Source organism: Drosophila serrata, unplaced genomic scaffold (genome assembly GCF_035046125.1).
Source record: "Drosophila serrata isolate PLE 108 unplaced genomic scaffold, ASM3504612v1 contig_276, whole genome shotgun sequence".
Lineage (NCBI taxonomy): Eukaryota > Metazoa > Arthropoda > Insecta > Diptera > Drosophilidae > Drosophila > Drosophila serrata.
In genome coordinates, this window is record NW_028257174.1 from 4,994,839 (window position 1) to 5,098,372 (window position 103,534).

Consider the following 103,534-nt stretch of genomic DNA (forward strand, 5'->3'; position numbering starts at 1 on the left):
CATTTTTATTTAATATACCAATTTTTTAAACATTTTCCAAACTGCAAGTTGCAACTCCATTCTCTTCGAACAGCTTTGAACTTAACACGCAACACTTTGGTTCGAGGGCAGTGCAGCAATTCTTAAGCACTATGGGAATTTTTTAAACATTTTAAACACTAAGGGACAGAGAACCTTTTATAATATATATGTAAAGGGTTTTTTAAACATTTTTGTATTAAACCTAGAAACAAATAAGTTATAGTTGAATTTTTGATTTAAAAATATATCCGTTGTAGGGAATAACAAACAGTGTCAAATACTCCCCACCGTGCATCGAACCTTCGAACTGTACGGCATCGAACCAAACTGGCGTTCCAGCCTGTTGTGTTTTGTTCGCTCTCGAACTTGTGAACTTCACAGCCGCCTAACAGTGGTAAAACATTGGCATTAACAGGGAGTTCGGCAGTGGTCAAGAGCAGTAACAGTGCGCCGGTCTGGCGATTGGCGTTATGTTCGATGCTCGATGCCTGGCATGTTCGCAGCGTGTTCGAGTTGCGAGGGAATCGTGGAACCTATAAATACGAGTGCAAGCGAGCCATTCGAAAAAAATATTTTTTTTAAACAAAATTTGACGTCACGGCTCCGTGGCCGTCGCGGAAAAACGGAAAATTCGACGTTGTTTGGCGGGAAAACACCAAACAGAAAACTGAAAACTAAAGCAACCGAAAAAATAGAAACGAATAGAAAAACACAGGCAGAAAAACGGCAACCGAAACTAAAACTGAAATTAAAGTTAAAAAATAACGGCAAGAACGTGTGATAAGAGCGGCAGCCGAGGGTTAAATTTTGAATTGTAGGCGCGTGTGTGTGTTCTTTGGCTTTATTTCATTGCAGACATTGCCCCAAAAAACAATAATAATAATAATAATAAATAACAAAATAATAACAGAAGCGAAAAAACAACGTGGTTTTTGTTTTCACTTTTTTTTACTGTGTGCGGAGTCCGGCGTGTGTGAGTGTGTGTGTGCAAGTGTATTAGTTTGTTTGCCTTTTAATTAGTTTGCCTCTTGTTTTGATTTTGTGTGTGTTTTTTTTTCCCCCAAGTCTGATCTCTGGGTTTTGTGTGTGTTTTTTGCAGCAGATAAACAAAAGCCACAAACAACAAGTAAGTGCATAGAACTAAGTTTGAGAGTCAAGTTCATTTGTTGCTCTGCTATTTGCCATTTGCTATTTGCCATTTGTTATTGTTATTGTTATTCTTATAATTTCGGTTGCATTCTACAAGTGCTCTGCTCTGCTCTGCCCGCCCCGACTGCGACGGCAGCGGTGGCGTTGGCAGCACTTGGGAGATACACAAAACTGCGATCTTTTTTCCTCTTCCTCTCTTCTGTCTCTTCTTCTGTGTCTTCTTCTTCTTCCACTCGATCTTCTTAGCTCCGCGCACAGTGGGAAGCATTTTGGAAAATGTGCAAAAAGAATAAATGAAAACAGATGGAGTTGCAAATTAATTTGATACAATTTTAAAGTTATAATTTTGGCAAAGTTTGAATTTTTGTTATATAAAAAATCGTTGTTTAGAATTAATTAATTGATTTTAAACAACTTTTAAGCCGTTATTTTGGTAAAGTTTTTCTTTTTATTACCTAAAAAGTTTACCATAATCGTTGTTTAGAATTAATTAATTAATTTTAAACAGCTTGCGGTTTTTTTCAGATAGAATTGATAAAAATGTAAGAAATTGCTTTTAAGTTTAAACATTTCCCTTAAAAATAATATCATATAAAAGAATGTTACGCACCAAATCTTTGATTTTCTTCCACTGTGCGCCGGCAAAAGGAACTCTCTTTGTTTTTAATGCTTTTTAAAATCAGGCTTAAAGATCACTTGCTCTCTCGTTCTCTCTCTCTCGCTGTCTCTCTTTCAGTCTCTGCCTTTCGCTGTCCCACGCTGTTTTAAGCTCAATGTGTAAAAAAAAAAATAATAAAAATAAACAGATAATGAATACTGCAAGTCCAGAAATAATTCTTAAAGCCACCCACGAAATTAATTCCAGTTGAAACTTCAGTTTAAGGCAATTAAAATTTATTTTAATTTATAAATTAATTATAATTAATATAGAAATCGAAAGAAAATAAAAGAATTTAAGATTAGAAATTGATAAAAAGGGATTTAGTGATTTATAATCTCTTTAAAATATATCTAAAAATAAGCAATGATATTTTATTCAGTTGAAAAATCGACACTTATTTTCATTCTGTATACAATCAATTTTTATACTTTAATGTTAATAAAGAATTTAATAACTTGATTTAGAAAATCTCATCTTACTTTCTTCCATTACTGAAATTAATCCAGATTTTAAACAAACACTTAATTAATATTTATTTGCTTCTACCTCGTTGAAGATAGAATTTCACAATTGTGTTAATACCAGGAAACTATGATTAATGGATTGTTCGGTTATTCGAAGCCGTTGCCATTTTTGTTTGTTTTCACTGTTGGTGTTTTTTTCCCCCCTCTTTTGCCACGCCCCTGAATTCCGCCCATAAACTAGCCGCGGAAAAGCTTAAGCCAAAGCTCGGGGTGGGTGCTAGTTTTCCCCATTGGTTTTTCCTCCCTCCCCTAAATATTTTTCGTTCACTTTTTTTTCGGAAGCCAGGATTTGAAGTGGTGCTTCCTCATCGATATCGAAATTGTATTCGCCAGCTGCTCTTGGCCTTCAGTGGGTTAATAGCCAGGCAGCATCCCCCCAAGAAAAAAAAAATAATAAAATAGAAGGACGAAATAGTGGAGATACTGGGTTATGGCCAAATTGCTTGTTTGTCTGCGGTGATAACAGCACACTCTCTCCCCGTTTTTGCCGGAAAACTCCCGCCCGGAAAATTGCATTCCATGGATCTGTGTATCTGTGTATCTGTGTAGCAAAAAATGGAAATAATAGAGGGAAAAAAACGTGGCACGAGTACATTCCCCCAGAGTACGGAGTGCAGTTAAGCGCAATCTTGTCTAGAATTTCAATACCAAACAAAACGCTTGACGCTTTGACAGCCCATGAAGTGGCGGCGGCGGCGGCATCCGCATTGGCATCACCATGGGCGAGATGGGGTTAAGGGAGCTGCGACAGCCATGGGTTAAGCGGGGGTGGGGAGGAGTTACGAGCTACGAGGGCAGTGGAAACGTTCCCGGGGAGCAATCTAGACAAGTGGAAATTGTTTCGAGTGATGCAATTGCAGCAGCAGACGTCAGGCAACAAAAATGCAACAAAAGACGCTGAAAAGCGGAACTGTAACTAAGCTCCCTTAGATCTTTACTTGAGTCCGAGATATATGTATAAAACAATATGTATAAATTATATATTATTATATATATTTTGTTTTATTTACTTGAAAAGGCACTTGTACTTTTATTTTAACAATTTCAAAGCCAGAACTATTGCAGATCCATCTGTGATCTATTGCAAATCTGTAGCAGATCTTTAGTAAATCTATTGCATATCTATCGAAGATTTATCGCAGATATATAGCAAATCTAATGCAGATATATTCCAGATTTGTTGCAGATCTATTGCAAATTGATCACATTTTTATGGCAGATGTATCGCAGATCTATCGATTTTTCTTTGCAAATCTATCGGAGATCCATTGCAGATCTATCACAGATCTATTGAGAATTTATCGCAGATTTATCGATAATCTATTACAGGTCTATCACAGATAAATCACAGAACTATCACAGATCTTTCAAAGATCTATAACGAATCTATGACAAATCTATCCCAGATCTATCACTGATATATCACAGATTTATAGTAAACCCATTGCATATATATCCCACATCTATCATTAATTAATACCTTTAAATCAACTCTATATGTTAAAACAGCATTTAAATTAATTTAAGACTTATTTTCACAGTTAAGTACTCATCAAATTCAATTGGAACCCATCAACATAAATAATTCCATGCCCACTTATCAAGTGTTTATCCCATAAAAACACAAAAACAACATCTTACAAAAACCTCTTAAATATAATCCAAATATCAACAAATAGAGAATGCACATGTTCTCATCTGGAATTATCCAGATTAAATCAAGTATTTTGATGTTATTTTCAACATTTAGTTTAGCTTAGCTAGAAATAAGCGTAAGATTTATTAAATATTAAAGTTAAGACTTTGGGGATGCCAGGCAGATCTTAGCTGGGGATTATGGAACAAAAAGTCTTACGAGTTTTTTTGACTTCTCAACTTGAGATTTAAAATCGTATCAATCTTATACTATCGCTGATATCGGAGATATCGCCTGAAATTATCAGTTTGACAAATAGTATTTGTTTTGTGTGCCGCGTGCGACTGCAAAAGTTAATACATTTTTGATTTATAGAGTCAGAAATAAATATTACAAGCCGATTGATAAACGATTTGATATTACTGTCGATGTGTGTACGTACATATGTATATTTATAATTATATACATATGTGTATTTCTGGGTTAACACGTTTTCCCAGGGATTTCCCCGGGGCCTCGTCATTTATTTATTTATTTAGTTTTTTCTCTCTCCTAAAGTAACCCAGTAACCTAGAGAGGGAGAGGGAGAGTAGTTAGTAGTGTGTTTTATTCCGTGCAGCTGCTTTTGCACCTGCCTTGAACGAATTTCCCTCGGTCCTCGGACCCACCTAAGCTGCAGTCCATTCAAATGCATTTCCTTGCAGCTTTGGCTTGGGGTTTTCCTTTAGTACAGAAAATGCCCCCCTTTTGTCCACAGCTCGCATCTTGCCTCAAGTTTCGTTTTTCACTTTATTACCGCAGGACATTTGCTGCTGCTGCTGCTGCTGCTGCTGTTGGTCCTTGCCAGAAAATATAAAAACACAAACTGGCTAAGGAAAAGCTACCGCCACCCATTTTTTGAGGTTTTTCCCCCCACAAGCTGTGCGTTTTTCCAGCTCTACCTTTTGAAGGGTCGCAGCTACATTTTGACATTCAACATTTTCTGCTGGCATTGTTGGCCAGGTCACAATGGCCCGCAATTTGCTGCTTTTATTTATGGAAAATTAAAATTAAAACTGATTAATTAAGCAGCAGCAGCAAAAGCAGCAGCAGCAAATAAATAAAATAATACCGCAGGTTTTTTTTTGTTTGTTCGTTGCTGTTGTTGTCTGACTTTGCTGAACTTTTGTATGAATTTTTAAATTACTCGTATAAAATTTATGTTTTTCATTTCAACGCTCGCACACACATGGCCTGGGTTGGCAGGGAGGCGGGAAGGGGAGGGGCGATGGCCGGCAAGACCAGTTTCGGTTTTCAGTTTTCAGATTTTTGTCGTTGAAAATCCAGCGAACAAATTTCCGAAGCGTGAAGAGCGTCAAACAGCAGCCAAAGCTCAAAGCCAAAGCCAGCGACAAAAATCAAAATCAAAATCGAAACCGAAACTGAAACCGAAATTTAAACAGCTGTTTTTCAGACGCCGCTCGAACATACACAGGGAAAAAACATTTATGTATATTAAAAGAATATGCAATTAGACGTAGAAAATTGCCACTTAAACTTGTTGCAAATTCTTTGAAAAAAATGTTTATTTTGAAAAGATTAAAGCAATTTGTCTCGTTTAATATCTCTGTATATATATATATATTTGTTATACCAGAAAATTGTATTTTTTATGGGCCATTTTGTATTATTTATTGATCGTTAAATTGTTGTACTTCTGTGATGTGAATATATTCTTTTGAACATTAAGTTTAATGTTATTAAAGCAACCATGTATAAATAATTTAGGTATTGCTAAATAATTGTATTACTTTGTAGGATTTTTGCTATAAAAATGGGACAATATTTAATGAGATATAATAATATTTGTAATATAAAAACTAAAATATAAATAATAAAGAGGTTATGATAAACATTTCAGTTAGAAACTCAAAACTAAGTGAACGAATTATTTCCGACCCCATAAACCATATATATTCTTGATCAGCATCAAAAACCGAATCGATCTAGCAATGTTTAAAAAAAAAAAAATTTTGAGAATATTTTTTCAAACTTTTATAAGGGGTTATATCGTTAAAATTGTCAAATTTTTTTATTTTTTTACATTTTAAACTGAGTATGCAGATTTATTAACGAATTAAAAACCAGCACAGAAAAGCTTTCCGATTTAAAATTAATGTCTTTTTGACTTAGTTATGAGATTTTTAAACTTCGATGTCTTATAAAAAAAATTGCATAAATTTATACCTATTTTTATACCTTTTAGGGTATTTTCATTTCAGTCAGGAGCTAAAAAATTAGTGAATAAGTCATTTTCGACCACATAAATCATATTTATTCTTGATCAGTATCAACAGGCTAGAAAGATTAGCCTTCTCGGGAAGAAAAAAATTTAATTTTAAACTGAGTATGCAGGTTTATTTAACTAATAAAAATTAACATAGGACAGTTTTCCGAATTGAAATTTATGCATTTTTGGCTGAGTTATGATGGATTTCTCATTTGATTTTATGATGCAATCCTATCCTTTCTTGCTTTCAGTATTACCTATTACCTAACTATTATTATTATATTATTTATTACCCAATTTTTCTCAGTGTCTCAGTTGTTGGTGTGTTGTTTGATGTTGCTTTTGCTGCTGTCGTCGCGATCTCAGCTCACGATCTGAGTTTGAGCCGACTTTAGGTGTCGCTTTTTGGCTCGATTGAGATATCGTTTTGGATTTTATACAAACTCCCCAGATATACACTCCCTCTGAGGGTATTTAGAAACTGAGATGCAGCTTGATTTTTAATTGAAATTCATAAGAAAGAATATGAAAATATATATTCCCTAAAACGCAATGCAATTTGTTATATTTTAAGGGGCATAATTGAATATACTTTACAAAAGATGCCTTGTATTATTTATACTGAAAATCTTTAAGCTTTTTAATGTGAAAATCCTTGAACTATTTCATTAGAATTTTTTTAAAACATCTACAACATATATTTCAAGTAAAACCTTGATTGTTGATTGATTACTTATGTCATATAAACAAAATATGTTCAAGGAAACTCGAGTGTTTTTATTATATCTTTTTGTTTAAACATTGAAAATTAGAGCTGGGAGTTTTTTAAAAGAAATCAAATTTAAATACAGCTTTATGTAAATTAATTAATATAGAGATCAAAAGAGAATGTAACTCTTTAAAGGCAGAGTATGGGTTATTCCCCTAAATCTGTTTTGATTTCTTTCCATTTTTGATTTGTTACTCTTGATTGTTGAGGTTCGTTCTCAAACTCGAACTCGGAATTCGCATCCGAATTGGAATCTGTGGCTTTAGATGTATCTGTATCTGTATCTGTATCTGTCTCTGCAGTTGTAGTTGTATCTTTGGTTGTAGCTGTATCTCTGTAGTTGTATCTCTGTAGCTGTATCTGTAGTGACGCTAAAACTGATTCCCAATCCGAATCCGAATCTGAATCTGAGGCTGACTCAAGGTGACGTAATGGCAACGCCTAAAGTGGCTTTTATACGCTCCGCCAGATCAAGTATCAATTACAAATAAGCAAAACAAAAAAAAAAGTCGAGCACACACACACACACTTATAGATTTACACAGTTTGTGGGTCAGGGGGGGAGAGAAAAGGAAAATCTCTGGCAAAAAACATTTCATTGGGCATTTAATGTTTGGCTTTTGGTTATTGGCGCTAACACGAGAGGTAAACACAACGAAGAGTGGAGTTCGCCAGATACAAATATATATAGATAGATATATGTATATATATATATCTGATTTGTGGGCAACTGCGAACTTTTCTCGCCCCGTTTCGACTTTGTTTGAGTATAAATTATAGGGCACTATAAATAGCCCACAGATCTCTCACACAGAGAGTTCCCGCACTCCGCAGAATCTTGAGAATTTTTGGGGCAACATTTTCGGGGTGACAACAGCCGCCCGCCCCTTGTCCTGGGATATCAGCTTACAGCTTGGCCAGAAAGCTCAACCTGCAACTGACGTTTCAATTTTTTGTTGTTTTTTTTCTCTCTTTTTTTTATAGTCTGCTGCCGACACTTTTGACCAGCTGTCATTCTCAAAAACAAAAAAAAAACATCTCCCTACAGCAGCCCAAAAAAAAACTCAATGTTAATCACTTTCGACAGTGAAAAAACGGTAGCAATAACAATTCTCATGCTAAATGTAAATAAACAATAAACAATAAGCGGGAGCAGTCAGCCAACAACAACAAAAAATCTGAAAAAAATAATAACAGATAAATAAATCGGTTGGAAAAGAAAAAAAACCGAAGGCATCATTAATTGGCAGATTGGCAGAAAATTAAACAACCAGAAATTTAACGAAAAATAAAAAACAGGCAACCGAAATGAGTGCCTGAAAATTAACTCTACTCATGTTTGCTGGGTTTTTTAACGCCTCGTCAATGGCGCCAAGTTTTACCAGTAAAACTTATTTTTTATATATTTTCTACATATATATTAGCCATATTATATATTTTCCATATTCTCCAGCGATGAAAGCCATGCTATCAGGGATATTTTTTATGGTTAAAACGCATCAATAAGAATTATTTTTATGTGGCGAAATTATTTCATATGTTAATGGAAAATAACAAAACATATTTTCCATATTTATTTATTTCTTATTGAAGAAATATTTCCATACATTAAGTGGCTTGACATTGTTGTGGTTTTTAATAATCTTTGAATTGTTAAAAAAGTTGTTAAATAAAAATATTGATAGATATCTATAAATATGGATTTAAAGTATGCATAAAAAAGGAAAAGATTGTCATATATATTCAAATTCGTATTTAATTTCATAATCAATTAATAATAAAATAATGAGAAAACTTTATATGAATATGTATACAAAATTTTCATACTGAAAATTTTAAAAATTCAACAAAAAAATATAATTTAAAGAATGTTAAATCTAGAACACAGATTTATCGATTTAAATTGATTTAAATTGTACAGAAAAGCCTGCCAACTAAGTTAAAATAGATTTTAAATTCCAATCTATTTAAATTGCAGCCTCCCGAAGTTAGCTTTCATTCTTGTTCTTTTTTAAATATATTATTTATATATTATATTTGAAGGATCAAGAGTACTTAAGTGTTCGTTGCTACCCCGATTTATGCTTTGTTCTGTTTTATTTCATTACCATTACCATTAACCCCGCTCCATCGTCTATTTCTATTTGTTGGGGTCGTTTGTTTGTGTTTTATTTCTGTTGATCTGTGTCTTTTATTATTATTGTTCTTGTTGTCTTTAGGTTTTGTTTTTGCTTTTGTTACCTATTTGCACTTTGCCGTCGTTTATTTGTCTTTCAACTTTTCGACTTTGTGCTTAGAGTTCATGAGCGAAGTGGGCGCCATGTAAACAAATGTTTAAAAATGAATTTTTCAATTCGCATTTAATGTGTGTGTGTGTGTGTGTCTGTGTGTGTGGTGGCAACGACAACAACAATAAGGACAATAACACCAACAATAAACGGGCTTTGGTCCGTTGTCCTTGTTCCTTGCTCGCCGCAAAGGGAATTGGGGCCTGCGGCGCGGAGGTCAAGGACGTGTCGAGGTCGCGGCTAAGGGATTTCGGGGGATTCCCTCCATCCAACCAAAAAAAAAAAAGCAGGCCGCTGGGAAAAACTTCACACACCAATTCCAGTTTATGGGACACTTGGTCCTCATTTGGAATCCCATTCTTTGTGGCTCCTCTGATGATTTATTTATTGTCACAGAACTTTACTTTACTTTTAAAAACAGAAAACTAAAAGAAAGTTTCATATTTATTTGAATTTTGTCGTTTTTAGTTGGATTACTAATGACTTTCTTTGTAGTCTCTCCTTTCCTGAAGATTATTTTTTATTTTGTACACTTGTAACTATTAAATTTTAATATTTATTCTTTGCTTAGTTATTTTATTTAATTACAAAAATGTTATATATATTTCCATACAATTTTTACTTTAAATAATGTCCAAATAAGATGAAACAAAAAAGGAAGTTAACTTCCGGAAGCCCAGAATTGAATATTTTTATATGAACATTTTTCAGAAAATTCAAAATTTTAAAATTTCATAACTAAGCCAAAAATACATTAATTTTCAATCGGAAAGCTGTTCTGTGCTAGTTTTTGATAGGTTAATAAATCTGCATACTCAGTTAAAAATTTTAAATCTTTTAAATTTTTTGAAAATTTTAACGATGTAACCCCTTTCTTTTTTTGAAGAAAAATATTGCATTTTTTTTTTAAATATTTTTTTTTGCCAGAGATAACTAGAAAGTTTCGCCTGATGATGCTGATCAAGAATATATATGAAATATAGGGTCGGAAATGATTCCTTCACCGAGTTTTAAGCTTCTGACTAAAATTAAAGGACCCTGCAAGGTGATAATTAAACATACAATTATTAATTGAATATATGATATAGAAATTAAATAGTTTTGTAAAAATATATAGCACTTAATTTGGGTTTATAAATAAATCTGCTTCTAAATTGGTAAATAGAAATAAACAACAATTTACATTTAGGATATTTAATATTTATCTTTAATAGTTTGACGAAATAACTTTTACTTTTTCCCCTATATTTTCCCATAATTTTGTTTCCGATTTTCGGCTTCCATTCCGATTCCGATTCCTATTTTATTTTCAATTCCAATTCCTATCCCCTTGCATTCTTCATAAAATAACGTTGAGCTCGGCATGTGGCTGATGATTAGCATTAATCAAGCTGTTGATGGCTCCGCTTATCATTACGACTGCTGTTGATGATGATGATGATTCTGATGGATCCAATGGAGAACTTTCCGCTGCGAATAAAGCAATCAGCTCACCGATCTGGTGCGATCCATAAACACATTGTTTCCAGACTTTCAGACAGACAGTGAGGCAGGGAGGCAGGGAGCGTGTGCCTCAGTCTCATAAAAATGTTTCCATTCCCATTCGGCGCCAATTATCGCACGGCATGATCACTGGATCATCTTTTCCGCCCCGGGGTCATTGCCAGTGACCTGTGCCGGCGCACCTGTACGCATATATTATGCACAGGGAGAAAATAAGACCAATTACTATATTAAAATAGATATAAAGTAATAAATAGACACACTCTGTTTAGTTTTTATTATGCAGATTTCAAATCAATTTAAATAGTATCCAACAAGTGGGCTTAAAATATTGCAAAGGCATTGAAAGATATCATTGCCTACTTTTGAGCTCATCTCTAAATTTTATATCGATTTTCACTCAAAACATTTAAGATTTATAGAAAATGTGTGATAAAAATATGAAATAAAATAAAATCAGACATTATTGCTTAATATTCGCCTAATTTTTATTTAATTTGTGAGTCCAAAACATTGAAAATGTGTTAACAAATATAAAATAAAATATTTCAGAGTTGTTTAAAATATATTATTTAGAGATTTTATATAACCAGAGCTTTAAATTTGTTGTATTTCCCTTCAAATTCACTTAAATAAATCTCAAGTTTTCCCAACAGCTAAATAAGCTAAAGAACCTTACAAAAATTAACATTTAATTTACAAAAAAGGTAAATTATTCTCCCTGCATTTGCACACCAAATATCTCACGTTTACTCAACTAACGAATTACAAATTCGAATTCCATTTATTTGCTCAGTTTTCTTCCATAATTAATTTTGTATTTTTATTTTTTTTCTTGATAATTATAGAGAGCTATTGACCGGGTACACAGTTTTTTACGCTTTACAATTCGGGGTTTACTTAACAATTAACAATTTGCATTGTTCTCGGCTTGCCATTAAGCCCGCCCCCCGTTTGCCAGTACGCCCCTGGCCTCAATTAGGAAGAAATCCCCCTCCCAGAAACCGAACCATAGTTTGTAGAACAGCTGCATTGACTTTTGTTCTTAGTTGTCTGCCAAGTCTGGGCTTAGCAAGTGATTATACACGAGAATGCAGGCTCCATATAAATAGGCCCACATGTCGCTCGGAAAACAGAGAAAACTGAGGCACAGAGACACTGAGACACACACACACTCACACAAATCGATGCCAGAGACAAAGGAGAAGTGTATGTAATTTACTTTAAATATTTATAAATGGCTCAACTGTCTCTGGCATTTTCTTGTCGTGATTTGCGATCCGAGAGGCGGGCAGGGCAGGAATGGAGATTAGAAACTAAATCGGAATCAGTTCAAAGTGAGAAAAAGTCATCAGGCAACTAAAGTGAATTATTCTATACAATTTACTCTAAAAAAAAATATAGTAAAAACCTACTAGAGATATATATACAAAATGGTATACATTCTTAATCATTAAATCATTTTTCTTGAATTATTATATGAAAACTCGCTTGAATATCATTCTTTTCAAGGGTTCAAATTTGTATTTCATTTCCAGAAATTTAAATATGTTTTCCCCATTTTCCGAGTGTGTGTGCGTATTCAATGCTGTTGTTGATGATGATGACGATGATGTTGCTGGAAACTAATGCGTATCATATCAATTTTTAATGAGCAATTTGTGCATAATCATTGCGCAAAAGCCACAAAAGCCCAAAAAGCCGCACACTGCGAAATCGCAATGTGGCAGGCATTTTCCCCACACACACACACATTCGTATAATTGCAAATGCAACATTTTATATATATATTTTCCTATATTTTCCATGACAAATAATGTGGAAATCAGTCACAGAATCGTTTTGAGGAAGCTGCGGCTTTGTAAAATGTTTCTATGAGATTAGTTTTAGTCAAAAGCTTGTAAAAATGTAAAGGAATCATTTCCGACCCTATAAATCATATATATTCTTGATCAATATCAACAGGGGAATCGTTCTAGCCATTTTCGGCATTATACAAAATTTTTCACAAAATTTTCCTTTTTTTTTCAAATAAAGATCGTACAAATTTTCACAAATTTTGACACTTTTTAAATTTTAAACTGAGTATACAAATTTATTAACCAATTAAAAACTAACACAGAACAGCTTTCCGATTTAAAATTAATGCCTTTTTGGCTTAGTTATGCGATTTTTAAACATTGATTCTCATATAAAAATAATTGCATAAATTTATACCTTTTTTTATACTTTTTAGGGTATTTTCATTTTAGTTAGAAGCTCAAAAGAAAGTGAAGGAGGCATTTCCGACCCTATAAATCATATATATTCTTGATCAGCATCATCAGCAGAGTCGATCTAGCCATCTCAGGCAGAAACAAATTTTTTCAAAAATTTTAAGAATTTTTTGTAAAGGGGTTACATCGTTAAAACTGTCAAAAATTCGACAAATTTTAATTTTTAATTAGAGTGTACAGATTTATTAGCCTATGAAAAACTAACATAGGAAAGCTTTCCGAATTGAAATTAAACCTTTTTTGGCTGAGTTATGAGATTTTTAAATTTTGATATAATCGAAAAAATGTTCATATGAAAATTATAAATATCGATTCAAAGAATTTGAATATTCTAAACATAGTTATAAGATTTCTTTCCTTTTCGATCCTATAATTCAATTGTAAACTACAAACCCGAAGATTGTTTTCCTTCTTATTTTATATTTATTCATTCCCTCTGAAGCAAATATTGATGTTCACAATATAGAGAAATATTTAACCACATTCCTATATTAAAATATTATGATATTATTGATATTTTGTTGGCTTCTTAAAGGCATAAGTCACTTTTAATTATGAAATACTTAATATATATTGTAAGAGCTGTGTACTTTTATCAGTTATGAATGGATCCTCGTGACCAATGCCTATCACATTGACCCTATACACGTTTGAAGAAAGACTGACTTATCAAAGTCTCTGGTCGTTTATCGACACTTATCAATCGCTGGCAATCGGTGTCCAATTGCAATTTACCGATTGAGAATTGCATTCCCGAACTTTGGCTCTTTTGTACTGCAATGTGTGTGTGTGGTAAAGGTGTAAATGGTGTGCATTATCTTTGGTGTCTGCTTCCTGTCATTGCTACCTCGGAACGGGAGGGGAAATTCATTCAAATGCCTCGATATCATTGGGGCTGTAAATGAGCAAACAATTGCGTTTTGTCAAAGTGACATAATCCCCGCTATAAATATTGTATAAACAATATGGAATTGAGTTCTATCTTGCCATGCGATGCGTCATAAGAAATGTAATTCACTTGTACACTTGGAGAAAAAGGAGTGGAATAACGAAAGTTACACCATCATTACCATGAGACGTAGGCGTGACAATTGCAGCAGCAAATCAGCTGCTGATACAAATTAATTACGACGCAGACATAGACCAGACAACCGGCATATATATAAGTATATATATTAGTATATATATATCGCGTGGGGAGATCTCAAAACTCGTACTCGATCTCGGCCTGACATTGGTCTACCGATCTCGATCTCGATCTCGATCTCGTTCTGAATCCCTCAACCGATCTTAAGTGAAGCCCACCAAGTGCTTGGGCAACCGGCAGAGCAAGTGCCGTAACCCGAGACATCGTCACCAGCACTTCCCCAGCATCTTGGCAGCTGCATCATAAAATATATGTATATATGTACTCAGATGTGAGAGAAAAAAGGGTAATAATACTACAAAAAAACAGGAAGTAATCGCTCTCCTTTGCATGCAAACGATTTACAATAAATAATTATGATAATGCCGCCGGCTGGCAATGTCAGAGATGAATCTCGGGCAATGACACAGGCGGCTGAGGGGGGGAGATCGGGAGATCGGAGGCTGGAGATCGGAGATCGGAGATTGCAAGTGTGTATAAGTGGCGGACAGGAAGGAAGTGTTTGCACTTGTTAATGCCCTCACTCCAGTCCACGCCCCACACTCACACACGCACTAGAGATGGGAGAAATATAAGAGATAATAAATAAAATAAAAATAATAATAAATAAAATAGTAAATGAATGAATTAATACTAAAATAAATAATATAAATGATTTAATATAGCAGTAAAAAGAACTCTTAAGTAAATAAAAATATAGAATAATAAGTATTAAGTTTGTAGAAATATTAATATAATATATTATTTAATATAAAAAAAGAAAAATAAAAAACATAATAATAAATAAATAAAATAATAAATGAATGAATTTGTATTAAAATAAATAATATAAATAAATTAATATATATATAGCTATGGATGTAAAAGTGTTTTATATCCAGAGCTATAAATGTCTTATTTATTGCTTAGTAAATTCATTTTTTTTTTTTAAACTATACATACATTATATATCAATTTATAATTTTGTTGCAATATCGAACTATAAATTCGATATATATCGAATTTTAAATTTGGCATATATCGAATAGTTTTACAAATTAAACGATTACAATTCTTTCTATGTATCAGTCAGAACTTCTCCCTTTCGATATGTTTATCCCAAAGTGATTTTAGGAACTATAAATAAAAAATATTCATAAAAAAAAAAAATAAAATATTTAAACAAATATGAAACTGAGACTTGGACAGGTGCTCCCCTTTGGAGGCGTAACAAAAGCCATATCTGTCCGAACTTTAGCTCATAAATCAGCATTAAGTGCCCCTATATTTCATATATCTTTCTACAAATAATTTCCGCTAATATATATACTTGAATAATGTTTTAAAAATTAACTTATTAAAAACTACATGAATAATTACCTCTTTCACATTATTAATATAATGAAATTATAGTAGGTTCTAGTAAAAACAGGTTAAAACAAATGATCTATATTTTATATATACTTTTCCCAATGTTGTAAAAGTAAATTAACAATTACAGCAAGTTCTGGCTTAAATGAAATAATTTATACATTATATATTCTTTGCACACAAAGTCAAGAAACTTAAACAAAACGTGGACCAAGATGAGGCTTAACTCCTTGGCTAAACCTCGGGCATTTCAAAGATATTTTTCGCGACCGCTAAAGCAAGGGATTTCACAAGTTTTTCTCGCCCCACAAAAAGAACACTTTCCCTTTTTTGGGTTTTTCCTTGCCACCAAAGACTTTTTTGTGAGCTTTTCCGAGTTTTTCTTGTATGCCTTTCGGGTGTCTGTCTCTCTGTCAGCCTGTCACTCTGTCCGTCCGTCCGTCCGTCCGTCCGTCCGTCCGTCCGTCCGTCCGTCCGTCCGTCCGTCTCTCTATATTTGTCTTTCTGGCACTCTTGTTTCGGCTACAATTTCGTTGTTGGACGTTGTTGGTTTTAAATTTCGTCGCACTTGGCGTAAAATGAAAATGAAAATAAAAAAAAAAATATAAAGAAATGAAAAGTTAAGAAAATACAAATGATCGGAAGGCGGGGGGGTGAGGGGCCCTTGGTGGGGTTAAGATACTCATTTGTGACATTCGAATCTAAAGCTGGTCAGAGTGCAGGCCATTCCTGGAATTGTTGAAATTCCTCAAAATATTATTTATGTCAACCCGAGAATTGCCTTCGAATATTTTTGATTTTATATTTTGCAATACCCTGTAATTTCATTTTCTATGCTGAACTTTTCGCTGTTTTCTGTATTTTATGTTATGCTTTCGGTTTAACTAGGAAGTAAAGGTAAACAAATCATTAAAAACAAGAACAAAATTCATGCGAAAAAAGTTAAAACATCAAAGCCCCGAAAAAATCCATCAAGTTTTAAAAGAAATTTATTCTTGGAATAAACATTTGATGCCAAGTTAATGGCAAATAGTTTGCAATAAAAAAACAAACTAGAAGTTTATCTATATCTTACGTATTTGATCTTTGCCTATTTAAACATAAATTCTTAACAGTTTTTGTTTCCTTAATTAGCTTTTAGCAAGCAGTCATAATAATATTTAAAGTAATTAAGCAGTATTTGCTTTTATATCCTATTTTGTGTTATTTATTTGTATATTTTTAAATGAGGTGCTACATAAGGTCTAAAATAACTAAAAGATCACAAATTTCAACCCACAAGTCGTCTTGTTTATGTTGCTTTATTTAACATTTAATTTAACATTTATTTCAATTTATTAAGAACTATATTCTTTACAAACCTCTCGTTCCATATAAACATTAAACTCAAAGATACTTATAGCAGTTCCTATTTAATTTCCAATCTATTTTCAATTAGATTTATATATATTTAATAATATTTGACTATTATTTATATATAAAACCAATTTCTAGCTTATTATAATGCCTAAAAGTGACTTCAAAAATAGCTCAAAGATTGAGTTCAAGTCACACTTCATCACTGAATTGGCTCAATACAATTTATGTGCTTGAATGGAATTTGTTTTGTGGTATCATTATATGATTATTACCCGGTCCCCCCGCTGTGACCTTCCCCCACCTCCCCCTTCTCCCCCTCTCCACACCCGCATTTCCCGCCACGCTTTCCCACGAGCGGAAGCAGCAGCCAAACAAGCGGGATTCGTGCGCACATCGTCATTATCATTGGGTCCATTATTATGCATTATGTGTGCCCGCCACGATTACCATCTCCCTGCTCCATTCTTCGCCAGCTGAAGGGGATTCCCGCTGTTTCAGAGATGGGGGGAAGTACCAGGGGGGGTTTACCCAGGATAAGCGGACTTTACGCAACTTTTCATGGGGATTCCCTCCCCGCTTTTATGGTTATGTTCATAAATTGTTTGCAACAGCAATTGATTATCTAAATTTTTATAGAGCCATGGCCATATTTTTTAGACAGAAAATTTGAATGTTCCAATTGAAGCATATGGATTTACTCAATTTTCTTATAGATTTATCAATTTTTATTTAAAGAAATTGAATTAGTTAAATGTCTGGGAAGGTTTTTCAATGAAATAACATAGCTTTATTTAGTTAAAAAGTAAAAATATGCAGATATTTGATAATAAATATAATAATATACAAAAATATAATCAATTTAGAAATGAAATAATAGTATTAAATCCTGCCTTAGGCATTATTTCCTCTTTAAGACAAAGTAAATGTATAATTCCAAAAGTAAATGTGTGAAATACATATATCCATTAAAAGTACATTTTTACCATATAATAGTAGTATTTAAGGTTAAATAAATCTTTGAGGCAAAGTAAATATATGCTTCCCAAACTAAACGATGAAATATATCCCTTAAAAATACATTTTTACCATATAATAGTAGTATTTAAGGTTAAATAAATTAAAGAAAACTCTCGTGTAGTAAAAACACTTAAGGAAAGTGAGTTTTTCCAGAAAACTATTTGGCAGACAATCTGGCCAAGTCGAATGGCTCTCACATACATCAGATACTCCAAGAAATAGTTTGGCGTTGTCTTTTCATGTTTTCTTTTTTTTTGTATTATTTTTCGCAAGTTTTCGCAGAGCCAAAGTTTGGGAAATAGCTTGGAAAATAAGTTTTCGTTGAGCGATGATAAAAACTGACAAACAAGTTTGATACATTGGATAAGAAGCACTTGCCAGAGCTAAGGAGTGCTGGCTGCGACAGAGACTTTTAGCACAAGATGCTAATTAGAAACGGCGACAAATTAAATCAAAGTCAAGCGAGTTTTCTCTCTCTATATATATATATATATATATAATTATATATGTATATATCTATCTTTGTCTTGCCAGACAAACAGCCGCCAAAGCGATATCGATAAACACGATAAATGCAGCAGCGGAAAGCAGCAAAACTTGAAATTTATCACCCAAAAGATTCTTGAACTCAGCAGCCAGTCACTAAGGTCATTTCGAAATGAAAAAAATAAAAAATAAATAAATAAAACCCGACACCCCTTCCACAATGCTCCTCATCGGTTCAAAACAAGTTCGACTGATTGTTTGACTGATTGATCGCCTGATTATTGATTGATTAACTCAAGTTCTCACTGGTTGCACTGCCAGAAATAATCATTGAAGTTTTTGAGATTTATTTTCATGTTTTATGGCAGTAAAGCCCAAAGGTCTTGATAGATATTTAAATACTGCATCGATATACAGTGTGAAAGTCGGTATTGTATCGATAGATGATGTGTTTATCGATACTATTTTAATATATATAGGATTTGAAATTCGATATTCTATTGGGAAAATATAGTCGGAAAAATAAGCGACAAATCGAAGTTTAAAAATCTTACAACTCAGTCAAAAATGCATTAATTTTAATTCGGAAAGCTGTCTCATGTTTATTTTTAGTACGTTAATAAATCTGCATACTCTATAAAAAATGTAAAAAAATCAAAATTTTGTCGAATTTTTCCAAAAAAGTTTAACGATGTAACCCCTTACATTTTTATGAAAAAAATTGAAAAATTTTCTTTCCTGCCTGAGATGGCTAGATCGACTTTGCTGATGATGCTGATCAAGAATATATATGATTTATAGGGTCGGAAATGACTCCTTCACTAAGTTTCAAGATATAGACTAAAATTATAATACCCGTTAAGAGTATAAAATTAAAATATATACTAGAAACTCTAGTTATTTTTTTAACCATATAATTTGATTAAAAATTCCATCATATTAACTCATAATTTTCTCTCTCTGTACCTCCATTTTGCAGGCACACTTGAGACAGTCGCGGGCAGCAGCAGCAATGTGGCAGCCATGAGGCGGCGGCACTGCATTTGCTGCCAGCTGTTACTATGCCCGGCAACCACTTGTTGCAGGCACTCATGATGCAACAGCAACCACAACAACAACAACAACAACATAATATAGCAACAATAACAACAACAACTAGAACAACAATACAACAACGAACTCGAGCCAAGTTGGTGGGCAAAAATCACCCATACGCCATGTGGGAGCGCGTCGATCGGAGGATGTTGCATGAACAACCAGGCGCCACAGTGGCCCATGGCCAAGGCCAAGGCTGAAGCCACTCATACACACACGCGCACACACACACGCACACACATACACAGGCACACACACGCATCAGAGCAACTAAAACAAGAACAAATACTGGAAACATCAACAAAAGTTGAAGAATTCCGCTGAACTCGAACGAAACGAAACAAAAACAACGCAAAATGTCTGAGGTAAGTTAACACATGCACTGAAAAAAATATATATTATGTATAATTTTAATTAATTGCTTAAAAAATTGGGAAATATTTGCTTGGTATTTTATAAATATGTCAAAATGTAGTTAGTTCAAAGTGCATTTCGAATATAATATTTTCTCTCAGTATGACCCATAAGCAGGGGGGCGCATAAGGGGGCGTGGTTCCTTGACACTGGCTTTTCTCGCCAAAGGAGGCGGGCGTTAGCATTTCCATTTTTATTGAATTAAAATCGATTTTCAGTTTATTTTATCAAAAGACTTAAGAGCTTCAAACACATTAAAAGCAAAAAACCACACACACACTCTAATACAAGAAGCTGTTAGTCAGTGGGGTGAGTAAGGTGTGTGTGTGTGTGGAAATGGGGGCTATATGCGTGTGTGTGTGTGTTTAAAGTCTCCTCTACAAACTTATAAACTTGACTAAAAGCGCCAGATTATTGGCCATAAATATAATGAGTAAATGCCAAATGGAAAAGCTTAATAACTTTTAAAAAACATAAATTTAGAGGAATAAATATTGAAAATTTATCATTAATTTGGCTCAAGATTTTATTGTCTTAAGGCAGAGCAAACTAGTAAATGTTATATAAAATATTAAATTAATAGATTTATCTGTATTTGTAGTAGTTTCTCGTTAAAGTTTCAAATTTTTTAATGTGCCTTTACTTACTTACATTTAAATATTTTATTACTTTATCCCTGCAAGTAGAGGTTTAATTAAATTCTTATATATATAGTATTATATACAGATAAACATTTATAGTATCTGTATATACTATTATTACAAGATATTTACTATTAACCATGGTTTTTATATCCAATCTGGTTATAAAGTTACTAATTATTATAGAGTCTTTCTTTTCGCTTTCATTTAAGGCCATTAATTTCAAATAATTATCGATGTTTATTTATATTTATCGTAAATATTCGATTTCTCTGATAAACATTTGCGAACAGATCTTCATTATCAATCTAGATACCAAGATACATACCAAGAAAGCGACTTCCTTTTCAGTATATCAACTTAATAGCGTACTTAGACTGAAATATATGTATTACATTAATATAATGATGTTTAAAACATTCATTTCGATATTTATCGTTACGTAAATATTCGATATAAAGATTCGAACAGATGTAATCGGATTTAATTTATATCCAATCAAGAACACAGCCCTGAAACTTTAAGGTCTTTATCGATAGTAGAACATTTAATATTGAATCCATTTTTCTCTAATGTCTTTTGTTGTCTCATAGTCAACTTACCTTTCTTCTGTTAGAGAATCTCTAAGCATTTCAAAGCTGCGTTCCTTTGGGTTTCCGTTTCCAGCCCATCACTTCCTGTTGGCCCGCATGAGCATTTGAATTTTGGGTCAGTGACGTCGTCGTTGTCGTCGTTGTCGCCATCGTCTTTGCTCCTCATGTTTATGTATGGATGACGGGATGGTGGGATGGTTATATAGATTTATAGGTGGGGAACATCGCGAGCAACAGGCAATAACGACTCAGCTCTCCACCGAGCAGCTGTCGCCATAAACAAACACGGGGCGACGACTCGCACACAGACATAAATATTGACCTAATTTGCACCTGTTTACAAATTCATTTGAGCCACTGCTAGAGCTCAGGCAGAACCGCCCACCTCTAGGAGTCACCTCTAGGAGTTGCCCACCTCTAGGATCTGCCCCTTATCCTGGCAGGACTTGTGCTTTTGGCGCATGATTTATGCAGCAAACGGAGCGCGACAGCCTCGACAGGCGGCTCCATGGCGAACGCAAGCTCCTAAAGTGGGTCGACCGTGTCCCACATCCCAACATGCCACAACATGTTGCCCACACGGCAAGAAAATGGGTGTATTTCTTACTACATTTAAAATTAAATCAGAAAAACTACAGGAAATATTATTTTAAATGCTTTCTATTTGCTATAAAATGTTTATTTTCGCTTACTTTGAATTTTTCTGCAAGTACCTCCCTCTTTTTCTCTCTGTTTGACTTTTCGGTCAGATTGCTAGTTGGCATGTTATTAGGCAGGAAATTTGCATTTCCCATTCTAAAAAAAAGAAAAAGGGAAAAGTTGCTGTGGGGGGCATCGGCAACAGCAACAAATTTGCAAATGCAAAATTCGATGTTATTCGGTTTCGCTGGCTCACGTGGCGTATACTTGATCTGTGAGTTTTGTGAGGAATGACAAAGCAAAAGTCCCCTAAAAAAGCATAAAGTTTAAGTATAAATTTGCTAAAAGCAAAAGGAAATGTTAAAGGTATTATATCTTTATGTATTACATCTAAATTGAAAAGGATTTCTTGGTAATTTTGTCAGGCAAAAGGGTTCTTCCTGAACTTATAAATAAACTTTAATCAAAGCACTTATAAGAAGAAATCTTTCCAGTTTATAGCATTTCTTACGAAATATATAAATGAAAGACTTATCATATAATCGTAATTCTTGAGAAATTTACATTGAAATTTAAAGAGAGATTACATGGCAAGGCTCTTAAAGGGAAAGCCGTGACAATCGTTTACCGGGAATGGGGAAAATGGTAAATTGGTGCTTCACATTAAGTAATCCGGAGTCTGGCATTGAGATACTTTGCTCGTGGAATGCCCAACTTTAAGTTGCCGGATTAGGAGCACTCGAAACGCGACTCAATCACAGGGACTTAATGAGTGCCTCGGTCATTTGCCTCAATTGGCTAATGAATAATGATGATAAAGAATCATTTTGATGATTATGATGATGATGGAGATTGTGATGATGGTGTCTGGCAATTAGGACGATTTGCCATCAATTTGTTCTTGCCATTGAATTATTTTTACGTATAACATTCAGGGATATTCATGGATATATCGATAGCTTTTCATGTTAAATTTCTGTAAAAATAATGGTTAATAAAATATTTGAAAATATTAAAAGACCTTATGAAATATATATATATATTTTTTAATTATTATTACAAAAAACATTTAAGTCTTTTGTGAGACGAAAACCTTTACAGAGTTTTTTTTTTTACTTGTATCACAAAAATATCGATATTAGTATCGAAACCCCCAATCGATTCCTTAAATTGCTTTTATTTTTAGTGTATATTTTTCTCCTCTTGATCGATTTTAAGATTAAGCTCCAAAAGAAAACTTTAAATATTTCAAACCCTTAAAATATTAATATCTTTAAAAAATTTATATAATTATTTAATTTATCGACCACAATCGATAACATAAATAGTTATATTTCAGATTTTTATATTGTATATTTAACTCCTTATCATATCATATTTAACCAATATATCGATACAATATCCATATTTCATAGTAAACTTTTCGCACTTTATCGATATCCTCGATAGTTCTAGCTACCAATTGCTCCACCCGCAGATCATCATCATCCTCGTTGGTGGTGTCTTTGACAGCTCGAAATCTGTTGTTGTCCAGACATTGATTTCCCCCTTGATTGATGGGTTTTTAATGAAGGCGACGCCAGGTGCCGCGAATCATTAGTACGATTTTTTGTCCTACACTTTTGCCACTGTCTCTGCCATTTCTTTATCTATTATTATTATTATTTTTTGTACTTCTCCTTATAGCTGTTTTTTTTTTTTGCTTTCCTAGCATTGTTTGGCTGGCCACGAGCCTTGATCCGCAATAAACTAAATGAAAAATAAATAGTCAATAACAATGGAGGGGTTCCCATTTGGTAACCTCCGACCTCCGTCCAGGCCAGAAGTAGAAGAAAGTGTCGCAATGTCGTGGCCTGAAATTGACACAGCACTAAAGTTACGACGAGCAAACAAAAGTGGCCAACAAGCCGCTGCGGGGCAGCTACGAAATAGGAGAAAAAAGCTGAGGAGGAAAAGCTAAGAGAAATGTGGGGAAATGTGGGGAAATGGGGGAAAAATGGGCAACAGGACAGGACAATGGGACAACAGGACAACTGGTCAACTGGCAAACAAATGACGCTACACGTGAGCCATGTACACGAACAAGGCTATAAGGGACATGAATATATGCAAGTATAGAACAAGTATACAAAGTTCATGCCATGAAAAATGTTGTAATCACAAGCTATGCAAAGGGACATGAAATACAACAAACAAAAAGTAACAAAAAACAAATAAACAATACAACAGAGCAACATGTTACGGAAAAAACTAACATGTTGTGTTTTTCCCCGTGGCTGTTTGTCATTTTCTATTTGCATTTAAATAAATATAGAGTCAATTAAATATATATCTAGACATATATATGTCAGAGAATTAGATTAAGATATAGAAAGAGAACTTGCATTGAATATATTTAGAAACAAAGAAGGAAAGGTAGCTATTAGAAGTGAAATGCAGAGCTAGTTAGCTGATTAAAGACTGAGGTCTGATCACTCTTATAGCATCTATATACTGATATAATAATGATATAATAATCATGGTAAAGACTTACCCCAGTGGAGGACACGTGGCTATCCATTGTCATCATTGCTTAATTGCTTCCAGAGTAGATTAACATTTCCGGTGACTTTCTGATCATCCAAATGTTGTCCATAGGCCACGTCATAAGTATCGAGTCGAAGAGGAGGCACTATCACTATCACTCGAGATGTTAACACTGGAGACGCCACGGACTGAATGAGGTGCGCAAGGCGGCAGAGGCCGCTATTTATAGGCTGCGAGGCAAGAGAAGAGAGAATATGAGAGCGGGAGAGAAATAGAGAATCTAGAGTTAGGCAGAGAGAAATAGAGAGTAAGGGGTTTCTCTAGAGGGTGAGTAAGGGACATGGCGACCGTAGGGATAATGAAAGAGAGACGAAGAGGCCCAGAGAGACACAGGAAGAAGAGTGCTGATTAATAATATTATATATTATTATATATTATTATTGTATTATTATATTATATATATTATTATATATTATATTTTATTCCTTCACTGCATTGCAAACTCCTGATTAAAATCAAACACTCTGCAGGAATATATACAAATAATACCTTAAGAACTCAAATAATTGTCAACAACTTAGGTTTCAATAATAATAAGCCTCTCTAAAAACTTTTCCCACATAAATAGACCAATAACCAGTATTATCTCCCTCTTTCTCTAACTCTCTGCCTATCTCCCTCTCTCTCTGTATATAATTTTTATTATTTATCTATATCTCTCCTTCTCTCTCTATACTTGTATTATTTATCTGTGTACATCTCTCCTTCTCTCTAAATCCCCTCTTTGTGGTAATTTCCAATCGAATCAGCAAGGATAATGTCCCGCCAAAGACCACAAGCTCTGTACAAACTTTCTCTGGGCTGAGGTCCCCCTTCTGGGGGCAAGGTCGTAATGAGCCTTGGCCCACCGCAATCCTCATCGACTTGTCACCCGCCTGACCTCTGACCCCCACAAAATGTCTAATCGTTGAACCTCCCTTAAAGTCATTGGCCTGCCAAAAATGTCCTCTCCTCTTTTGTGGGAATCGAATTTTGTTTTGGTTTCACATTAAATAAGTAAAATATTGGGTTTCTATTCAATAGAGTTTCGTTTTGCCTTTTGTTTTTTTTAACAATTTGTATAATTTTAATAACTTTATATTAAGTGAATTATTGAAAAGTGCTTAGAATATTTATTTCTTTTAGTTTAAGAATTGTTTGTTTTTCTAAATCAGAGGTCTTAAGATGGGGAGACTTGATTATATCATCGATAGGGATATTCATGTTGTTTTCCTAATAATATATATTTTAATACAAGTCCCTGTTTCTCTTATTTATTTAATATTTATACAGTTCATAATATAATTTAATTCCAATTTATGCACTCTTTATTCTCTTCTATTAATCACATAAAATTATGTTTAATTTGGTCATAAAGGGCATATTTGTCGCCTCATAAATATCATCATGCTTACACTTTGTGTAACTTTTACTCTTTGTGGATGTCATGGAGGTGTGTGAGTTTGTGTGTGTGAAGAAAACACAGGTGTAGATGAGGAATTTTCCGCTGCACAAAGCACCTGTGCCATTCCACAGAATGTGTGTGGGGTGTGCAGCTCCCTGCCGAATCCTGCCATCCTGCCAGATCCTTCCGCTTCATTATGGAGCGGATGGCGAATGGCGAATGGCGATGCCTTCGCAGCAGCTGTCGAAATTAACATAAAACATTTATGGGAATGTCGCCGAGTCGCGGGCAGGACTAAGCCGCTTGTATCCTCGATTTGCATGCATTTGCATATGTATAGAGAGAGAGAGGGAGAGTGAGTGAGAGAGAGTGCGGGTCAGGACACCAGGACACATCCATGGAATGGATTGTCAAGTGTCCTGGCCGCTTGAGCTGTCATCGTCGTCGTTGTCGCGTTGAGGCGCGTTTATCTGTGCGTATGCAGAAAGTTTTCCAATTAAAAGTTTCGCCCAGGTCCAAAAGTCTGTTTCCCCTTCGTCTGCCTGACTCCTCTTGGTCCTGGCTGCCTGCTAGTTCCGCCTTGCTCCTGCTCCTGCTCCTCCTGCACATCCTGCTCCTCCTCCTGCTCCTCATCTCCCTCCTTTGGCGACAATTAAGCCGCATAATGAGCTATAAACTTCGAGGCGACAAGGAGACGACGAGTCCTGTTCAAAATTGCGCACATATGGCAAGCGAATAAATACGCATACGCCAGGTGGGACGGCTAGACAGTTTTTTAAAGGGGGTTTAGAACCAAAATTCAAGCAATTTTGGGGGATTTTCCAATCATAAAAGGTTTGATTTTTAAGGGTATAGTTATTTATTTAAATAAAAGAAATGAATTTAAGGGTGAAATTTCTTTTGGAATTAATGTTCTTTAAGCTTTGTTAATTCTTATTACCTTTATGAAACATTTATTGAAATTTTTGAATATTTATTTTAATAAGAGAAGTAATACCTTTAAAAATTTATAATTGTCATGTTGAGATATTCATTTAAATAAGAAAAATGCATTTAAGCTTAGAATTTAGCCAACATGAATTTTTCTTTTCACTTCTAGTGTTTTTAAATTAATATTTTATATTTACTCATTACCAAAAACCCCCTTAAAATTATTTGATTTACTTAAGAAGGACCCTGTTTTGCTGGGCTTAAAGACACTCAACACAGCTACTTTTTTGTTGTCGAATTTGGAGCGTGACAGGTGCCGGAAATTGTTCGGAGAATAAGGCAAACAATTGTCAAAAAAATAAAAAGAAAACCAAATTATTACTGCCGCCTCATTTGGCTTTGGCACCTTTGACAGATTGCCCTCCATTGTTCCATTGTGCCTCACCTTTGGCATTTTGGACTCTTTCTCAAAAGAATTTCATAATCAGGAGCAGGAGCAGGAGCAGGAGCAGGAGGAGCAAAAAATGCGATAAAAATAAACCCAAAGAGTGGGCAGATTATAGAGGTGGTATTACGTCAGTCGAGGGGGAAAAAGAGTGGGTGGCATGTTATGGCCTGCAGCTGCCACTTGCCGGGGATTTGTCGAATGTCATTTGCAAAATGCGACGAGCCAAAAGGAATGCCAAGTGTGACCGGGATCAGATCCCCATCCTGGACACACTCACACACACTACCATCCTGTCCTGTAATCCTTTTGCAAAAGCTGATTATTTTGTAAGCCAGGGAAATTTGTCATAAAGCATATGCTTTGTGGGAGTTAAATATTATAAATTAATTTATAAATATTACATATAAATGTCATAAAGAAATATAACAAACAAATCTAACTCTCTCCCAATATAAACTCTCATACATATATACCTTATTCTGCCGCAAAATTCAATTTCGAATGTGTCAAAGTCCTCCTGGACGCTTCCTTCGGGAACATAAACCTCAATCTGGGTTATCCCCCCATTTGGGGGCTTTCAGCGATTTGCCAGCAGATAAAAACGACCAGGCATCCCACGGCCTTATCATAAATTTCAAGCACGCAGCAAATAAATCCAATTAAATTAGCAACAATCTCAAGTGGCCAAAGGATCTGCTTCGAGTTCGGTTTGCTTCCCGCTTCCTGCTTCCTGCTTCCTGCTTCCTGCTCCTGTTACACTGCCCGAGTAACATTATTTTCAATTTGCCTTTTGCGGTTTCCCCAAAGAGGGTGGCATCCTGCCATTCCTTGGCCATTCATCCATCCATCTTCCACAGGACTTCTCATCTCATCTTGCAGGCTGACCAATGGTCGCTTCTTTTACTTTTTTTATGGGGTTTCCTTGGACTTTATCTACTGGCCAAGTACAGGGGAGATACGCTAAATGAATTGTTTGCCATTTATATTTACTTTATAAAGAAGGGGAAATTAATTATTTAAATTTGTATTTAGGGGAATATTCTATGAGAAATTTAAATATGAATTTATTTATTTAAAGTATACCATTTCTAATCCTGTTTTTAAACATAGCTGTTTGGCTTAGTGAGTTATTTCTGTCCGAGAATCCTGCTAAGGGATTTCAACTGGGTTTTCCCTGGGTTTTCCCTCTCACATATATGTCTATTATTATTTATTTGCATTTGACTTTTTATGCCCTTCAATAGAAAATTAGTTTGTTTGTTTGCCTCGTTTGCAGCTGTAACAATTTTTTCCCTGCAGTTGCCATAAGTTGAGTTTTGTAATTTAATGGAAATGGAAAAGTAAAGCAGAACCCCATTGGTGGTTATTTTTATGACCTAGGCTACAAAATTGAAATCAAAATTGAAAGGAAATTATCAGCAGCTGGCTTCAGGAGTTAAGACAGCTGGCAAAAAAAGGAAAAGGAAAACCCAAAGGCCAGTTCAATATGGAATGCCAGCTGGTGTGTATGCAAATTATAGAGGTAATAACTGCCAAACTAAAGGGTTAAATGCAAATGAAAAATATGGCAAAAACTAAATATATATATGGGTCATATTTCAAACAAAATGAAAAAGAGTTTGGGAAATATATTGTAAGAGTTTTTTTTTAAGGATAGAAATATTATTTCGACAAAATTCCTATGAGATAACACTTTCATGGCCTTGGAGTGTGTGTGTGATGTTCGCATTCCAAAGCGAGAAGCTATTTCCTGCTCATGCTCCTGGTCGGGCTCCTCCTGCTCCTTGGCCCACTCCTGCTCCTTCTCCTGCCTGCCCAGCACTTCATCCGGATGTCTGGGATGCCTGCTGGCGACGACGACCTTTGGGCAATCAATTAAGTTCTGCGGCACGCAATCTCCTCAAGTCTGTGGTGATGACTGTTGGTTCTCCTGGTTCCTGGCTCCTGGCTCCCGGCTCCATCTCTCCCTGCTGTTGCCTCATTAGAGCCGAAGGAGAACTCCTGCATTCCGATTGTTTCTTCCCTCGACTCGACTTGGTTCCACGTTGCGGCTACGTGACAAACTTGGCACGACAACGCGTCCCCCTCAATTTTTATTTTCTTTATTTATTTTTGTTGTATTATTATTATTATTATTATTATTTTGAAGCCACTGAATGTGGACTGAGTTAAGCTGGCGATTTAATGGAATTTAAGCAGCATTTAGGCAACGCTTTTTGAAGGAGATGGCGAAGGTGTAGGGTACAGAGGGTACCTTTTGCCACATAAATCTGTCAGAGCGAGAGCAATTCTCATAAAATAATAATGCCAGCAGCGAGAATGAGTGCGAGTGCGAGTGCACTGGAGAAAAATTCAGTAAATTCGGATTATTTTTGTTTATTTTTTAATACAAAATAAACTCTGCGTCTTTGCAACGCCAAAATGTAGGCAACGTTTTTTTCAATCTTTGAAACCCATAAAAAACGAAGTACAAGAGATCTTCTTTGGCCTTTAGGAGTTTATTTAAAAGCATTAAACTCTTTATTTGAATTTTATTTTTGTTTAAAGTTATGTTATATTTATATAGTGATTTAATATATTTAGCTAAAATATTTTAAAGAGTTTTCTTTGTATATTTCATTACAAGGTATTCTAATTTTAGTCGAAAGCTTAAAACTTAGTGAAGGAGTCATTTCCGACCCTATAAATCATATAAATTCTTAATCAGCATCAACAGGTGAATCTTTCCAGCTTATTTAGGCAGAACAAAAAATTTTTTCATAATTTTTCGATTTTTTTAACAAAAAAGGAGGTTCGTTAAAATTGTCAAAAAATTTAATTTTTTTAGATTTTAAACTGAGTATGCAGATTTATTAACGCATTAAAAACTAGCACAGAACTGTTTTCCGATTTAAAATTAATACCCTTTTGACTTAGTTATGAGATTTTTAACTTCGATGTCTTATAAAAAAAAATTGTATAAATTTATACCTATTTTTATACCTTTTAAGGTATTTTCATTTTAGTCAGAAGCTTAAAAATCAGTGAAGAAGTCATTTCCGACCACATAAATCATATTTATTCTTGATCAGCATTAACAGGGGAATCTTTCTAGCCATCTTCGGCAAAAAAAAACTTGTCAAAATTTTCAAAATTTTATAAAGGGTTACATCGTTAAATATCTAAAAAAAAATTCATCAAAAAATAACACAAAATTTAAACTTAAACTAATTAAACAGATTTGTTAACCTAATAAAAACTAGCATAGGAAAGCTTTCCGAATAGAAATTAATGCATTTGGCTAAGTTATGATGATTTTCCCGACGTTAACTTTCCAATTATTAACATATTTATAATGTTTATTATTTATTATTATCTATTATTATTTATTATAATTTATTGTTATTTAATATTATTTATTATTATTTATTTTTATGTATATTATATTATTATTATTTCTATCACTATTAATGCCTCATTTACATTTTAAATTTAACAAATGATGCCTTATTTTTCCACTTAGTTTTTCTCGCAGTGCATGAAAAGGCGAGCAGGTAAATGCTGCAGCGATAAAAAACGCGATAAAGTCATTCAGAGTGTTTAACCGGCAGAGGACAGGGCAGGGTGACATGGGTTAAGAGGGCCTTGACGCGGGTGGAGGGGGGTGGAAGATCATCATCTCGGGAGGTGGTGGATGGTGGGTGGTGGGTGGGTGGTATGGCGGTTAATGGTGTTTGGTTGTTGGGCAAACAAAGTCAAAATTTTCCACATTGAACAAAAAAACAAAAAAAGGAAAAAACGAGCGCCACTTTGCTCTGTCTTATTTTTTTTTGTAATATTATTTTTGTTTTTTTGTGTTTGCCCGCCAGTGTCATAAATTTGTTGATGTTTGTCTAACACTGGCACTGGCACAGGTGAGGTGGCAACACGGAGGGGGGCAGGGAGGGCACAAGGTCGCCGGGCAGTCGCCAAGCGAAGCTGAAAATTGAAATGGAAAATGAAATATGAAAAATGGGCAATCGCAGTCAGTGAATGCATTTTCGATTCCAATTCGAACCGATTCGAGAGAGTGACGTGAACATGAAGCGAGTGTGAAGTGTTGGCGACAAAACGCATTATGGCATTATCGTCATATCGCATTAGCTCATCGGTCGGACAGGTAATTTCAGGTGTAATTCAGCCATGTGCATTGTCCGAGAAACATTAATTATATATGCATTTTACTTGGGCATTTCAAAAGAAATCGTATTATAAATGTAATGCAGTCGGGGAGTTATGTTTTGGCATTAGTTTTTTGCATTTTAATATATTTTATAAAATATTTTATATATATAATAAATTTCAAAGAAAAGATTATTACCCAAAATATACCTTGTTGAAATAATAATAGTTTTCTGTAGAGACCATTATATTGTGACTAATGGAAATGTTTATATAGATAACCATTTCTACATATTGCCCCTCTCATTTCCATTTTACTATTGTCTTCATTCAATGCTCTCTCTTCTCTTTTCTTCCCCTCTCTCCCTTTTTTGTTACTTTTGTGGCCAAGCAGCAGCAATTGCTGCAATCCCAAGCAATTCAAATATTTGGCTAGCTTTGACGAGCTCAGTAATTTCATTATCAGACATCGCATCGTCTCTCTCCAGCACACAAAGACGCATAAATTTAGCTGCAGTTGTGTGTGGATTTGCACTGAAAGAAATGAATTATATAAATTTAACAAATCCGTTTAATTCCAACCTACTTGACAACATGCTTCATAAAGTTTTTACCAACACTGCATAGCTGTAGTGAAGTCTTTACCACACTGCTTAACACTGCTGCAAGTTTAACTTTCAAACACTACTTAGGGTTAAGACCACTTTCCAGTACTGATTGGCACTGAAGCAAACTGATTTTTTTTATAATTTTCTTATATTAAATTCTTTTAATTTAATTTGCCTTTTTTCTCTGAATGTATTATATTTTTTTTCTTATATTTTCTTGTGACACATTCTGGGCCAGCAGTCAGCTTCCAGTGGGTGATCTTATCGCTTATCTCAGTCAACAGCAGTTCTCCGTCTGCCTCTCCGCTCGTCAATTTGCTTGGATGAAGAGGGGGAATGCAGAGGGGATAATGGAAAGGGGGCGGCAGTGGGAGGGAGCTCCTCCTCCCCCCCGCATCCATCTGTCACCTTGTCCATCCATCTGCCATCTGCCGTGTCATATGTTTTTGGCCATGACGCTGATAAGGTGGCCGACGCTGTCACCACTTTTGTGTCCAGACGCCTTCAGTTGAGAGACGTCATTCCGCTGGAGAAGCGATGCAGGAGTGGCGTATGCTTGACACAAAAGTGGTTTAATCCAGCTAAAGCCAAAGAAAACCAGTTAACAGCAGCAGTGTTTGGTAAAAGAGAATCCGTAGAGTTCTCTTTCTTGTTTCAAGAGCTTTAAAAAACAGGGATAATGGAACAAACAAAGGAGGCTTAAGATACGTAGAATATTTATTTATTTTATCAATTTATATCAATTATTTATTATAATTTGAATATTAAGAATATTTACTCATTATACCCTTGCAGGGGTATTATAATTTCAGTCAGAAGCTTAAAACTCAGCGAAGGAGTCAATTCCGACCCTATAGATCATATATATTCTTGATCAGCATCGAAAGCCGAGTCGATCTAGCCATCTCAGGCGGAATAACATTTTTTTTCCGAATTTTTTTCAAAAAAAAATTGTCAAAAATGTTGATTTTTTTCAATATAAAGCTGAGTATGCAGATTTATTAAGATATTGAAAACTAGCACAGAATTGCTTTCCGATTTAAATTTAATGCCTTTTTGGCTTAGTTATGAGATTTTAAGACTTTGATTTGTCGAAAAATTGTTATATAAAAATATAGATAAATATCGGTTAAAAAATTGTATTTATTTATTAATTTTATTAGTCAGAAGCTTGTAACTGTATGAAGGAGTCATTTCCGACCCTATAATGCATATATATTCTTGATCAGCATCAACACGCCAATCTTTTTAGCCATCTCGGAAACAAAAAAATTTTTTTTTCAAAAATATTTAATTTTTTGTGAAAAAAAGGAAAGGGGTAACATCATTAAAATTGTCAAAAAATTTAATTTTTAAAAATTTTAAGTTTAGTTTGCAGATTTATTAAACTACTAAAAACTAACACAGGACAGTTTTCCGAATTCAAATTAATGAATTTTTGACAGAGTTATGCATTTTTTAAACTTTGATTTTTACATAAAATTTGTCACATAAAAATATTGATAAATGATGATTCAAGGAATGCGAATGTTGAAAGCTTAGTTAAGATGGATTATTAACTATGAAATTCGCCTGAAGTTTGCTAGATCGCTTCGTCTTTGGATTGAAGCCTCTGTAAAATTCTCCATTAACTTGTACAACTTCTTAGCTTACTAAATATTATTTATGCAATATTTACTACATCACTCAAAGGCTGAATAGTCACCATTGGTCATCTCATACGCCACTTCATAGATGAGCTTCTTGCCCCAATTTCAGTTGACGCACAACGCTGCGTATACTTGATAACGCGCAAGCAAAAAGGGATTAAATTAATATGGAATAGAAGCATCTCTCATTCTCTCTCTATACATTTGCATCTTAAGCCTCAGTTTTGCCGCTTTCCTCAGTTCTTCAAACCATATTGAAGCTCAACGTGGCGTATACTTGATGTATGCATATAAATCCATATAAATATATTGGCAAATCGTTTTTGCATTCTATTGAATTTCATAACAGATTCAATTAAAACTCTCTTTGTTCTTAGTTGTAGGTTGGACCTTTCTAGCCAGATTTAGGAAATCCCATTTTGATTAGAAATCCACAAAACAATAGCGTTTAATTTAATAGTTTGAATAGTTTAGTATTAAACCTCTCTGCTACCTTGGATATATTTACTACCTGTGTGTGTGCTTATATCACCTTTTAGACAGAAGCATCATGATGCACTTCATCTTTGTCGTCTAAGAGAACAGTATCCATTTCCTTTTGGATTGACGCACAACATGGCGTATGCTTGATATTAACCTCGGGCCTTTTGCTGACGGCAAAGGTAATGCGAATCTTGCCATACAATTTTCTGTGGCAGCAACAACAATGGAGACACACGGACACAGTAAAAGCTTAGAATTTATGGTAGTAAATATATATATTTATATAAAATATTTCTTAAAGAAACTACTGCATAGTTTTGCCTCTTGAATACAGTAGAAAATTATGAATTCTCTAGCAATATCTGCTTTTTAGTCTTATTTTTAGACGTACCAATGACTTTCTTTGCCTTTGTCATAGATAATATTTATTTATAAATATTTTTTGAAGGTTTTCAAGCTCGATTTAGCGCCCTTTTAGTGGTTTCTTGTCATAGATATACAAACACACACACTTTTAGAAATTGTCTCCATTAGGATTGTCTGTCAGTTTGGCGCAAGGGATCCATGTGAATGCATTTGCGTGTTTCTGTCGAGAAACGGGCTTGCTTTTGCAACACCCATTTTCCATTTTCCCTACCTATTTCTCTCTCTCTCTCTCTATCGTTCTCGTTATCTTTGCCTCTGCCTGCAGTTTCCTCTTGTCCCTTAAAGGCAAAATTTCGTGACATGTTCCGTTTTAATCGGAGAATTTCGAGCGCATCACACAAATATCAAATGCAGGAACAGGCACAAGGCACAAGGCACACGGCACACACATATCCTGGCAAATAATATGTGAATATATAAATATTTGTATATATTTAAGGACCTTGTGGGGTAGAGTATGCTGAATGGCAATCCCTTGGGAGAGGTTTTGTTGCGGCGCTAATTGAAAGCTGAATTTTCAACGCCATTTAGCACTTAAAATAATGGCCAAGGATGGCAGCAAAAAATTATGATGAAAGTTGGCATATATGTATAAGAAAAAAATATATATATAGTGAAAAGGAATACTCTTTTTAAAAAGGATGTATTAGGATAATACAATGTAGAAATAAATATATTAAAGTAAAATATTTTTGGAAGTAAATGAAGTCTATAAATGCCTAAAATTCTTGTATTATAAAGTATTATATAGAATATTAAACATTATAAATTATATTCCATATATTCTACAACTTTTCAGATACCAGAATTTTTAATTTAAATCAATTTCCATCTATAATTGTTTAACCTTTACTATTTATGTTATAGTATTCCCAAATTAAATTTCTAAATTCATTTCTAAATATATTTTAGAATCATATTTTGTAAGGGTATTAAATATAGTGTATTAACTTGAACAATATTGAGTGCAATGCCTGTCAGGGATAACTTGTCACTTGCCAATGTGATGTTCAAAAGGTGCGCGAAATTTGCGTCAAGTCTAGGGCGAAAAAAAACTATAATAAAAGATGGTAAAATCAAAATGGATGCAAAAACAAAAAAAAAAAAGCAGAAACAAAATGGAAGAAAAAAATAACAATGTAAGGCAACGGGGATACAGTGTGTTGTAAGGGAAAAACTAGGAAAATTCGCGAAGAGAAAGAGGAAAAGTGCAACGGAAAGAGCACCGCTACAAGTGCGGTGGAGCGTGAAACGGCGGAAGTGCTCTTGACTTTAGAGCGGAAATGCCATAATCTCATGCCAAGTCATCAGCTGTCTGTGTGTGTGTGTGTGTACACATTGAGTTTCCTCATTTTCCCATCTATCTACATATATATTATACCATATATATATATATATATGTATCTGTATATATATGGATTGAAGAATACTTCCTTCGTTCTTATAATTCGCTTCATTGCAACCAATTACGAGCTGAGCATTTTCATTTTCCATGGAAATTACTCCTTGAAAGTAGGCACACTTTCAAGCTAAATATTGCCTAGGTGCCTAGTTTGAAGTCTTTTTGCTGGGGTTTTTTATTATAAAATATATGATAATTATTATCTTTAAGAAGGAAGTAAAAAATTAGGGTTCTAATTAAAATATTTTAAGGGAGAAGAATTGCATTTTCCTTTGGCTTTATTTATGTAAATAAGTTATATTAAACCCTTTTAGATATCCCTTAAATATTTTCTTTATATTTAATTGTTTCTTCAACATATCGTAGGGTATTTAACAAGTGGGTTATAGAAGCAATATAAATGGTATTTATGCATATGTACATACATGCCAGTGGAGAAACCTCCGCGATTCCGATTGGGAAGCACCCTTGAGGACGCGATTTGCGAGGTTTCTGAGACACTGAGAGAGTGGAAATGGGAAATGGAAATGGAAGTGGGGATTCCATGATGATTGCCCCAATGATTTGGCCTTCCAATTCCCACCCCATAACTGGCACTGGCACTGCTCATTATCCTTGGCAATGTCTTTTTTCAAATTGATTTTTCGCCCTCGGCACACAGACACAAAACACAGCTCATCGAGAGGAGTAATTGTCGGTGCCTGTATCCCCATTTTATTTCATTTTATTTGTATTTTGTGGGTCTTTACCTTTTTTAAGCTGATGTTATCAAAGAAACGATAAAATATGTCAATCTTTCAATCTTTCCATAAAGAGAGAAAATGTCCTTTCAATTTGTTTGTCATTTATGATTAATTCTAATTGTTTTCTGGACATATTTTAATCGGTTTACAGAGACTCCGAGAAAAAAGCATATATTTGTTAGATCCTTTTTGTGGCTTTGCATCTTGGCCAGTTTTTTTTTTTTTTTGGGCCACTGTTTATTGACTTTGAACGCGAAAAGGGCAAAAGGGGGCCTTTAAGGGAGGAGAAGAGAGGAAAGCTTCCACCAAACAATTGTTGCCAACGGATTTTCGGCTTACAAGCGAGTCTCCTCCTTCTGCTTCTGAGTCTGAGTCTGTACGTGCATGTATATGACTTGATTATATTCCACTTTATGCATTATACATTATACACAATTCACACACATACTGGCATTCACATTCGCATTTCTCTCATCTTTTTCGTCCATCCTCCTCCTCCTTTGGCGTGTCCTTGTGTAGGCCGCTTTGTCATAATCGCATTTTCAGTTATTGTTACCATTTCCCATACCAGTTTTTCGCATTTCCCAAACCTTTGTGCATTTCGAATGCGAGCAAACGGAAAATCTTACAAGAGAGCGGTGGGTCCACTCATGCATATTTCAGTTGCCCAGCAAAAAAAACATAAAGGAATAAGATCCCCGACCATGGCATACCTCAGTCCCCAAAATCATTGCATACTTTTCAGCTAACTGCATACATGTCACATATGTCAAACATTAATAATTAAAAGCGCGAAAGACGGTGAAAAATATATACAAATTGCCCCGACCATAAAAATAAAACGGGGTGATTTAGGTCTCTAGAATTATTGCTTACTTTTAGTGAAGTTTAGTGAAGAGATATTGTGTTTTTTAAGAAGCCTTTGAATTGATTGCATTTTCGGCGACGCCATTATGTCATTTTTTGGGTTGGTTGAATCCGATTTTCTTAAACTTTTCCATTTAAGTGCATATTTACACTTTGAAGGAGAAGTAAACAGGAAGCAGCAAGGAAAAGCAGGGAAGCACCAAGGAAAATCAGGGAAGCAGCAAGGATGAGAGCCAGCATGGACGACAGGACCTCCTGCCGTTGTCCTGCGCTCCTTCGTTTTTTGACAGTTAATCATATTTCGGTTGGGGAAATGGCCAACGAAAGCGGAAACGGACATCACACACAACACACTCTGGCCACAGGGCTTGGTCAATTGCATTACTTTGTTGGTCAGTGGTACTCGTTTTCTTCACATCCTTTGGCAGTGTGTCCTGTGAGCCGTTTGACTCCTTTGCCAAGACGAGTCCTGCCACACACCATAAAACCGCACACTTCAATCAAACGGTTATTGAGTTCTTTCTCCACTTTTATTTTTTCTTTTCTTTGGTTATTGAGATTGATTTTCTTGCTGCTGCTGCTGCAGCTGCCTTTAAAGATTTCTTTTACTTAATTCCCTAATTAATTTAATTATTAAGTAAAGAGTGAGTACATTTCCAGCACTGATCGATTTATCGGTAGTAATTTCCGTGCCAGCAAATTTATCAGTTTTCGCAGACGATAGCCTGCTAATTAATATTCCACAAAAAGTTCTTAACAGTTTGCCGCTTTTGTTAAAGACAGACAGGGGAAGAGAGACTTTAATTAAATAAATATTTGGCATTTGATTTGCAAAAGGCAACAAATCTGGGCGGGAATTTCAATTTCCTGTCTCCCCAATTGCCGAATGCATTATGCAAGGCAACTTAACTCCCTGAGTGGAAGGACTCTCTCCGGACTTTGAGCTTAAATCGAATGTAAATAGAGTGTGAGGCACTCGGGCGAACGGAAAGCTAATCAAAGGAATACCCTCAGCCGGGCCTGCCATCCTGCCAGTCTGCAATTTAATTGACAGATTAGGTCCTGGATTGCTAGACCTTCAAGGATAAAAGAGAGTCCCAGTTCGAGTCTCGCCAAGTCACAAGGAGTAGAGGGAGGGCACATAATAAAATATAATAAATAAATATATACAGCCTTATTTTTGGAGCTCTTGTTATCATATCTACGTATCTGTTATCTGTGACATATCGTCGACACAAGATCATGGGTTGTCATAAACATCTTTAATGGTTTGCAGATATCAGAAAATAATTATAGCATATACTTGGCATTCCAAGACTTTAGTCATTCCATTAGCTTGCTTAGTTTAATTTATATTTAAAATTAAGCATTAATTTGCTCCTGGTGACTTGGCAACATTTGTTATTAATTGAATGTTGAGCGACATGTTCCTAGTCACATTTATATTCCTTTGTCAACATTTTCTTCGGCCATCTGGCTTGTTTAATTTTAGTTTTTCATCAATTTTAATACCTTGACAAAGGAAATAGCCTTGTTTATTCAAATTAGTTCTAATTTCAGTCAAAATACTTTGTTGATCATACAAATAATAATTTTATTAATAGTAATGAGTAATAAACAAATTTATTAACTCTGTCCGGTATTCAATGGCAACTAATTCAGTGCTAATTATGAATATAAACAAATTTTATGTTATTTTCTTATAGTAATATTTTAAGCCAACATAAATATATATTTCCCTGATATCAAATAATATTTATTTAGTATATGAAATATATAATTTTCTAGCTAGATGTACATTTGTATATATATATATAGTTTTTTGTAATGAGTGTTCCGTTCACCGAAGAAGTTCAAGGCGATTTCCCTGGCAAAGCAAAGAGTTGTGTCTTATCTTATCGCAAAAAAACTGCCGGAATAAGCAAGCGCTATTTATATTAATTTTTTCTTTTCTTTGCCTTTTTATTTTTGTAAATTTTGTATATTTTTGTACTTGCAAATTTTGTTGTTTTCTTTTTTGGTAATCGAATGTGACCTCATATATAGATTGCCGGCAATCGTCAGGGTCCTTGGCCACTTGAGACTGAATGGATGATCTCAAGTGGATCTTTATCGCTCTCTCTTATAGAGAGAGAGAGACTCTCTCTCTCTGTCATTCACCTGGCTCACCTGGGTGGGCGTTATCAGGCGGAAAGATAAGCTGCCCGCTTTTCGCATTCTCCGGAGCTGTCAGCTGTTTTCGCGATCGACAGTCGAAACGAAGCGAAGCGAGGCGAAAATTTAAATCAGTTCAGTTCCCAGCGCCGCGTCAACGGAATTCGTTGAATCTTTTCCTTACATTTTTTTTTAACGCGGCTTTAAAATCTAAATAACTCAGCTGTGAAATTAACCCACAAATTAAGACGAAATCCACTGGAAAATCGAAACAAAATCTAATAAAAATCACCCTCAAAATCAATTTCCCTTTAACAAAAACACCAAATCAAATAAGGGAAACCATGTTCCAAGTGCTGTAATATAATATACACTGTATATATAATTAAATATATGTGCAATGAGTTCGTGGAATTGCCGTGGATTGATTTTCGGTAAGAGAACCTTCCGTTTCCCCCCTTTGAGTAATTATTAAAAAGCAGTTCAAGTCCAAGGGTCAGCCAGCAATTTGCCAAATGAAATATTTGACTTGCCTTGGTCCTGCCCCCCCTGGAATAAAAAGGATTCAACAACAAATACAAAAAAAGAAGAGAAAAGGAATCCCAACTTGACCACAGATTTGGTTTACTTTATCCCAAAAGTCGGGGCAAAAGTTTGAATTCAAGAAAAAAATCAAATAAAATAGGGAAAATATATATAAATAATCAGAAAGGAAAATATCTTCGAATAGTAGAAGTTTGCATACCCTTGAAGTGTGTTATTTAAGGATAAAAAATTCTATGAACAATATAAATAAACATATAATAAACATGGAACTTGAATCTCTACAATTGATGTACCTTTATTTTATTTATTTACTTATTTTATATGATCAAATTAAATAAATACCAGAAATCATAGTACATTTTTTGTGTAGCATAATTTTTGTATACATTTTTAAGGATTTCAAAACACCTACATATCTTTCCTTATATATTTATTATAATATATATTTTGTTATATTATTTATTCGAATTTTTGTTTTTATCATTAATATTTTCATTATTATTACTATTTTTTTACTAGTTTTTTATTTTTCATCAAAAATAGATCCTTGGAACCATAACAACATTTACTTTACTGAAATATTTAAGAGTCTCAATTAGTAACAGAGTTCAACGACTATTTCTTAATTAGTAAATAAAACCCTTAAAGTTTATCCAATATTTTTTGTAGCTAGATATTCCTGGTATATTCTTTGAAGACATAAATTATTATATATATAGTATATTATATTATATATATATTATATCTCTTTTTCCTCTGACCGTTTTGTGGGTTTCTATTTTTAGCTGTCACTTTTTAGCGGCTTCTTAATAAACAACCAAAATCGGTTTGAATCGGGGGAATGCTTTTTATGATTAACTTAGCGACTTCTTTTCAGAGTATGTTTGTCTGTGTGCCGCCCACGGGTCGTATGCGCGATTTTTCGATTGAGTTTTTTAATATTTTTTTTCCTCTGTTTCGGGCTGCACTTTCGCCTGGTTTTTTGGTGATAAGATTGTCCGTAAAAAATACAACAACAAAAAAAGAGTGAAGGCCAAACAGAAATCGCAAATCAGCTGGCAAATATCAGAAATCAGAGAATGTCTCGTGACTTTTTTTGTTTTTGGTTTTTTGGTGACAATAATCAAGGCTGAGAAAATTAAAAAATCAAAGGTTCAAGTGGCTTAGAGGTTGAAGAACCACAAACGAAAAACCGCTTTAAGATTGCTTAATTCATATATTTATTTAAAAACTTGACAGAGAGAGAGAGAGCAGTAGAACAAACAATAAATAAAAGATAAATTCAAATGAAAACAAGAAGGAAAATTAACTTTGGGAAGCAGAAGTTTATATACCCTTTCTATTTGCAATTAAATTATAGGATCGAATCGGAAATCTATATTAACTAAGCTTAAAGTAATCGCATTCTTTGAATCACTATTTATTTATAGTTTTATATGACATATATATATATTTTTTTAAATCAAAGTTTAAATAAGGCATAACTAACCCAAAAATACATTAATTTCAATTCGGAAAGCAGTCCTATGTTAGTTTTTAATAGGTTAATCTGCATACTCAATTTAAAATCTTATTTTTTCTCGAATTTTTTAAAATTTAAACGATGTAACCCCTTATAAAATTTTGAAAAAAAAATTGTTCGGCCAAAGATGGCTGATCAAGAATATATAAGATTTATGGGGTCGGAAATTATTTTTTCACTATGTTACAAGCTTCAGAATAAAACTAGAATACTCTGAAAGGGTATGATAAAAAACCATCAATACTCAAAAGTAAACTAAAGATAAAGAATGATGAATCTGTTATCGGTCGATATTACAAGTGTTATTAATTATGTATTGATAAGGCAAAGCAATAAAGGTGGTTAATAATTTACAGAACTATGAACTGGCTAAAAAAAGCTTCATTTTAACTTGGAAAATAATAAAAATATGAAATTCTAATTTGAAATCAATAAAACAACATTAAAGGACTGCAAATCACTGCAAAAAAGAAAGAGAAATCCAATATAAAATTGCAAAACTGCCTAGCTTTAAGGTCCCTTGTCCGTGACCTATGACCCCTGCGCTCAATTCCACTGACAGCCTCCGTTTAATCCCTTAATCCTGCGAGTGAACAGACCGAGACTAATCCCATAATCCTTGTTCTTTAACTCCTTTGTTATTGGTTAATATCATTGTGTCAAAAAGGAAAGCCCTTTAAACGTAATAAATGTAATATTATTTGCAACTTTTCTGTAACTTTTGGGGACTTTAAATAATTTAATAAATATTTAAGGCTATCTAGGGTGCTCTTCTAGAGCAAATCTCTTAAAAATATGCTTAAAAGTTCTTATAAGAAACATTTATTGAAACAAAATTAGTTGTTAATATGTGGTTTTTTCACTATTTACAAAATTTTGGTATAATTATAATTTTGGTATAGATTATAAAAACAATAATGGTTTTTGTTGTATTCCCAAATACAATATATATTTTTTTTAAGCTAAAAACTAGCAAAATAATGAATAGTGCTATAAGATAAACAATATAAACTAGCAAAAGCTTGTGAATTCAAGGAAAAATTAATACAAAATGCATTAGAATTAGCCAATTTTGTATATCTTTACTCATTTTTTTATATATAGTCAAAAAATATAAATATATCAATACCTTTCCCATTAATTTTGTATATCAGAAATGAAGTTGATTAATATATATTTTTGTAATTAATTTTCTAGTCGCGCCGACAATCGGTGAGCTTGACGGCTATGCCGCCTGGTGTCCTGGTCAACGATAGCCGGGCCAATTCCACCGATGACATCCAGATCGCCTTGGCCCCGCACATCCAAACCTATCTGAGCCAGACGGGACGGAGGCACTCCTGCTGCAGCGTCATGCTCCCGGTGGCCTTCGAGCGGGCGGCGGCCAAGTCCTGGCTGGATCCCAAGTTTGATTCTCCAGTGCTCGAGGAGCAGTATCAGGCCAGTGTATTTCCCCATGTTCGTATGCGTTACAGGTGAGTGATGAGTTATAGGAAAATATTAAAAAAAAAACACTGCATTTTATATGTTAAATAGGAAAGGAAGCTAGCTTCCGGTAGTTTGCAATTAAATTATAGGATCGCATCGAATAGATCATCTTAAAATATCCACCATCTTTGAATCGGTATTTATCAATATTTTTATATGGACATTTTTTCGATAAATCTATAATTAAAAAATCTCATAACTAATCTAAAAAGGCATTAATTTTAAATCGGAAAGCTGTTCTGTGCTAGTTTTTAATTCATTTATAAAGCTGCATACTCAGTTTAAAGTTTAAAAATATTTAATTTTTTTTAAATTTTAACGATGTAACCCCTGTCTTTTTTTCAAAAAATTTAACATTTTTGAAAGAAAAATTTTTTTTGTGCTGGAAATGGCTAGAAAGATTGGCCTTTTTATGCTGATCAAGAATATATATGATATATAGGGTCGGAAATGAATCCTTCACTGATTTTTAAGCTTCTGACTGGAATTATAATACAATTTTTAAACCAATCTTTATCTATATTTTTATATGAAAATTTGTTTACCAATCAAAGTTTAAAAATAGCATAACTTACCCAAAAATGCATTAATTTTAATTTGGAAAGCTGTTTTGTGCTAGTTTTTATAAAATTAATAAATCTGCATACTCAATTTCAAATGGAAAAGAGTTCGAATTTTTGATGAAATTTTTAACAATTTTGACGATGTAACCCCTTAAATAATTTCGAAAAATTTTAAAATTTTATTTCCCTTCTTAAGATAGCTAGATCGACTCGGCTGTTGATGCTGATCAAGAATATATATGATTTATAGGGTCGGAAATGACTCCTTCTATGAGTTTTAAGCTTCTGGCTGAAATTATAAAACCCTGAAAGGGTATAATCATATAGCAAAATATGTCGCCAAGGTCTGGGTTAGTTTTAAAATTATTGTCAGGGTAAGAAATCACTATTTGTGTATAATATATAGTTAAGTTATGCTGTTGATACATTACTTTAAATTAAAATTCAAGAATGGGATCCACGGAAATAAGGGAATTAATGGGAACATAAATGCAAAGCTAGCAGCATAACTTAATTTTAAGCCTAGGCCTAATCACTTAATTAGTATCTATGTTAATAATATGATATGTCATGGTAAAGACTTACCCCAGTGGAGGACACGGGGCTATCCGTTGTCATCATTGCTTCATTGCTTCCAGAGTAGATTTACATTTCCGGTGACTTCAATTAGGCTTCTTCCTGATCATCCAAATGTTGTCCATGGGCCACGTCATAAGTATCGAGTCGAAGAGGAGGCACTATCACTATCACTCTAGATGTTAACACTGGAGACGCCACCGACGGAATGAGGTGCGCAAGGCGTCAGAGCTCGCTATTTATAGGCTGCGAGGCAAGAGAATAGAGAATATGAGAGCGGGAGAGAAATAGAGAATCTAGAGTTAGGCAGAGAGAGATAGAGAGTAAGGGGTTTCTCTAGAGATGCAAAGAGGGAGAGTAAGGGGCATGCCGATCCATAGAGGTAGTGAGAGGGAAAGGCACATAGAGTGGGAATGAGGCATATTCATATTTTATTAAGGAAATTAGTTAATTTCAATTTAAGTCATTTAATACGCTTTTAATATTTAAATTTGAATTGCTTAAGTGTGGTTTTTACATCTTTTATTTAAAAAATATTTCCGTTTTTCTGCTTTTTTATTGTTATTCTTTATATTATAATTAATTAAGCTACAGCTGTTGATGGTGATCAAGAATATATATAATTTATAGGGTCGGAAATAATTCCTTCACTTAGTTTTCAGGCTTCTGACTAGATTTGTAATACCCAGAAAGGAAGGATATACAAATTACGACATTTACTAAAAAGTATGTTATATATATAATAATCTCAAATAGTCTTCTATAAATGACTTATTTTGGTACATAAAAAATTACATTTCAGTCATTTGACGACACATGTAAAAGGCTTTTAAAACCATACAAATTTCTGTAGAAGAACTCCCATAAGAATATCCCGAAAATCGAATGAAATGAAATAACTAATTAAATTGTTTATACTATGTATAAAGAAATTCTTTAAAATTAAAGACAAATCTCTAGTATCTTTCTAAAACGTAGAAAGTACCTCAAGTCTAGAGTTAAACTTAAAACCATGAAGCGATAAAGGGCTAAAAGGAGGCTAAGTTAAAAATCAAATTATGTGGGCCAACTGGACTGACCCTTGTCCGGCGTCATCGTGGCTTCCACGTCCACTCAGCTATGCAAATCGAGGCAGTCAGCCAATGCAATCAAGAGAGCAACCTACTCTAGAGCCTAGAATAGGGAATACCTAAGGCCAAATTGGTAATTGTTTTGGCCTTAATTACCCGCAAAACTATGTACTAACCATGTGGGAAATGAAATTGAACATATTTCAGGCATTTAATGCTTGTTTATAATTAATTAAATGTATTCAAGTAGCTTGGGATATTGGAAATTCTGGGAACTTGTCTCTCATTTAGTAAATTTTCAGGCCTTGGGTTAAAGGTTATTGACTCTGCAACCCCTCGCCCCCTGAGATCCTGTTTTTCTCCCTTTTCCTCCTCCTGTGCTCCTGTGGCACCTGTTCCCCTGCTCTCCTTTAACCCTTTGATGGCTAAATGGTGGCAGTCCTGGCTCCTCTACGTGTCCAACTACTGCACGTGCATGCAATCAACACGAATCCTGGCCAGGAGCAGGCAAGGAGCAAGGAGCAGGGAGTTGCAGTGGTTAAACGAGGGCAAATTAGCTGGGCAAGTGCGCAGGATGGTGAAATTGCTGCCATAAATGCTCGCTTGGCTTGCGAGTGTGTGTGTGTGTGTGTGTGTGTGCTAAGGGGGGTTCAAGGAGGGGTAGGAGGTGGGGGAACAAGGGAAGAGGTCAGAGGTGAGAGGAGCTGCAGGTCAATGCCATTTTGGGCCATTTGGCGGCCAATTGCAAACGTTTCGCGTGCAGGAGAACAAAGCAATCGATTAACACAGCTGGCTTTCTTAGCAAAAGGTTTTTTTGGGAGGGTTTTTATAAAGAGGTTTAAATATTTATAAAACAAGTATTTATATAGTTTAATTAACAATGACTTGAAGTGATTTAACTGCTAGAAATCAATGCAATTTTCAGGCATTCCCTTTCAAACTTGTCTAAAGTTTTCACAATATGAAAATATACAAGTTCTATTGTGTTTCCTTAATTTTCTAGAACTTCTTTAAGGCTAGCAATGATTAATTTTCTTGTGACACAAGCAGGCTCAAAGTTTAACAAATCCAAGTAAAAACAAAAGGGGAACAATGCCTGCAAAGTCCTCTTAGAGCCAGTGCATCAACAATGGCCAGAGATTAGTGGACAGCTCTTCATCTCAAGACGGAGAGTGAGAGTGAGAGTGGAAAACCCGTTTGGTTCCGGCCTGACCTCCATCACTCCCTTGGAGCTCCTTGGAGCGGAACAAAATGGGTAATGAATGCAGTGCAGTGCCACTTGCTAAAGTTGCCATGGTGACAGGTGCGAAAGTGTAAGCCGCTCTACTCCGGTCACCGGCCACCGGTCTTTCTTTCACTCTTTAACCAGGAAAATTCCTTGGCTGCAGTTGTTTGGCGTTAATTAGGATGAATGTGCAAATGACCGGGGCAAGGAAAAGTTGGCCTGGGCAAATGGGTAATGTAATGGCACTCTTTTAGCCGCTCAGTTCAAGGTCACAGCTGCTGCTGCTCCTGATTTCCCCCTGGATTTAATCCGCTCTGATTTTGGTAAGCAGATTTAAGCAGCATGGAAAATAAAATCTCTGCCAGCCTTTAGTTTGTTTAATGTATAAGGAAAAGTTGGGAGGTTAACCAGGATATCCTTCTTATTGATTTCCTCTATTGAAATATCCTTTCTGATTTATTAGTTTTTTAATAAATTTCTTTGCTTCCAGGTTCACCCTCTCGTACATCCTGCTCTGCTCACTGATGTGGTGCCTGTACTTTGTGGTGGATGGTGGTTCGGAGGACTTTTGGCGTCCCATCTCCAGTAGCTTCTCCATGCTCTCACTGGTGACGATCATGGCCTTGTGCTTCACCCACTGGGAGTTGTATCGTGACCATAGGACAGTGACCTCCGCCGTGACAGCGTTGCTCCTGTGTGGCGCCTCTCTGGCTTTCCTCACGTACACGGGGAGAGCCTTTAGTCCACTGGGTCACTTTGCCATTTGCCTGGAAATTGTGCTCCTCATCTACACGGCGCTACCGATGCCTCTCTGGTTGGGAGCCAGCATAGCCATTAGTTACTCCATTGCCTTTGAGATGGTCTCGCACATGGTCATTGGTTGCAGTGGCATTCATGGAGGAGCAGGATCAGTAGGAGCAGGAGCAGGAGCAGGAACAGGAGCAGGAGATCCCAGCAACAAGATCCTGGTACTCCGGATAATGGCCCATCTGAGTGTGCATTTGGTGGGAGTCCATGTGCTGATCATGAACCTAGTGCGCATGCGTGGCACCTTCATGAAGGTGGGTCAGAATCTCCTCGTGCGCCGCCAACTGGAAATGGAGAAGCAGCTCAAAGAGAAGATGATACACTCGGTGATGCCACCAAAAGTGGCCGATATGCTGCTCAATGAAGGCGGCACCGCTGGCCTCGATGCGGGTGGCATGCCCCCAGAGTCGCACTACATGCGACCACGGGCCTCCAACGATGTGAAGTCCCTGTTTCGACCCTTTCATATGCACAGCATGGAGAATGTGAGCATCCTGTTTGCAGACATTGTGGGCTTCACCCGCATGTCCTCCACAAAGACGGCCGAGCAGCTGGTGGAGATTCTCAACGATCTCTTCGAGCGTTTCGATGATCTCTGCTCGCTGAGTGGCTGCGAGAAGATCTCAACGCTGGGCGATTGCTATTACTGTGTCTCCGGTTGTCCAGAGCCCCGGGCGGATCATGCCATCTGCTGTGTGGAGATGGGTCTGGGCATGATCGATGCCATGCGTTGCTTCGATGCCCAGCGGCACGAGGGTGTCAAGATGCGAGTGGGCGTCCACACGGGGACCGTGCTCTGTGGGATTGTGGGCACACGGCGGGTGAAGTTCGATGTGTGGAGCAATGATGTCAGTTTGGCCAACAAGTGAGTGAAGGGAGAAGGAGTTCTCATCCTGAAAAGTTATAAATAAATATCTTTCTCTCCTCTCCCTGTAGAATGGAATCCTCGGGCAGGCCAGAGCAGGTGCACATCTCACAGGAGACATCCAGCTTCTTGGGTGATGCCTACTACTTGGAGGAGGGCGAGGAGGTCTTTGGTGAGTATTCTAATAATTCCAAGGAGTCTCTTAATCTGTAATCTCTTGTAATCCTTTGACAGGCCATCGCACCTACTTTGTGGTGGGACGACGTCGTGACTTTTGCCGCACCAATAGCCTGAGTCCCAGCATGCCTGTCAATCCCGTTGGCAGCTCCCTCCTCCTGCCCGGCGGCCATGTGGCTTCACTGTCGCAAAGCGCCACCAATGTATCCGTGGTGCAGCCCAATGTACCGCCCGCCTCGCCGGTGGGTCAGCTCTCCAGCTCGCTGAATCCCTCGCCAGTGCTCTCCATGCGACCGCGTCTCACCTCCTTGAGCATGAAGCTGCGCAAGAAGTCACAGAGTCGAGACCGAGACAGGGACAGAGATCGTGATGTGGAACGCGGCATCATTCATCCGGCGGCAGCGGGTGTGCCACCTGTGATTGTAGTCCGAGAGCGGCCCAAGATCATCATTACGACCAAGTCGCTGCCGGGCAGCTTGGATTCCGATGAGCAACCGTTGCCGGCCAGTCCACCGCCTCCACATCCACCAGTGCCGCCGCCACCACCGCCGCCGAGTACCACATCCGCCAAGATCAAACTAAAGGTATGGAAGGTGACGCGTTTCCTTAAGCGATTCGAGGATCTGGCCAGTCGGAATAACAGTGCCAGCAGCTCCTCGTCACCAGCAACGGCAGCAGAAGCTCAGCAGGAGAGGGAAAGGGAAAGAGAGCGAGAGAAGGAGGAACTGAATCCACATCATCACGCTCTAAATCACGAGGAGACGATGGCCTTCATGGACAGCCAAACGCAGAATGGTTGCGGCTATCAACAGCTGCCCGTGCTCGTGGAGCAGCGTACTCAGACCCTGGACATACCAACAGCTGCTCGTCCAGTGCTTCATCATGCGGCGACATCGACAGCCTTGGCCAGCAGTGTGCTCCGTTCACCGGAGGCAGGAGCAGGCACTGCCACCGGTTGCTGCTCACCTGGTCAGTACTCCATGTACGATGACATTATCGATGTTCGCTCCTACATCAGTCAGTCGCGGAGTGATATCTCACCCTTTGGACGTTCAGGAAGCTATCGATCCCAGTGCGGACGTCAGTCCACCGGAGGCAATGGAGCAGCATGTGGAGTAACACCGGGTGGCTCGCAGGCAGTGCCCGCTGTGGAGCAATCACCATTGCCTAGGCCACGTGCCTCAACGCTGGCCACGGGACGTCCTGGAGCGGGTAATAGCCTGGAACCCGGGAGCTCCTCCTGCTTACCGGCACCCGGAGGATCTGGAGGCTCTGGATTCCCGCCCACGCACTCCCGCCAATCGAGCATCTGTCCCTCGGCCACGTCACGCAAAGATTCGGGCATCAAGAGCAACTCCCGCCGCTCGTCCATCCAGCAACAGATCTATGCGCTGAATCAATCGGCGATAAGTCAGCATCGAGTCTCGGGATACTTCACCAGCTCCACGTCCAGCATCTCGAACCTGGGCGAGGTGGGCCAGGGACTGGGCATGGGCCTAGGCCTTGGCATGGGCCTCGGCATGGGCATGGGAATGGGAGGACTCCCACTGGCCGTACAGCCGCCACCGCCGGCCCTCCTCATGCCCGCCTGCTCCTCCCAGATGGCCGATCCCTTGGCCGCCTGCCTGCAGCAGCTGCGCAAGCAATCCGATCTCCAGCTGATCCGATGCGTCCGTGACAATGCCCGATCGCAGCGAAGTTACCTGGTGAAGCCACCGTTGCGAAGATTTAGTCTCTACTTCAAGTCGCGGCAGCTGGAGCGAGATTTCCGCTCCAAAGCGCATCGTTTTGGGGCCGAGAACGAGACGGAGGGACCACCGACACTGGCCACGCCGCGGTACAACACCTACATCGATATATTCGTGGGCATTGCCGTCTACCTGTGCATCTCCGTCTCCCTGTTCCTGATGACCCAGAACACGGTCAGTCCCAGCTTTCGGCTGTGGGTGACGCTCTTCTCCTGCTTCACGGGCATCCAAGTGTTTGCCCTGTTCCTCTTCACCCGCCAGATGTGTCGTCGGCAGAGCGGGAGTGGCCACAATAATAATACTAATCATCGCCTGAGATCCAAGTCGAGCATCAGTGAGGATCTAGAGCGGGATGCAGAGAGGAATAAGGAACGGGATAAGGAACGGAATCGAGACAAAGAGCTGGAGAGAGAGCGTCGCAGAGATCACTCCACTGGTTCTTCGATATCCTGTACGGATCGGATCTTTGAGGCCATATCCAGTTGGTATCCCTGGCACATCTGCCTGGCCGTGCTCATGGCCATGCCCGTGCTCCTGATCATTGCCAACTTCCTGCTGCTGGACCTGGAGCAACTGGAGGCCTTTGAGTATCACTATGGCTTCCTGATCTTCGTGTGCATCGTCCATTTCTGCAACTTTACGCAACTCAACTGCTGGGTGCGCAATGTCCTGGCCTTTCTGGCGGCCCTCTGCTTCATCGGCATAGCTGTGTCCCAGTTGATGGTCTACAGCCAGAATCGTGACGATCTGCAGCAGCAGCAGCAGCAGGAACAGGAGCAGGACTCATCCTCATCCTCCTCTTCAAACTTCAGTGAGGAAATCAAATGGTTTCAGGACTACCATGTCGAAATCTATCTGGATTTACTGCTCATCCTGGTCCTGGTGTGGTTCCTTAATCGAGAATTTGAAATTGGCTATCGGCTAACCTTCTATGGCAATGCTGTGGCCAACCAGGACAAGGTCCGAGTGCAGAACATGAAGAACCAAGCGGATATGCTGCTGCACAACATCATACCCAAGCATGTGGCCGAGCATCTGAAGAATACGGCCAAGTACTCGGAGAATCATCACAACATAGCCATCATCTTTGCCTCCATTGTCAACTTTAATGAGATGTACGATGAGAGCTATCTCGGTGGCAAGGAGTTCCTGCGCGTCCTCAACGAACTGATTGGTGACTTCGATGAGTTGCTGTCCCGTCCCGAGTTTCGTGCCGTTGAGAAGATCAAGACCATTGGGTCCACCTTTATGGCAGCCAGTGGATTGGATCCATCGCATCGTGGATTGGGAGATGAGCACATACACACGCTGATGGAGTTCTCCATTGCCATGCAGGAGGTGGTGGATGCTTTTAATAAGGATCTCCTCGAATTTAATCTCATACTGAGGATTGGCATGAATGTGGGCGATGTCACCGCTGGCGTTATTGGTACCAGCAAGCTCTACTATGACATCTGGGGCGATGCAGTGAATGTGGCCTCGCGCATGGATTCCACCGGCCTGCCCAATCGGATACAGGTGGGCAAGGACTGTCTGCCCTTCCTCACCAGCAACTATGAGTTCGAGCCACGCGGCAGTGTCTATGTAAAGGGTAAGGATCACATGGAGGTCTTTCTGTACACGGGCAGGAGAGAAAAGCCATTGGAGGAGGAGGGAGTGCCTCTAATAGGGGAGAATCAGCAGCAGGATGAGGAGCAGGATCAGCAGCAGCAGGAGCAGGAGGAACAGCAAGAGAAACTCTTGCAGCAGCAGCAGCAGGAGGAGGAGGAGGATGCGGAGAAGAAGCCTCTGCAGCTGAAACTGGAACTAGCCGAGAACGATGACGACGAGGACGATGAGGATGAGGATGATGATGATCTGCACTCCAGCGAGACCACCACTCTATTCAAATCGCAGGAGTCACTGCAGGCAAATGGAGGCAATCACTTGGCACCAAACACCAGCAGCAATCATACCGTGACCACCACCAACTCCATGCCCTTGGAGACCTGAGAGGAGAGCCAAGCCAAGTCATGGTTTCAAAATTGCATTTAATGACTCTCACAAGAAGGAGCAGGAGCAGATTCCGAGCAGGTGGAACCAAGAGAAGGAGGAAACGGATACAGATCGAGTGGGCGAAGAGGGGGATTCGAGGTTGAGCATCAACCGTGTTTTTTGTGATAATAATTGAATATGAATAGATAGAAATGGTAAACGATAAACGATAGGGCGCGATAAATGATAGAAAACGATAAACGATAGTGACGATAAATGATAGAATCGGTTTAAAGTTGCTAGTGATGAATCGATTGATCGATGGATTAATTGATTGTTGTTATTGCGGTTGGTCAAGTACAGTGCAAAGATATATACATATATATATAAAGAGGGAGAAAGGAGATCCTTGAAAGAGATAAGAAGAGATCAGTTCGTTATCGAATTTATATTCGATACAGTTTTGTTTTCTTTTTTGATCTTATCGAAACGGAAGTTACCCTATATTGTATGCGCATATTTTACCTTCTGCCGCTGTTTTTATTTCCTTTTTTTTAATAGCTCTAACTAAACTAAATTTTAAATTAAATTAAATTAATAACTAAAAGAGATATATATATACATAATTAACACTAAACTAATGCAAGTACGTGGCTTTAAGTGTAGCGAATTATATACATATATATGTGTATGTTTAGGCAGATTGTGTGGTGTGTAGTTTCAATGTAACATAAACATTTATAAGTAAGCAGAGATAACAGTTAATTAGTTTTTTGTTTTTTATTTTATTTTTTTTATTTTGGAAAGCCAACGAATGGATATTACCTGTATGTGTATTGTTGTTCATGTTGATCAAGTATGTATGTCTGTTTATGTGTGTATATAAATGTATGTAGCTAAAGTTAGACGAATGTGTCGGCCATATATGTAAAGCTTATAACGAAAGGTTTAGCATTTTCTTAGATTTCAAACCAGATATTGAAATTGTATTAATTTTTTGTGAAAGCGAAACTGAAAGTGAAAGAAGAGATATAGAAACGAACCGATTAACCCCAAAAAAGTATGCACCAAATGCTTGCCACACACACATTGGAAAACGGTCATAATTTTATAAGTCTTTTTGTATCATTTTTTGTACACACACGAACACAACACCCCTTTGTGCAATAGAATATGGATAACAAACTTAAGCAAATCTCTATTTCCGCTACGAAAACTAAAAACAAATCAAGTCAAAGCAGTGAAAAAATAATGATATATATATATAACACTAATGCATATATGTTATATATAGTATATGCTGTAAACGTGTTACGTGTATTTGCAACCTATGGACCCTATTGTATTTTTATATAAACAAAATATGTATTTTCTACTAATTTATTGAACAACAAAAACAAAATGAAACAAATCACGAGAGACGTACTCTTATTCATGTCTTTTTGAAACATCTAAATGTACATACTCTATATACGATATGTATTTATATTTATAATTGTATATTTTTTATAAAAAACAAGAAAGAAGGAATGTGAGCACAAAAAGCGACCGAATGATATATGATATATGCATATATATATATATATATATATATATTTATGAAAAAGTCTAGATCCTGTTTACGATGTGTGTAGAATTGTTTAAATGTTGTTAACGCTGGGATACAGCCCAGCCACTCATGGCCATTATGTAAATGGATCGTGTCCTACGTGTGTTTTAGCAAAAGATTTCAAAGAGTTTATCGAAATGTTATAGGCAAACCTACTAAACGAGATGTGTAGAAATCTAATAAACAAAAGGCAGCAGTCTTAAATTGTATGTACTTAACAAACGTATTAGTTTATTTTATTGGGTTCGGGAATGCGAATGGGAAAGTATCGGAGATATTATAATATTATAATATAATTTATATCGGTCATTCCTATAGCAGCTATATAATACAGTTGTCCGAATTTTATAAAATTAATAACAAAATTCTAAAATAATACTGAATCGATATATCGTAAATTTTATGAAAATATGTCAAAAACTGGCAGTTATAATGTTTTTTCTAAAAATTTTCCAAATTGAAGGCTTGTTTTGGCTTACAACAACATCTCATGTACAATGAGAACGGTTTAACAACAACAACAATTTACTAAAACAAAGCACAAAAAATATATTAATTTAAATGCAAAATTTGAAATTGAATTGAAATAGGCAACCAGTACCCGCCATATCAGTTAACCGACAAACTTGAATTTGAATTTAAATAGTCGATCAGTTACCGCCAAGTATCTATTTAAGCTCAAATTCAAATTTGACTGAAATGGCGGGTAAATTTGCATTCAAATTTAGCAGTTAAATTACAATATTTTATTAATGTTGTTGTTGTAAATTTGAAATTGTTGTTGTTATTGTTGTTGTAGGCAAAAACCAGCCTTCAATTTGGTCTTTTTACTATAAAATTGTCAATTTCTGGATCTGAAGTACCAGGCGAACAGAAACTGCAGAAAGCAGATTAATTTCAGTGCTAGAGCAGCAAATTAGAGTTGCCCCTTTAGCTATATTGTAGCGGAGCTTTAAATCTAGCTATAAAATAGCTACTTCGTCAACCCAATATTTCGGGAACTTTTTTGCAGTGTGACCAACTCATTATTCACTGCTTATCCATTGAAATATGACCGCTTCGATTTTCCGCTGGTGGCCTGCAACCATGTGCAGCTGCGAAGATCAACTGCTGTCAGAAAACCACATGCTGCTTTGACATCTTACGTTTTAGGTTACGGTGAATGCATTCAGGAGCAGCCACAGGATCAGGATGAGCTGGATCAAGACCAGGTCATGCTGGTCACAGTCCGGCCGGCGGCAGTGCAGACCACTTCGCTCCTGCAGCCCATTGATGAGCTATCCAACACCCCCTCGCTGCCCACTATCGTGAACAGCGCCAAGGAGAAGAGCCTCGATGACCAGCACTCGGGCATCTCGGCCTCCTCGCAAAGCAACAACAATCTCCAGGACAAGCAGCAGCAGCCACTTAAGCTGACCGTGGTCACCCGCCAGGAGCAGCGTAACATTGGACCCAACTGCTACATGACACCGGGGCCGCCGCAGCAGAAGCTCATCACCAGGATCATTTCCACTTCGCAGCTAAGCGGCCTGCCCCAGAAACGTCAGTTTACCTTCGGTGGTGCCTCCACCAAGGACGTGATGGAGCGGTTTATGGCCTCCCATGGCAAGCTGGTGCCACCCAATTGTCCGCTGCCGCCCGTCACGCCATTGGGCAACATCACCAGCTCCGGGAGCGATCTGAATGGATGTCAGCAGCAACAGCAACACCCTCAATCTGAACACACACGGCGATGGCCTTACTGGAGAACGGCAACTCGCCAACGGGCATTACCACGGTCACATCGCCGGCAGCCATCGAGCGGGACTCTGCCGTCGAGCAGAAGATCCAGCAGGAGCTGCAGGAGCACAAGTCGCGGGAGAAGGAGCTGAAGCGCCTGCGCAAGATTAAAAGGCAGAACACACTGAAGGCTTCGCTGGACAAGCTGTCAGTACACGTCAAGGCTTTAAAGAATCCTCTTATAATCTTACATGTTTTCGCTTCCAGCCAGCTAAGCACAGACGACGAGGCCGATGCGGACGACAATGACGAAGAGGACTCTGCTATGGACCCGGAAAACTGCGACATGCCCAGTCCACCCAGGAGTTGGATAGAAATGGGCAAGTTTTAGATAACCTACTTAAAAAAGTTTTATTCTCATTGGATTTTCATTCTTATATCAACAGCAACGAACCGGAGGACGTTTACAAGCCCGCTGGCAATCGCAGACTGAGTGCAGCCGCCTACATAGCCAATGGAGCCAGGAATGGCAGCACTAAGGGGATGCGTCTGGCCCTGTCGCTGGCCCAGCTCTGTGATCTGTTGTCCAAGCAGGCGCCCTTATCGCGAGGCCCTATTGCCCAGTGGAAAAGCCCGATCAAGAACCGTTATACAGTGTGACCAACTAATTTTCCATGTCCTTTTTCGAAGTGTGACAGCTTTGGCTTTCCGCTGTTTGCTTGCAACCATGTGCAGCAGCGACGATCAACTGCTGTCAGAAAACCACGTGCAGCTTTTACCTCCTACGTTTTGGGTTATGGTGAATGCACTCAGGAGCAGCCACAGGATCAGGGTGAGCTGGATCAAGACCAGGTCATGCTGGTCACAGTCCGGCCGGCGGCAGTGCAGACCACTTCGCTCCTGCAGCCCATTGATGAGCTATCCAACACCCCCTCGCTGACCTCTATCGTGATCAGCGACAAGGAGGAGAGCCCTGATGACATCAGAATGTCTCGTGCATCTCGGCCTTGCCACAGAGCAACTAGAACCTCCAGGCCAAGCAGCATCAGCAACAGCCTCTCAAGCTGACCGTAATCACCCGCCAGGAGCAGCGTTACATTGGACCCAACTGCCTCAACATGACACCGGAGCCTCCGCAGCAGAAGCTTATCACCATTTCCACTCCGCAGCTAAGCGGCCTGCCCCAGAACCGTCACTTTGCCTTCGGTGGTGCCTCTACCAAGGGCGTGATGCAGCGGTTTATGGCCTCCCATGGCAAGGGAGAAATCGGAATGGAAGTCAGCAGCAACAGCAACACCGTCAAGCTGAACACGCGCACAGCGTTGCCCTACCTGGAGAACGGCTACTCGCCAACGAGCATTAACACGGTCACCCCATCACCGCAGCCATCGAGAGGGACACGGAGGGCAGGCTATGTGCCCGTCGAGCAGAAGATCCAGCAGGAGCTGCCGGAGCTGCAGGAGCCCAAGCCGCGGGAAAAGAAGCTGAAGCGCCTGCGCAAGATTAAAAGGCAGAACACACTGAAGGCTTCGCTGGACAAGCTGTCAGTACACGTCAAGGCTTTAAAGAATCCTCTTATAATCTTACATGTTTTCGCTTCCAGCCAGCTAAGCACAGACGACGAGGCCGATGCGGACGACGATGACGAAGAGGACTCTGCTATGGACCCGGAAAACTGCGGCATGCCCAGTCCACCCAGGAGTTGGATAGAAATGGGCAAGTTTTAGATAACCTACTTAAAAAAGTTTTATTCTCATTGGATTTTCATTCTTATATCAACAGCAACGAACCGGAGGACGTTTACAAGCCCGCTGGCAATCGCAGACTGAGTGCAGCCGCCTACATAGCCAATGGAGCCAGGAATGGCAGCACTAAGGGGATGCGTCTGGCCCTGTCGCTGGCCCAGCTCTGTGATCTGTTGTCCAAGCAGGCGCCCTTATCGCGAGGCCCTATTGCCCAGTGGAAAAGCCCGATCAAGAACCGTTATACAGTGTGACCAACTAATTTTCCATGTCCTTTTTCGAAGTGTGACAGCTTTGGCTTTCCGCTGTTTGCTTGCAACCATGTGCAGCAGCGACGATCAACTGCTGTCAGAAAACCACGTGCAGCTTTTACCTCCTACGTTTTGGGTTATGGTGAATGCACTCAGGAGCAGCCACAGGATCAGGATGAGCTGGATCAAGACCAGGTCATGCTGGTCACAGTCCGGCCGGCGGCAGTGCAGACCACTTCGCTCCTGCAGCCCATTGATGAGCTATCCAACACCCCCTCGCTGACCTCTATCGTGATCAGCGACAAGGAGGAGAGCCCTGATGACATCAGAATGTCTCGTGCATCTCGGCCTCCCCACAGATCAACAACAACCTCCAGGCCAACCAGCACCAGCAGCCGCTCAAGCTGACCGTGATCACCCGCCAGGAGCAGCGTTACATTGGACCCAACTGCCTCAACATGACACCGGAGCCGCCGCAGCAGAAGCTTATCACGGCAGCTAAGCGGACTGCCCCAGAACCGTCAGTTTGCATTCGGTGGTGCCTCTACCAAGGATGTGATGCAGCGGTTTATGGCCTCCCATGGCATGTTGGGCAACATCAGCAGCTCAGGGAGAAATCAGAATGGAGTCAGCAGCAACAGCAGCACCCTCAAGCTAAACACGCGCACGGCGTTGGCCTACCTGGATAACGGCAACTCGCCAACGAGCATTACCACGGTCACCCCATTACCGGCGGCCATCAAGAGGGATTTGGTGGGCAGACTGTTGCGTCGGGACTATGTGCCAGTCGAGCAGAAGATCCAGCAGGAGCTGCAGGAGCCCAAGTCGCGGGGGAAGAAGCTGAAGCGCCTGCGCAAGATTAAAAGGCAGAACACACGGAAGGCTTCGCTGGAAAAGCTGTGAGTACACGTCAAGGCTTTAAAGAATCCTCTTATAATCTTACATGTTTTCGCTTCCAGCCAGCTAAGCACAGACGACGAGGCCGATGCGGACGACAATGACGAAGAGGACTCTGCTATGGACCCGGAAAACTGCGACATGCCCAGTCCACCCAGGAGTTGGATAGAAATGGGCAAGTTTTAGATAACCTACTTAAAAAAGTTGTATTCTCATTGAATTTTCATTCTTATATCAACAGCAACGAACCGGAGGACGTTTACAAGCCCGCTGGCAATCGCAGACTGAGTGCAGCCGCCTACATAGCCAATGGAGCCAGGAACGGCTGGACTAAGGGGATGCGTCTGGCCATGTCGCTGGCCCAGCTCTGTGATCTGTCGTCCAAGCAGGCGCCCTTATCGCGAGGCCCTATTGCCCAGGGGGAAAGCCTGATCAAGAACCGTTTTACAGTGTGACCAACTAATTTTCCATGTCCTTTTTCGAAGTGTGACCGCTTTGACTTTCCGCTGTTTGCTTGCAACCATGTGCAGCAGCGACGATCAACTGCTGTCAGAAAACCACGCGCAGCTTTGACATCCTACTTTTTAGGTTATGGAAAATGCACTCAGGAGCAGCCACAGGATCAGGGTGAGCTGAATCATTCTGATGACTCGGGCATCTCGGCCTCCCCACAGATCAACAACAACCTTCAGGCCAAGCAGCACCAGCAGCCGCTCAAGCTGACCGTGATCACCCGCCAGGAGCAGCGTTACATTGGACCCAACTGCCTCAACATGACACCGGAGCCGCCGCAGCAGAAGCTTATCACGGCAGCTAAGCGGACTGCCCCAGAACCGTCAGTTTGCATTCGGTGGTGCCTCTACCAAGGATGTGATGCAGCGGTTTATGGCCTCCCATGGCATGTTGGGCAACATCAGCAGCTCAGGGAGAAATCAGAATGGAGTCAGCAGCAACAACAGCACCCTCAAGCTGAACACGCGCACGGCGTTGGCCTACCTGGATAACGGCAACTCGCCAACGAGCATTACCACGGTCACCCCATTACCGGCGGCCATCAAGCGGGATTTGGTGGGCAGGCTGTTGCGTCGAGGCTATGTGCCCGTCGAGCAGAAGATCCAGCAGGAGCTGCAGGAGCCCAAGTCGCGGGGGAAGAAGCTGAAGCGCCTGCGCAAGATTAAAAGGCAGAACACACGGAAGGCTTCGCTGGAAAAGCTATGAGTACACGTCAAGGCTTTAAAGAATCCTCTTATAATCTTACATGTTTTCGTTTCCAGCCAGCTAAGCACAGACGACGAGGCCGATGCGGACGACAATGACGATGAGGACTCTGAGGTGGAGCACTGCTATGAACCAATGGCAGCGTCAAAGGGATGCGTCCGGCCATGTCACTGGCTCAGCTCTTTGATCTGAGAAGGAAGGGGCCCTCATCGCGAGGCCCCATTGCCCAGTGTGAAAGCCTGATCAAGAAGAATGCCGAGAACGGAACGGTTGTTGAGGCGGTAATCTCAGAGGACGAACGGAAGAGGTTAGCAGAGTCGTCTTTCCCTCCGGAAAACAACACACACCAATCCACCAAATTATTATTGTAATGTCCACTCTTGATACCAATCCTAAGTCCGACTCCCGATCCTCGTCTCCACACAAAGCGAAAGATGCTTATGAACAAATTAATCTAAACGCCTTAAAAATTCGAAATAAAATTATTGACTTTGATTTTTGTTGTTCTTGTTATTTAAAATTGTTCTTGTTGTAAAAGAGTCGTTTGTTGTTGTTGTTGTTGTTGGCAAAATCCAGCATTCAGTTTGGTCCGTTTCAGTACAAAATTGCCAATTTCTGGATCTGGAGTACCAGGCGAACAGAAATCGCAGAAAGTAGATTCACTTTAGTACAAAAGCTTCAAATTAGAGTTGTCCGTTTAGCTATGTTGTAGCAGAGCAAAGAGCTTTAAGCTCAAAGCTTAATCTAGCTATAAAATAGCTAAACGGACAACTCTAATTTGAAGCTTTTGTACTAAAGTGAATCTACTTTCTGCGATTTCTGTTCGCCTGGTACTCCAGATCCAGAAATTGGCAATTTTGTACTGAAACGGACCAAACTGAATGCTGGATTTTGCCAACAACAACAACAAGAACAACAAACGACTCTTTTACAACAAGAACAATTTTAAATAACAAGAACAACGAAAATAAATCAAATTCAATAATTTTATTTCGAATTTTTAAGGCGTTTAGATTAATTTGTTCATAAGCATCTTTCGCTTTGTGTGCAGAACAGGATCGGGAGTCAGACTTAGGATTGGTATCAAGAGTGGACATTACAATAATAATTTGGTGGATTGATGTGTTGATTTTCGGAGGGAAAGACGACTCTGCTAACCTCTTCCGTTCGTCCTCTGAGATTACCGCCTCAACAACCGTTCCGTTCTCGGCATTCTTCTTGATCAGGCTTTCACACTGGGCAATGGGGCCTCGCGATGAGGGCCCCTTCCTTCTCAGATCAAAGAGCTGAGCCAGTGACATGGCCGGACGCATCCCTTTGACGCTGCCATTGGTTCATAGCAGTGCTCCACCTCAGAGTCCTCATCGTCATTGTCGTCCGCATCGGCCTCGTCGTCTGTGCTTAGCTGGCTGGAAACGAAAACATGTAAGATTATAAGAGGATTCTTTAAAGCCTTGACGTGTACTCATAGCTTTTCCAGCGAAGCCTTCCGTGTGTTCTGCCTTTTAATCTTGCGCAGGCGCTTCAGCTTCTTCCCCCGCGACTTGGGCTCCTGCAGCTCCTGCTGGATCTTCTGCTCGACGGGCACATAGCCTCGACGCAACAGCCTGCCCACCAAATCCCGCTTGATGGCCGCCGGTAATGGGGTGACCGTGGTAATGCTCGTTGGCGAGTTGCCGTTATCCAGGTAGGCCAACGCCGTGCGCGTGTTCAGCTTGAGGGTGCTGTTGTTGCTGCTGACTCCATTCTGATTTCTCCCTGAGCTGCTGATGTTGCCCAACATGCCATGGGAGGCCATAAACCGCTGCATCACATCCTTGGTAGAGGCACCACCGAATGCAAACTGACGGTTCTGGGGCAGGCCGCTTAGCTGCCGTGATAAGCTTCTGCTGCGGCGGCTCCGGTGTCATGTTGAGGCAGTTGGGTCCAATGTAACGCTGCTCCTGGCGGGTGATCACGGTCAGCTTGAGCGGCTGCTGGTGCTGGTTGGCCTGGAGGTTGTTGTTGATCTGTGGGGAGGCCGAGATGCACGAGACATTCTAATGTCATCAGGGCTGGTCTTGATCCAGCTCATCCTGATCTTGTGGCTGCTCCCGAGTGCATTCACCATAACCCAAAACGTAGGAGGTAAAAGCTGCACGTGGTTTTCTGACAGCAGTTGATCGTCGCTGCTGCACATGGTTGCAAGCAAACAGCGGAAAGCCAAAGCTGTCACACTTCGAAAAAGGACATGGAAAATTAGTTGGTCACACTGTATAACGGTTCTTGATCGGGCTTTTCCACTGGGCAATAGGGCCTCGCGATAAGGGCGCCTGCTTGGACAACAGATCACAGAGCTGGGCCAGCGACAGGGCCAGACGCATCCCCTTAGTGCTGCCATTCCTGGCTCCATTGGCTATGTAGGCGGCTGCACTCAGTCTGCGATTGCCAGCGGGCTTGTAAACGTCCTCCGGTTCGTTGCTGTTGATATAAGAATGAAAATCCAATGAGAATAAAACTTTTTTAAGTAGGTTATCTAAAACTTGCCCATTTCTATCCAACTCCTGGGTGGACTGGGCATGCCGCAGTTTTCCGGGTCCATAGCAGAGTCCTCTTCGTCATCGTCGTCCGCATCGGCCTCGTCGTCTGTGCTTAGCTGGCTGGAAGCGAAAACATGTAAGATTATAAGAGGATTCTTTAAAGCCTTGACGTGTACTCACAGCTTTTCCAGCGAAGCCTTCCGTGTGTTCTGCCTTTTAATCTTGCGCAGGCGCTTCAGCTTCTTCCCCCGCGACTTGGGCTCCTGCAGCTCCTGCTGGATCTTCTGCTCGACGGGCACATAGCCTTGACGCAACGGCCTGCCCTTCATGTCCCTCTCTATGGCTGCGGTGATGGGGTGACCGCGTTAATGCTCGTTGGCGAGTAGCCGTTCTACAGGTAGGCCAACGCCGTGCGCGTGTTCAGCTTGAGGGTGCTGCTGTTGCTGCTGACTCCATTCTGATTTCTCCCTGAGCTGCTGATGTTGCCCAACATGCCATGGGAGGCCATAAACCGCTGCATCACATCCTTGGTAGAGGCACCACCGAATGCAAACTGACGGTTCTGGGGCAGTCCGCTTAGCTGCCGTGATAAGCTTCTGCTGCGGCGGCTCCGGTGTCATGTTGAGGCAGTTGGGTCCAATGTAACGCTGCTCCTGGCGGGTGATCACGGTCAGCTTGAGCGGCTGCTGGTGCTGCTTGGCCTGAAGGTTGTTGTTGATCTGTGGGGAGGCCGAGATGCCCGAGTCATTAGAATGATTCAGCTCACCCTGATCCTGTGGCTGCTCCTGAGTGCATTTTCCATAACCTAAAAAGTAGGATGTCAAAGCTGCGCGTGGTTTTCTGACAGCAGTTGATCGTCGCTGCTGCACATGGTTGCAAGCAAACAGCGGAAAGTCAAAGCGGTCACACTTCGAAAAAGGACATGGAAAATTAGTTGGTCACACTGTAAAACGGTTCTTGATCAGGCTTTCCCACTGGGCAATAGGGCCTCGCGATAAGGGCGCCTGCTTGGACGACAGATTACAGAGCTGGGCCAGCGACATGGCCAGACGCATCCCCTTAGTGCTGCCATTCCTGGCTCCATTGGCTATGTAGGCGGCTGCACTCAGTCTGCGATTGCCAGCGGGCTTGTGAACGTCCTCCGGTTCGTTGCTGTTGATATAAGAATGAAAATTCAATGAGAATACAACTTTTTTAAGTAGGTTATCTAAAACTTGCCCATTTCTATTCAACTCCTGGGTGGACTGGGCATGTCGCAGTTTTCCGGGTCCATAGCAGAGTCCTCTTCGTCATTGTCGTCCGCATCGGCCTCGTCGTCTGTGCTTAGCTGGCTGGAAGCGAAAACATGTAAGATTATAAGAGGATTCTTTAAAGCCTTGACGTGTACTCACAGCTTTTCCAGCGAAGCCTTCCGTGTGTTCTGCCTTTTAATCTTGCGCAGGCGCTTCAGCTTCTTCCCCCGCGACTTGGGCTCCTGCAGCTCCTGCTGGATCTTCTGCTCGACGGGCACATAGTCCCGACGTAACAGTCTGCCCACCAAATCCCTCTTGATGGCCGCCGGTAATGGGGTGACCGTGGTAATGCTCGTTGGCGAGTTGCCGTTATCCAGGTAGGCCAACGCCGTGCGCGTGTTTAGCTTGAGGGTGCTGCTGTTGCTGCTGACTCCATTCTGATTTCTCCCTGAGCTGCTGATGTTGCCCAACATGCCATGGGGGCCATAAACCGCTGCATCACATCCTTGGTAGAGGCACCACCGAATGCAAACTGACGGTTCTGGGGCAGGCCGCTTAGCTGCCGTGATAAGCTTCTGCTGCGGCGGCTCCGGTGTCATGTTGAGGCAGTTGGGTCCAATGTAACGCTGCTCCTGGCGGGTGATCACGGTCAGCTTGAGCGGCTGCTGGTGCTGGTTGGCCTGGAGGTTGTTGTTGATCTGTGGGGAGGCCGAGATGCACGAGACATTCTAATGTCATCAGGGCTCTCCTCCTTGTCGCTGATCACGATAGAGGTCAGCGAGGGGGTGTTGGATAGCTCATCAATGGGCTGCAGGAGCGAAGTGGTCTGCACTGCCGCCGGCCGGACTGTGACCAGCATGACCTGGTCTTGATCCAGCTCATCCTGATCCTGTGGCTGCTCCTGAGTGCATTCACCATAACCCAAAACGTAGGAGGTAAAAGCTGCACGTGGTTTTCTGACAGCAGTTGATCGTCGCTGCTGCACATGGTTGCAAGCAAACAGCGGAAAGCCAAAGCTGTCACACTTCGAAAAAGGACATGGAAAATTAGTTGGTCACACTGTATAACGGTTCTTGATCGGGCTTTTCCACTGGGCAATAGGGCCTCGCGATAAGGGCGCCTGCTTGGACAACAGATCACAGAGCTGGGCCAGCGACATGGCCAGACGCATCCCTTTAGTGCTGCCATTCCTGGCTCCATTGGCTATGTAGGCGGCTGCACTCAGTCTGCGATTGCCAGCGGGCTTGTGAACGTCCTCCGGTTCGTTGCTGTTGATATAAGAACGAAAATTCAATGAGAATACAACTTTTTTAAGTAGGTTATCTAAAACTTGCCCATTTCTATCCAACTCCTGGGTGGACTGGGCATGTCGCAGTTTTCCGGGTCCATAGCAGAGTCCTCTTCGTCATTGTCGTCCGCATCGGCCTCGTCGTCTGTGCTTAGCTGGCTGGAAGCGAAAACATGTAAGATTATAAGAGGATTCTTTAAAGCCTTGACGTGTACTCACAGCTTTTCCAGCGAAGCCTTCCGTGTGTTCTGCCTTTTAATCTTGCGCAGGCGCTTCAGCTTCTTCCCCCGCGACTTGGGCTCCTGCAGCTCCTGCTGGATCTTCTGCTCGACGGGCACATAGCCTTGACGCAACGGCCTGCCCTTCATGTCCCTCTCTATGGCTGCGGTGATGGGGTGACCGCGTTAATGCTCGTTGGCGAGTAGCCGTTCTACAGGTAGGCCAACGCCGTGCGCGTGTTCAGCTTGAGGGTGCTGCTGTTGCTGCTGACTCCATTCTGATTTCTCCCTGAGCTCCTGATGTTGCCCAACATGCCATGGGAGGCCATAAACCGCTGCATCACATCCTTGGTAGAGGCACCACCGAATGCAAACTGACGGTTCTGGGGCAGGCCGCTTAGCTGCCGTGATAAGCTTCTGCTGCGGCGGCTCCGGTGTCATGTTGAGGCAGTTGGGTCCAATGTAACGCTGCTCCTGGCGGGTGATCACGGTCAGCTTGAGCTTGAGCGGTCACACTTCGAAAAAGGACATGGAAAATTAGTTGGTCACACTGTAAAACGGTTCTTGATCAGGCTTTCCCACTGGGCAATAGGGCCTCGCGATAAGGGCGCCTGCTTGGACGACAGATCACAGAGCTGGGCCAGCGACATGGCCAGACGCATCCCCTTAGTGCTGCCATTCCTGGCTCCATTGGCTATGTAGGCGGCTGCACTCAGTCTGCGATTGCCAGCGGGCTTGTGAACGTCCTCCGGTTCGTTTGTGTTGATATAAGAATGAAAATTCAATGAGAATACAACTTTTTTAAGTAGGTTATCTAAAACTTGCCCATTTCTATCACACTCCTGGGTGGACTGGGCATGTCGCAGTTTTCCGGGTCCATAGCAGAGTCCTCGTCGTCATTGTCGTCCGCATCGGCCTCGTCATCTGTGCTTAGCTGGCTGGAAACGAAAACATGTAAGATTATAAGAGGATTCTTTAAAGCCTTGACGTGTACTCACAGCTTTTCCAGCGAAGCCTTCAGTGTGTTCTGCCTTTTAATCTTGCGCAGGCGCTTCAGCTTCTTCCCCCGCGACTTGGGCTCCTGCAGCTCCTGCTGGATCTTCTGCTCGACGGGCACATAGTCTCGACGCAACAGTCTGCCCTCCGTGTCCCTCTCGATGGCTGCGGTGATGGGGTGACCGTGTTAATGCTCGTTGACGAGTAGCCGTTCTCCAGGAAGGTCAACGCCGTGCGCCTGTTCATCTTGAGGGTGGTGCTGTTGCTGATGTTGCCCACCTTGCCATGGAAGGCCATAAACCGCTGCATCACGCCCTTGGAAGAGGCACCACCGAAGGCAAACTGTCGGTTCTGCAGCAGGCCGCTTAGCTGCGGTGATAAGCTTCTGCTGCTGCGCCTCCGGTGTGATGTTGAGGCAGTTGGGTCCAATGTAACGCTGCTCGTGGCGGGTGACCACGGTCAGCTTAAGTGGCTGCTGCTGCTTGTCCTGGAGATTGTTGTTGCTCTGTGGGGAGGCCGAGATACCCGAGTCATCCGAATGCTGGTCATCGAGACTCTTCTCCTTGGTGCTGTTCACGCTAGAGGCCAGCAAGGGGGGTGTTGGATGGCTCATCAATGGGCTGCAGGAGTGAAGTAGTCTGCACTGCCGCCGGCCGGGCTGTGACCAGCACGCCCCGGACATGATCCAGCTCATCGTGATCCTGTGGCTGCTCCTGAGTGTATTCTCCATAACCTAAAAAGTAGGATGTCAAAGCTGCACGTGGTTTTCTGACAGCAGTTGATCGTCGCTGCTCCACATGGATGCATGCCGATAGAAAAGAGGATATATGTACATACGTGATGCTTCTGGGGCAGGCCGATTAGCCGCGGAGTGGAAATGGTCCTGGTGATGAGCTTCTGCTGCGGCGGCTCCGGTGTCATGTTGAGGCAGTTGGGTCCAATGTAACGCTGCTCGTGGCGGGTGACCACGGTCAGCTTAAGTGGCTGCTGCTGTTTGTCCTGGAGATTGTTGTTGCTCTGCGAGGAGGCCGAGATGCCCGAGTCATCCGAATGCTGGTCATCGAGGCTCTTCTCCTTAGCGCTGTTCACGCTATAGGCCGGCGAGGGTTTGTTGGATGGCTCATCAATGGGCAGCAGGAGTGAAGTGGTCTGCACTGCCGCCGGCCGGGCTGTGACCAGCACGCCCCGGACATGATTTAGCTCATCCTGATCCTGTGGCTGTTCCTGAGTGCATTCGCCATAACCTAAAAAGGTGTCAAAGCTGCATGTGGTTTTCTGACAGCAGTTGATCGTCGCTGCTGCACACGGTTGCAGGCTACCTGCGGAAAGTCAAAGCGGTCACACTTCGATATAATTGTAGTGAAAAATTAGTTGGTCACACTACAAAAAATTGTTGTTATTTATAGAGTTGTCAAATCAGCTATTTTCTAAGTAGATGTTGGCTTTGAGCTTTAAGCTCAAAGCTTTAAGCTCTGCTATAATATTGCTAAACGGACAGCCCTAATTTGCAGCTCGTGCACCAAAATTTATCTGCCTTCTGCGGTTTCTGTTCGCCTGGTTCTTCAGATCCAGAAATTGACTATTTTGTACTGAAAATTACCAAATTGAAGGCTGTTTTTTGCCTGCAATAACAACAACAATTCTTTTACAACAACAGCAGTTTACGAAAGCAAAAGAGCCGCCAAATTTAAAACCTAATTCAATGTTGGCGCCTAACTTATATGGCGGCAACTGATCGTCATTTTAAATTTGAAATCACATTGGTCTGTTAAATGTATGCATTTTTCTTTTCTTATAATAATTTTCGTTTTTATTCAGATGCATGGACCTTTTTATGTTATTATACATAAAGAAAACTATATATATTTAAAATGTGAAAATTGTCCATGTATGCTTGTTCGCACTTAACCACTTTCAAACACGATTAAAACAACTGCTGGTTGGAGTTTTTAAGTTTATGCATTTATTATTATAATATATGGTGGGTTCGATTCTAAAATCGATCCCTCAAAATGAATTCTATGACACATTCGGTTATACAAATGGATTTTTGTTTTTTAAGTTGTTTGTTTTTGTATATATAATTTTTTTCAGCTTTCGTTTTGTGTTTTTGTTTTTTTTATATAACTTTCGATTAACTAAGGGGAAAGACATGCGACGACATGAAATGGACATCGTATATAAGATGGCCATATAAATGTATATGTAGGAATATATATACTCGTATATGTAGATATAGGTTTTTAAGTAAATTGTCTGCCAATTTGCGTATCTATATGCTGTATATATGTATGTATATATATATATATATGTATGTATATGTGGGAAGTCATATCCTTTTAAAGTCGAAACACAAAGTGAAGACGAGAGTTAGTAGCAAGTATAAAAAATATCCTTATTCTCCTCCTTATCCGCTTCCGTATTTTGCTCAAATATATAAAATCCTCGATCCTTAGTCCACAACCTCAACCTGGCCAGCAGTATGCGTGTGTGTGTGTGTGTGTCTGTGTATTAATCTGTTTTTCTCAGTTTATTTTATTTTTTAGGTGGAAACAGGAAGCGGCAACAAGAGCCGAAATTCTCATTGCTCTAACTGCGATAAACTCTCATTTACTTTGGTATCACCAAAGATGGCTCGGGGTATGCTCGTCTCTAAATATATATAAATGTATCTAATTGTGTTTACAAAAATATATATGTATATATATTTATATATAGTAGATGTAATGTTTTCTGAAGTTTGAACAACGGTTTTCTCTCAAGACTTGTGAATTTTCAATGTTTTTTCTTCTTATTTTTGGGATGTGTTGTTAGTATGCACCGAAAAAAAATTATGGGAATATTTTTGTATATATATTTTATATTGTATACGTATTTCTTGTAAATGGATATGTTTTTTTTCACTTTTTACTGACTTTACTTTAATGTTTTATTGTTGCTAGTTGTGTGGGTTTTTCATATTGTTTGTTTTTTTTCCTTATGTTTTGGAATGAATCAAAATCAGAGCTCGCTCTGAATCAAAATTGAAGAGTACAAAAAAAGAAGGCAGACTCAAGACTTAGAAACGGCATTATAGAATATTATTATAGAATAAAAAGAGTGTTAGTTTATATCAATAGCTTATGGTAGCTAAACGCACCGTGTACCGAGTGGGATATTCTCAACTGGACTTGAATGGGCTTATATAGAAAAGTATATAAAAAAAAATAAATTCCTACTTAACTAAAGTACAAAATTTGAAACAAAAAAAATATTTATGTATGCAGAATAGCATAGAATGCGAATTATCTTCACCGAATTTTTTCTCCTTTAAGGCTAAGGGTTAAGTAGTTTGAGTTATTACTATTACAACTATTTCATATTTCATATTTCATATTTTGTAGTTTGTATTTTGTGGTTCAATTGTGGTTTATGCTTTCGATCTTGCAATGTTTAAATGTATATATATTTAAAATATTGTATTGTTTTTTCGCCTCTATCTCTCTTTTTCTTTCACACTTTGCTCTCTTGTATCTGGTTTCTTTATATATTTTTTGTTTGTTAAATTTTATTTTAAATATCACGGCATTCAGCTGAGGTCTCTCTGATCTGATCTATTTTCTTATGCTTATATATCTCTTTTTTTCAACATGATTTTTTTATTGCATTGGCATTTCACATTCTAGTTTTTGTTTTTAGGGGGTGTGTGTGTGTGTTTTGTAATGTAAAAGGATTAAAAAAAATATATATAATAATAAAAATGGCCGACTATTTGGACTACTTTGGAAAACAAGCTAAATTAAGCTAGGATAGCTCGGCGGCAACCCAGATACAGATACGAATACGAAGACGAGGACGCGAACGAGAACGAGGACGATGTAGATGTAGAGGGAAACAGATAGCACCAAAAACGAAAGGAATCAGGGATTCTACAGCTCCTCGGCGGACCGCGGACTAAAGAGCTGAGTGCAGATGCGTCGCAGCTGGAGCTGGCCACCAATTAGGCCCGCCCGTTGCATTAACTCTCACAAATTCCGGCGTCCCAACCGAATCTCTGCTCTATCCCGCTGCCGCAACCGTCCTCTCTCCTCCTCATCCTCATCCTCATCATCATCGCCGTCGCCATCGCCGTCATCATCATCTCCATCCAGATCCACATCCACCTCGAAGGGCTGACGATTGGCCGAAGCCAGTCCTGCAGTTGCAGTACCAGCACTCTCGCTAAAGTGCATCAAATTGGTGTCCATCAAGACTCCGCCTCCGCCGCTGCCACCGTTGGTCAGGCTCAGTGGTGGTGATGACTGCGACGGTGGTCCCTCCAGTGACAGCCGGCTGTTGGTGCTGATGCTGCTCATGCTTAGTTGATCATCAAACACATCGATGTTCACCACCGTCGAAAGTTCACCGAATGACTGCCGTATTGGATAATCTGTGGCCACATCCGTTGCCTCCAATTTCTGTGACTTGTTGTTCATCATTAGCATTGGGTTGGTCGAGGTTGTTGCATTCGGAATCGCAGTGTTGCCTTTGGTTGGAATTATATTGTTGTTGATGTTGTTGTTGTTGTTGTGCGCAGCCAGGCCATCCAATTGATCCTTGGTGAAATAGTTGCCTAAGATTAAAAAAGAGGAGAGAAAATAAATTAATTCTTGCTAAAGAAAGTGATTTTCCAGCATAATAAATCAACATATAATGTGAAGGAGTCATTTCCGACCCTATAAATCATATATATTCTTGATCAGTATTAAAAGCCCAGTCAATCTATCCATCTCAGGTGGAAACAAATATTTTACCAATTTAAATAAAAAAAAAGAAAATGAATGTAACCCCTTAAAATTTTCAATTGATATACATTTTAATTTTTTAATTTTAAATTGACTATGCAGTTTTATTAACATATTAAAAACTAGCACAGAACAGCTTTCCGATTTTAAATTGGTGTTTGTTGGCCCAAATAAAAATAATTGCATAATTAATAATTATTTTTATACCTTTTAGGGTATTTTCATTTTAGTCAGAAGCTTGTAAGGCAGTGAAAGAGTCATTTCCGAAAAGCGATGGGAGTAGGATATGCATTTAAAACTTAAATGTAGCTTAAATAACTATAAAATAAAAAATAATAACAAAAGAACAGAAAAACATAAGTATTTTTCAAATAAAAGATTAAAAATCATTTAAATTTTAAATAAAATAAAAGACAATACTTTAGCAATGCAAATTTAAACATTAAAAGCCTATTAAATGATTTAAATTAAAATTAACTAATTTCCTGAATAAAATATGAATATGCCTCTATTTCTCTGACTCCCACTCGCTCCCACTCTCTGTGCCTCTCCCTCTTTGTGCATCTCTAGAGACACCCCTTACACTCTATATGGCTCTGCCTCACTCTGGTACCTCTTGCTCTCCCGCTCTCATATTCTCTGTTCTCTTGCCTCGCAGCCTATAAATAGCGGGCTCTGCCGCCTTGCGCACCTCATTCCGTCGGTGGCGTCTCCAGTGTTAACATCTAGAGTGATAGTGATAGTGCCTGCCCTTCGAGCCGAAAAATATGACGTGGCCTATGGACAACATTTGGATGATCAGGATGAAGCTTGCCTTGAAGGCACCGGAAGTGATTTACACACTCGGATCAATTGAGCAATGACGAAAACGGATAGCCACGTGTCCTCCACTGGGGTAAGTCTTTACCATGACACATCATATTATTAACATAGATATTAGTTAAGTGATTAGGTTTAAAATTAAACTCTGCTGCTAGCTATGCATTTATGTTCCCATTAATTCCCTTATTTCCGTAGATCCCATTCTTAAATTTTAATTTAAAGTAATGTATCAACAGCATAACTTAACTCTAAATAATACACATATAGTGATTTCTTAGCCTTACAATAATTTTAAAACTAACCCAGACCTTGCGACATATTTTGCTATATAATTATACCTTTCAGGGTTTTATAATTTCAGCCAGAAGCTGAAAAGTCAGAGAAGGAGTCATTTCCGACCCTATAAATCATATATTTTCTTGATCAGCATCAACAGCCGAGTCGATCTAGCTATCTTATGAAGAAAAATAAAATTTTAACATTTTTTCGAAATTATTTAAGGGGTTACATCCTTAAAATTGTCAAAAATTTCATCAAAAATTCAAATTGTTTTACCTTTGAAATTGAGTATGCAGATTTATTAATCTTATAACAACTAGCACAAAACAGCTTTCCAAATTAAAATTAATGCATTTTTGGGTGAGTTATGAAATTTTTAAACTTTGATTGGTAAACAAATTTTCATATAAAAATATAGATAAAGATTGGTTTAAAAATTGTATTATAATTCCAGTCAGAAGCATAAAATTAAGTGAAGAAATTATTTCCGACCCTACAAATCATATATATTATTGATCAGCATTAACAGGCAAATCTTTCTAGCTATCTCCGGCCAAAAAAATTTTTTTTTAGAAATCTTCCATTTTTTGCAAAAAAGGAAAGGCGTTGAAACTTTCCAAAATTGACCAAAAATTTTAAATTTGTTTAAATTTGAAACTAAGTATGCAGATTTACTAAACTAAAAATAACTAACATAGGACAGGCTTCCGATTTAAAATTAATGCATTTGTGGCTTAGCTATGAGACTTTAAAACTTATAAAAATAATTGCATAAGTTTATACCTATTTTTATACCTTTTCGGGTATTTTCATTTTAGTCAGAAGCTTGTAAAGCAGTGAGTTATGCATTTTTATACCCTCTTTTATTTTTATAGAACTTCCATTTCAGTTTTATGAAAATCGGAATACTACAATATATAATATATGTAACTGCCATAGAAACGGTTGTTAAATGTAGATGATCAGTAAGTATCTTTCAAGATTTAATAACTATGATCATTAAGTATCTATGACCAGTAAGTATGTATGATTAGTTACTAACTTTGAACACTAATAAACAATGACTTGCAACTTTTGTAACACAACACGTATCTAAAACTTGGTCGGCAGCAGTCACTTCGTTCCGGGGATGTTAGAACGAGTTGGGAATCATATGCACAGATGTGCGGAATTTGTTTTGGAGCACATTTAAGAGCAAGCTATTTGAACGAAACTATGGAGTTTTTCTTCTATATAATTTTACTGGTAAATAAATCGGAGCATGCCGAATCGGTGGACTATATATACATATATATAGTTGCCATAGGAACAATCGGACGATTTATAGAACTATGATCAGAAAGTTTCTAAGAACATTAAGTTTCTCTGAACAGTAAGTATCTATGACCAGCAAGTAACTATGACCAGTGAGTAACTCTGATCAGTAATTAACTCTGAACAGTAAGTATCTCTAATCAGAAGTATCTTTCAACAGTAAGTCTCTATATAAAGTAACTTTGACCAGGAAGTATCAATGCAAATTAAGTAACTCTGAATACTTATTAACTATGATCAGTAGGTTACCTTCGACACTAATTAACTTTGAATACTAATAAACAATGACTTGCAACTTTTGTAACACAACACGTATCTAAGACTTGGACGGCAGCAGTCACTTCGTTCCGGGGATGTTAGAACGAGTTGGGAATCATATGCACAGATGTGCGCCATTTGTTTTGAAACACATTTAAGAGCAAGCTATTTGAACGAAACTATGGAACTTCACTTCTATATAATTTTACTAGTAAATAAATCGGAGCATGCCGAATCGGTGGACTATATATATACATATATATAGCTGCCATAGGAACAATCGGACGATTTATAGAATTATGATCAGTAATTAACTATGACCAGTAATTAACTACAATCAGTATGTTTCTATGAACATTAAGTTACTCTGAACAGTAAGTATCTATGACCAGCAAGTAACTTTGACCAGTGAGTAACTCTGATCAGTAATTAATTCTGAACAGTAAGTATCTCTAATCAGAAGTATCTTTGAACAGTAAGTCTCTATATAAAGTAACTTTGACCAGGAAGTATCAATGCAAATTAAGTAACTCTGAACACTTATTAACTATGATCTGTAATTAACTTTGATCAGCAGGTTACTTTGGACACTAATCAACTTTGAACACTAATAAACAATGACTTGCAACTTTTGTAACACAACACGTATCTAAGACTTGGTCGGCAGCAGTCACTTCGTTCCGGGGATGTTAGAACGAGTTGGGAATCATATGCACAGATGTGCGCCATTTGTTTTGAAACACATTTAAGAGCAAGCTATTTGAATGAAACTATGGAGTTTTTCTTCTATATAATTTTACTGGTAAATAAATTGGAGCATGCCGAATCGGTGGACTATATACACATATATATAGTTGCCATAGGAACAATCGGACGATTTATAAAACTATGATCAGAAAGTTTCTCTGAACAGTAAGTATCTATGACCAGCAAGTAACTATGACCAGTGAGTAACTCTGATCAGTAATTAACTCTGAACAGTAAGTATCTCTAATCAGAAGTATCTTTCAACAGTAAGTCTCTTTAGAAAGTTATTTTGACAAGGAAGTATCAATGCAAATTAAGTAACTCTGAACACTTATTAACTATAATCAGTAATTAACTATGGACACTAACTTTATACACTAATAAACAATGACTTGCAACTTTTGTAACAACACATTTCTGAGACTTGGCCGGCAGCAGTCACTTCGTTCCGGGGATGTCAGAACCAGTTGGGAATCATATGCACAGGTGTGCGAGATTTCTTTTGGAACAAATTGAAATGCAAGCTACGAAACTATGGAGTTATTCTTCTATATAATTATACTAGTATATATATTTGAGCATGCCGAATCGGTTGACTAAATATATACATATATATAGCTTGAAAAGGAACAATCGGACGATTTATAGAACAAATATAATAACTTTTATAGTTAGTTATCAACATATCTTAATCTAATTTGAGACATTCATCCTTAATTATTATAGAATTTTGATATTAGTTTTTTAAAATCAGACTACAATATCCTATAGCTGCCATAGGAACGATCGAAAAAATAAGAAAAAAAATTATAATTTTACCAGTTTTCAACAGATTTTTATCAAATTTAATTTCGGTTTCCCGAAGTTGGTTTCCTCTACTTTTTATCATCTTTAAATTAACAAAAATTGAAACCATTGTAGGTGTTTCTGAAGATGATATGTGTAGCCCCCAACGAAATACCATATATCTTGTTGTTTTTAACTAAAATTGCATTTATTTAATCATACATCATTTAATTAAATTAAATTTTAGTGTTTAGCGATTTCCCTCATTTGTCTCCTTGCCTTTTTTTCTCATTTCTCAAACGTTAATTAAATCATAAATACTGCGAGTTAGATTACATTTTTATACGATATTTTTTTATATACAGAAAACAAATTGGATTCCATTCTCTCTATCTCTCTTTCTTTTACTTTTTACAATTATTGAAAAAAAAGAATAAAAATATTTGTAAGTTCCTACAAGAGACCGTTTTTTATATTATAAAAAAATTCAATAAATAAACAAGCATAAAAACGAAAAAGATACATGTGGAAAAAAACTTGAACGATTTACAGGGAAAACTTAACGAAAGCAAAGCCTAGAAACGAGTTGAAACAAGTTGTGACATTTGGACAGTTTAGTAATCGATACTTAATCGATATTGAATCGATTCTTTTTAGTTGTAGTTGTAGTTTTTTTTTAGTTGTTTTGAATTGCTTGCAAAAATCACACGCAGTTTGGATATTCAGGCAGGAGAAACTCTGATATTTAGCTTCTCCCGCAGTGGTTATTTCTTTTTATTACTATTATTTTAAATTGAATTGAACGCCCATATGGGGCTGCACACTACCATTATCTTTTTATATTTTTTAAAACGCAATTAAGTGGTTTTCCAACTGAATGTCCTGTATGTATGCGTGTGTGTGTGTGCTGATTGAATTTTACAAATTTTTTACCATTTCTAGCGCCTTTTTTTATGTACAATTTTGGAGAGCATTAATTTATTCTCGTGTCTGTGTAATATAAATATATATCTTTATATCTATATATAATGTGTATATATAGAGTGTATAATTTATAGAAACGTATAGCTAACAATATATAACTTTGCACTTAAAAGTTTGGTTAGTATTTAAATTTGTTTTTTGTGTGGTTTTTCCTCATTTTTAAGTTTTAATGTTTTTTGTTTTGGTTTTTTTCGCGGTTTTGTTTTGTTTTTTGTCGTTTTCATTTTGTTTTTCTTCAGTTTAAATTATGCATTAAAACTAGAATTTCTTTTTGTTACTTTCTGTTCTTTTCGATAAATCACAATTATTAATTAATATTATAATTATATTAATTTTTTTGCAGTGTTTTTTGTGTGTTTTATGGTTTTTTGTATGGTTTTCTTTTGCTTTTTTGCTTTTGCTTTTGCTTTTCGTGGTTACTGCTGAGAAATGAATTAAGCTAGAATCTGTCGTGGTTGTCTGTCTGTTCCTGGCGGGTCCTTCACACCAAACTATATATATGAATATGAATCTTCTGCTGCTTCTCCTCCTCTTCTCTGGTTTCTCTCAGTGTTTGCTGCTCTCCTACTTTGCCTGCTGCCGCTGCGGAACCTGCTCCTGCTCCTGTTCCTGCTCCACTATGGGCTTGGGTTGGGGGGAATCGGACCCAGGGCTTCGTCCTGCCTGGTCTACTGGCTCACCCGGCACTCCTGGCTCTCCCATCTCTGCTGGCTGTTCTGGAGACAATGGGACATGGTCCAACGACGACTGCTGAAGCGCATGGGCACTGGGTGCACTGCCGCCGGTGGATTGTGCCACCCGATTGGCGGCATACAGATGCCACAGCACCACGAGGCTAAAGACGCACAGCAAACAAATCGCTAATTCTTATCTCTTGCGTCGCTTTGTCTTCTTCTTTGTGGCACTCGGCGGGCTGGTCACGCCCACCGAGGTGACGCCACCACTGCCGCCAACACCGACTCCACCTCCTTCGGCATTGGTCAGGCTCGAGGAGGCAGCATTGCCACCGGAACTAGCACCCAAGCCGGAGCCAATAGCTCCGCCAGAGGCACTGCTCGAAGGCAAACCAAGGCCCAGGCCTGTGGTATCCGGATGTAGCGTCGTCTCCACGCTACTCTCCTCCGCCGAGGATGTGGACGACGAGGTGGCCGCCTCTATGGCCGCAATTAGATTAATCTTGTGCTCCAGCTTCTTGGTCTTGAGCTTGTGCGGCGCGGCACTGCTGGCGGATGAGGATTGCTGGCCGTAGGTCAGATTGTCATCGGATGTGGTGGCCGGCACGGGCCCCTCGCTGTCCGTTGTAACAGCCAGGGCCGCACCACTGCTGCCAAAATGCAGCAGATCCTCGGGCAGTGATTGCTCCGGCTCCTCAAGCTGCCCCAGTTCCAGCTCCAGCTCTAGATCCTTTTCCCGCTCGTCATCATCACCCGAGAGGGTTTTGGCCAGCTTTTGCATCTCCACTTGGGAATCGCACATGCTGATGCTGATCAGCGGACGCAGTTCCTCATCATCTGGCTCCCTTTCGCGATCCCGCTGCTGCTGCTGCAACTGGAGTTGCTTCAGTCGTTTGTGCTTCTTGCTCAGCTTCTTGGCGGGTCCCTCCATGATGACAATTTCCTCGGAACCCGACGAGTTGTTCGATGTGGAGGTGGACTTTTGCAGGGATGACAATGAAATCGCTTCCAGGGGTATGTAGCTCTGTTCCTCTGGCTCCGGTTCTGGTTCCTCTGGTTCTGGCTCTGGTTCGGTTACCAGCAGCTCCGTCTCGGTCTCCCGGAGCCGCTCCTGCTCGTTCTCATAGTGCAGGGAACCGCAGAGCGCCAGGATCAGGTTCTGTTCGGTAAAGCCCCGCGGTGGTGGCGATATCCGCCTCGGAATAGCGGCATTCTCCTGCAACGGACTCTCGAAATTAATGAGACTTAGCTGCGTTGGCTCCGCATCCCTCTTCGACGACGACTCCGCCACCTCCTTGACTTCAAGTGGCTCCAGGGCTGGCAGTGGGGGCAGCTCTTCAAGTGGCTTCAGGCCGCTGAGAAAGTCTTCGAAGTTGTCCTTCACCGAGGAGGAGCGGGAAGTTGTTCCAGTCGGCTTTGGCTCCTCTTTCGGGGGCGTAACCAATCCTGGGAGCAATTTCTCATCTCGCTTCTTCTCCGGACTCGACTTGCCGGCTGCCTTGCCCAGACTGGGATAGTCCTGGACAGCAGCAGAGAGCTGCTTGGGGGTTGGTGCGACCTCCGTGACAATCTTCCAAGGACTGGGAATCGGAGGAGTTGGTTTCGAGATGGATACAGGTGCTGCTGCTGGTGCTGGTTCCTCCACCACTTTTACCACATAGCTCGTGGGTGGAGGAGTAACCGATGAGGACTTCTCCGAGAGTTTTTCCTTTTCGGAAAGCTTTGCCTTTTCCAGCGGCTTCTCCTTTTCGAGTGTCTTTTCCTTCTCGAGAGATTTGTCGCTTGGTTTCTCCTTCTCTGTGGCTTTTACCTTCTCACCGGGTTTTAATTTCTCCAAGGGTTTCTCCCTCTCCGAAGGTTTCTCTCTCTCTAAAGGTTTCTCCCTCTCTACAGGTTTCTCCTTCTCTATAGGTTTCTCCTTCTCTGGGGATTTCTCCTTGACCAGCTCCGGTTTCTCTTTCTGTTGAGTGAACTTCTCCTTCGCGTCCTTCATCTCCTTCTTTCCGTTGTCCACGGGTGCTACAGTTTTGATTTCTTCCTTAACAGGAGCTTCGCTCTTTTTTCTGAGCGCCTCCTTTGCCTCCTGACTCTTGGTTTCAGCACCCTTCTTGTCCAGATTCGGATTCTCCTTTGGCTTCTTGCCCCCTGTCTCTGGTTTTGCCTTTTTGGAACTCTCGTTCACCTTCTTCTTGGTATCATCAGAGGACGCCTCTTCTGTTTTGGGTGGCAATTTAACCGTAACTACAGGTTCCTCGGAAGTGAAAATGTCCACTGGCTGGACACTCTGCGTCGGCTTTAAAATCTTTTCTGGCTCCGGATTCCTTGGCTTCTCTTTTGTGTTCAGTGTTCGAGTAGGTTTTCCTACAGGCAGCTCTTGAACTTGAGGCTTCTCCTGCTTCTTGTTTAGCTTCACCTCTAGCTGCTCCTGCTCCTCGTCATCCTGCTGCTGCTCCTCCTCCTCCGGCTCCTCCTCGTCTTCTGCATTTGTAGTACACGTCTCCACATGCAGGCTCAAGCCCTGGGCACTGGCACTGCTCACCATTACGGCGGCAATGCTTCGCTTGTTGGCCAGCAAGCTATCAGCATGATCTGATTCCAGATCGGAGTCCAGCACCTGCTCTGGTTCTACCTCCAGTTCTGGTTCTGGCTCTGGCTCTGGCTCTGGCTCCGGCTCTGGACTCTTGCGCTTCTCCACTATAATCGCTCTCTCGGTGACTTTCCCGCTGGCTTTTGGCTGCTTGTTGTTGCCACCCTTGGTCTTCTTCGAGGATGATTTGCCACTGGCTATGGCTGGAGCACTCTCGTCCTCGGAGGTGCAACTTCCGCTCTTCTGGCTGGCAGTTTTATTGTTGTTGTTGCCCTTTGGCTTGTTGAGATGCGATAACTCGGCGAATTTCTGGGCTTGAGCTGCATCTTCGGCAGCGGCCAGAGATCGCAGAGACTTTTGCTGCTGTTGTTGCTGCTGCTGCTGTTGCTGCTGGTGTTGCTGCTGCTGCTGCGCCTTGTGCGATTGCTTCTGCGACTTTTGCTTCTCCTTCTGGACCAACACCTCGTCCACTTCCTTGGCAATCACAGGAACAATTAGCTTATTGGCCAGCACCACCGGCGGCTGACAGTTGGCAGCCTGCTCTGGGTTATCATCCCGATTGCGTTGGAGCAACTTTTGACGTTCAGTGGGATCATTGCAAAAAATGGCCACCACTGGACGGAAGAGAGCCTCGTCACAGTTCTCATGGATGACGGTATCCTCGGCAGCCAGCTGACCCACCACCTCGTCCAGCATATCCGTTTGCAGTTCACCGGAAATCCCCGCATTGAGATCGGTGACCGTTCCCAAGGGATTCACCATTTTCTCTACACGCGAATAGCTGCAAATATTGGGCAAAACGGAGGCCAGAGCGGAAATCGTTGATGATCCAGAGTCCATGTGCTGCGTTGCCTCCTCCGTATCCTCCGAATCGTCCAGCTCGTTAAGGCTCTCGTGCTCGGCGAGGGCATCGTAATAGCAGGCATTATCACAGGTCGAGGCGGTGGCTGTGGGTGCCGTCGTCGTCGCTGCCTCCAAGGAAGCCAGCGGCGAGGAAGTCAAGCCTGCAGCAGTGGCAGCACCAGCACCACCAGCAGCAGCAGGATCTCCGCATGAAGGAGCCTGGTGATCTGCTTCGAAGATAGAGGCGAAGGCGGACGGGTCAACAAACGGTGGGCGGTCACGGTGGACACGGAACACAGAGCGGAGAATAAACGAGAAATAGAAGAAGAAGAGAAAACAAATTATGAGAAAAGCGCATTTGTTTTTTTTTACATTTCTTTCATCTTTGGTTCGTACAGGAAACAAAAAACAAAAAGCCAAAAGCGAATTTTTTGGATCTTGATTTGGATCTTGATTTGGATCTTGATTCGAAAATGTTTAATTTGCATTTGATTTTTGTTTGTCTTTTGTTTTTATTGTTTTTTCTTTCTCTCTCTCTGTAGCTTCTGTTTTTATTTTATTTTTTAAATATTATAATTATACAACAAAAAAAAACTAAGTTCTTTAGCAGTTGATCGATTGAAAAGGAAGCGGAAAACACTCAAAACAATTAAAAGAAAAATTCGAACGTGGAACAGAAAATAAATAAATAAACTTTGTAAAAACGAAAACGATATTTTTTAAAACTCTTTTACGTTTTTTTAGTGTGAAATAAATTAACGAAAAGAAATTAAAGTTAAGAAAATAGCGTGACAAGACACGATGTTTTTTATTTTGATTTCTATTATATTGGAATTATTCTTTTTTGTTTGGGAAATAAACATAAGAAACTGGAGAATTTGTATATTTGTGAATATCGTTATCGAAATTTGAATGGCTTTGGCTTTTTATTAGAAGATTCATGTAGATTAATGTGCTCTTTCCTCTCAATCGTTCTCTCTCTCTCGCTCTATCTTTCTCTCCCGCTCTTGTTCTCTCTCCCATCTCACTCGCCCTCAGTCACTCAACAAAGGCTATCTCACTCGCACGTGCAATGATACTTTTTTCGCAGAAGAATTGGTTTTGATTTTTTTGGTAAATTAAAAGTTGATGAAACAAATCACAAGAGACAGGGGACAAACAAGGAAAGAACCCGTAGAAGGAGAGCCTTGCAGAAGAATAGGGAAAGGATTAAGCGAATGGAGCGTTGCCAGGCATCAATAAATTGATAATCCTTACGCCAAGCAAGTGTGGTGAAAAGGATGCAAGCGTCTGGTGAATTAGATTAGGGGATGGTGAGCAGTGTAAGCCGTAAGGACAAACCAGGCTATAGATCAAGATCAATTAGATAAACCCGATGAAATTCCTAAGATAATGTTGAAAAAGCGAGCTGTGGTATTAAGGGAGAATTCAATTTCGGGGGAGCTTCGTAAGGGTTATTTTCTTTCATTATTTCTTGTTAAGAAGGATATTTGCTGTGTCAAAAATGTAGTTAGCTTAAATTTAGTTGCAATAAAATAGAAATATATCACAATTTATTGGGCTGGACAAAAAACACCAAAGAAAATTTTGTTGTTAAGTTATTGCTTAAGCGATGTATTTCGGCTATGAAAAAAAATCAAGGAAGAAAAGTTCAACAACAACAACTGAAAGTTCAAAAACACCAACACACCAGGCTTTACACCACAAAAAAAAAAACACGCACACACACACGGAGTGGGGAAAGTGAAATGGTAGAGAAATGGAGTTATGAAAGAGTCATGCAAAAGTGAAAGTGAGAGGAGGGAAATTGATGGATATTACATCATCATCATCATCATAAGTATCATTATCATATTTCATCATTATCATTATCAACAACCAACAACCAATGCCAATTTCGTGGTGTTTCATTATCAACATTAAAATATAACCTTTTCATTCTTTTCACCAAAAATATTTGGAATTAAACATTTTCGTTTCGAAAGCGTTCGAACTTAAACAACATAAGAAATATATATTGTATGTATTTGTATTGTATGTATGTGTGTTTCCAAAACAAAAACAAAAAAATTTAACATAAAGTAAAATAAAAAGGAATCAAAATAATAGATAAAACAATACACAAATGTCTTAAAGATAGTAAACAATTTATAAAAAAATAGAAGAGAATTGTGAAGACATCGAAGAAACCGGCTAACCAAAGACCTTATAATAACAATATGAGTAACGCCAGATTCATTTTTGGACTGGCTTTAAGCGATGTATCTAGAAATTTAAGAGTTTTAAGCTCTAAAGTTTGCTAGATGTATGGTCGTTATGCATGTTATTATTATAAGGCGTATGAGCTAACAACTCTTTGCTGGGGTCTTTCAGTTGGGCACAGATCCATCCGCCACCAAACAAGATCCTAGCTCCACATGACCCCAGCCAGAGAATATTATCGCCGGCGGCTAGCTAGCATTCAAATGGTCTTGCACAACATGCGATATTAAGGAGCTCGGATTGGATTTACTATGGATCACCACTTACCCGTTGTCTCACGCCGTGCAGCAGCTGTCGAGGGTGATTCACGCATGGCATCCGCTAGATCCTCCTTGAGACGAGTGTCCCCATGCCCGTAGTCCGAATCCAAGTGGCCATGTCGGAAGCGATCCATCAACTTGGGACTCTGCTCTATGCTGCCTATTATTCATAATGATATATATTGGTTAAGTCTTCAATTCCGAATCTATTTCATTTGCTTTCACTTACTGTACGATCCCGATTCGATGAGCACTGGCACGCCGGATCCACTGCGACCGGTCATAGCCGACGAGCCCCCGATGCCAGCTGCTCCCACCGAAGTGGCGGCACTTAAAGGCATATTCAACGGACTGGATCGATCCTTGGCTCCACCCACGCCCAGCGCACCTGGTCCCAATGCTGAGGCATTAGCTGCCGTCGAGGGCAAAGTGGTGGTTGAAGTCTTGGTGACGCCAATCTCCACTGCCTCGGCATCCACATGGTTTAGATTGGAACTAAGGAAACATAATTTTATATAGATCCTGATAATTATATTAAAGCCATATTCCTTACCCGCTGGGCGTATTATAGTTCTTAAAGACGAACTGCGGCCCCATCCACAAACGGCGATGGGGACCCGCGTGCGTTATGATCTCCACCTGGGCCAGCCAGCTCTCGGCCCGCTCGTCCGGCTCGTCGAATTGATGGGCGCTGTCCAGCAGCAGACTGGCATGGCGGTCCTTGATCAGCCAATTGTCCAGCCCCAGCGGTGGTATGATTTCTTGAGATCCATCCTTGCGTCGCCCCAGATTCCACTGGGCACGTGCCTCCACCTCCAGCTCGATGGGCGTGTCATCACATATCTTCTCTTTGGCAACATCTGTAATGGAAAAATTAATGTCAGCTAAAGATTAGGACGAAGATATGGTGATGCACTCACTTGAGGCTAGCTTCGTATCCAGATCATACTGGATAAGCGCCCCGTGGCCGGCCATTACGAAGAGCGAGTCGACCGCCTTGCGCTGGACGCGATGCGGCTGCTCTCGTGTCGCCATCGGTGGCTCCAGTAGCCAAGATCTCGACTTGGCAAAGATGGAGCATACGCTCAGCGGCTTGCCGCTGTCATCCGACAGCGAGGACAGACGCTGTCGCTGCCGTTGGCTGCTGCTGCCGCCACCGCCAACTCCTCCATGAACGCCCGAATTTATTCCACCGCCCATGCTGCCGACGCCACCGCCTCCACCTCCTCCAACGCCCGATCCTAAGCCCGCTGATCCTGGCGGTGATCCCAATGTGAAGGGCTGTCGCAGCTGAGCCAATGGCTGCACCACCGCCGGCCGTGGATACGGCGGCAATGTGGGATTATGGTACGGCTGCAGTGACTGCACGAATGTCGTGCTCTCCGAGTGCGAAATCGGTGAGCTGGAGCGACCATCCGCTCCCAAGCCGGCGCTCCTATGGAACCTGGACAGCTTGTTCACCACATGCAGCGAGGTGTGCGTACGCACGCCCATGGCGCCGCCGTAGGGTGTTATGGGGAAGACGTGGGTAGTGCCACGCAGCGTGGAGACGGCCACCCAACGCGAGTCCAGCGAGAAGGCAATGTGCTGCACTTTGGCGCTGGTATCACCGCGATGCAGCACATACAGATGATGTACGGCGGCCAGGCTGGGACCCACCGGATGCGGTTGGATGCGGAACACATGGAAATCATGGCCACGCCGATCGGCAGTGAGCAGCAGCATGCCCGAGCTGTCAAACTCCATGGCCACCAGTGCCTCGCTATGGGCCAGAAAGTGTGCGACAATCGGATCACCGGCCGCCTGTGAGCCGCCCGTTGAGCTCAGAGGTGTGCCCGACGTGGGGCTATAATCCTTCACCGGATGCTGTACGGAAGAGTACCCATTAAAGATCAAATAGTGGCTTCAGTTGGCTGGAAATCATGGAAACTCACCTTCACATCGATGATGGTAACAACGCCCGACTGCTTGGCATCCGGGCCGCCGCTGGCCGAATCGAAGCTGCTACTCTTAGAGCTGGCGCCGCTGCCGGCTGTGGTACCAGTCAATCCGGCGGCCACCTGCTCGCCCAGTTCGCGCAGCCCTTTGCCAAGGGACTTGGCCGCATTGAGCACTGTTGCCGTATAGCTGGGCACGCCCTCGCCGTCACACCCGCCGCCGCTGCGCTTGGAGTGCAACAGCTTGTGCTCCGCGTATGCCAGCCAGCGTGGACCAAGCGCAATGGGATTAGGATTAATCCTGCAAGCAGGAACCACAACAAATAAGTATTTCTCTTTGAAAATCACCAAGATTAAAACTCACCCCGGACTGGGATAGCAGGTGGTAATGGTTAGACGGTCCTCCAGTGTCCTGGCATCGAAGACGGCTATCCGTTCGTGGAACGTAATGACCACCGCCGATCTGTTCGCCTGGATGTCCAGCACGGCGTTCTTGAACTTGATCGTCTTGACCTGGACACCAGTTTTCAGGGACAGAAAGTTCACGGCACTGAATTGAGCGGATGCCGAAACGGCACCACTGCCGCCACCTCCAATGCCGCCGGAGCCACCGACTGTGTTGATTCCGCCGCCGCCGCCCATGCCCATTCCGGAATTGCCAGCAAGGAGACCACTGGCCGCTGCACTGCCACCATCGACAAGAGCCACCAGGGGACGCTTCTCTGCGAAGGCATCGACGGGCTCATCTGCCCGGCCGTTTTCGTCCAGAGCTGCTGCCGTCGCCGGTGTGGGTAAGACTCGCAGGGCAGTGACGACACCGTGACGCCACGATAGCACCTCCACGGCTTCACCGTTCGCGGGTATGGCCCAAACCTGGACGCCCAGTCCGTAGCCGAGGATCAGAAGCAGCGGTGGTGCCGCATTTCCCTCTAGCTCCCAGTCGTCGCCGAAACGTGGATCGCTGACATCCGCACATGTCTCGAATCGGGCCCAGGTGATGGTGTCCTTGGGATCCTGAACCGGCTGATTGGCCAAGGTCACATCGTTGATGAAACCAATGGCCGAGTCCAGAATGGAGCGATCCGACACGGTCTGCGGCGGCACAATGGCGGGCAGCGTACCCGTTCTCGAGCCAGAACCGGAGACATGACCGTGATTGGAACCGGAACCCGATCCGGAGACGGAAGAGCCCTGTCCAAGGCCGGAACCGACCACGCCGGTGGGATGGCGGCGTGGAGAGTCCGCGGACATGATACGGCGGCGGTTGCTGGGCGGTTAGCTCCTGAATCGCTCCTCTCTAGCTGCTACCACAGCTGCTGCCAATGATGCAGTGCCTCCACACTGGAGGACAGGGGGGCTGGCAGTGGGTGTGTGTTTGTGTATATAGGGGGGGGGAAGGAGGTTGTTTGGCAGTCTTGCTCCCGCTCTTATTTCGCTCACTGTTCTGGCTCTCCCGGAGACACTGCGTCTGGGATCGAATCTGTCGCCTCTTTTTCTCCGCTTTCGCCGCTCTTTCGCTCTGTTGTCAACTGCAAATAGAAAGCAAAAGAGAGTAAATAAACAAATAGATCTATCACTAACACATGCACTGTTACAAAACGTTCTCTCTTTTGGGGTGAACCCTGATTAGAAGAAATTCTGTATATGGCAGAATTTATTTGATACTTATAAACAATGCTCCAAGGCTCTTATTACGTCGAAGTTCGAACCCCCTTTAAAGTGCTTGCACAAAAGAAATACAGTGTGTCTAGTCATTTTTAATATCTTGACAAAACAAAGAAAAAAACAGTCAGAACGAACATGGTGAAATATAAACTATGAGGTCATAATATGGAACCTGCGTTTAACATCATATGATGAAAATAAAATGAAATAACCAATACAACCAATTTCAAAAGCTTTTTTTAGGAAATACATATATCCAGTGATGCCAACTGTGATTTGAGATCCCCAAAGGTTCACCCTAATGCGCACATTTCATAGTTTCTTTTGGTCATTCCATTTCGTTCCGTTTTGTTTTCCCTTTGTCTCAATCAAACTGCTTTAATCTTTGCACGGAGCCACCCCCCACTGCCCTGCCCCTGCCCCAACACCACCCTCCCCCTCGATCTCATTACTTCTCTTACCAATTTATTAGCGAATTCCGTGTATTTCCAGCTTTGCATTACTTTCTCGGTTGTGCCCCTGTTTCTTTTGTCAATTTCAGTTTCATGGGGCGTAAATTAAGTGCAATAAAACAACAACAGTCGCAACGAATAATGGTTACAAATGTAACGTAACAATCTACGCAAAACTAAAACAATATTTGTTGATGTTTTTCACTTTTTGTATTGAAAACACAAAGGTAAACGAAAAACAAGCTCTAAGCAACAACAAAAAACCTCATAGTCACGCAGATATCATCAGACCATTTGTTTTTGCATTAGCTTCTTGTTTTCGCCTTCTTTATGTGGTTGATGTTCGCCAGCAGCGAACAAGGGGCACAGCGGAATGCAATATGCAAAAAAAAAAAACAAAGTGGCTAGCAATCAGTTTTTCTTTGCTTCTGCAAATAAGCGTTTAAGCCATCTTCTTCGTCCTCTTGAAAGGAAAGGAAGGCTAAAGCAACAGTTGGTCAGTAATAAAAAAAAAATACATACACACATATGTATGTACATATGTACATACTTGTTTCTATTTTCCCCATTGGAGATACACAACCTTAATGATAGAATGACTGCCTCTATTATTCATTCTTAAGTCAAAAAAAAAAAACTTTAATAATGATTAATATTAAAATGAACTGAAAAACAAGAAAGAAAATTAATTTCATACATACAAATGTATATAACTTTGCAATTTAATTATAGGTTTGTATCGGAAATCATTCATAACTAAGCTTGAAATAAATGCATTCTTTGAATCGATATTTATTTATATTTTTATATGACAATTTGTTCTACAAATCAAAATTTAAAAAACTCATAACTAAGCCAAAAAGGCATTAATTTTGATTCGGAAAGCTGCCCTAAGTTCGATTTTATTAGGTTAATAAATCTGCATACTCAATTTAAAATAAAAAAAACATTCAATTTTTTCGAATTTTTTAAATATTAAACCCCTTTTCCTTACAAGAAAAAAAAATGAAAAAACTTTGAAAATTTTTTTGTTCTCCCAGAGATGGCTAGAAAGATTCGCCTGTTGATGCTGATCAAGAATATATATGATTTATATGGTCGGAAATGATTCCTTCACTGAGTTTTAAGCTTTTGACTAAAATTATAATCCCCTGATAGGGTATAATAAACTATTAAACAGTTACAGAGAAAAATAAAACTGAATAATCACTTCAAACAATTTAATAATAATAAAATAACATGAAGTTAAAATTTTATTACAAGAAGAGAAATGAAGCCTGCCTTTTACACACATTTCTATCACATTAACTGTTAATAATTCTAGCCAATTCAGAGAACAACTACTCAATGATTCCCTTAACTTAGATTTTCTGCAAATGCATTTTCCGAAACTTTTCCACGTGTGATGGCAATTGATTATATTTCACCACACAAGTCCCGTTTTCGTATAGATAGAAATGAGGTAATTAACAAGCACGATTATATACACATACTATATGCACATGGAACTGCAATTGGCAGAAGATAAGACACGAAGTCGTGCTGTAAAAGGCGTAATGATTCAATTAAACGCTAGTAAAAATTTGCAATATTCTGGCAAAGAATTTACAAGTGGAAAGAACTCAACTTTACTTGAAAGAACTCAAAATTCCTAAGACATTATTGTTACTTGGGGACGGGGGGTTTAATAATCAGTGGGGCGGGCTTAAAGGTTAAGCCTAAAAACAGTATCACAAAACAGAAGATGGGAAGGGAAGGGGGAGGAGGAGGAGGAAGAGGTGGAAGAGGAGGAGGCATATGCATACGCTGCATTCCTCAATTGGCTTGACACACGCGCAACAAAAACAAAAACAAAAACAAAACCTATAATATCAACAAGCAATGTCACACACACACTCACACCCGCAACAAATACTGGTGCGCAAGCAAGAGCGTTCCATCTTCCGCCCCCTCAGAGCCCCACTTACCCAGTACCAACTGCCTCTCTTTCGCTCTCACCTTATGCGACATCAGTAACGCATTTGTCTTTGTTTAGCAATAGGCAACCCAAATGGCATAAATTCATTTGTGGGAGTGCAACAAGGACAGAAAGGTTGAGAGAAAGAGCCCCAACTCAATGTTAATACAGTTAAAACTTTGTGTATGCGTATTTAACTAAACATTCAAATTATAGGTCATATACATAAACTACTTTAAATAACGCAAGAAATAAGTACACTAGGTGAAGTACACTTAAAGAGTGAATTAAAATGACAATAAATAATATATTAACTTTGCGATATATTCGCTTTAACGAATGGCCACTGTGGGAGCAACTAGCAGCTGGCCTCTCACTGGTTTACACGTACCCTTGACACTCGATCAATTCCAGAACAAGTTCAAATGGGAACTCGGCCAACGCATGAACGAGACGACCAAGCTCAAGTTCGCTGCAATTTCTTTATGCAAGAATGAGGGGGGCAGCGGGAGCAAAAGCATACGTAGATAAAAGAGAGACCCCAAAATAGAGTGCACATGTGTGTGTGTGTGTGTTTGTGTGTGTTTTGTCTGTTGAGTAGTGTGCTGCTTTTTGTTGTTGGGGCTCCCATTGTTTATGCTGGCCATTGCCAAAAGACACTTGACAAAAAAAATCGGATTTTTATTTTGTCCCCATCATTTTCGGCACAACAATAGCTCACACACGAGTTCACACTGCGAACAGGTGTTACTCAAAATACACACACAAAGACAGAGCTTGAGTATCAGACATGCAAAATCAAATAAAATAAAAATCGAAATTAATAAAAATTGTTTCAGGTCGTGATACAGCGTATCGTCGAAACGGATTCTATAAGGCGCAAGTTCATCAACCCACACACAGCTGATTATTCCCGCTTGATTAGGGCCGAATAATTATTTTCTATTGAGACTACCAGATTGAGAAACACTTTCCACATAGTATCAATCACACCCCCCGAAACAAACACACAGCCGCAACTGATAAGACAGTCGCGACCCATCCCCCAACCTCTGACAGTCCTTGGGAGCGAACAAAGGAACCTCGCTTCTCCCCAGCAGCGGATAAAACAAATCTATGTGTCAATAGACCACCAAACGAACGAACCTCTTTGTTGCTGCATACCTAAGATTAACGTAAACTGCAATAAAATGTTCGTACTACATTCTTTTTATGTTTTTCATAATCAAAACATATATTTTAAAAACAGAGAGAGCTTGTAGTCGATTTAAAGTGTAAATTGTTAATAACACAAACAAGGAAAAGCGGGACAAACCTATGGATCTTTATCATTGCTAATTAAGTAGCTTCACAATTCACAATTTATTATAATTGTTTATAATTTTATTTTAATTGTTTAAAAAAAAAAGCATTAATTTTATTTCGGAAAGGTGCCCTATGTTAGTTTTTAGTAGGTTAATAAATCTGCATACTCCATTTAAAATGTAAAAAAATTAAAATTTTTATCAATTTTTTTTTAACGATGTAACCCCTTCTCTTTTTTGAAAAAATTTCGAACATTTTTTGATTCCGCCTGAGATGGCTAGATCGACTCGCCTGTTTCTCCTGATCATGAATATATTTGATTTATAGAGTCGAAAATGACTCCTTCACTGCTTTTTAAGCTTCAGACTAAAATTATAATACCCTGCGAGGGTGTAAAAAATAGAACGTAAATATTACTACAAACAATATTCCTTTTGTAAAATCAAAGTATTGGTTCATTGTGAAGAATTTTTACTGTAGTGCTGACATGGGGGAATGCAATTTTCATTTTTTTGTGTTTTCATTCGGTTCTTGTTTCTGTGTTTCTGCTTATTGTCAATGCCACCCACCGCCGCCTCCCACTCGCCCAAACATTCCCCCGCCCCTCTTACAATCAAGTTGGCAGATTTTTTGGCAAACATTTCTATTAGGTAAATCACAAAGGAGAGGAAGGCAATTGAAAAATGTCACTTTTGATGTGCGTTTTAATTTGTAAATGAAGCGACAATGAAAACACAATATAATTTGTGTCATCCAAATATTTTTTTTGTTTTTTTTTTTTTTGATTACTCGACGGCCGTCGTTGTTATTGCTTTCGCATACATTTTAGAAAACAAAGAGCCAAAACTTGGAGCAATTATCAAAATATGTACAGAAGTCAAAAAGCAAGAGAGAGAGAGAGCTAGAGCGAGACAGGCTGTGAAAGAGAGACCAAAATGAAAACAAAAATCTAACACAGATGCAATAGAATGCACACAAATGCAGTGGCAGCAACTCAGCTGCAACGAAATTTTGTTGTTCTCTCGCACACTTACAGCATCGCACAGTGGTTTAAAATCTAAGAGCTTTAATAAACGCAACTCAAAGGGCAAACAACAAAAATTAATATGAATTTATATTATGTTTTTCTTTAAACATTTTTAAAGGGTTTAAAGTAAATTGCAAGCTCAACAAACACTATTTTCATTATATATGAAGTCCACATAAAACGAATTATAATCACTTTTTCCTTTGCTCATTCCACTGTGTTCACTATCAGTTCGTTCCTTTAGTTTCAGTCCGTTTCCACCGTTTTGTTGTTGCCCGTCTAATGCGCACATACACGTACATATAGATTCCGTTGGCCTGTGTGCGTGAGAAGAGGGGGGCGAGTGAGAAAGAGCAAGCGAGTGTATCTGTGTGATTTTTTTCCCCCTTCATTGTTTGTGTTTTGAAATTATATATTTTTTTCGCGTCACAGGCCAAAACAAAATTTCCACTACTTTTGACATTTAAATAACAGCAAATAACTTTGTTTTAGCTCTCTTGCACTCTCCCTCTTTCTCTCTCAGTCGAGAGTTTCTTTTCCGTTCTTCTGCTCTATTCTTTGGCTCTTTGTTTGCACAATTTACACGTCTGTGATTTCGACAGAGCAACAATAAACAAATAGTTGCATAAATGGAGGTTGTTTTTTGTGTTTTTTTTACCCAAGTTCCATCGTACGATTTCGATTTCGTATATACACGATTTTTAATTTTTTTTGCGCGTCAAACAAAAACAACAGCTAGAAGAAGAAGAACTTACCACTTGCGTTGTTGTTTCTGTTCCGTTGGTTGAATCAGCCAGCAGCTGAAGCACAACAACAGCAACAAATGCCACTCGTTCCTGTCGCTCCTCGCGTTCCGCCTTCTCACTCGTTCCGCAGAGCGCGCGCAAAAACAACAACACAAACAAAAATCATATGTTTTCAGCTGCTGCTCTCTCGCTCTCTTTTTGGCTTTTGTTTTTGTTTTTTACTTTTGCCTTTGTGTTGTTGATTTCCTTTTTGGTGTTGCTTTTGGTGGAGCCTCTCTTTTATTATTATTTGTGTTACTTATATTACTTCTGTTCTGTTTCGTTGCAGGCGGCAGCAGCAGCAACAATCTCAAACTGCGTTTTGCTTTTTCCTCTTATCCTTCTCTTGCCTCTTCCGTTTTCTACTTCTTTTTCCTTTCCGCCTTTGCCACGCCCTCCGATTAGAGTGTTATGGGCTTAATTCTTTGCTTTTCTACGGCTTTGCGAACTCCCTTCTTCAAGTTCAAAAACTTGAGTTTTTGTTTGAAAATTGTCGAGAGAAAAATGATGTCGAAAATCTCTTTTCGCTGCCACTGCCGCCCTATTGCTGGCTCGCTCGCTCGCACACTCGAACGCCAGCACAACGCACGCACACACTCACGCACACACCACCAATACAGACAGACTGCGTCGTACGTTTTATTTTTCTATTTTTCGTTTCGTTTCTTTTCGTTTTTCGTTTACGATTTTTGTTGCTACTGCTGTTGTTATTGTTATTGTTGGTGCTTCACAAAAATTAACTGCGACATTAAATGTGGCCAAGTGATCTCCTTTTTGTTTTTTGTATTTTAATTTGGTTTAACGCCCGTTCAAACTTATGTCGCAACAAACATAAAAAAAATATTGGATCCCAGAGAGACGACGACTGTTTGCTGCCAATGAAAAGTAACAAAAAAAAACTAGTACTAGCTAGGCTGGGTGGCTGGCTAGCGAGCGTTTCGGTTTATTTTTGTGTAATCGTTCAGCGGACACTTAGTATTATTAATTGTTATTATTTTGGTTGCTGCGCTATTTCTGTTTCTGTTTCTGTCTCTCTGTTTTTTCTTTTCTTTTCGCCTATCGATAGTCGACTATCTTTCGATAATTATCTGTTCACAATTTCACAGCTGTTACTTTGACTTCGCCATCGGATTTGCCCTGAAGTCTTGCAATGACGTCATTTTTCATTTACAGAAAAGGTTTAGAGCTCGGCTAAATTAAAAATCAACGAACGGTAGCCACCGTGAAACTTATAAAAAACATCTGGGGATTTCTGTTGGTTTTTTTTATAGTTTGTAAAACAGCAACCCATATAATTTGCCATATTTTCACTAAAGTAATAATATTAATTTTTGATTATGAAAATCCTCTCCTTCCTCCACAAAGCCAAACTCACCCATAAAATCTAGCCTTTAAGCCCATCGTACAAAATTAAAATCTGTATATATTTAATCGAGCGGTAGGCCACAGCAGCCTATGCTCATAATTTGAAGTTAACCTTTAGTTTACTACCAACCGCTAGCTTTATATAAATAAATAAATAATTTTTGATTATAATGTATAAGGGTCTCTTGCCATGGTTGGTGGCCTTGCTGTAAATGGACTGCCTAGCTTTTACAGTAGTTTTCAATTATTTCTTTGATATGCAGGAAAATGCGAAGCAATATTATATTTGTTGTGCCTTTGTAGGTAAATATAATTTTTGTCAGGAGAGGACGATGCGAAGTTAATTTTATTTCTTGACTTCTCTGTAGCTAGACACGAACCAGTTTAAGGCGACATCTACTGGGGTTTTTTCCAACTGAAATCGATTGCCCCGATTATCAAGTAAATCGGACGGTATGACTTATCGATCCATCGATATAAGTCACAGTGTTAGTTAGTGTTACCAGACTATCATCACTTTTATAAACTAGATTCTAAGCAAAAATAAGCTACAATCTGCTAAATAAATATATAAATTGCTAGATTGTTGCTTAACCAGAAACTGAAATAAAAATGTAGTTTTAGTAGTAATTGTAGTTGATTTTTCAGTAGCTGTTTTTTTCTTTAGCATTTTTGAAGAAAGAAGCTATTTCAAATGGTAACATATATAAAGCATCATAACTTTGTGTATATATTTTGTGCTTGTTTTAAGATACGTGTTTATAATAACAAAAACAAAAATAAGTTACAATCTGCTAAATAAATATACAAAGTGCTAGATTGCTGCTAAACAAAAAGTAAAATAAAAATGTATTAGTTTTAAGATACATGTTTATAATAAAACAAAAAACAAAAATAAGCTACAATCTGCTAAATAAATATACAAATTGCTATATTGTTGCTTAAACAGCAAGTGAAATAAAAATGTAGTAATAATTGTGGTTGATGTACATTTTTTCTTTTGTATTCTGAAGGACAAAGCTATTTCAAATGGTAACATAGAAAAAGCATCTTAACTCCGTAAAAACATTTTGTACTTGTTTTAAGATACGTATTTATATTAAACAAAACCAAACATATGTACAAATTGCTAGATTGTTGCTTACACTGAAACTGAAATAAAAATGTAGTAGTTTTAGAAGTAATTGTAGTTCATTTACTTTTTTTCTTTGGCATTTTGAAGAACAAAGCTATTTCAAATGGTAACATAGATAAAGCATCTTAACTCCATAAATACATTTTGTACTTGTTTTAAGATACGTATTTATAATAAACAAAAGCACATGTAACATAAATAATGTATTTATATGGATTATAAAGTAAATCGTTGATGTCATGGATGCAATTACTTCTAAAACTTGCTGGATGAGTAGTAAAATGAGCAATTTTTAGAGCTGTTAGCTTTGCTAATTTCAAATATGCTAGATCTAGCCTGAAATAAGCTAAGCAGGCTATTTTCATAACATTCATAACTCTTCCATATTGAAATATGCTAGATCTAGCTTGTAATAAGGTAAGCTGGTTTTTTTTATGGCTATAAGCTTTCCCATTTGCAAAAATGCTAGATCTAGCCAGAAATAAGCTAAGCTGGCTATTTTTATGGCTAAGGCTGAAGTATGCCAGATCAAGCTTGAAAAATACCGAACGGGCAACAGTGTTGTTATGACAAGCGTTAACAGAAATAGTGCTCATTAACAGAAAAGTGTTGGTAAATTCACGTTTTTAAGAGATCATACTGTAAGTTGTTCAGAGCATACAAAGCTCTCTTGGTAGTGACGGCAGAAACATCGATGTGCGAAAAATCATCGATGATTTAGAAATAACATCGATGCATCGATGTTTTCATCGGTGTTTTGCGCTCTCTAGTGCCAGTCCGCCAGTGACACTTTTTTTTGCACACACAATAACAACTACCACAACAAAATAACCTCTTAATTCTATTTGTTGTTTTCGTTGTGGCCGCCGTGAAATTCGCAAACTGTGTGTGTGTCCGAGCGGGTGTCCGTGTGTGGCTGTGTTTTGGTATCCAGTGAGTTCATCAAAAAAAATAAGAGCAAACCAATGAAATGTGTGTTATATGTTGGAAAATATTATATTTGGGTCAAATCTTTTAGTGTCCGAGTGTCCGTGACTGTGTCAGTGTGTGTGGTTTTTCCTTAATTTCCTCTTTGTTTTTACTTTCGTCTTAATATTTGTTGTTGTTTTTCTCTTTGCCTCGCCACGCTGCTGCTACTGCTGGTGCTGCTTGTGCCGCTGTTGTTGTTCTTGCTGCACGCGCTTCTTCTGCCGGCGCAACTAATTCGATTTATTTATAAATGCAAAAATTTCTACAAGCGTTTAAAATATTTCTGTTCCTAAACTAAAATGCAAGGAAATTAAATGAACAAGCCTGTGTGTGTGTGTGAGTGACCTTCGTGCAATCACTTTCAATTAGAACGAACGGACAGCGAGCAAGGCAAAGGGCAGGAGGAAAAGAGCAGAGTCAGGTCCTGCGATAATGCAATCAGATCGCCCGAGTGTGGGTGTGTGTGTGTGCCAGTAGTCCGTGTGCGTGTGCGCATTTAATTCAATTGTTGCACTTTTACAGTTTGAAAGCAATTAACAAGCAGGCCAATTTGCAGGAAGGCAGGCAAGAAAGGAGCGACAGTGGAAGCGGCCACTGGAAGAGGAAAACAGTGGAAATCATCACCAGTCTCTAGTCAACAAAGCAGACCAAATGAGCACGCACTTTGCGACTAACAAGCAGCACAAACTAAGCCAAAAATAAAGATAAAGATAAGCGGCAAAAGGAGGTGGAGAAGGAGCGCCAAAGGAGAGGAGGAGAGCAACACTCACACTCACTCGTGCACTGAGAAAAAAAGAATAGAGATAAATAACCGGCAGCAGGATGCGGGTCGTGGCCATGGTCAGCGGCGGCAAGGATAGCTGCTACAACATGATGCAGTGCGTCGCCGAGGGTCACGAGATCGTCGCCCTGGCCAATCTGCATCCCAAGGACAGAGGTGCGTTCGGGAAGCTTTAATTTCAACACACTTTTTAATGTTTTTATATATTTAAATTTATGGGAAAGAAAAGGCTTCTACCTGACTCCAAATCCTATAGATTTTCTTTAAGAAATTATACCAAAGACCTTTAATTATTATTTAGATAACTTCATATTGATGTGAATTATAACTTTTATTAATTTTATTACAATCCAATGTACCTTTTCCATTTAGAGTAAGGCTAAAGTCGACAGAGTTGTTATTACCTAATTTTCTTTTATTATTGGCCCAAGCTCCTGTGTTTGCTTTAGCATTTACCGCTGTTTTTGATCTCCGGCCGCTGTACTTGCTCCCATTTTTGTACTCTAACACTTGCAGACGAGCTGGATAGCTTCATGTACCAGACGGTTGGCCACATGGGCATCGAGATTCTGGCCAGCGCCATGGGACTGCCGCTGTATCGGCGCGAGACCAAGGGCAAGAGCACCCAGACCGGCAAGCAGTACGTGCCCACCGACGATGACGAGGTCGAGGATCTATATAGTCTGCTGGAGACATGCAAGGTGATTGATTGTTGATTGCTGTTGTTGCAGACCCACATTTTCCATTTTCCATTTCCCAATCATCCAATCCCGTTCCCTGCAATGTCAGATTAAAGCGACTGATTAGAAAACTGTTGTGAAAATTCCCTCAACCTTCTCTCGCTAAGGGGATACCCTTTCAAATTTTGTAATTATCACTTACTTTGGGTATCATTTAATCATCATGGCTACTTTAAACAATAATTCGATCTAGGCAGACAGTATTCTTTTACCGCCATTGTTACCCAGTCAGTTGAGCTTTTGTTTATTTATTTATTGAATTTCTTTTTATGTGGAAAAAGGCTAACGCTAGAACGCTAGAAATATAATTATAGTTGGTATAATACAGTAAACAAAATGGAAAGATTATTAAAGCTTAGACATTTTCCACAATTTCTTTGATATTTGTTTGTGGATATTTGAATGCTTTGCGAATAACAAAAAAGTCAGACAAATAAGTATTTGAAATTCTATAAATAGCATACAGTATTTGTTTTGCTTTCTTTTTTCTTACTTTTTTATTGAAATAATCCTATAATTATGTTTTTGCTTGAAATATCTCCTAAAGTCTATCAATGCTGTTTAAATTAATAATTTAATATATACGAGGGAACTTGTTAACCCTTAAAGAGTGTAAAGGGCATAAATCAGAGCTCTTGTTTACTTGTCCCTCGTCTTGTTGTGCCATGTCCTTGGCCAAGTCCCTGATCCGGTAACTGCAGCGGAGATTGCCACCGGTTTATAATTGGTTGGCACATCCACAATCCGAGCTGTAATCTTATCGCGATGCCCGACGAGCTCCTCGCTGCCGCCGTGCACGTGAACCGTCCGTTCAGTTTCGTTCAAGTAAAATAAATAAAGAAAAGCCAAAAAACAATAACTATAATCGCACAAATTGTTTATTTACCCTTTGATAATAATACACCAAGAAATCGAATCGATTTGAAGGAGAATGAAGAGACTTTAATGCTAAATGGTGATTACAGTTTTGCAGGCGCCTAGTAATTACACTTTTGCATGAAGATATATATAAAACTGTATATATTTATATATTTATTTACCCTTGTGGAGGGTATTTTGATATCAGAGCAAAGCTTGGACCCTGTTATCTAATGGATTTATCCATCAAAATGCAAATACATATCTTATATTTATACCCTAGCAGGGTATTATACTTTTTTTTAAATTTTTTTCAAAAATAGGAAAGGGGTTACATCGTTAAAATTTTCAAAAATTGAGAAAAAAATTTAATTTTTTTAAATTTTAAATTGAGTATGCAGTTTTGGTAACCTTTTAAAAACTAACATAGGACAGCTTTCAGAACTGAAATTAATGGGTTTTTGGCTTAGTTATGATTATTTTAAACTTTGATTTGTCGAAAAAATGTCCATTGATTTAAAATAAAGCATATAAAGGTTAATATTTAAAAGTTAGTTCTGTACGATTTCCCATACGATCTTATAATTTAATTATAAGCTTTGACTTCCCCAAGTTAGTTTCCTTTCTTGATAAAGGTTTAATGAATAATTTTATTTATACCCACATATAAAATTTTGCTTACCAAAGCAAAGCATTTATTATGGCTAGAAAGTTACTGTCAGGTCTTGATAATATTTTATTTTAATTAAACCATTTATCTATAAACTTTTTGATGATCTTGTGGCCTAGTTTCTGTAGTTAATAACTATGAACCCCTAACAGAGACTATTTTTAGACTAATACAACACTTACCTAAACATTAATAGTAATATAAAGAAGCTCAAACCAGATCGTAAAACTAGACAGTAAACAAATATATCTAATTTTTTATTGTCTTTTGTTTATTGAAAGTAAAGCATTTCTTCTCGGAAAAGTATTAGAGCTTTGCTCTGACACCAATCAAATTACAGACTGTCTTCTGTTTCAGAAATTTTCCATTAATTATGACTAATAAATGATATAATTGATTTATCAACAGCACGAACTACAGGTGGAGGCGGTGGCCGTTGGCGCCATCCTATCGGATTACCAGCGCGTTCGCGTGGAGAATGTATGCAGCCGCCTGAACCTGATATCCCTGGCCTATCTATGGAGGAGAGATCAGACTGAATTGCTGCAGGAGATGATTGACTGTCAGGTGCATGCCATCATAATCAAGGTATGTTGACCACCTTGAAGTGAGAGTTATATAATAATCACCTGCTGCTGCTGCTGCTGCTGCTGTCGAGTCTGTCTGGTCTAAATTTAGTCCAGGTAAACACGCCTTTGTTCGTTCAGCTGAAAGAAAAACTCAACTGCCTTCTGTCCTATTTGTAAAATAAAATAATTTACAAAATAATCAAAGAATTGTGAGCTGTGTTTGTCCAGCAATTTGAGGCTTCCCATTTTTTATTGAACCTTGATTAGCAGCATTGTATAATTTATTCTTGGGAAAAATAGAGCCAGTGCGTTGAGCGTGGCCTTTCTTATTTTATTTATTTATTTAGTAGAGCAGTGATTTCAGAGATCTATAATAGACAATAAGTAAAAATCTGTTATTCTTTTGTATACAATTCTAATATTTCATCTTTTCTAGGTGGCTGCCCTGGGCCTAGTGCCGGATAGACACCTGGGCAAGTCGTTGCGCGAGATGCAGCCGCATCTGCTCAAGATGCGTGACAAGTATGGCCTGAATGTTTGCGGCGAGGGCGGCGAGTATGAGACCTTCACTTTGGACTGCCCGCTCTTCCGCCAGCGCATCGCTGTCGAGGATATTCAGACCATCATTAGCAGTGCCGATCCCATTTGCCCCGTGGGATACATCAACTTTACCAAACTAACGCTGCAGCCAAAGGAAGCGGCCAGCGGTGCAGCCAGTGTCGTTGTCGGCGGCAGTGGCGGTGGCGGTGGTGGTGGTGGCGGCGAGGTGGTCTTTGTAAAGCGTTCGCTTGACTACATCAGCGACCTTAATGAGTCCACGTATAGTGACCTCAGTGATCCGGATTTCAGTGAAACGGAACTGGAGCTGATCGAGAAGGAGACGCGACTTCGTGAATCGCTCAGCCAAAGTGAGCTTATATCGCGCAGCAACTCCTTTGGCCGCCATTTGGCTGCCGCCGCCACCACCGCCTCCTCCTCGCCCATACCCATTGTCACGAAGAGCGCCAGCGTCGACGAGCCCACAGCGGCGGCGGCGCCGCCAGTGCTAGGAGCACCCACCAGTTCCACATCCGCCTGTGCATCGATGTTGCTGACCGCCACCGATGGTGGTTCAAGCAGTCTGGCCAGTTCGCATAGTCAAGGCGTTGGCGGCCATGGAGCCCATCATGGACTGGGCAGCAGCACCGCCGCCGTTTGCGGCTCGCTGTCGCTGGCCATCTCCTCGCTTGGGCTAAGCGCCAATACCTGCTGTCAACCGGGCATCGGAACGGGAGGAGGAACAGGAGCCACACAGCCGCCCAGTCCGCTGACGTACGAGCGGGAATTCCGTCCATTGGCCAACGTGGCTAAAGCGGCCATCAATGCCAAGGGCTGGATGTGGCTGGCTGGCATACAGGGTATCCAAAAATGAGTCTCTAAAGCATACCAAATAAATATACTAATCCCTGGCCAAGAGCAAAGCAAGGTTGTCACTAGTCTTCACTTCTTAAGGCCACAAGTTTGTTTGTTTGTTAATTTATTTAATTAATTTTAGTATTTTTCTTTTACAAAAACCAGTGACAACCCCGTTGATGAGCAATCCTTCTAATCTCTTGTCTAACTCCTCGACAGGTAGCGGCACTGAGGGCATGGAGCACGGCATGCAGCTGGCCCTGGACACGCTGCGCGATCTCTGCCACTCGAAGGGCTATGAACTTCAGGATTTGTGCTACATCACCCTCTATGTTCGCTCCATTGCCGAATATCCTGCACTGAATCGCATCTACTTGCGCTCCTTCGACTTTCACAATCCACCGACTCGTGTTTGTGTTGAGTGCCCTTTGCCCGATGGCTGTCATGTGGTGATGGAGGCCATTGCCTACCGCCAGCCCGTGGCGGGTACGATATCCAGTGCCGAGGAGCGTGATCGTGAGGGTGAGGAGACGGCAGCGGCTTTGCTAAATGGACGCCGCAACACGATGCATGTTCAGGGCATATCCCACTGGGCACCGGCCAATATCGGTCCCTACAGCCAGTCCACCAGGGTGAGAAATATATAAAGAATTAGATATTAGTTGGCAAAATGAAGTATAAAATCCCTTTTCAGATTGGCGACATTACCTACATCTCTGGCCAGATTGCCTTGGTGCCCGGCAGCATGACCATCATCGAGGGCGGCATTCGACCTCAGTGCAAGCTAACCCTGCGCCACATCAGTCGCATTGCCAAGGCCATGAATGCCCATGGCCAGCTCAGGGATGTGGTCCATGGCATCTGCTTTGTTACCCATCCTGCCTTTATTGGGGAGGCGCGTCGGCAGTGGGAACGCCGAACGACCAATGCCATTATGGACTATATCGTGTTGCCGGCTCTACCTCGGGAAGCTCTCGTGGAGTGGCAGGTGTGGGCGCACACCCACAACGATCGCTTCGACTGTAAGACAGAAAGGAGTTTTAATGGAATTTATGGGAATATCAATTAATTTCCTTGCTTGACAGATGAGGAGACTGGCTGCTCGGTGGGTGACTATACCATTGCGATACGACGACGTTGGAACTATGAGAACAATTGTGCTGCCATCGTTTGCTATGTGTCCACCGGCCTAGCCTCGTCCACCACTCAGCTGACGCAGCTAAGCGACGATATCTTGGGCAACCACTGCCGTCTGGCGCAGTCTGTAAGCGCCGAGCATATGGACGAGATACTCACTTATGTGGTAAATCGTCTGCTCAAGGATTATCCGCTGGCCAAGAAGCACCAACAGCAGCATCACCAGGTGACAGAGGAAACTACTGCCCCTGGAGAAACCTGTGCTGGCGGGGATCAACAGCAGCAGCAGCAACAGCAGCCACTGCCGGCCATACACCTGAAGCTTTTCTATCAGGTGAATGCCGCTCCGGCCACGGATCTGCTGCTCCAGGCGCTGAATGATTTTCGAATCAAATGCCAGGATACGGCAGCGATTGTCTATACGGTGCTGCCCGCCTGCAGTTTGCACAACTTCAGTACGTTCCTGTCCATATGCGGGGTGAGGCACGAGTAGGAGGAGGAGCATCAGGATTACACAAACAATTTGCTGCCAGCGCACCAAGCAAAAATCTGATTATTATATATACATATATATACAACAAACAGTTCTATATATGTATATATATTGCAGGGAAAGAAGAGTAATCTTTGGATAAGTTCCAGTTCGCCTTTAAAGCTTTTTTTTTTAATTGTAAAATTCAATAAGCACAAAGATTCCTTTCTTGATATATATTTATTATTATTAATTAGTATCTATTAGCAAAGTGTAATTGTTTTTCTATTTACAAAATGGAACAATTAAGCCAAAATTTATAATGAAATTAGTCTAACAACATGTCCTGGATATTATCCATAGATTATTTTAACACTCTGCCTACGATTTTCGTTTGAAAAACAATTATTACAATGTATAAAAGCTATAGCTATACACATATACACATATATATTTTGTTAACTAGCAAAGAGATGCTGCAGAGCATCCTGCCTATGCATTAGCACACTTTGTGTCGCAGTTTCGGACCAAAAATCAACTCAACACACACACACACAGCAAAAGATCTATGTACGCAACTCAAGTGTTTCAGCATAAACTATGAAAACTACAACTAAAACTAAACAATTTATATATATATATAAATATCCGTGTGTATATATAAAAACGAGGAAAGCAAAAACCAATTTTTTGTGTGCACTCTATTGCCCAAAACTGTAACTATATACTCTTATACAAAACTATTAACTATTAATCGTTTTTCGATGTGCTTTTTCTTTATGCTCCAACTTTTTTATATCTATATATATACCATATATATATGTATATGTAAATCTCAGCGATTATTGTTCAACTTATTTCACACACAAGAAACAAAAATCGACACATTTTGAGCTTTAAAAAAAATTAAATAAATTATTGTGAAATATAGGGAAACCCGAATAAGTAGGGATGCCACAGAAATTGCTGCCAGAATTCCAGGATTCACTCTGGAAATTGCATTTGAAGGGATTTTCAAGCAATAGCGATTTCTGTTTGCAAACCCCTCTTAAAATTCAACCGAAAGCGACCTTAGTTTTTATCGCCCCTTTTTTTAGATATTGAAATTACCGAATAGCGAGATTATTAAAGTTGTGTGTCACAACAACAACACTGTCCATAGTTTTTCCTGCACAAAACACACACCCCACACACAGACTTTGTTTAAATTCTCCAAAGGATACTTTTTTAATGTAAAGTATAAATAGAGTAAAGCTAACAACAAATATCGACGGGACGCTGAGCGGAGGAGCGATACAAAAACAAGATTATTACATGCTATTATGTATTGTTATGAAACAAAAAAATTAATATATATATATTGATATTGATATTGATTGAGTGTCATTATAAAAGTCGAGAAAACCAAAGAAAAATCAGCTACGTGTACGTTTTCTTATTTTTGGGTGGATGAGAGCTAAGAACACGTAGCTCTTCTGCTAGAAAGTACTATATATATATGCTTTATTTATAGCACAAATAAATCTTATCGGGGCTCGAGAACTCTGATTTATGGAAATATGCAAGTGTTTGTTATCATTTCTATACCCTTGCAGGGTATTATCATTTTAGTTAAAAGCTTGCAAAATAGTGAAGGAGTCATTTCCGACCCCATAAATCATATATGTTCTTGATCAGCATCAACAGGCGAATCTTTCTAGCTATCTTCGGGAGAAAATTAAAATTTTTCAAAAAAATTTCAATTTTTGTTCAAAAAAAGGAAAGAGTGCATCGTTAAAATTGTCAAAATTTGAAAAAGTTTTGAATTTTAAACTGAGTATGCAGATTTATTA

General features: G+C 39.7%; 5 protein-coding genes, 1 long non-coding RNA gene and 2 pseudogenes across 14 annotated transcripts; 5 read left to right on the top strand and 3 right to left on the bottom strand.

The window, feature by feature from the left end:
- Positions 1 to 583: 583 nt before the first annotated feature.
- Positions 584 to 54,049, top strand: Ac13E (Adenylyl cyclase 13E). Of its 3 annotated transcripts, none has more exons than XM_086835673.1 (7): positions 584 to 1,004; positions 1,121 to 1,147; positions 19,435 to 19,915; positions 42,923 to 43,200; positions 47,138 to 48,319; positions 48,391 to 48,491; positions 48,554 to 54,049. In XM_086835673.1, exons 3-7 carry the CDS (start codon positions 19,907 to 19,909, stop codon positions 52,234 to 52,236), a joined length of 5,253 nt encoding a protein of 1,750 aa, XP_086691799.1. In that variant the 5' UTR covers positions 584 to 1,004; positions 1,121 to 1,147; positions 19,435 to 19,906; the 3' UTR covers positions 52,237 to 54,049. The 3 variants fall into 3 exon arrangements, with proteins under 3 accessions (XP_086691799.1, XP_086691800.1, XP_020802689.2); XM_086835674.1 differs by having other exon boundaries at positions 584 to 835; XM_020947030.2 differs by lacking the exons at positions 584 to 1,004; positions 1,121 to 1,147; positions 19,435 to 19,915 and adding an exon at positions 39,796 to 40,091.
- A 477-nt stretch (positions 54,050 to 54,526) lies between these two features.
- Positions 54,527 to 57,191, top strand: LOC110179599 (uncharacterized). Its single transcript, XM_086835207.1, has 4 exons — positions 54,527 to 54,533; positions 54,980 to 55,501; positions 56,810 to 57,093; positions 57,150 to 57,191. Exons 1-4 carry the CDS (start codon positions 54,527 to 54,529, stop codon positions 57,189 to 57,191), a joined length of 855 nt encoding a protein of 284 aa, XP_086691333.1.
- Positions 57,192 to 57,551: 360 nt separating this feature from the next.
- On the top strand, positions 57,552 to 59,654 carry LOC147643215 (uncharacterized; annotated as a pseudogene).
- Positions 59,655 to 63,391: 3,737 nt separating this feature from the next.
- Positions 63,392 to 64,673, bottom strand: LOC147643216 (uncharacterized). Its single transcript, XM_086835675.1, has 2 exons — positions 63,565 to 64,673; positions 63,392 to 63,504 (listed from the first exon to the last, which is right to left on the bottom strand). The coding sequence occupies exons 1-2, from the start codon at positions 64,002 to 64,004 to the stop codon at positions 63,402 to 63,404; spliced, it is 543 nt and encodes a 180-aa protein (XP_086691801.1). The 5' UTR covers positions 64,005 to 64,673; the 3' UTR covers positions 63,392 to 63,401.
- Positions 64,460 to 67,649, bottom strand: LOC147643217 (uncharacterized; annotated as a pseudogene).
- Positions 67,650 to 67,847: 198 nt separating this feature from the next.
- On the bottom strand, positions 67,848 to 93,359 carry rudhira (breast carcinoma-amplified sequence 3 protein rudhira). Of its 2 annotated transcripts, none has more exons than XM_020947210.2 (8): positions 91,585 to 93,359; positions 84,788 to 85,952; positions 84,421 to 84,724; positions 83,407 to 84,352; positions 83,040 to 83,346; positions 82,716 to 82,981; positions 82,494 to 82,646; positions 67,848 to 70,498 (listed from the first exon to the last, which is right to left on the bottom strand). In XM_020947210.2, the coding sequence occupies exons 2-8, from the start codon at positions 85,672 to 85,674 to the stop codon at positions 69,912 to 69,914; spliced, it is 3,450 nt and encodes a 1,149-aa protein (XP_020802869.2). In that variant the 5' UTR covers positions 85,675 to 85,952; positions 91,585 to 93,359; the 3' UTR covers positions 67,848 to 69,911. The 2 variants fall into 2 exon arrangements, with proteins under 2 accessions (XP_020802869.2, XP_020802867.2); XM_020947208.2 differs by lacking the exon at positions 67,848 to 70,498 and adding an exon at positions 75,063 to 80,191.
- LOC147643218 (uncharacterized) lies at positions 87,512 to 91,163 on the top strand. Its single transcript, XR_015272300.1, has 2 exons — positions 87,512 to 89,278; positions 89,337 to 91,163. It is a non-coding gene; the product is annotated as an uncharacterized LOC147643218 (long non-coding RNA).
- Positions 93,360 to 94,750: 1,391 nt separating the features above from the next.
- Positions 94,751 to 103,117, top strand: LOC110179611 (diphthine--ammonia ligase). Of its 6 annotated transcripts, none has more exons than XM_020947211.2 (8): positions 94,751 to 95,047; positions 95,640 to 96,020; positions 96,381 to 96,565; positions 98,541 to 98,720; positions 99,138 to 100,098; positions 100,313 to 100,725; positions 100,788 to 101,115; positions 101,179 to 103,117. In XM_020947211.2, exons 2-8 carry the CDS (start codon positions 95,906 to 95,908, stop codon positions 101,721 to 101,723), a joined length of 2,727 nt encoding a protein of 908 aa, XP_020802870.2. In that variant the 5' UTR covers positions 94,751 to 95,047; positions 95,640 to 95,905; the 3' UTR covers positions 101,724 to 103,117. The 6 variants fall into 6 exon arrangements, with proteins under 6 accessions (XP_020802870.2, XP_086691805.1, XP_086691802.1 ...); XM_086835676.1 differs by having other exon boundaries at positions 94,857 to 95,047; positions 95,606 to 96,020; XM_086835677.1 differs by having other exon boundaries at positions 94,858 to 95,086.
- The last annotated feature ends 417 nt before the right edge of the window (positions 103,118 to 103,534 follow it).

Excerpts from the sequence above, each read along its gene's own strand:
- Ac13E (XM_086835673.1), top strand. Across the intron at positions 43,201-47,137 it reads CATGTTCGTATGCGTTACAG|GTTCACCCTCTCGTACATCC; the intron begins GTGAGTGATGAG and ends CTTTGCTTCCAG. Across the intron at positions 48,492-48,553 it reads GGAGGGCGAGGAGGTCTTTG|GCCATCGCACCTACTTTGTG; the intron begins GTGAGTATTCTA and ends ATCCTTTGACAG.
- LOC110179599 (XM_086835207.1), top strand. Across the intron at positions 55,502-56,809 it reads CAACATCACCAGCTCCGGGA|AAATCGGAATGGAAGTCAGC; the intron begins GCGATCTGAATG and ends ATGGCAAGGGAG. Across the intron at positions 57,094-57,149 it reads CTTCGCTGGACAAGCTGTCA|CCAGCTAAGCACAGACGACG; the intron begins GTACACGTCAAG and ends TTTCGCTTCCAG.
- LOC147643216 (XM_086835675.1), bottom strand. The coding sequence starts at position 64,004 with ATGACACCGGAGCCGCCGCAGCAGAAGCTTATCACGGCAGCTAAGCGG. Across the intron at positions 63,505-63,564 it reads AAGGCTTCGCTGGAAAAGCT|CCAGCTAAGCACAGACGACG; the intron begins GTGAGTACACGT and ends TTTCGCTTCCAG.
- rudhira (XM_020947208.2), bottom strand. The coding sequence starts at position 85,674 with ATGTCCGCGGACTCTCCACGCCGCCATCCCACCGGCGTGGTCGGTTCC. Across the intron at positions 84,725-84,787 it reads ACCTGCTATCCCAGTCCGGG|GATTAATCCTAATCCCATTG; the intron begins GTGAGTTTTAAT and ends TCCTGCTTGCAG. Across the intron at positions 84,353-84,420 it reads TTACCATCATCGATGTGAAG|CATCCGGTGAAGGATTATAG; the intron begins GTGAGTTTCCAT and ends TCTTCCGTACAG.
- LOC110179611 (XM_020947211.2), top strand. The coding sequence starts at position 95,906 with ATGCGGGTCGTGGCCATGGTCAGCGGCGGCAAGGATAGCTGCTACAAC. Across the intron at positions 98,721-99,137 it reads TGCATGCCATCATAATCAAG|GTGGCTGCCCTGGGCCTAGT; the intron begins GTATGTTGACCA and ends CATCTTTTCTAG. Across the intron at positions 100,099-100,312 it reads GTGGCTGGCTGGCATACAGG|GTAGCGGCACTGAGGGCATG; the intron begins GTATCCAAAAAT and ends ACTCCTCGACAG.